The following is a 144,179-nucleotide window of genomic DNA, read 5'->3' on the forward strand; positions in this document are numbered from 1 at the left end:
ACCCTGAGAAGCTAAAAAGACAATTTGATACAAGTCCCAATCTGGAAGATTACATCCACCAAGAACAGAGGGTTTTCTAAGCTGTTTATACGCAATTCTTGCCCATTTATCACTCCACAAACATTTTGAAAAGAAAAAGGACGAAGAAAGCTTTATAGCATGGAGGATAACAAATTAATAATCGGGGTTATCATCATTTTAAGAGTTTGAAATCTTCCCCACCAGAAGATATATTTTGGAGACCAGAAGGCCAAAAGATCTTTAACTTTAGCTATGATGTGAGTTTCATTATAAGAAATATTATCGCAAAGGTCTTTACAAAACCAAATTCCTAAGTACTTAATACGAGTTGATTGCCATTTAAATCCTGAATCGCCCATGTGAGAAAGGAAGCACGACGAATTAAGAGGGAACATTTCTGTCTTGTCTTTATTCAGAGTATATCTGAGACAAGCTAAAACTCTTTAATGGTATTGGAGATAGCAGGTAGTGAAGCAACAATATCATCTGAAAAAATAAGAACGTCATCCGCATGTGCAGCAGTTTTAAGCGTATGTGAACAAATTGAAAGCCTTTAATAGCCTGATTCAAGTTGAGTAACCGGAGAAGTGGATCTATGGACAGTAGAAAAAGAAGGGGTGACAACGGGCATCCTTGTCTAGTGCCCTGACAAAGTTTTAAAAAAAGAAGACGTGGCCCCATTGATTCTGATGTTAGCTTTAGGTTGCGCATATAGAGACATCACGATATTGATAAAAGAATCCCCTAAATTTTGTGATTGAATTACTGCTTGTAAAAAAGGCCAAGAGACTTTAAGGAAAGCCTTTTCGGCGTCAAGGGCAATCACCGCCGAAGGTAAAGTAGAGAGTTTAGCTTTCTCCAAAACATGACAAAAAGGTCTGGATGTTGTCTCTAGCAAGTCTCCCCTTCACAAAACCAGTCTGAGAGTGATGAATAAGAGAAGGGATATGACCCTCTAACCTCTTAGCCACGATTTTGGTGAAAATTTTAGCTTCCATATTTAATAATGAAATTGGACGAAAATCTTTCGGAATTACGACAATAGTAGCCTCAGCAGGTGAACCAGAGACCTTACTAGAAAGGACAACATTATCAAAAACCCCCTTAAGGTATTTTATTATTGAGGACGAAAAAGTTTTATAAAAAGCAATAGGGAACCCATCAGGCCGTGGAGCTTTCCCCGACCGAGTGGCCTTAATAGCCTGAATTATCTCATCAGTCTCAATCGATTTCCCCAAGTCAATCATATCAGCATGCGAAATAGTATTCGTAGGAATCAAGTTCAGAAACCACTGAAACCGCAGAAGCATTGTTCTTTAGGGGTATATAACTTTTCATAAAAATCACGAAAGACTTTAAGTATTTCTTGAGTATGGGATTTCTTAGAACCATTTGTATCATTAATATAGGAAATCTGTGTAGCTTTAACATTAGTATTCTGATATTTTAAGGTAGCAGTCAACAATTTACCAGCTCTATTACGTAGTAACAAATGTCGAGATTTTTGAGCATGCATACTAATATAAGCTCTTTTAGTGACTATAGAGTTCAACGAGTATTTGAGTTTCTTGATATCTTGTAGGAGAGACTTATCATTAGAACCTCTATACAGCACCTCTTCACGTTTGATCTCATCCCCCAAAGATTGCAGCGACTTCCTAATGTCACTATTTCTTTTTGACGTATTTTTGATAATATGACCCCGAATAGTATATTTAAATGCATCCCATAAAACTATTGGGGAATTCACCGAGGACTCATTATCTTTGCAGAAGTTATCAATTTCTCATTTAGCTCTTGAACTTCATTCTTATCATCCAAAATCTCTGTATTAAGACGCCAAGTACAAGGTCCGTTTTTATCCGCAAGATTTAGGAGAGTCAATGAGACCTCTGCATGATCAGAAACGACTATTGGATGAATCATAACATTTATAGTATGTTTTAAAAGAGTTGCATCAACTAGAAGATAGTCGAAACGAGAAAAACTAGAATGTGGAGAGGAGAAAAACGCGAATTCACTACCCGTAGGATTATGCAATCCCCAAGCATCAACAAGTTGATGAGAAGAACACATTTTAAGCAATTGTTTGTGTGACCTAGGGGGACGAAATTTAAAAGCAGAATGTCTATCTAAAATAGGATCAAAGGGCAAATTAAAATCACCGCAAACAATTGTTCTAGCATTTTGAGGGATGTCAGAGAGCTTTTTATTTATGGAACGCCAAAAGAGTTGATCATCAATGTTAGGGACATATATTCATGACATATAAATCATCCGAGCTATTGGTCAAGCGAGAAAGCAGCCATCTACCATTAGTATCATGCTCAGCAGTAACAATAGATAGACCAGAGTTTTTGGAAATCAAAGTCACAACACCGTTCTTTTTATCAGAAGCTTCAGAACAAGCAACATCAAGAACCCACCCATTCCGCAAAAGCAAAGCTTCCTTAAAGGCTATCTTAGTCTCCTGAAGTAGAACAATATCACCAGATAAGCTTTTGCTATAATCTAGCATCTTAGCCCTCTTAACAGGGTGATTCAGCCAACAAACATTAAGAGAGATTACATTTAGACCAGTCATAGATAGACATAAGACAACACCAATAAGAACATCTGATAAAGGAGAAAGGGAAGACAATCCAACAGGTCATCAAATATAGGGGTAAATGAAAAGCAAGAAAAACGTAAAAAATGAATTGAAGCAGAGGTCCCCTGAGAAGAAAAGATAGAAAGAGGAGAAGAAAAGACTAGAAAGAAGAAAAGAAAGCGAAAGAGTACTCCAAAGAAAAAAAGGCATAAAAAAAGACGAACCCCACCAGGAGATGTCCGTAATAGACCATTTGCATGGGGGCAATAACGTGGAGGAGCAACCACAGAGGTCAACACACCCAGTGCAGACCACTCAAAAATAGATAATTCATTAAGCAACTGAACAATAAATGTTAATGTGTACTATAATATCAATAATCCATCAATAGGATCAAAAAAGAAAAGTTCCAAAAACTACATATTCGAAGAATGACCAACATATTATCATATCTTAAATAGAAAGGAGAGACAATAATATAAGATACATATTAAATTAGGGCATCATAAATAACAATAGCAGGTAATATAAATAACAGCCTAAAGCATAATAAATATTCATAAATGGTATAATAAATAGCAAATTGAGGTTTTATAAATACCAATATAAAACATTATAAGTCACAAACCACTAATGTAACAAACACTATAGAAAAGTATAACATGTATGAAAAAATACTAGATTATATAGAAGGATAAGAAGTAAATATAAAATAACAATAAATGGTTAAAATTCTATAAAATATAACATATTTGATGAGTAACCAACATATTGTCATTTAGGAATCCCTACTAAGATATACGGAGAATTAGGAAGTAAAAAGCATATTCCACATAAGATGTAGTTCATGACTTAAGTACATAAATATTGAAAGCAAGGACAAATCAAAATAATAAATAAATTCATATATAAAAAATTGTACAAACAAAAACGCAGATGAATATAAGAAAAACAATAATGGACAAAGACACGGATGAGTAATAACCACACGGAAAAAGATTAATCACCAGCATAGAATCAGAGAAAGAGGGGAGGAAAAAAGTCAAGCAAAACGGAGAATAAACGTACAGGGAGCATGAAGAAAGGAAAACCAAGCATAGAGAAAGAAAGAATGAGGAAAGTGGAGAAAAAATATATATATAATTTATCATAAAAAGAGTAAGAAAGAAAAACCAAAAGAAGACCAATTATCTAGACTTACAAACCGACAAAGAGTCCATCAAACTAAACTAAGAAAAAAGTTCACAAGAGGAGAAGCAAGTGAAAAGCAAACATAAACAAAGTTGGAATAGGTCAGAAATATACAAAGATGATAAGAAAGAGTTAGCATATCAACAGAGAGCACAGGAGAGCATTATAATCACATACTTAAGGCAAAACACAGAAAAACATGGACCTAAGTTATCAAATACTGAGATATGCTACGGATGAGACGTGCCAGAAAGGGACTCAGAGTCCATCTGTGATTCAGTCTGATTATCCCAAAAAGTGGAAAGATCTGAAGCCTCATAAAAAATCTGTGGACGATCTCTGTAAGTTATTCTGAATCGTGAGGGACCCGTAAAGGAGAATGGAATGTTCATATCCATGACCCTTCTTCGCAAATTCAAGAAAGCCTTACGATGAATGACAGTGTCTCTGGCAAATTCTTGTGACATAGATATTCTGTGGCCTTCCCATTGTAATGTTTTAATCTTTCTCATTTGCGCCAGAATTCTCTCAGTGTGTTGGTGACACAGGGGTTTTAAAATCACTGGTCTCGGTGAAGACAAAGATTTAGGCTTAAAGGTGGGTACTCTATGAGCACGTTCTATCTCAATGTCTTTTTGAAATGAAATGCTCAATACAGAAGGGATCCATGTATAAAATCCATTACTGAAGAGGCAGATTTCTCACAATCCTCCGGTAAACCAAAAATGTGCAGGTTACTTCTACAATTCCTGTCCTTTTGCTCAGTCAGGTCTCTCCTCAAAGAAGCCAGAGAGCGTTCCAGACCTTGAGCATGTTTATCTTGCTTATTCAGGAAGTCTTCAACCGTACTTATTCGTGTTTCTGCGTTGGAAATGCGTAATGAGAGATTTTTTAGATCATTTTGGATTTCCGCCACCGCAATTTGAAGCAAATCAGTATTCGTTTTGGTACTTTGTGCAATGTCATGGACTGAATTAAGTTTGAGTAAAATAGTGTCTAATGTTGAGGCAGAGTCCATTTTGCCTTTCGCTGAGATATGTGGGGTGGGAGAATTTTGCTTAGACCTCTTCAGATTCCCTTTAGAATCTCTATCCTTAGGGGTGACACCCATGCCTTCCGCCATTGGAATGACACACAGAAAATACACAATTTGACTGAGAAAAAGTAGATATTGCGCTGCACAAAATAGAATAATGGTTGAAATATAAAAAATCACCACTGCTCAAAAATATAACAGAGCAGGTCAAGCGCTGAGAAAAGCACCTTCGTATTCAACTGGTTACATCTTGAAGGATGCTAATAAACTTCCACAAACTTATGACCAACTTGAAACTTCCGAGCATGCACTTGTGTCAAATATTGGTGCTGAATGGAGTCCGCACAGCCAGCAAGAAACAAAATGCTCTTCAGAAGTTTAAATTGCAGAGTAATCGTTGGACATGGGATAAATCACCCCCATTGACGTTAAGCCAACTGAGTATAAAACCAACTGAGTATTAGGCCGCAAATAAGGCATTAAAATTTCCAATAAACGTTCTGTCAGTGGCTGCCATTTTGTAGCAGAGCTTATCTCCTCAGAATGATGTCTCTCAACCATAAGCAAAATGTAGTAATCAAGTCCACTCTGTTGTGATGATTTAAGTAGGTTTATTGGAGATGGTACAAGATCACAGGTAGATAAGGACGGGACCAGATGTGGATCTGTTCAGGTCCAGAGAGAGACCCCACCAGGAGAAGCCAGCAGGCAGCTCAGCCCAGTCAATTGTCATAACTCACTCAGATTCCCAACATTCTGACAGCATCATGACATGAACATTCCACTGGTGGTAGATTGGCATTGCATCAGCATAAGCAGGATATAACACAAAAGACACACAAGTGTAAGCAGCACATAACATACAGAGGTAAAAAAGGATCAAAGTAACAATACCTCATTTATCAAGAAAAAAGCACTCTGAAGCCCAATATGCAGTTCCAGCAACCTTACTTGATCAGACTTTGTATTGGCAAAGTTTCTCTTCCTGACACCATCTTAGCTCCAGCCTGAGGAGAAAATCTTCGTAGAAAAAAATTGCGGAAGAAGCAGACCAAAACGCCTGGAAGTTGTCATCAATACCCTCCAAACTGTTCCGCCGCCTAGAGCTGCTATGTGGTGAAGACAAAATCATCCTTGCCATCTTGGTTGCGGGTCAAGCCACGCCCCCCGTTTTGCACATTTTTTATTCCCTTTTGTCCACAAAAGAACTACTTGATATCTTAGTACCATTGCAGGAGGGGAATTACGCCAGGATTAGCTATGGCACTAAGAGAGAATTAACGGACCGGTAATGAGCACTAATGGGGTCCGACAGGGATGCTCCCTGGTGCCTACACTTTTTCTCCTTTATATTAATAACTGTATAGGATATTTAAATGATTGCATCAATGACGCCTTCTCATAAGCTGGCCAGAAAATACCTGGTCTGTTTTATGCCGATGACACACTCCTGCTGCGTAAGACTAGGATGGGGTTGCCAATCTGGTGAATAGCTTGGAAGTCAATGTCACCAAGATCAAGCTGATCGTATATACCAAAAACAAGAGGCTCCAAAGTGTGGTTTCCCTGAATAATGAGGTACTGGAAAGAGTAACTGAGATTGATTTTTTGGGAGTTAGACTGGTGGACTCTGGATCCTGGTCCCCCCAGATAATCAAGAGTTCTCAAATTACAAGCCACCAACAGGGGCCATTATTAGAATGGCAAAAAAGGCCCAGTGGTCCCCAGTAAATCCAGCGGTTGACATTTACAAAATGCAGGCAAGAGGAGCAGCCATGTATGGGCTAGAACTCTGGGGGCAGTGTAATATGAGTATTTTGAGCATTAAGGAGAACAGCTTTTTTCAGAGCTATTACAGGGGTGGGGAAGGGGACTCCTCTGCTGCCCCTAACATTGGATTTAGGAATTGCTCCACTTGGTGAACATTGCAGGCCTAAGACCGCTGCTATATTGGGTCCATGTATGGCCCACATGAGAACTCCATCATTAAAGGTCCAGCCTTAGTGATGTTATGTCGTGCAAGAAAGCGCCTTGGAATATCCAGTGGTTAAAGAACTTGAGAGAAGCATGGACAATGCTAGGATTGATAGGGTTTTGGGAAGATCCAGGGACTATTTCCACAAATGCTGCTGTATTGGTCAAGTAAAAATATTGGGAACTGGCAACTTTACGATTAGAATCGGATAGCAGCAGAGGTACACTGACAAATCGTTTTTCTTTTTTAAAAAGAATCTTTATTGTGCTTTTTCGCCCTTTTATAACAAAGGCCCCAAAAAAACAAAAATCACCCACCTCCCCGGTCAAGGTAGAATATCATCAAACTATACAAATTCATTTTGATACATCAATTGGAAAGAGAATAGAGTAAAACCAGAAGTAATAATGCACAATTGTAGACAACAAACCGTTATTTAAAGTGCAACGTGCGGAATAAATATAATGACGGGGCTAACAATAATAATAATTGACTGGGGTAAACCGATAGTAGTACAGCACAAAATGCAAACGACAGACCATTATTCAAGTGAAAATGTGCAAAATATATATAATTGCAAGTCTAACAGTAATAAATATTAACAATACTCCCAGCTTTGCACATACCTTTACCCTAGACTCACAGGAATATAGATCAAATGCACTATAACTTGAGCCATACGAAAATTGACCTCTGTCTGGTATTTAAAGTGCAAGGTGCAAATAAAGAAGGGAGAGCCAAGGCAAACCCTCCTATATATTTAGGCCCCTCTCAATTTTCTAATCTGGATAAGGGCGCCCATATTAGCAGTCCCTTTTTCTTTGTTTTAGCACCTTTTCTGGCATTAATTATTTTCCCTAGACTGGAAATAGCTAATAAGCGGGCAAGCCAATGTTGGAACTGCGGGGTTGTGGATCTAGCCATGCTGTAGCTCTTACCACTCTTAGCGACTGCAATAAAATAATCTAACTCCGGGGTCCATTTTTCAGCCATAACCCAAGTAAGATTACCTTTGGGCTCAATCCAACATTATTATCTAATTTGATGCGAAAAAAGTTTTGTATTTCATTCTTAAAAGGATTCAAAGAAGAACATGTTGCAAACATATGCACAACGTTGGCACTAAACGTGAAACAATGCGGGCACTTAGTATCCTGCTCGAGCTCCACTTGGCAATTCTTGCAGGTGTATAATAAAGCATAAAACAAGTTTTAAAAACTGAACTTGCAAATTGGCCAATATTAAGACTGTTTGGGATAAGTTGAGGGCTTTCACAGATTCATTTTCAGTCACCATCAGCTTATCCTGCCATTTCATGCATTGTTTATCGCGATCATCTTTCATTGCACAATTCATCATCTTATAGATTGACCCGATGCGGATTGTGTCTTTGGGTATTGGCCGATCCACCAAGGCATTCTAATCAAAGCCACTCGGGCCCCCCACTTTCCGTCTGAAGGTAATCTCTTACTTGCAGGTACTTAAAAAAATCATTATTGTTTATACCGAATTTTGTTTTTAACTTGTCAAATGAGACAAGACCCACAGAGAGAAAAAGACACCCAGTTTATCTATACCTGCGCCAAACCATACATACATATAACCGTCATTGAAAATTCCAGGCAGGTTTGGATTATTTAAAATCGGGGTATAAAAATTCAATCTCCCCAAGCCCAGCATTTTCCGAATTGCAATCCAAGCCTTTCCAGTGCCTAAAAGGCATTTGAACTTAACTTTTTTATATTAGCTATAATCGACTTGCCTTAGCAAACACCCCAAGCCTCTTCCCCAAGTTATATTTCGAATATGGAAGATATAGTATTGGGCACTGCCGCTTGTGGTGGTTCTATCAGTAGAATCCAGATATATTGCAATAGTGAAGCCCAGAAATACAATCTGAGGTTTGGGAGAGCCCACCCCCCATTTCTCTTGGACATGAAAGATACCTCAGCGTTCTCCTTGGTTTGGAATAGGCCGATAAAAATCTAGTGAATATTGCATCAAAGATTTTAAAACATTCACTGAGAATTCTAATGCGATTGCTCTAAAAAAATACAAGACTTTCGGGAAATAAATCATCTTTATCATATTACAACAGCCTGTTATTGTAAGGTGCAGATTATTTAATCTTGCCAAACTTTTCTTAGTTCTATCTGCCAAAGGATCTAGATTAATGTTGAAGATAGATTCAACTTTCGAGGAGATATAAACACCGAAATATAGTGCTTTCTCCACCACTCTATTGTTCACTAGTACAATCTTTTCATTAACAACAAACTGTGTCTTTTCTTTGTTTAGCGAGAAATCAGACATACCCCGAAACATAGCAGCTTCTGACTCTATTGCCTTAATAGCAACCTCCGGGTTAGGTGTTAAGACTGCCACATCATACCAGGATCTTAGTCTCATGACCATGCATAATTATTGGTGGAATAACAGTACTTTGCGCTATTTTTGTTAAAAAAGGATCAATATACAACGCAAACAGGACTGGAAAGCAAGGGCATCCCTGTCGAGTTCCCAGAGTGATCGTCACTGCTCCTGTCATGCTACCCGATATGCATACCCTAGCCGTGGGGTTGTGATACAAGGCCTTAATTCCACACACTAAACCTGGGCCAAAGTCCCTTCCATACATTGCCTGCCAAAGGAATTGCCAGGAGACCCTATTGAATGCGTTTTCAGCATCTAAGAGAATAAGAGCCATAGGGTCTACTGACACTTCCGCTGCGTCAAAAAGTGATATCACCGGTCGAATATGGTCGGTGGTGTCCCTACCACTGATGAAACCATGTTGTTGCTGAGTCACCAGTTTTTTGATGACCTGGGCTAATCAAGCTGTCAGAACCTTGGAGAAAATCTTTGAATCACCATTTATTAACGTAATTGGCCTATAAGAGCCAAGCTTGGCAGATGGTTTATCCTTCTTCAAAAAGACAGCTATTTTTGCCACCGCCCAAGAATCAGGAGGTGTAGATCCATTGAACATATGATTAAAAAGTGGCACCATCTGATCTTTCAGCTGGGGGGGCAAAGATTTTGTAAAATCCTGAAGGGATTGCGTCCACACCGGCCGCTTTGCCGAGGGGGGAAGGCTAGTGCTAGCTAGTAATATCTCATCCCATGTTAGTTCTTCCTCTAAGGTTTCACGCTCGTCTATGGATAATTTGCTTAAGGATACTTCTTCCAAATAAACTCCTTAATTCGTTCAGGACAGACCCGATTTCCCTCTGTGTACAGGTTCTGATAAAACACTTGAAATGCTTCTCTGATTTTATTAATATCGGTAACCACCCCGAGAGGATTGCATATTTCTCTGATCTCGCTATCAGTACACCTCTGCCTCGCACTTACTGCCAGATGGTGCCCTACCTGATCACTGCACTCATAAGGTCTTTCCTTCCAGGCAATATACTTGGCTGCTGCCCTGTCTGCAAAGATTGCCTCCAGGTCTGTTCTTGTGAGTACTACCTTAGTTTGTGCTTCGCTTATATCCCCTACGTGCTGTATGGCCTTCACTAAGTCCTTCTCGGCTACTGCAAAATTATCCTGTTTTAACTTGAATCATCAGCCTATCTTGCTTTCCTTTATTCAATGAGAATTGTAAGGCATTTCCCCCTTAGACAGGCCTTAAAGGTATCCCACACCATAAAAACAGAGGCACTGCCATTATTCTCCTCGAAGAAAGTTGGGATTCACCTACTGATATTCTCACAAAACTCCTTATTGGTTAAAAGTACACATTCAAAGCTCCATGAGCTAACCTGGTTCCCCCCTATTCCCTGTAGCACTAAGACAAGAGGATTGTGGTCCACGAGCAAAAGGGGATATCGTTCAGTCTGGCAAGTCGTGATCAGCTTGTTGGACACAAAATAATATCAAGGCGGGCATGTGCGCCATGTGGAGCTGAAAAATATGTATACCCATCTACCATCTGGCTCTTTTTATGCCACAAATTGACCAAGCAGTGATCCTTGCATACCCCTTTGAGCGTTTGATACACCTTAGGCATTCTCCCAGTACACTAACTGTCCAACTATATCAAAACACCCTGGGAGGTTTAGATTAAAATCCCCACACAAAACCACAGGTAGGGGGCGGTACGTTAACTCCTTCGAAACCTGAATTAGGGTGAAGGGATCATCGAGCAAACTGCTATAAACTGAACATAGCGGGAACTTGCCTCCACAGGGTGAGTGACAGACTACTGCTACCCATTTCCCCCTTGGACCGTACCCTATTTGTGAGAATTTCAGCAGGCTTCCTCGGGCTAAAACTGCCACACCAGCAGTACGCACACCTTGTGAGGTGCCCGCTACCAGTCTATAGCCAAGGGAGTTAAGAATATCTCTCTGCGAAGCTTCAATATGTGTCTCCTGGAGGCAGACAATGTCCGCTCTCAGGAGTTTTAAACCCAATGAAGTCCTAGCTCTATTCTTAGGGTCATTTAGGCCGCATATGTTGAAGTTCCCCCCACACCCTAAGCACCAACCCTTCATAAATACAATATCCTCAGGACCACGTCCGTGGGCCACCACCACCCCTTTATACCTCTATACCTCTTTCCACACATGCTTCGTTCATACTGGTTTGTTTGGACTTCTTTCCTCAACATACCCCCTGACCATCCCCCATCCCCCTCAGCCCCCTCCCTCACCACTCCACTGAGCAACCTGGCCTAGCTTGTATGACGCCGTCTAGCATCACAAACCCCACTCCCCGGGTCCCCAACACCTAGCCCGTGAAAACATATCTTATTTTTTTATTCTTGTGGCCTTTTCACTTACATTTCTTACTTTTCGTTTTTCCCAAGATTCAGAAATACATTTTAGAATATTTCCTGCTCGTCCTGTTGATCTGTGAGAAATTCCTGAGCCTGAATCTCCGAAAAAAAAGTACAGGTACGACCCTTCCATACCACCTTCAATTTTGCAGGATTTTGTATGTACACTTCGGCACCTCATTTCTGGAGGGGGGCAAATATCTGCCTTAATCCCCATCTTCACTCTACCGTAGCATGAGCGAAGTCTGGTCGTGCAAAGAAGGTAACTCCCTCAAAATGTCTTCTAGCATTAGGGCGGGCCAAATAAAAAATACTTTGTCTCAAAAGAAAATTCCCAAAATAAACTAACCTAGCCCTAGAATATGCAGTACTGTCCGCCTGTTGTTTTTTGGACATTAGGGGGAATCGGTGTGCCCTCTGAATTTCTCTTTCCCAATCCCATCCTGTTAGTTCTGGGAGTACACCCTTTAGAAGTCTAACAACATAGTCTCTTGGGTCCGCTCCCTCTCTCCCTTCTGGAATACCCAGTAACCTTAGATTGTTACTTCTCTGCCTATTTTCGTAGTCCTCCATCTTCTGCATCATCTCCGTGAACTTGGGGTCCTGGAAAGAGCTTGTTGCCTTTAACTCAGCGACCTCCTGTTCCAGATTATCAGTCCGAGCCATAATACTGGTCATCCTATTGGAGATTTCGGTACAGGTTTTGCTTATTTTCCTGACAGCGTCTTGTATTTTTTAGAGGCCTGCTGTGCCCGTCGGTTATCTGTCCACACTTCAGCTTGCATCTGCTTAATCATAGCCAAAATTAGAGAAGGTGGAGGTTCCTGTGCTGTTGGAAATCCGGCAGTAGCACCCTCCATGCCCTGAGCAGGCTTCTCCAAAGGTTGCACAGTGGAATATTCCCACCTAAGCCTGGGGGACCCTTTCTTCGAAGACTCTTATCGGTTCTTGACAGCCTTATCATTGCTTGACTTCTGCTTCTTATATCAGCTGTAGGCCTTTTTTTTGGCCCTTGATCCACCTGATCTCTTTTTCTGACCAGCAGAGATAACTGATCCATCCTATGAGCTGCTGCTAGATAATGTGGACTGGGCAGATGTTGATGTTGACGAGCCTACATCAGGCATTGAGGAATAAGAGTCCTCAGCTAGGGAAAAAAAAATTCACAACCCCCAGTCAGGTTGGGTGAGGCCAGCAGTCCAGGGGCCCCCAGACAGTCAGGGTCAAAGGAGATAGGATCAGCTTCTGTCGGTTGTAAGGAGGGTGGGATCGGAGGCACCCCAAGATCACCAGGATTATTCTCAAAACATTCCTCCCCAAAAAGATTCTGCTTGATCTGCCGATTCCCCCCTACCTCATCCTCGGGGGTACCTGCACGACTCTCCCTTTCACCTAGTTTAGAACTTCCAGTGTCCTCACCTTCTGTGGTTATTTTGGGCACCGTTTCCTGCACTTGGGTCATGACAGGTGCAGATGCAGACACTGTAGCTAGGGGGAGAGTCACAGTAGCAGAATCAAGGGATTTTACAGATCTGGGATACTTCAGAGGAAAATGGTGAGAGATCGCGGGCTGGTCTTCCGCTGCCACCAACATATTACTCCCTCGGGTAATAATTATGCCTGCCTGCCTCAGTACACCTCCCAGGGCTACGCACTGGGCCATTACAGAGGCCGCAGCATGATGTCTCCCGCTGTGTTTCCTGTTGACTCTCCGCTTTGATGGTGGATCATGGAGGTCCTATGAACAGCAGACCCTCCAGCATTCCTTGCCTGCTCCCGGAACCTAATTTATGTTGTATCCTGCCGTATTTGCTATCTTGTTGATCACGCAGCCAGGGATCACCGCTATCACACCGCCGGTAAGAGGAGAGAAGGAGCCCACGAGCAGTGAGCCGCTTAGTTAGATGCCATGTTTGCCAATTTTCCACAGTTCACCAAAATGACAAATCGTTTTTTAATGTATAAAGAAGTACCAAAAGCTGAAGAGTTCTTGGACTACATTAGACCTACTGGAGCTCTCAGTCTCTTCCCCTAGTTTAGGTACGGTACTCTTCCCATTGCTGCTTTTACTATGTGTTGGGTTTCTAATACAAATGGTACCTAGAATTGTAAATTCTACACTACTATGGACGAAGCAGAGTAACATCTGCTTTTTTGTCCTAAATATGGAGTTCCAAGAAGCAGGTGGATTATTCCTTTATGCAAAAGGCTCACAATCCTGAATACGGTACTGCATTTAGGATTTGTAAAACTGAATCCACCTCATTGGTAGTAGTTGCAGTTTCCAAATTCTTACATGCAGCATGGGCCATTAGAGCGAAAGAACAATTGAAACTATAATAGTTCAAATATAATAATATAATATTAGTTGGCCATGACTCTTTTCAATGATGTAGTTAATATTTGTATTTCAGTTTAAATTATTTACATGCTATTTTCGGTTATGTATTACGTCACATGTGTTAAAGTCCAGGCCCATTTACACAATTTCTATCTAGAGAGGATAATTCTTTCTAGTAGCGTGAGCGGTGAAATAAATCAAATCACTGGTTATCATTTAAATGCAGTGCAACCAATGTGGCTCCGCATTAATCCACTCAACTTTTTGATCTAAGTTTAATAGGATTAATTATAAATTCAGAAACAATTCAATGTAGATCATTCTCCATGAAATTGTATAAAAGTACAAAAAAGATCAGAGTAAATCCAAATCCCCTTAAGGGATGCACCCCACATAGTACAAAGCAAATGACTAGGTACGAACATGATTCATGCAGTCAGAAATAAAAAATAAAGGTTAAATTGCATAAAATAATTCTCTTTAACATGCATGAGTAACCTAACCTTCCCTACACTACCTTAATAAGGGCAACCCTAAATTAGAGTATTAGGTAAAGACATAATCAAATAAAGAAATGTGTCAGCCATCAGAGTCTTCAGTAGAGACACTCTGACGATGGGTCAAGTAGCTTAAAGCCATGCAAGCAGAAGAATAAGTCTGCTCCCTAAGGAAACACAAGATGGACTCTCTCCCTATCTAAAACACAGCACATAATATCATCTGCCGTCGACTCATTTCCTTAGGAAATTTCCATAGCTCTTGTAGTACTGTATACTTCAGCACCCCTTCTCATCCAGATAGCACCTTATCTTTTCTCATCCTTGGCCTTCCTTTCCCATGAGAACTACTCTCCTCGCATGTTACCAACTCTTCTTTCTCATGCTTTGCTTTCTATTAACAAAAACTCCTTTATTCTAAATAATGAGGCTTATCCACGCCTCGAATAGGAACGACTCAGATGCACACATTCCAGGCTTGAAGGTTAAACGGAAAGTTCAAATCAGAATGCGAGTAGCAACTCAACAAATTTGTTCTCGAGGCCTAGTTTTGCTATGGTAAAATGTGCACAGGGTTACAGAATAGGAGCACATTCTACACATAAAATAAATGTAACTATTAAAGCACGAATAAATGCAATGAATCATAAAAGTCTCAGTGTAAATGCATCTTCACATGAATATTTCAAATTATATGTATTAATGTTAAACATTAGTTGTATACATCCTAATTAAGTATTTCACAATACGACAATTTAAGTTATTCTTCCCCTTTAATATTAATACATACATTGTCACATTATGTTATTAATCACATTCTAAATACATATATTTCAAACAAAACGCCCTTTAGTATAAACTACTCAACCCCTGTTAGAACACTAGTTACAACAGAGTATATTTGAGTGCTGACTCTGCGTGCGTATGAGGCACTCCTACATTATCTCCTGATGGGATCAAGATTACACTTCTTCAAAAGCATTCAACATTTTATAATGAATATTGTTACTTTTATGCGAAGGATGATGATGAAATATGTTTTTCATTTTGATCTGTCAATAAACCTTGACACTGGAAGGCGTCAGTCAGAGAAAATGTTTTTAAATAATTTTGTGCTGCTGTAGAATAAATTGAAGTTTGCATATGGAAAGATAAAAGAAGTAAAAAAGAAAACTTGACTCTTGGATGTTGTTTTTCCGGATTGTGTTTTGTTGATTGAATGCCGTAAAGGTCGCCAGTAGGTTGTTATAGTTAGGACCAAGTTTCCATAGGAAGAGCATTTTTTGTTTTACTTATAACTTTGGCGTCGTTTGATGAATCTTCATGAAATTTTCCAAACTAATTCTTTGTTCATATCAGCTCCTATGTTTTCTCCATGCAATTTCCATAGGAAACTTTAGACAAGGCTACAGGTCGAACGGGTGAACGGAACGGAATTACCCCACATTTGGCAGGAAGAAGGGTCTTGGTCTAGAAAGCACGCTTTTGTTTATTTGGTGTAAATCCGTTCAATAGTTTTGGAGAAATATCAAAATTTACAGATATCGATATTTGGGAATTCTGCCATCTGATTGGCTGAGGCGTTACGAGCACAAGCTTGCTTCTTATTGGCTGCGAGCGGTACGAGCGGTTGCAACTAGGAAGTGTTGGCAGCCATTTTGTCATTCCGTTGAAGCGAGTAAGGGGAAAAAAGGGAGAAAAGAGTAGGAAAGAGCACTGTAAGGTCTGTGGGGTGGTTAGGGTGTGCTACACAGGGAGTGTGAAGCGATGTATTCACCCCTACCGGTGTGAAAGTGCTGTTTTGCCCAGAGTGAGATGGTGCTGAGGTGAGGTGCCGGTACACTCGGGGATGAAACCGTGAGCTGATTGCTGTAAACTGATGTGCTCTGGGCGCTGTAGCATACTGGGCGCTGTAGCATAGCTGTGCAAGTGGTGTTAGTATGGGTTTAGACTATAGCGCTGTGAGCTCTGTGGGGTGGTTAGGGTGTGCTATACAGGGAGTGTGAAGCGAAGTATTCACCCCTAGCAGTGTGAAAGTGCTGTTTTACCCACAGTGAGATGGTGCTGAGGTGAGGTGCCGGTACACTCGGGGATGAAACCGTGAGCTGATTGCTGTAAACTGATCTGCTCTGGGCGCTGTAGCATACTGGCCGCTGTAGCATAGCTGTGCAAGTGGTGTTAGTATGTGTTTAGATTATAGCGGGAGTGGGAAGCAAACTACTCACTCCTACCTGTCTGAAGACTCGAATGGAGTGTTTTAGCAAGCAGGAATAAAGAAATAATCGTGAAGAATATAATGCAGAATGTTGCAATGCCACAGAAGACAAATGGTGAAATCAGGTGTGTTTAAGAAAGTGGCTGTGTGGGATAAAGCGATGGAGTCTGCAAGTTATATAAAGAGTGTCTTTATTTAAGTAAAAACCAAAGGAAATGATGGACGGAGTGTTGAACATTGAAAGCACTCACCCCCAGTCAACTGATCTGGGTTTAATCCATCACCGTTCTTTAGCCCACTTTGCCACCCCAGTTCAGACATGGCCATATGCAAATCAGTCTGACCCTGTGCCTCATGGGAACAGTCCAGCCCGAACTGCCAAGCCATGTCTTCCCTGGACCGGAAACAAGCTTCCTAGGACCGGTTTCTGGCATTTCAGCCGTCTTCAGCCAGGCTTGCTTGAATCCAGTGGCAAAGTGAGCAAGGGACTCACGTCTGAGCATACCCTGCCAACTTATGGCGAACAAAGCAAAAACCAAAGGAAATGATGGACGGAGTGTTGAACATTGCAAGCACTCACCCCCAGTCAACTGATCTGGGTTTAATCCATCACCGTTCTTTAGCCCACTTTGCCACCCCAGTTCAGACATGGCCATATGCAAATCAGTCTGACCCTGTGCATCATGGGAACAGTCCAGCCCGAACTGCCAAGCCATGTCTTCCCTGGACCGGAAACAAGCTTCCTAGGACCGGTTTCTGGCATTTCAGCCGTCTTCAGCCAGGCTTGCTTGAATCCAGTGGCAAAGTGAGCAAGGGACTCACGTCTGAGCATACCCTGCCAACTTATGGCGAACAAAGCAAAAACCAAAGGAAATGATGGACGGAGTGTTGAACATTGCAAGCACTCACCCCCAGTCAACTGATCTGGGTTTAATCCATCACCGTTCTTTAGCCCACTTTGCCACCCCAGTTCAGACATGGCCATATGCAAATCAGTCTGACCCTGTGCCTCATGGGAACAGTCCAGCCCGAACTGCCAAGCCATGTCTTCCCTGGACCGGAAACAAGCTTCCTAGGACCGGTTTCTGGCATTTCAGCCGTCTTCAGCCAGGCTTGCTTGAATCCAGTGGCAAAGTGAGCAAGGGACTCACGTCTGAGCATACCCTGCCAACTTATGGCGAACAAAGCAAAAACCAAAGGAAATGATGGACGGAGTGTTGAACATTGCAAGCACTCACCCCCAGTCAACTGATCTGGGTTTAATCCATCACCGTTCTTTAGCCCACTTTGCCACCCCAGTTCAGACATGGCCATATGCAAATCAATCTGACCCTGTGCCTCATGGGAACAGTCCAGCCCGAACTGCCAAGCCATGTCTTTCCTGGACCGGAAACAAGCTTCCTAGGACCGGTTTCTGGCATTTCAGCCGTCTTCAGCCAGGCTTGCTTGAATCCAGTGGCAAAGTGAGCAAGGGACTCACGTCTGAGCATACCCTGCCAACTTATAGCGAACAAAGCAAAAAGCAAAGGAAATGATGGACGGAGTGTTGAACATTGCAAGCACTCACCCCCAGTCAACTGATCTGGGTTTAATCCATCACCGTTCTTTAGCCCACTTTGCCACCCCAGTTCAGACATGGCCATATGCAAATCAGTCTGACCCTGTGCCTCATGGGAACAGTCCAGCCCGAACTGCCAAGCCATGTCTTCCCTGGACCGGAAACAAGCTTCCTACGACCGGTTTCTGGCATTTCAGCCGTCTTCAGCCAGGCTTGCTTGAATCCAGTGGCAAAGTGAGCAAGGGACTCACGTCTGAGCATACCCTGCCAACTTATGGCGAACAAAGCAAAAACCAAAGGAAATGATGGACGGAGTGTTGAACATTGCAAGCACTCACCCCCAGTCAACTGATCTGGGTTTAATCCATCACCGTTCTTTAGCCCACTTTGCCACCCCAGTTCAGACATGGCCATATGCAAATCAGTCTGACCCTGTGCCTCATGGGAACAGTCCAGCCCGAACTACCAAGCCATGTCTTCCCTGGACCGGAAACAAGCTTCCTAGGACCGGTTTCTGGCATTTCAGCCGTCTTCAGCCAGGCTTACTTGAATCCAGTGGCAAAGTGAGCAAGGGACTCACGTCTGAGCATACCCTGCCAACTTATGGCGAACAAAGCAAAAACCAAAGGAAATGATGGACGGAGTGTTGAACATTGCAAGCACTCACCCCCAGTCAACTGATCTGGGTTTAATCCATCACCGTTCTTTAGCCCACTTTGCCACCCCAGTTCAGACATGGCCATATGCAAATCAGTCTGACCCTGTGCCTCATGGGAACAGTCCAGCCCGAACTGCCAAGCCTTGTCTTCCCTGGACCGGAAACAAGCTTCCTAGGACCGGTTTCTGGCATTTCAGCCGTCTTCAGCCAGGCTTGCTTGAATCCAGTGGCAAAGTGAGCAAGGGACTCACGTCTGAGCATACCCTGCCAACTTATGGCGAACAAAGCAAAAACCAAAGGAAATGATGGACGGAGTGTTGAACATTGCAAGCACTCACCCCCAGTCAACTGATCTGGGTTTAATCCATCACCGTTCTTTAGCCCACTCTGCCACCCCAGTTCAGACATGGCCATATGGAAATCAGTCTGACCCTGTGCCTCATGGGAACAGTCCAGCCCGAACTGCCAAGCCTTGTCTTCCCTGGACCGGAAACAAGCTTCCTAGGACCGGTTTCTGGCATTTCAGCCGTCTTCAGCCAGGCTTGCTTGAATCCGGTGGCAAAGTGAGCAAGGGACTCACGTCTGAGCATACCCTGCCAACTTATGGCGAACAAAGCAAAAACCAAAGGAAATGATGGACGGAGTGTTGAACATTGCAAGCACTCACCCCCAGTCAACTGATCTGGGTTTAATCCATCACCGTTCTTTAGCCCACTTTGCCACCCCAGTTCAGACATGGCCATATGCAAATCAGTCTGACCCTGTGCCTCATGGGAACAGTCCAGCCCGAACTGCCAAGCCATGTCTTCCCTGGACCGGAAACAAGCTTCCTAGGACCGGTTTCTGGCATTTCAGCCGTCTTCAGACAGGCTTGCTTGAATCCAGTGGCAAAGTGAGCAAGGGACTCACGTCTGAGCATACCCTGCCAACTTATGGCGAACAAAGCAAAAACCAAAGGAAATGATGGACGGAGTGTTGAACATTGCAAGCACTCACCCCCAGTCAACTGATCTGGGTTTAATCCATCACCGTTCTTTAGCCCACTTTGCCACCCCAGTTCAGACATGGCCATATGCAAATCAGTCTGACCCTGTGCCTCATGGGAACAGTCCAGCCCGAACTGCCAAGCCATGTCTTCCCTGGACCGGAAACAAGCTTCCTAGGACCAGTTTCTGGCATTTCAGCCGTCTTCAGCCAGGCTTGCTTGAATCCAGTGGCAAAGTGAGCAAGGGACTCACGTCTGAGCATACCCTGCCAACTTATGGCGAACAAAGCAAAAACCAAAGGAAATGATGGACGGAGTGTTGAACATTGCAAGCACTCACCCCCAGTCAACTGATCTGGGTTTAATCCATCACCGTTCTTTAGCCCACTTTGCCACCCCAGTTCAGACATGGCCATATGTAAATCAGTCTGACCCTGTGCCTCATGGGAACAGTCCAGCCCGAACTGCCAAGCCATGTCTTCACTGGACCGGAAACAAGCTTCCTAGGACCGGTTTCTGGCATTTCAGCCGTCTTCAGCCAGGCTTGCTTGAATCCAGTGGCAAAGTGAGCAAGGGACTCACGTCTGAGCATACCCTGCCAACTTATGGCGAACAAAGCAAAAACCAAAGGAAATGATGGACGGAGTGTTGAACATTGCAAGCACTCACCCCAAGTCAACTGATCTGGGTTTAATCCATCACCGTTCTTTAGCCCACTTTGCCACCCCAGTTCAGACATGGCCATATGCAAATCAGTCTGACCCTGTGCCTCATGGGAACAGTCCAGCCCAAACTGCCAAGCCATGTCTTGCCTGGACCGGAAACAAGCTTCCTAGGACCGGTTTCTGGCATTTCAGCCGTCTTCAGCCAGGCTTGCTTGAATCCAGTGGCAAAGTGAGCAAGGGACTCACGTCTGAGCATACCCTGCCAACTTATGGCGAACAAAGCAAAAACCAAAGGAAATGATGGACGGAGTGTTGAACATTGCAAGCACTCACCCCCAGTCAACTGATCTGGGTTTAATCCATCACCGTTCTTTAGCCCACTCTGCCACCCCCGTTCAGACATGGCCATATGCAAATCAGTCTGACCCTGTGCCTCATGGGAACAGTCCAGCCCGAACTGCCAAGCCTTGTCTTCCCTGGACCGGAAACAAGCTTCCTAGGACCGGTTTCTGGCATTTCAGCCGTCTTCAGCCAGGCTTGCTTGAATCCAGTGGCAAAGTGAGCAAGGGACTCACGTCTGAGCATACCCTGCCAACTTATGGCGAACAAAGCAAAAACCAAAGGACGTGAGTCCCTTGCTCACTTTGCCACTGGATTCAAGCAAGCCTGGCTGAAGACGGCTGAAATGCCAGAAACCGGTCCTAGGAAGCTTGTTTCCGGTCCAGGGAAGACAAGGCTTGGCAGTTCGGGCTGGACTGTTCCCATGAGGCACAGGGTCAGACTGATTTGCATATGGCCATGTCTGAACGGGGGTGGCAGAGTGGGCTAAAGAACGGTGATGGATTAAACCCAGATCAGTTGACTGGGGGTGAGTGCTTGCAATGTTCAACACTCCATCCATCATTTCCTTTGGTTTTTGCTTTGTTCGCCATAAGTTGGCAGGGTATGCTCAGACGTGAGTCCCTTGCTCACTTTGCCACTGGATTCAAGCAAGCCTGGCTGAAGACGGCTGAAATGCCAGAAACCGGTCCTAGGAAGCTTGTTTCCGGTCCAGGGAAGACAAGGCTTGGCAGTTCGGGCTGGACTGTTCCCATGAGGCACAGGGTCAGACTGATTTGCATATGGCCATGTCTGAACTGGGGTGGCAGAGTGGGCTAAAGAACGGTGATTGATTAAACCCAGATCAGTTGACTGGGGGTGAGTGCTTGCAATGTTCAACACTCTGTCCATCATTTCCTTTGGTTTTTGCTTTGTTCGCCATAAGTTGGCAGGGTATGCTCAGACGTGAGTCCCTTGCTCACTTTGCCACTGGATTCAAGCAAGCCTGGCTGAAGACGGCTGAAATGCCAGAAACCGGTCCTAGGAAGCTTGTTTCCGGTCCAGGGAAGACAAGGCTTGGCAGTTCGGGCTGGACTGTTCCCATGAGGCACAGGGTCAGACTGATTTGCATATGGCCATGTCTGAACTGGGGTGGCAGAGTGGGCTATAGAACGGTGATGGATTAAACCCAGATCAGTTGACTGGGGGTGAGTGCTTGCAATGTTCAACACTCCGTCCATCATTTCCTTTGGTTTTTGCTTTGTTCGCCATAAGTTGGCAGGGTATGCTCAGACGTGAGTCCCTTGCTCACTTTGCCACCGGATTCAAGCAAGCCTGGCTGAAGACGGCTGAAATGCCAGAAACCGGTCCTAGGAAGCTTGTTTCCGGTCCAGGGAAGACAAGGCTTGGCAGTTCGGGCTGGACTGTTCCCATGAGGCACAGGGTCAGACTGATTTGCATATGGCCATGTCTGAACTGGGGTGGCAGAGTGGGCTAAAGAACGGTGATGGATTAAACCCAGATCAGTTGACTGGGGGTGAGTGCTTGCAATGTTCAACACTCCGTCCATCATTTCCTTTGGTTTTTGCTTTGTTCGCCATAAGTTGGCAGGGTATGCTCAGACGTGAGTCCCTTGCTCACTTTGCCACTGGATTCAAGCAAGCCTGGCTGAAGACGGCTGAAATGCCAGAAACCGGTCCTAGGAAGCTTGTTTCCGGTCCAGGGAAGACAAGGCTTGGCAGTTCGGGCTGGACTGTTCCCATGAGGCACAGGGTCAGACTGATTTGCATATGGCCATGTCTGAACTGGGGTGGCAGAGTGGGCTAAAGAACGGTGATTGATTAAACCCAGATCAGTTGACTGGGGGTGAGTGCTTGCAATGTTCAACACTCCGTCCATCATTTCCTTTGGTTTTTGCTTTGTTCGCCATAAGTTGGCAGGGTATGCTCAGACGTGAGTCCCTTGCTCACTTTGCCACTGGATTCAAGCAAGCCTGGCTGAAGACGGCTGAAATGCCAGAAACCGGTCCTAGGAAGCTTGTTTCCGGTCCAGGGAAGACAAGGCTTGGCAGTTCGGGCTGGACTGTTCCCATGAGGCACAGGGTCAGACTGATTTGCATATGGCCATGTCTGAACTGGGGTGGCAGAGTGGGCTAAAGAATGGTGATGGATTAAACCCAGATCAGTTGACTGGGGGTGAGTGCTTGCAATGTTCAACACTCCGTCCATCATTTCCTTTGGTTTTTGCTTTGTTCGCCATAAGTTGGCAGGGTATGCTCAGACGTGAGTCCCTTGCTCACTTTGCCACTGGATTCAAGCAAGCCTGGCTGAAGACGGCTGAAATGCCAGAAACCGGTCCTAGGAAGCTTGTTTCCGGTCCAGGGAAGACAAGGCTTGGCAGTTCGGGCTAGACTGTTCCCATGAGGCACAGGGTCAGACTGATTTGCATATGGCCATGTCTGAACTGGGGTGGCAGAGTGGGCTAAAGAACGGTGATGGATTAAACCCAGATCAGTTGACTGGGGGTGAGTGCTTGCAATGTTCAACACTCCGTCCATCATTTCCTTTGGTTTTTGCTTTGTTCGCCATAAGTTGGCAGGGTATGCTCAGACGTGAGTCCCTTACTCACTTTGCCACTGGATTCAAGCAAGCCTGGCTGAAGACGGCTGAAATGCCAGAAACCGGTCCTAGGAAGCTTGTTTCCGGTCCAGGGAAGACAAGGCTTGGCAGTTCGGGCTGGACTGTTCCCATGAGGCACAGGGTCAGACTGATTTGCATATGGCCATGTCTGAACTGGGGTGGCAGAGTGGGCTAAAGAACGGTGATGGATTAAACCCAGATCAGTTGACTGGGGGTGAGTGCTTGCAATGTTCAACACTCCGTCCATCATTTCCTTTGGTTTTTGCTTTGTTCGCCATAAGTTGGCAGGGTATGCTCAGACGTGAGTCCCTTGCTCACTTTGCCACTGGATTCAAGCAAGCCTGGCTGAAGACGGCTGAAATGCCAGAAACCGGTCCTAGGAAGCTTGTTTCCGGTCCAGGGAAGACAAGGCTTGGCAGTTCGGGCTGGACTGTTCCCATGAGGCACAGGGTCAGACTGATTTGCATATGGCCATGTCTGAACTGGGGTGGCAGAGTGGGCTAAAGAACGGTGATGGATTAAACCCAGATCAGTTGACTGGGGGTGAGTGCTTGCAATGTTCAACACTCCGTCCATCATTTCCTTTGGTTTTTGCTTTGTTCGCCATAAGTTGGCAGGGTATGCTCAGACGTGAGTCCCTTGCTCACTTTGCCACTGGATTCAAGCAAGCCTGGCTGAAGACGGCTGAAATGCCAGAAACCGGTCCTAGGAAGCTTGTTTCCGGTCCAGGGAAGACAAGGCTTGGCAGTTCGGGCTGGACTGTTCCCATGAGGCACAGGGTCAGACCGAGTTGCATATGGCCATGTCTGAACTGGGGTGGCAGAGTGGGCTAAAGAACGGTGATGGATTAAACCCAGATCAGTTGACTGGGGGTGAGTGCTTGCAATGTTCAACACTCTGTCCATCATTTCCTTTGGTTTTTGCTTTGTTCGCCATAAGTTGGCAGGGTATGCTCAGACGTGAGTCCCTTGCTCACTTTGCCACTGGATTCAAGCAAGCCTGGCTGAAGACGGCTGAAATGCCAGAAACCGGTCCTAGGAAGCTTGTTTCCGGTCCAGGGAAGACAAGGCTTGGCAGTTCGGGCTGAACTGTTCCCATGAGGCACAGGGTCAGACTGATTTGCATATGGCCATGTCTGAACTGGGGTGGCAGAGTGGGCTAAAGAACGGTGATGGATTAAACCCAGATCAGTTGACTGGGGGTGAGTGCTTGCAATGTTCAACACTCCGTCCATCATTTCCTTTGGTTTTTGCTTTGTTCGCCATAAGTTGGCAGGGTATGCTCAGACGTGAGTCCCTTGCTCACTTTGCCACTGGATTCAAGCAAGCCTGGCTGAAGACGGCTGAAATGCCAGAAACCGGTCCTAGGAAGCTTGTTTCCGGTCCAGGGAAGACAAGGCTTGGCAGTTCGGGCTGGACTGTTCCCATGAGGCACAGGGTCAGACTGATTTGCATATGGCCATGTCTGAACTGGGGTGGCAGAGTGGGCTAAAGAACGGTGATGGATTAAACCCAGATCAGTTGACAGGGGGTGAGTGCTTGCAATGTTCAACACTCCGTCCATCATTTCCTTTGGTTTTTGCTTTGTTCGCCATAAGTTGGCAGGGTATGCTCAGACGTGAGTCCCTTGCTCACTTTGCCACTGGATTCAAGCAAGCCTGGCTGAAGACGGCTGAAATGCCAGAAACCGGTCCTAGGAAGCTTGTTTCCGGTCCAAGGAAGACAAGGCTTGGCAGTTCGGGCTGGACTGTTCCCATGAGGCACAGGGTCAGACTGATTTGCATATGGCCATGTCTTAACTGGGGTGGCAGAGTGGGCTAAAGAACGGTGATGGATTAAACCCAGATCAGTTGACTGGGGGTGAGTGCTTGCAATGTTCAACACTCTGTCCATCATTTCCTTTGGTTTTTGCTTTGTTCGCCATAAGTTGGCAGGGTATGCTCAGACGTGAGTCCCTTGCTCACTTTGCCACTGGATTCAAGCAAGCCTGGCTGAAGACGGCTGAAATGCCAGAAACCGGTCCTAGGAAGCTTGTTTCCGGTCCAGGGAAGACAAGGCTTGGCAGTTCGGGCTGGACTGTTCCCATGAGGCACAGGGTCAGACTGATTTGCATATGGCCATGTCTGAACTGGGGTGGCAGAGTGGGCTAAAGAACGGTGATGGATTAAACCCAGATCAGTTGACTGGGGGTGAGTGCTTGCAATGTTCAACACTCCGTCCATCATTTCCTTTGGTTTTTGCTTTGTTCGCCATAAGTTGGCAGGGTATGCTCAGACGTGAGTCCCTTGCTCACTTTGCCACTGGATTCAAGCAAGCCTGGCTGAAGACGGCTGAAATGCCAGAAACCGGTCCTAGGAAGCTTGTTTCCGGTCCAGGGAAGACAAGGCTTGGCAGTTCGGGCTGGACTGTTCCCATGAGGCACAGGGTCAGACTGATTTGCATATGGCCATGTCTGAACTGGGGTGGCAGAGTGGGCTAAAGAACGGTGATGGATTAAACCCAGATCAGTTGACTGGGGGTGAGTGCTTGCAATGTTCAACACTCCGTCCATCATTTCCTTTGGTTTTTGCTTTGTTCGCCATAAGTTGGCAGGGTATGCTCAGACGTGAGTCCCTTGCTCACTTTGCCACTGGATTCAAGCAAGCCTGGCTGAAGACGGCTGAAATGCCAGAAACCGGTCCTAGGAAGCTTGTTTCCGGTCCAGGGAAGACAAGGCTTGGCAGTTCGGGCTGGACTGTTCCCATGAGGCACAGGGTCAGACTGATTTGCATATGGCCATGTCTTAACTGGGGTGGCAGAGTGGGCTAAAGAACGGTGATGGATTAAACCCAGATCAGTTGACTGGGGGTGAGTGCTTGCAATGTTCAACACTCCGTCCATCATTTCCTTTGGTTTTTGCTTTGTTCGCCATAAGTTGGCAGGGTATGCTCAGACGTGAGTCCCTTGCTCACTTTGCCACCGGATTCAAGCAAGCCTGGCTGAAGACGGCTGAAATGCCAGAAACCGGTCCTAGGAAGCTTGTTTCCGGTCCAGGGAAGACAAGGCTTGGCAGTTCGGGCTGGACTGTTCCCATGAGGCACAGGGTCAGACTGATTTGCATATGGCCATGTCTGAACTGGGGTGGCAGAGTGGGCTAAAGAACGGTGATGGATTAAACCCAGATCAGTTGACTGGGGGTGAGTGCTTGCAATGTTCAACACTCCGTCCATCATTTCCTTTGGTTTTTGCTTTGTTCGCCATAAGTTGGCAGGGTATGCTCAGACGTGAGTCCCTTGCTCACTTTGCCACTGGATTCAAGCAAGCCTGGCTGAAGACGGCTGAAATGCCAGAAACCGGTCCTAGGAAGCTTGTTTCCGGTCCAGGGAAGACAAGGCTTGGCAGTTCGGGCTGGACTGTTCCCATGAGGCACAGGGTCAGACTGATTTGCATATGGCCATGTCTGAACTGGGGTGGCAGAGTGGGCTAAAGAACGGTGATTGATTAAACCCAGATCAGTTGACTGGGGGTGAGTGCTTGCAATGTTCAACACTCCGTCCATCATTTCCTTTGGTTTTTGCTTTGTTCGCCATAAGTTGGCAGGGTATGCTCAGACGTGAGTCCCTTGCTCACTTTGCCACTGGATTCAAGCAAGCCTGGCTGAAGACGGCTGAAATGCCAGAAACCGGTCCTAGGAAGCTTGTTTCCGGTCCAGGGAAGACAAGGCTTGGCAGTTCGGGCTGGACTGTTCCCATGAGGCACAGGGTCAGACTGATTTGCATATGGCCATGTCTGAACTGGGGTGGCAGAGTGGGCTAAAGAATGGTGATGGATTAAACCCAGATCAGTTGACTGGGGGTGAGTGCTTGCAATGTTCAACACTCCGTCCATCATTTCCTTTGGTTTTTGCTTTGTTCGCCATAAGTTGGCAGGGTATGCTCAGACGTGAGTCCCTTGCTCACTTTGCCACTGGATTCAAGCAAGCCTGGCTGAAGACGGCTGAAATGCCAGAAACCGGTCCTAGGAAGCTTGTTTCCGGTCCAGGGAAGACAAGGCTTGGCAGTTCGGGCTAGACTGTTCCCATGAGGCACAGGGTCAGACTGATTTGCATATGGCCATGTCTGAACTGGGGTGGCAGAGTGGGCTAAAGAACGGTGATGGATTAAACCCAGATCAGTTGACTGGGGGTGAGTGCTTGCAATGTTCAACACTCCGTCCATCATTTCCTTTGGTTTTTGCTTTGTTCGCCATAAGTTGGCAGGGTATGCTCAGACGTGAGTCCCTTACTCACTTTGCCACTGGATTCAAGCAAGCCTGGCTGAAGACGGCTGAAATGCCAGAAACCGGTCCTAGGAAGCTTGTTTCCGGTCCAGGGAAGACAAGGCTTGGCAGTTCGGGCTGGACTGTTCCCATGAGGCACAGGGTCAGACTGATTTGCATATGGCCATGTCTGAACTGGGGTGGCAGAGTGGGCTAAAGAACGGTGATGGATTAAACCCAGATCAGTTGACTGGGGGTGAGTGCTTGCAATGTTCAACACTCCGTCCATCATTTCCTTTGGTTTTTGCTTTGTTCGCCATAAGTTGGCAGGGTATGCTCAGACGTGAGTCCCTTGCTCACTTTGCCACTGGATTCAAGCAAGCCTGGCTGAAGACGGCTGAAATGCCAGAAACCGGTCCTAGGAAGCTTGTTTCCGGTCCAGGGAAGACAAGGCTTGGCAGTTCGGGCTGGACTGTTCCCATGAGGCACAGGGTCAGACTGATTTGCATATGGCCATGTCTGAACTGGGGTGGCAGAGTGGGCTAAAGAACGGTGATGGATTAAACCCAGATCAGTTGACTGGGGGTGAGTGCTTGCAATGTTCAACACTCCGTCCATCATTTCCTTTGGTTTTTGCTTTGTTCGCCATAAGTTGGCAGGGTATGCTCAGACGTGAGTCCCTTGCTCACTTTGCCACTGGATTCAAGCAAGCCTGGCTGAAGACGGCTGAAATGCCAGAAACCGGTCCTAGGAAGCTTGTTTCCGGTCCAGGGAAGACAAGGCTTGGCAGTTCGGGCTGGACTGTTCCCATGAGGCACAGGGTCAGACCGAGTTGCATATGGCCATGTCTGAACTGGGGTGGCAGAGTGGGCTAAAGAACGGTGATGGATTAAACCCAGATCAGTTGACTGGGGGTGAGTGCTTGCAATGTTCAACACTCTGTCCATCATTTCCTTTGGTTTTTGCTTTGTTCGCCATAAGTTGGCAGGGTATGCTCAGACGTGAGTCCCTTGCTCACTTTGCCACTGGATTCAAGCAAGCCTGGCTGAAGACGGCTGAAATGCCAGAAACCGGTCCTAGGAAGCTTGTTTCCGGTCCAGGGAAGACAAGGCTTGGCAGTTCGGGCTGAACTGTTCCCATGAGGCACAGGGTCAGACTGATTTGCATATGGCCATGTCTGAACTGGGGTGGCAGAGTGGGCTAAAGAACGGTGATGGATTAAACCCAGATCAGTTGACTGGGGGTGAGTGCTTGCAATGTTCAACACTCCGTCCATCATTTCCTTTGGTTTTTGCTTTGTTCGCCATAAGTTGGCAGGGTATGCTCAGACGTGAGTCCCTTGCTCACTTTGCCACTGGATTCAAGCAAGCCTGGCTGAAGACGGCTGAAATGCCAGAAACCGGTCCTAGGAAGCTTGTTTCCGGTCCAGGGAAGACAAGGCTTGGCAGTTCGGGCTGGACTGTTCCCATGAGGCACAGGGTCAGACTGATTTGCATATGGCCATGTCTGAACTGGGGTGGCAGAGTGGGCTAAAGAACGGTGATGGATTAAACCCAGATCAGTTGACAGGGGGTGAGTGCTTGCAATGTTCAACACTCCGTCCATCATTTCCTTTGGTTTTTGCTTTGTTCGCCATAAGTTGGCAGGGTATGCTCAGACGTGAGTCCCTTGCTCACTTTGCCACTGGATTCAAGCAAGCCTGGCTGAAGACGGCTGAAATGCCAGAAACCGGTCCTAGGAAGCTTGTTTCCGGTCCAAGGAAGACAAGGCTTGGCAGTTCGGGCTGGACTGTTCCCATGAGGCACAGGGTCAGACTGATTTGCATATGGCCATGTCTTAACTGGGGTGGCAGAGTGGGCTAAAGAACGGTGATGGATTAAACCCAGATCAGTTGACTGGGGGTGAGTGCTTGCAATGTTCAACACTCTGTCCATCATTTCCTTTGGTTTTTGCTTTGTTCGCCATAAGTTGGCAGGGTATGCTCAGACGTGAGTCCCTTGCTCACTTTGCCACTGGATTCAAGCAAGCCTGGCTGAAGACGGCTGAAATGCCAGAAACCGGTCCTAGGAAGCTTGTTTCCGGTCCAGGGAAGACAAGGCTTGGCAGTTCGGGCTGGACTGTTCCCATGAGGCACAGGGTCAGACTGATTTGCATATGGCCATGTCTGAACTGGGGTGGCAGAGTGGGCTAAAGAACGGTGATGGATTAAACCCAGATCAGTTGACTGGGGGTGAGTGCTTGCAATGTTCAACACTCCGTCCATCATTTCCTTTGGTTTTTGCTTTGTTCGCCATAAGTTGGCAGGGTATGCTCAGACGTGAGTCCCTTGCTCACTTTGCCACTGGATTCAAGCAAGCCTGGCTGAAGACGGCTGAAATGCCAGAAACCGGTCCTAGGAAGCTTGTTTCCGGTCCAGGGAAGACAAGGCTTGGCAGTTCGGGCTGGACTGTTCCCATGAGGCACAGGGTCAGACTGATTTGCATATGGCCATGTCTGAACTGGGGTGGCAGAGTGGGCTAAAGAACGGTGATGGATTAAACCCAGATCAGTTGACTGGGGGTGAGTGCTTGCAATGTTCAACACTCCGTCCATCATTTCCTTTGGTTTTTGCTTTGTTCGCCATAAGTTGGCAGGGTATGCTCAGACGTGAGTCCCTTGCTCACTTTGCCACTGGATTCAAGCAAGCCTGGCTGAAGACGGCTGAAATGCCAGAAACCGGTCCTAGGAAGCTTGTTTCCGGTCCAGGGAAGACAAGGCTTGGCAGTTCGGGCTGGACTGTTCCCATGAGGCACAGGGTCAGACTGATTTGCATATGGCCATGTCTTAACTGGGGTGGCAGAGTGGGCTAAAGAACGGTGATGGATTAAACCCAGATCAGTTGACTGGGGGTGAGTGCTTGCAATGTTCAACACTCCGTCCATCATTTCCTTTGGTTTTTGCTTTGTCTTTATTTAAGTGCCATAAATGGACCCACTGGTGCAAGAGCTAAGGCATCCAGCTGAGGCAAACTCCAACTGCTTGTGCTGTATTCAAACCTAAGCTCCTGCATCAGTGAATTCCACATTACATGTTACAGTTTCATGTGACATAAACAATACCTATTAGACATGAACGACTGTAAATTGTAGAATGAAAATAAAGGTAGGATACGATTACCACACTGTGCCAATCAGTTCCTAAACAATGGCGTGTTATTTTATCTTGATCGCCAGCTTGTGAGCAGAGGCTGAGGATGAGCTAATTTGTGTGAAAGGGCTTCGTGGATAACAGGCAGGCAGAGAGACGTGTGTACAAAGAATAGACATGGTTTCAAAATGGATGTCGGGTTTAGGCTAATTTAGCAAGTAAATAGCGTATTTGCAGAGGCCATACATCATCCATCGCTGGTTAGTCTGGAGACGTAAGGGCCAATAATGGAAACAGAGTTCAAATGCCTAATCATACTTAGTAAGGTATTATATGAAAATAGTTCAATTGAAGTGTATTAAAAAATGTTATAGGAAAAAATCAATCCAAGAATAAAGTGAATTTCTTACAAGTCTTGGAGATTGCAGTCCGGAAGTTCTTCAGCGGCTTGAGATGCGTAATGTTCCAAGAGGCGATCGTTGCCATCGTGTGAGAAAAGCGAAGTGATCACATTCATATCCTCGAAGGGACAGTAATGTTCCACGAATGTTGGGGCGGCAATTTGAATTGGCAGGCTATCTGCGATGTTGTCAAAGTCGCACGTTGCAGGAGATCGTTCGCGGCTGCGCAGAAATCCCATTCTGCCAGGATACCTTTTTGTGTTGCATCCGCCATTGCTCCAATGCCCAAACAATCAAGTTCATGGTTTTCAAGATACTCCTTTACCTGCTGGATATCGGGAGCGTTTGCTGGGATGTTGGCAAGGCATAGATCCATTCGCCAGTCGATTGGGCACGTATTGCAATAAAAAGATGGTTGCACGCAGATTGTATACGTGTAAATAAATGTCATGTAAGGCAGCCGAAAAGTTGTTCCATATTTTCACGGTATTGATCTAGCTTCGCGTACAGGCATATTCTGTCGGTCATGCTTGTTACCACAGGGAGCGCAGCCATTTTTAACAAGCTAAAATAGTAGTAGGATGGCAGCAAACAGAGCGAGAATTATGGGCACTGTTCCTGTTATTCCAGAGATGATCGAATGAATGAAGTCTGATATTAGACTAAAAACAGTTTGAAAGCCTGTGACAAGGCCGGAGGAGATAGTGTTAAAAAAGTGTGCCAGACCTTAAATGTCAGATGTGTTGAAAATTGTGTAACAATCCACAAAGTGTAATGGGAGGTTTGTATTTAAAAGGGAGTGCATTTTACCTGAAGTTCGTGCTATCTGCAGTCGATAATTTACTTTTGGAGAAGTGAGGGACACTTCTGTTTGAAACAAAAGCGCTTTCAGTTTGCTCCGTTTAATAAAATCTGTTTTCAAAGTAGGTATTGAAGGCTAAGTTGAACTTTGGGAGTTACTTTGTGTGGGTGGGAATAGAGATTGCCAGAGGAAGTTATCCGGCTTTAAACAGTAGGGACATATGGTATGCCAGCTCTCATTGAGTAGCAGTCCATGTTATTAAGAAGGAGATAACTGCCGTTAGAAAGCTGTGTGAATGTTGGTCTGATTGTGGGAGTTAGCGTGCTTTTAAGAAAGCACACAAGATTGAGGGCTGTAAGCTTAGAAGCGTCGTGCAGTTGGACATTCTTGTATAGTAAGGAATGACTGCCATTGTGGTCCCACTTTTCACCTGTGAGAAAAACCTCTGTATCCTCTTTAAGACAGCAATATGTAAATGGGAGAAACCACTGCTCGTAAATAAACACGCTACCTTATATAATCACATACAACATGACAAACAACATGTACACCTAGCAGACACAACAACACTACGTACTGTGGGAACCATGGCTAGCCATGTACACAAACCAAACATAGCACCTCTGCCACACAATGCAGAATGCGGGGAGAGATGGGAGCAAAGTATGTGCGAAGGTGGCAAGTGATTCTCGATTATAATAGTATACAATGTAAAGTGTTGAGGGGATGTGCCGGACAGACTTGAGTATGCAGAGCATAGACATGTACATGTCAACATACACTGATGGTCTATTGAGTGAAGTGGACAATGGACGCAACCATGATAGTACAGTCAGTTGGCAAGATTACAAAAACATAGCGCGTACGTGCCCCCTCCCCCCGAAAATCTTTAGCGTAGTGGGCTGGCTCGGCGTACGCAAGGCTAGCATAGGGTTATTAATAAAAGGCACGTTTCTCTGGGTGTGGTTCTCTTCCGGAATGGCGAACATGTCTGACAGGTCTGCGCAGCTTACACCGCCACGAGGCTGACGCCGTGAGCGAAGGTGGCTGCGGGAATAATACTCTCAGCCTGCTGGTACCCAGAAACCGTCATGGTCGCTGCGACGCACATATGCCCCACAGTTCACCTTTCGACACCGCCGTGTCTGAAAGAGGGCACACCACGTGCCAGCGGAAGCTTTTGGGCCGAGGTCTGCGAGTTGGGAAGGCTCCTGAGATCAACGCTGGCTACCACGACACAGGCAGACAGCGCCCAGCCTGAGGCCCAGCACCGTGGAGTGCTCGGTATACTACTAACACAGTAGTCCAACAGGTACCAACAGTGGAACGGTGTCTTGATCCCACAATGGACGATGTTAGAACTGCATCTGAGAGTGCAGATGAAGGTACTCGCTTCGACCAGGTGTAACCAACTCTAAGTCCCAACAGTGGAACGGTGTCTTGATCCCACAATGGATGATGTTAGAACTGCATCTGAGAGTGGAGATGAAGGTACTCCCTTTGACCAGGTGCAAACAACTGAGATCCCAATAGTGGAACGGTGTCTTGATCCCAGAATGAACGATGTCCGATATTACCTGCTGCTGGCTGTTTTTTACAGAACTCCCTCCTTTGAGGTGCATCAGACTCAGTGCTTCCGTAGCTAATTGCTGCACATGGTCATTGGACTTGGCTGACTGCAGTCGCTGGAGTACACCGCAGTACAGCAGGTCCGAACAGTGAAACGGGGTCTTGATCCCACAATGTACGATGTTAGAACTGCATCTGAGAGTGGAAATGAAGGTACTCCCTTCGAACAGGTGCAACCAACTCTACGTCTCAACAGTGAAACGGTGTCTTGATCCCAAAATGGACGATGTACGATATTACCTGATGCTTGGTTTTCACAGAACTCCCTCCGTTGAGGTGCATCAGACTCTGTGCTTCCGAAGCTAACTGCTGCACATGATTATTGGGCTTGGCTGACTGCAGTCGGTGGAGTACACCGTGGTACAGCAGGTCAGATCAGTGAAACTGGGTCTTGATTCTGTGATTGAGGATGTCAGAAGTTAAAGTCTGTGATGATTTGTGTGTACCCCCTCCGATCAGGTGCAACCAACTCCATGCTTTCGAATCCAACGGCACGTGGCTGTGAGGCATTAATGACCACTGCCTCTGGCCTACACTGCGGTCAGCAGGGCTCACAATTCAGATCGAGTGGTGATTGTTTAATTACAGAATCCAGTAGGCAAGTAACTACAATGTCTATTGAAATATACACAATAGCCTTTTAGTATACATGCTTGAAGAACTTTTTTAAGATGACTTATAGGTCTAGTACAATGACCAAATTCTTCTTGGTAGTGGTAAAGAACACTGAATAACAGTCTACACAGTGGACAGCAGAGCTCGCAATTCAAATTGTTTTGATTTATTTATTGCAGAGTTTTGTGTAATTTATGTTGTTGTATTTTGTGAAGAGGAAGTGAGAAAAAGTATTCATGGAAGACTGTGCTCACTACTGCCTTTAATTTACACTGCAGACAGCAGTGTTCACAATTCATATCGAGCCGCTATTGTAGATGACGCAGTCCTGTAGGCAAAAGACATTGCTCCAGTGCGCTCTGTCTGCACGATGCAAACGCATCATCACAGGGTCTGCACACGGTTTTTGTTGCTTCGCGTACGGCAAACAGGACAGCTCAAGTTAACGCCACGTGGCTGTGGGCTCTTGCTGACCGCTCTCTGGCCTACACTGCAGACAACAGTGTTTACAATTCAGATCGAGTCGCTATTGCAGATGAGGCAGTCCTGTAGGCAACAGACATTGTTCCTAGTACGGCCCGCCCGCAGCACGCATCATCGCTGGCTGTGCACATGCTGAATGCTTTTGATGTGGCTATCTGAGTGCACTAGACCTGATGGACCCTTTATGATACAATCTTTTTGTGTATTATTTCAGATCTACTGCCTGTATCTCAGTATACCACAAGTTATGGTTCTTTTACGATAGAATCTTTTCTGTATTATTTCACATTTAGTGTCCCTACCTTACTGCAGCACAAACTATTGACCCTTTTATTATTGAATCTGTGTGTGTGATCCAATGATTACTGTTGTAGTTGATGCTAGCAGCAACCATTCCCTGAGGGGTGGTTTACACTCACCCCACACGCATTCAGCACAGACGTCACTGGATATGTGACCCTTGTAATAAAAAGGAGTTGAACGCATGTGCCCATACCCACTTCCACTATCTATCTGTGTCCGTGTGTTCATTATCTATGCATGATACTGCCCCTTGGCCGTACCACATTGCATTGTGCTGTGGACAGCGTATGCAACCATGTTACCTCTGGTAGTGGGGAAAACTTCTGTTATGTAGCTTTTAGATGCATGGCTATCACAGGTGGAAGGCTAATTTACAGAGCATGAATATTGATGAAGATGATGGTTGCATGTTGTGTGTAGTGTCAGATATGTGTACATAGCAAAAAGAATTCTAAAAAGCTCTCTAAGCAGAAGAGGAGTCTCTCATCAAACGCTATAGAGAGAAAGACTAAAATGGGTGGGGTCCTCCAACTGTTACAGTGGGAAATGTTATGAACCAATCAAATGCTTTTCTTTAAGGTCACATGGCAATCGCGCACGAGCACGCAACGAGGCCGCACCTGACGCGATTTTGAGAAAATATATTTACTATAATATAAGTTTATTACAGCTAGAAATATATAAATGTTTAAAATATTTTAGATTATCGCTTGTTGTTATATACACTTTAAACTTATTTAGATATAGTTTTGAGACAAAAAAAATGAGGGAATGGCATACCCGGCGCGACACCATACGTCTATGACGTAACACAGGGCCTGGCAGCGTGCACTCGTCGCACACGCAACGCGCAGCAGGTGTGACCCCATAGGTACATGACGTAAGGCGTGGCTTGGTAATGCGTACCCGTCGCATACCAAAGTAGCAGCTGGCGCGACCACATACGTATATGTTGTTACGCGGGACGCGGTGCCACAAACCCGTCGGATACGAAATGCGCATCCTTTACGAGTTTAGCAATATAGCGGATAGGATTTGCGTGCTGATGGAGGTTGGTACACTACCGGTACGGGACTTCAGTTTTCTCAACAAAAACAAAAAGATATAGATACTTGTTTTTTGAAGATATAAAACATTACATATTTTTTTTAGTTAATATAAAAAAGGATAATAGAGTTCCAAAATATTACAACAAAAATAGAAAAAATATAGGTTGTATAAATATTAAAATATGAAATTAACATTTAGAAAACTTTTGAAATTCACTGAAAAAACCATAGGTTTTACAGACGTTATAGTTAGGAATTAGCATTTAGAAAACCTTTGAAATTTACTGAAAAAACCAAAGGTTTCAGAAACGTTATAGTTAGTTGGACATTTGACTCACATAAAACCATAGAAATTCGCCCGTTATAGTTAGTTCTTGGTCCAGAAAGAGTCCTTTTTGTGTTTTGATGTAAATAAGTTCAATTCAATTGAGCAATTAATGCTCACAAATATTGTATATCTGTAGACGCTGAGCCTCCATGGATCCCGACGGACAGATCTCAAGCTGAGATCTAATTGGCTGCCACCACCTCAATCACGAAGAGGTGGCAGCCATCTTAGGACTTGGGACACAGTACCAAATCCTAAGAAAAGTAAAATAAAATAAAAAATAAGACATAATGGGGCAATGGCAAAGGTAGGGATACACTGATCCCCTGGGCGTGGTAATGGCGTCCCTGAGGGACCGTGCCTTAGGTCAAAAATATATATATTTTTTAATTTGTCTAAAGTTTGCAGAGGGCCTGCACAGCCGCTGCTAAATATTTTTTTTAAACCAAGCACTTGTTTATAAACCCCCACCTCGGGTTGGGTCCAGTCCCCGGGGGACGATAGTTTTTTATTTTGTGGTGGGAGAGGAGCGCATGTGGTCCTTCTATCCAGGCCGATTTCGGCCTGGGAGACCCCATATCCTGGGCCAGATGTATATGTTTTGTGGAAGGGGGACGCGTGCCCCTCCCCTTTTCTGGGACGCTTTTGGCCTTGGGGACCCCATCACCCGGGGCCCGACATATTTGTTGGAGGGAGGGGGGAAAGCAGCACCCCTACCCTAGCCACTTTCGGCCCCAAGAGCCCCACCCCCTGGCCTTACATTTGTTTTTAAGGAGAGTGGAGCGCGGTTCCCTCTCCTTGAGCCCCTTGCGGCCCAAGGAGACCCTATCCCCTGGGGCTTGATGTGTTTATTAGGAGGGGGGCACTCTTCAAGCCTCTAAAGGCCCCGGGGACCCCCATCCACTGGGGCCGCTGCAGTCAGTTAAAGGGAGGGGGGCCATGGAGGCCTCCCTCCCTGACCCATAATGGCCTAGGGGACCCCATGCCCCGGGGCCAGCTCACTTCTACGCCGACAACTTTGCAGCCAGCCAAGTTGACCAGAACTTTACATTTGTGCTCACTGGCACTGACAGCAAGAAGTGGTTAGATTCTGTCGCTTGCCGTCAAGGTGCCAAGACCTGCTTCTGTATATTAAGGTAAGGCTTTTACTTACTGAATCCACAGTCATCAAAACTGCTCACCAATTGCACATTTGTGACTATCTTAGAAAAGTTAATTCAGAGGCAATGCTTTTAATAATTTATTTCACTTATAATCTGGGTTCCGCACAATGATTGCAATAAACATTATCACATGTTCTAAAGTTGTTTATCTACAAATCCTGCACTACTTCTAGGATAGAAATATTTTAACCCCTAAAGTCACCCCATGGACAAGCACAAAAGTGGAGCCTTATAAACTTGCACTTCACATTCAAATGTGTCAAAACTAAAATATATATTTCTGTCAGAAATTCCAGTCATATTACTCTCAAACGAGCTAAGATTTGTTTTAGATTTTTGGCTAAATTCAGGCAGTCCTCATTGGCTGATGTAAAATGTAACTGTGATAGCTTTTCAATTATTAAAGTCTCCCAGATTCTGAAAAGTCCCTTTAAGGATTATATAATGACTTGCTCTGCCAAGACTCCTCCTTGAGGGATATCTCAGCCCATAAATATTATTTCAGTGACTCAACGGGTGTGGCATACTTATTGTGAGTTCAAGAAGCTGGCCTCAAGTGCACTATCTTGCTTCAGTAGCTTAAATGCTTACAGGAATTTTCATTTTCATTAGGAAGCCTACACAGCTGTAATCTTCATTCACACGTATAGGGGAAGACATCCACTGACGTTTGAAAATGTGTAAGGTAGGTGCTAGCGATGTACGTGAAGCATTATTGAGAACTTGGCGTAGAGTTTACTAATGACTTGGACTTCAAGGATTCCTGATGGTGCAAGCGTCCACCCATCTCTTCGAACCAAACACCCATGCTGGTTCCTTCTCTACATTAAAAGGTTTCTTTTTAAATCCACCTGCGAGGTATATAATGCTTTGGTCTTTATATTAATCGATAACTTGTATTCTTTGCAATTAACATCTGCAAAGTGTATTGCTTTTGTCAGCTGATTTTTGTTCTGTCCAGTATGTATCTCCATACTGCAGGACAGGTACTGCTGCTCTTCCTAGCTTGCCTGAGGAGACTAAATGGGTGGAGCACACATGGGCTAGGTAAAATATACATCGAATGGCACCCAAAAGAGACTGCGTTGGGGACAGCTCCAGATTGATACCTGATATTCCAGTAGTTTTGTCACTACTTCCAATGGATCCTCTGTGTTTCGCAGTCTCCGTGTTAGATGGAGAAATGAGGCCTCCGCGCATTCAGGGCAGGCAGGAGACCTTCACGGATACACCTTCCTAAGTTCTAAGTGAGCCAAATATATCTGGTGCAGAAAGTTAAAATGTATTAACTTAAAGCTCTTTTACCTGAGTACAGGTCAATCTTATTTTCCCATTCGAGCTTGGTTCCCAACTATCCTCTTCCCATTGACGTTAGACTTTTAATGGCAATTGCCCCTATCTTATTTTAGAGCCGTGTATAAAAGTCACCCATATCTGGCATCGGCACTATCCTGCAACGCGTCTTTGCCAAACTATGGAATTCACTTCCCACACACATAAGAGGCACTGACAGCCATCCTAGCTTCAGAAGAATACTCAAGAGCTGGCTCTTCCCCACATGACAATTATACTCACAACACAAACGTGTACCTCAACAGTAGACTCAGACATAGCCAACTATACTACTCATGGTATACAGATGAAGTTGTGGTTATACATGTGTTGTTGCACATTGAACTATGCTTCCAGTTATAAACAGGTGCATTCACTTAAGTAGAAACATGTATATTACACCGCAAGAGACGTGCACATCAGACAATGTCATAATTGATGCTCCTTTGTGCATTTAGGTGCATATATAGAAGGGTTTATACCTGCTACTAACACTCAAAGAAATGTCATGACAAAATGTTCGTACTTCTCCACAAGATAACCGTGCACCTCAACCATGGTAAATATTCTGCACACATATGGGTGTGGGCCATGTGCATGTCTTAAGTTAATTTCCGGTTTCTTTTAATGAAAACAAATCCTCCTCTCATCCTTTGTCACATCCCCCCTCTCTCTGACTCATCTCAAACGTTTTTGACTACTGTGAACCCCCAGACATTCTTCTCCAACTTTCCTCTCCTTTTTTTACACATCACCCAACTAACAAGCACACCAACCTCGACTTACAAAAAACAACTTACTACTTTCCCATTCCGATCTATTCCCATCATTCTATCCCTACTCTAAACTCTACTAAACACACAAAAAAAATGTATAAGCACACACCTAATGCAACTAGTGCCAAAGCATTCTAATAATGGGTTCCGAAGTAGCCAGCTACTTACCGTAAAGCGCTGGAATGCCTCGTCAGGGGTAGTAAGCGCTATATAAATATAATTTACAATTACAATTGTACATATACACACAAGAAATATACAGAAAGGCACACTTCCTCACATAGACAAAACTTGAGGCATACATATCTCTACCTGGACCTCGGAAGTGGGCTTTGCAGTATAACATAGTAGCACTGAGAACTACATTCCTTTAAACAAATTTGTGACACAACTACCTCCCACCTTCACAAAGGTAACGTTCATGATTGCCCAATCAGATAGCTCCACACAATCCAACAGCAGCCATTGTGCCATCGAAACAGGTTCTCCACAGGAATCTTCTGAATACACTCACAGATAGACTCACAATGATGCCTTGAGAAAGATTGCACCCTGGGAGGCGAAGTCACAGAGGCTGTATCCGCAGCCTTTGGGCAAATAGTGCTGTCTGCAGCGGGCACCATTGCTCTGGATCAAAGACTGTTGAGGAAAAATAGGCACTGGTCACCAAAAATGAGTACTGGTGGGCCCCATCTGCAACCTCTAGCTTAAATAAAGCATTGATAGTTTCATTCTAGTTTTTATATGGACAATGTATGTGGAGTTAGGTCTGCATGTTTTGTGTTTTGTTTTGTCTGTATGGCTGCATGCTGCTTTTGCCACTGGCGGGATGGGCAAGATAGGTTCACTTGCCCAGGTGGGTTGATGTGACCTATAGAACGTGAGACTGGCAGGTTTGTTGCATATGTTAAAACATACTTACTGGGTAGGGAAGGCTTAGGGGAGGTTAGCACAGTCACTGTATGGGCAGACCCACTCGCTGGGCTCGCAGACACAGTCAGCCAATAGGCTGGTGGACCAATCTGTCCAGTGGAGGTTGCATGAAGAGTGAGTTAAAGGTCAAAGGGAATTATGGTAGGATACAACATTGAAAAGAAACATAATAGGAGCCCGTATTATGTTATAGCAGTATGATGGTAACAGTTCCTAAAGAATAAAGAACGAAATATTCAGACAGCCAGTTAGGCCTTAGAAGAATGTGCAGTGTCTCCAAGATGGTTAGAGTGTGCCGAGAAAGAGTGAAGGTACTCCTACGTGGATCTGTAATTGCCCTCACACACCCAAACAGGTGTATAGCCCCACACACCCCCATGCACAAATGCGGCAAACTCCTTGAAGATCTCCGACAAAGTGCCCCGTCAAACGGGCCCGTGAGGGACTGCAGCGCCACCCCCACGAGGAGCACCAGCCCGATGATGATGCTATACACCTGTTTGGGTGTGTGAGGGCAATTACAGATCCACGTAGGAGTACCTTCACTCTTTCTCGGCACACTCTAACCATCTTGGAGACACTGCACATTCTTCTAAGGCCTAACTGGCTGTCTGAATCTTTCGTTCTTTATTCTTTAGGAACTGTTACCATCATACTGCTATTGCATTTAATTTGGGAGCCCTGGTACAGAACCTTTTCTAATAGCTCCTCGTCCCCCCCTCCTTTGTTGATATAGCCCGTATTATGTTAACACATTGAGGGAGTTCCCAAACAAATCGGAAGCAAGACTTATTTATTTTTATTTGCAGTTTTATATATTGTGAATTCGACCCGAAGATATTGGAGCACTAGTTACATTACACTAAGGTGCCGATCACGATCCTGTAAAAACCGGGTACGAACCGTCGGACGGAGCATATTCTCCGTCCGACGCGTACCCGGTCGTCAAAATTTACAAACATGGAATTACGATTCGCACGGGAACACCATTTCCGTACGAATCGTAAAAAACCCCGACAGAACAAAATAAACCTACAAATGCGATCCGGGAAAGCGCCGACCTGACGTCGGGACGCTCGCAGCCTGCCATTCACGAACCAGGAATTACGATTCGCACCGACGTCATCCCGCACGGTGAATATTTTCCGGCTGCCAAAAACTGCCGGGAAATCAGGACGACGCGAACAAGGACTACCAGTACGCGACGGACAGACAGGACGACGCAAACAAGGAGGACCAGTACGCGACGGACAGACAGGACGACACGAACAAGGAGTACCAGTACGCGACGGACAGACAGGACGACGCGAACAAGGAGGACCAGTACGCGACGGACAGACAGGACGACGCGAACAAGGAGGACCCGTACGCGACGGACAGACATGGACCCGAACCTAGGTGTCATCCCGGCCCTCATAGCAGTCGACCTCCTCTACAGGTTCGGACGCAGACGCCGCAGAAGGTCAGAACAACTAAGGGAGGGGGGAAAGTGGGGTGGGGTGGGGGTGGCAGGACCAGGGCAGGCCACAAACCCCCCACCAAAGTCACACAGCACACATGCCCTGGACATACCTGACTCCCATGCCCTGGTCACTACGAGGGGGTGGGGGCGTGTCCAGCTAAGCCAGCGACCGCCACAACGGAAGTCCGTCACGACGCGAACCGGCAACACAACCAGACAGGTACGTCCCATACCCACGCCTGAAGAGCGTGGGTACGAGTCGTACCACGCCCACACCCACGTCACCCCAACAATGGCGGGACGGCTCGTACCCACGTGGCAAAGGCCTGGGTACGGGCCGCACAAGCATCACATAGCATGGGGACGGATATGTACGGACCCTACCCCCACCCCGTATGCATGGAGCGTACCCCCACCCCAACAGTGTAAGTACAACCCGTACCCCCACCCGCGTACGTATGGAGCGTACCCCCACCCCAACAGTGTAAGTACGACCCGTACCCACACCCGCGTACGTATGGAGCGTACCCCCACCCCAACAGTGTAAGTACGACCCATACCCCCACCCGCGTACGTATGGAGCGTACCCCCACCCCAACAGTGTAAGTACGACCCGTACCCACACCCACGTACGTATGGAGCGTACCCCCACCCCAACAGTGTAAGTACGACACGTACCCACACCCACGTACGTATGGAGCGTACCCCCACCCCAACAGTGTAAGTACGACCCGTACCCCCACCCGCGTACGTATGGAGCGTACCCCCACCCCAACAGTGTAAGTACGACCCGTACCCCCACCCGCGTACGTATGGAGCGTACCCCCACCCCAACAGTGTAAGTACGACCCGTACCCCCACCCGTGTACATATGGAGCGTACCCCCACCCCAACAGTGTAAGTACGACCCGTACCCCCACCCGCGTACGTATGGAGCGTACCCCCACCCCAACAGTGTAAGTACGACCCGTACCCCCACCCGCGTACGTATGGAGCGTACCCCCACCCCAACAGTGTAAGTACGACCCGTACCCCCACCCGCGTACGTATGGAGCGTACCCCCACCCCAACAGTGTAAGTACGACCCGTACCCACACCCGCGTACGTATGGAGCGTACCCCCACCCCAACAGTGTAAGTTAGACACGTACCCTCACCTCGAATGCATGGAGCGTACCCCCACCCCAACAGTGTAAGTACGACCCGTACCCTCACCTCGAATGCATGGAGCGTACCCCCACCCCAACAGTGTAAGTACGACACGTACCCCCACCTCGAATGCATGGAGCGTACCCCCACCCCAACAGTGTAAGTAAGACACGTACCCTCACCTCGAATGCATGGAGCGTACCCCCACCCCAACAGTGTAAGTACGACCCGTACCCTCACCTCGAATGCATGGAGCGTACCCCCACCCCAACAGTGTAAGTACGACACGTACCCCCACCTCGAATGCATGGAGCGTACCCCCACCCAAACAGTGTAAGTACGACACGTACCCCCACCTCCAATGCATGGAGCGTACCCACATCCGTGCATGTCATGAGCGTACATATTGTGAAATTGGAGAGGTGGGTGCAGAGTCCTCCCAGCAGTGCCCTGAGACAGGAGGGGTGGGTGCAGAGTCCTCCCAGCAGTGCCCTGAGACAGGAGGGGTGTGTGCAGAGTCCTCCCAGCAGTGCCCAGAGACAGGAGGGGTGGGTGCCTATCACTCCCAGCAGTGCCCAGTCACAGGAGGGGTGGGTGCAGAGTCCTCCCAGCAGTGCCCAGTCACAAGAGTGGTGTGTGCAGAGTCCACCCAGCAGTGCCCAGAGACAGGAGGGGTGTGTGCAGAGTCCTCCCAGCAGTGCCCAGAGGCAGGAGGGGTGGGTGCAGAGTCCTCCAAGCAGTGCCCAGAGGCAGGAGGGGTGTGTGCAGAGTCCTCCCAGCAGTGCCCAGTCACAAGAGTGGTGTGTGCTGAGTCCTCCCAGCAGTGCCCAGAGACAGGAGGGGTGGGTGCCCATCACTCCCAGCAGTGCCCATGGAACGCAAAGGGTGGAGTAGTCAGAGATACCATGCCCACAAATGTCAGTCAGGTGCACAAAGACCCTGCAGTACATGTACCACATGTGTGCGAGGCTGGGAGTATACGCATGCATAGCGCAGAAAAGAAAAAATGTACACATGAAGTCATGTCAATAGGCCACATACACAAGTACAATGACTACCAAGGATGCCACGAATGATGCAGGTGGAGACATCGCTCAGCATGCATGTGCTAAGGTGAAGGACTACGTCACACACCCAGCTAATGGACACACAGCTCTGTGCTAAAGTCAGGGGACACCCTGCAGGGAAGAAGTCAGGGTACACAGAGGAAGGAATACACCTTGGGACAATTGCAACATGCAGCAACTGCTTACATGAATGGAGAAAGGTAGCTAACACCGTGTGAGACACACAGATCCCAGGGTCCCCCCTATGAGCAGTACACTACTACATTTCCCACACACCCAACACATGACCAACACCCACAACCATGTAGCAGCCCCACCAACAGCAATGCCAGCAATGCAGGAGTGTTCCAAGGGTAAAAAATAAATAGCTTTATTCAGCATGAGCAAAAAACTAGTATGACGTAAGTCCAATATTAACAAAGGCCATAGGGCAGTCCAGGAGTCCCAGCTGAATGGGGGACACAGTGGGATGCGTGTCCCCTAGCTTGCCTGCACAGTTACAATCTGTTGTCTTCCACAGGGGTGAGGGCATCATGTGGGGGGGAAGAAACAGGCACCGCAGGGACAGGAGGGTGAAGGGTAGGCGTCGTGGGTGCAGGGATGGAGGACTCCACCACAGGGGGTGGGGCAGGGCCAAAGGCGGAGGCCAGGATCTCGCTGCACACCTTAGCAAGGTCCTCCAGGGACTCCCCTGCACCCGAAGGAACCACAGGCCCCAAGGAGGGGGGGGGGGGTCAGAGGGATGGGTCGCAGCGCCACTGGGGGAGGATGTGGACAGGGGGGGGGACTCAAGCACCCTGACCGGGGACCTCCTTGACCGCTTGCCTGGTGGTGTCAATGTGGGGCTCAGGGACAGAGCGGCCATGAACGAGTCTTTGGGGGAGATGTGGCCAGGAGAGCTGAGGGGAGGGGATTTGGAGGGAGTGGATTGGGTGGAATGCGGACTCCCACTCTGGCTGCGTGTCACACGTTTGCCCCCCGACCCAGTGGGTGTGCCTACTGCACCCTGTGTGTGCGTGTCAGGAGGTGTGCGGCGGACCTTCCCTGCTGGTGTGGTGCCTGTGTCTGTTGTGGTGGGTGCATGCTTACGTCTGGGTGTATGTGGGACAGGCATGGGAGTGGGAATTGTGGAAGGAGCAGGGGTAGGGGGTGGGACGTAGCGCTGCAGAAGACCCACTGCTGCAGTCAGTGTGGAGTCTATGGACCTCAGCAAGTTGCGTTGGTCAGCCTGCGATGAATGAATGCCCTCCAAGTATGCCTCCATGTTGTTGAGTACCTTGCTGTGGCCATGGAGGACATTAAGGATCGCAGCCTGACCAACCTGCAACTGCCGCTGGATGTCCACAGACTCGGCATTGGCGGCAGCAGTGGAGACAGGGGCAGGGGGTGCGGTGCCTGGCAGGAAGGAGACATGCGGTGACTGGGGACGCTGGGAAGGGACACGAGCACGTGGGAGGCGGCTGATGCCAATGGAGGGGGCGGTGCGAGATGTAGGGCTGCTGTCAGATGGTGGTGCAGCCACCGCCCACTCGGAGAGATCATCCTCGGACCCGTCAGCTTCATACTCTGTTGTGCCAGTCGACAGGTCCCCGGGTTCACTCTCCTCCGCCTCTGTCCCACTCGAAGTGCCAGCCCCGATGTCACCGCTGGCACTGGTGCTCGGTCCCTCCGCGCCGTCTGTGTCCATGTCTCCCTCCGTGTCCCCCGACGATGCTGTGGGCAGGGTGAAGAGACAGAAATTAATCATACACCTGTATACATATGTCACATGAGTCAAATCTACGTAGGTTACAGTGCATAGCCTGAAACAAAGGATGAGTTACAACTACAAAACAAGGTACATACGTAGGCCCTGCAAGACACAGTTGTGTGACCCACCATGCCATGGAAAAACTATGGAGAGCATGACACAATAGCAAATGAGATGACATGGTATTCTGACTGAGGAGCAAGGCCCTGGGGACAATACAGCACTGCATCTGCACCACACAGCGTGGCAGGAAATTGGGATGAGCAGGGACCAAATCCAGGAACTAGAGGCACATGCAGCATAGGTAATACTGAGAACATGCCCACCCTGACTGGCAAGCTGCACCTTGAGTGTATGTCCAGACAAACATCACACACTGGCCAGTCCGAGCAAGGAGATGACAGGTCTTGACATGTAGGCCATGGCCGCCCCACCCACCCCCTACATGAGACAAATCTGTGGAGACACAGGAAGCACTTACATCTCTTAGTCTGGGTGAAATACACATGGGATGCAACAATTCAAGATTGCACACCAAATACCCAAGGTGCGCCTGTCCTAATAATAATCTACAAATGGGCATCATCAGATGATTGCAACAAGACACACAGGCAATGGCCACCGTGAGTATGTACTTTGAAAATCAGGTCAGGCTGGACAGTGGACACTTGTAATACATCTCACGTCAAGAAACATGGTGCCAGGGGACAATGGCACAGAGCACAACCTATGCTGTAGACACAGAGATTGTCGACATTCTCGGATTACACACATGATACCTAGGAAAAGATGCCCCTGGGGACAGTAGTGGCCACACAACTCCATGCTCCTGAATGGGAATGACTGCAACACACGCTAACATCCCTGCACAATGCGTAACGCACTATCATGCACATCATGTCACAGGCCACCACATGGGACATGCCTGCTGGAAGGCCTCGCACTCGAGAGATTAACTCCCATGTCTGGAATCAGCATTAGTGCCAACTGACATGGAACCCACAAGTCCAGAACTGGACAGGGCACAGGCAAGGTCACTAAACCTGTTACACACCACCCCCACACATGATGCTGCAGGCATTGTACACTTGGAGAAGGTGTCAGGCTACATAACTTTGTGATGGAGTGACTACACAGAGACCAGGGAACACATTGCAAGGTGGGGAAGGGAGGCAGGAGAGCCCTGCAACACTGTGGGTAACAGGATCTGCACAGCACCATAAACCATGGAAGTGTATCCATGGAACAGTGCAGTTACAAATGCTGGTGAAACACAACAAACACACACATGTACCTACCCCCTTCCGGCTGCTGCATCTCCTGTAGGTGCCTGTCCAAGTCAGGAAAGACCACCGCCAGCACACGTTTCTGGATGTGGGAGAGACGGCGGCGCCCGCGGTTCTTATGGCTCTCAGGTGAGTCCCCCAGCAGGACCCGTGCGATCCTCCGCGTCCAGCACCGGATATCCTGCCAGCGTTTCCTCACCTGGGACAGGCGCCGCTTCCGACCATCCGCACTCCTCACGGCGCTGACGGCGTCCAGCCATATCTGCTCCTTGGCAGAGGCGTCTACCTGTGAGGATGGACAAGTGACACTACATCAATACACCTGGCACATGTCACAGGGACACAGATTAGAACACATTCGCTGTTTACAACAAGGCATAGTGTGCATCCAACGCATTGCACCTTTGTCATAGGGACATGATCCTCTGGGGAAGGGCAAAAGCAGTACGTGCCATTGAAAGGACACAGGTGGAATGAGGGCAACTACACAATCAATGATCCAGGCTCACACTGTGCATCACACCCACCCCTCCTGTCTCAGGGCACTGCTGGGAGTGATAGGCCCCCACCCCTCCTGTCTCAGGACACTGCTGGGAGTGATTGGCCTCCACCCCTCCTGTCTCAGGGCACTGCTGGAAGTGATAGGCCCCCACCCCTCCTGTCTCAGGGCACTGCTGGAAGTGATAGGCCCCCACCCCTCCTGTCTCAGGGCACTGCTGGGAGTGATAGGCCCCCACCCCTCCTGTCTCAGGGCACTGCTGGGAGTGATAGGCCCCCACCCCTTCTGTCTCAGGGCACTGCTGGGAGTGATAGGCCCCCACCCCTCCTGTCTCAGGGCACTGCTGGGAGTGATAGGCCCCCACCCCTCCTGTCTCAGGGCACTGCTGGGAGGACTCTGCACACACCCCTCCTGTCTCAGGGCACTGCTGGGAGTGATGGGCACCCACCCCTCCTGTCTCAGGGCACTGCTGGGAGACATCAGGCATCCCCCCCCCGGTACCCCCCCTACAGTACATAGCATGTGCGTCACACCTGGACACAATGGCAGAAGTCACAGTCACAAAAAATGGACACAGTCTGTGGCAGTGGACACTGCACTCACCTGATAACCTGGTCGCCCATACAGCATGGGGTACCGTGGGAGGATCACATCCACCAAAGCCATGTTCTCCTCCAGGGTGAATGGCTGTGATCTCTCCACAGCCCTTGACATGGTTCCAGGGAATCAGTAGCAGCAGCTGGGTCGTGGAATACAGAGATGTGCAGGCAAGTGCTTCCTCATGGGACCTGGCTGCCTTATATCTGCCTTGCTGGCCCATCTCATGCACAGGAGTACAGAGTGATTGGTCACTCACATTTGCATCCTATGTTTCCTCCAATCCCTTCAAACCTAGCAGTCTGTGGGTTCTCTATCGGTTTCATTCTCCTGCATGATGTCAGCCCCACAAACACATTGCAACAAAGTAGATGAATTCCAACTGACTTCTGATGTGCACCTTCCAGAACAAATTCAAAATTTGAACTTGGTCTCCATGACAACCAGCATGCATGTAGGCCTTAATACTTGTCCCTCATGTGTCCCCTATGTAATTTGGAGCTTCACACACAGTTACGGTGCGTTCCGGGGCCCTAGGGCACCCCAAATGCATTGCAACGGCCCGTACACGCGTGCCTACGTTCACTATCACTATGGGTGTCCTCGCGTATGCGTACTCGTAGTGGTACGGGCCGTACACACGCCTGTACAATCCGTATCACTATGGGTGTCCTCGCGTATGCGTACACGTAGTGATAGTGAGCGTACAGGCGTGTGTACGGCCCGTACCACTACGAGTACGCATACGCGAGGACACCCATAGTGATAGGGAGCGTACAGGCGTGTGTACGGCCCGTACCACTACGAGTACGCATACGCGAGGACACCCATAGTGATAGGGAGCGTACAGGCGTGCGTACGGCCCGTACCACTACGAGTACGCATACGCGAGGACACCCATAGTGATAGGGAGCGTACAGGCGTGTGTACGGCCCGTATCACTACGAGTACGCATACGCGAGGACACCCATAGTGATAGGGAGCGTACAGGCGTGCGTACGGCCCGTACCACTATGGGTGTTCTTGCGTATGCGTACTCGTAGTGGTACGGGCCGTACAAATGCCTGTACGCTCGCCATCACGATGGGTACACATACGGCAGCACTCCCATAGTGATATGGGAACGTACACAGGCCCTCTTAGCAGCAGTACGGCGGTTTTCACACATCACAGTGGTGACAGGCGGCACACAGGTAGGAATAGGGCGGACATACTTGTCCATGGATGGACATACTTGTCCATGGATGGACATACTTGTCCATGAATGGACATACTTGTCCATGAATGGACATCAAGGCATCGTCTGTGCATTACTACATGTGTGGGGCACAGGTGTGACAGGCTGTGATGTGGAACATTACTCCTGAGTCGAGAAGGCACCAGATGTATGATGAGATGTGTACAGATGTACTGTGTGACGGTGCAATGTGTGCCAGGCCTGCCCTTGACTCCTTTGACATGTGTGCATGTCGTACTGCACACTTGGGGTGAGCGTCACTGGCATGGCACGGACACCAACACACGGAAGTGTACCCTGATGCCCGGTACAGGGGTTACCACACCTGCCTTGTCACTACCCACGGTGCACAATGTGACAATGTCATGTATGTGTGGGGGCTTCCCATCAGGTTGATGTTGGAGCACCCTCAAAAGCTGCAGCTGTTGCAGCAACCAACATGTGTCTGTGTGTAGATTGACATTGCACACTGTTCCGCACACCATGCCACATGTGGTATCGGATGTGAGGTGCACATGTATGCATGGGACACGGAGTAGCGTGACAAGGACATGTCTGCATCCTCACAATGAATGTGTGGTGCGTCATGACATGTGCACCTTCATGGCAAGGTGTGTGGGCTGTCCTAGTGTAATGTCATGTGACCTGTGGCTCTAGTGTTCCGCTACCAGTCTCTGCAATCGGCATCCTACTTCTGCTGATGTGTGGGCGTATGTCACTCCTGTCTTGCGTCTGGCTGTTCACTTGCACTGGGACACAGCTATTCCCATGGCATGGCATGGGGAGGTTCTCAATCTCCGTGTGTAGCTGGGTCTTGGTAGGAGTGTCACCTGGCAGCCATACGTGTCCTGGGCATGTAGCACATACCTGACTCCCTATGTAGCATATGTGTATTGACAGATTAACATGTGCTCAGTACATGTGAATTGTTGTCGTAGTGCACTCACTCTTCCTTGTCACTTCCTAATTACTGCAGAGCGCCGCCTCTTGCCCGACCAATTCCGGACTTGGCTGCCATGCGGGAGAATGACAGCATCCGTTGCTACCGCTTCCCCCAACCGTTGATTCTGGAGTTGACGGCGAGACTGGCACCACACCTGCAACCGCAGCACAGGTATCCTACGGCACTGACACCCCAGCTGAAGGTAATGGCTGCCCTACATTTTCTTGCCACGGGTACCTTTCAATATACCATAGCTCATGTTGGTGGCATGTCCCAGAGCATGTTCTGCCGTGTGCTGCATGATTTCTTAGAGGCCATGTTGATTCACCTGGATGACTTCATCAAGTTCCCAACCCCTGAACAGTTGACTGCGGTCAAGCGTGGATTCTATGCCCTGGGAGGGATGCCCCATGTCATTGGGTCCATAGATGGGACACATGTAGCTTTGGTACCACCACACGCACGGGAGGTAGCGTACCGCAATCGGAAGCACTACCACTCCATCAATGCCCTTGTGGTGTGTCAGTCCAACATGGTGATTTCACATGTCTGTTGCTCGTTTTCCAGGATCAGCACACGATGCCTACATCATGAGGCGTAGCAGGATGCCTGAAATGATGATGCAGCTGCGCAACGAAAGAGCATGTGTTGTTGGTGGGTACAGTCTGTCTGTCCTGTATTTTGCATAGCCTACCAGCAGGACCGCTTCACCACTTCTAACGATGTCCATGTGCTTCCCATGTAGGGGACGCTGGCTATCCCAACATGCCATGGCTGCTCACACCTCTCCGCAACCCCATCACGCCGGCCCAGCTCCGCTACAACACCGCCCATGGCCGGACAAGGCGAGTGATAGAGAGGACGTTTGGCCTGCTGAAGAGCCGATTTCGGTGCCTCCACAAGACCGGCGGCGCGCTCCCATATGCCCCTGCGAAGGTCTGCAAAATCTTCATGGTCTGCTGCATGCTGCACAACATGGCAGTTGAGAAAGCTGTGCCACTCATCCTGGATCAACATGACGAGGACCATCCACCCGTGGAGGACGAAGGTCTTGGCAATGGGGCTAGTGATGTGGAGGATGTGGAGCCGCAAGAGGACATCCGGACTCGGCTCATACGCGACTTCTTTGCTTAGTGGTGAGTACCAGTGTCTGAGTGTGCACGCATTGGTCCCCGTGTGGCATGTGTTGCGATGTGTGTCTCCACCTGCATGTATGGCACGTGAGTCAGAGGTGTGTGTGGGTGTGTCACTGGAGTGATGGTGGCAGTGATGGTTGTATTTCCCCAGTCATAATTGTGACCTAGCATGTTGTCATCCATACATGTGTCGAGTAAATGCACATGCAAGTGGCTGTGCTTTTTGTGGCTGACTTCTTGTGTGTCTCTCTTCCCCAGGTACTTGCGCATGCCGTCTGCTGGTTGCATTGTTGTGGCACTGCTATTCCTTATGGACACGTCATCGTGGGCTGACTCAGCGTTACAGGCACGGACACGTTTGGAAGTCTCCATAGGGTAAGGGATGCATCAGGGGTGTATTGGGTGTGGCAGTTGTTCACGATGTATGCACACTGCCCCTGTCGATGTTTGGTTCCTCTACAGCCATGTAGCATCACCATGGGACACGACATGCAGCTGTGTACACCTGAATAGATGGTCTGACTGGTTGACAGTCATCAGTGATGGGATAGTGGATTGTGATGATGGCATCAATGTGTGTGACACTGCCCTCGGACACATACGGTTAGCATTGGCTTGACATGGTGTGGGACTTCCACATCAGCGGATCTATGGTGTATGGCAGGCTCTCCGTGAGCAGCTGTGGGTGTTTAGCTGTTAGCCGACAATTGTGTGCCAGTTCCATGGCTAACACGCATTTGTGCTGCAGAAGGAGGGTGCCAGTGTTGGACCCACATGTTACTCCACAAGATGTGTTCATGTGTACTTCAAGTTGCCTCTGCAATCCCGAAAACATGACTAATAAAGGTGTCCCTATGCCTCCAAGGTGCCTCTTCTCAGTCAATGCTGGTGTGTTGCCACGGTGCATCCAGCATGTCTGGCATGGTTTTCCGTGATAGTGGCTATGTGTCTATGTGTCGAGTAGCAAGATGCAAGCTGTGTGTGTGGGATGAGAGTGTGTATTGTGCATGATGTCCATGACTGTGTGGGTATTGTGACATGTGCCATCCCCATGCATCCAACGTTGGCCAGGCCCCCATTCTCTGCATCCACCGGACTCAGGCTTGCAGGACATGGTTCTGCCACCTGTCTACACATACCTGGGTGCCCCCCAGGACACTGGACAGGATCCCTGACCTCTGCGCATGACTGTTGCTGTACTCAATGTGTCTGTCTGCACGGTTGTGCGGCCACCCCCTCAGCTGGTTGGGCCCATCACAGGTGTGTATGGTGCTCCATGTCTGTCTTGCTTAATACACTGTGACCCGTGTGTCCTGTGCCAGACTCAGGCCCCAGGGTGTGGATGGTTGAAGTCAAAGGAGAACTCAGGCATGTTTAGACTTTACAAGACACATGTAAGGTAATAATGCAACCAGCAGGCATCTTCTCTTCATGGTGTGATTATTTATTTTTGTGGGGGGGTGGGGTGGGGGGGGTATAACGTGAGGGGCTTTCCGGTAGTTTGGAATCCAAAGTTCAGTAGGGGAGTTGGTGTCCTTGCCATTGGAAATCCTCATAGTCCATGCCACAGTCTTTGTCAACATTGGTCAGACAGTGACCAGCAGGGCCATGTGGCAGAGAATGTCTCTTGATGCTGTGATGCTGTTGCTCCAGTGGGCCAGGTGCCAGGCCAGGTGTCCTGGGAGATGGTGATGTAGCGCCGACCCTCACGGTCCTTTCCGTGGACGACCCGGCCTCCTGCGGGGACCCTCAGCAGCAGGCCGTGACGATGTTTGGGATGCTCCGTCGGATGTCTCCTCCTCCTCCTGATCCCTCCCTGTGGGTGGTGATGTTCTACGCCGTCTGGCACAGGGAGGGTTGCCCATGTTGTCGGCCATCCGACGGAGTGTATTGTGAATCCCCTGGAACACCGTCACTTGCTCAGCCTGTCTGTCCTCCATCCGTCCTTGGTGTCGCTGTAGACAGGCATGTTGCTCCGCATGTTGCTGGGCCTGCTGGGTCTTTATCTCATCGAGGGTCCCCTTGATCTCATTGAGGGTGAACACAACCTGGGCCATGCCCGTGGTGTCCTGCCGGTATGTGTCCATGATGTTACGGACATGGGCAAATACCGGTTCCCCAGCCAACTGGTCAGGCTCGCGCCTCCGCCGTCCTCCACTCCCACCACCCCTGCTCACTTGCACCTGGCCTGCCCTTGTGGGTACATCGGGTCTCCGGGACCCCTGAGGGGTGGCATTGGCGTTGTCGCCTGCCTCCTCCTGGGTGCCCGGGACACCGTGTCCCTCCTGGCCAGCCTGGCTGCATGAGGCACAGGGTCAAGACTGATTTGCATATGGCCATGTCTGAACTTGGGTGGCGTAGTGGGCAAAAGAACGATGGATTTAACCCAGATCTCTTGACTGGGGGAGAATGTCTGCATTGTCAGCATTCCGTCCATCATTTGTTTGTTGTAACGCTTTTCGCCCTAAGTGGGATGGGTATTCCCAGACGTGGGACCCGTGCTCACTACGCCACTGGAGTCAAGCTATCCTGGCTGATGACGGCTGATAGCCAGAAACCGGTCCTAGGATGCTTGATTCCGGTCCAGGGAAGACATGGCTTGGCAGTTCGGGCTGGACTGTTCCCATGAGGCACAGGGTCAAGACTGATTTGCATATGGCCATGTCTGAACTGGGGTGGCGTAGTGGGCAAAAGAACGATGGATTTAACCCAGATCTCTTGACTGGGGGAGAATGTCTGCATTGTCAGCATTCCGTCCATCATTTGTTTGTTGTAACGCTTTTTGCCCTAAGTGGGATGGGTATTCCCAGACGTGGGACCCGTGCTTACTACGCCACTGGAGTCAAGCTATCCTGGCTGATGACGGCTGATAGCCAGAAACCGGTCCTAGGATGCTTGATTCCGGTCCAGGGAAGACATGGCTTGGCAGTTCGGGCTGGACTGTTCCCATGAGGCACAGGGTCAAGACTGATTTGCATATGGCCATGCCTGAACTGGAGTGGCGTAGTGGGCAAAAGAACGATGGATTTAACCCAGATCTCTTGACTGGGGGAGAATGTCTGCATTGTCAGCATTCCGTCCATCATTTGTTTGTTGTAACGCTTTTCGCCCTAAGTGGGATGGGTATTCCCAGACGTGGGAACCGTGCTCACTACGCCACTGGAGTCAAGCTATCCTGGCTGATGACGGCTGATAGCCAGAAACCGGTCCTAGGATGCTTGATTCCGGTCCAGGGAAGACATGGCTTGGCAGTTCGGGCTGGACTGTTCCCATGAGGCACAGGGTCAAGACTGATTTGCATATGGCCATGTCTGAACTGGGGTGGCGTAGTGGGCAAAAGAACGATGGATTTAACCCAGATCTCTTGACTGGGGGAGAATGTCTGCATTGTCAGCATTCCGTCCATCATTTGTTTGTTGTAACGCTTTTCGCCCTAAGTGGGATGGGTATTCCCAGACGTGGGACCCGTGCTCACTACGCCACTGGAGTCAAGCTATCCCGGCTGATGACGGCTGATAGCCAGAAACCGGTCCTAGGATGCTTGATTCCGGTCCAGGGAAGACATGGCTTGGCAGTTCGGGCTGGACTGTTCCCATGAGGCACAGGGTCAAGACTGATTTGCATATGGCCATGTCTGAACTGGGGTGGCGTAGTGGGCAAAAGAACGATGGATTTAACCCAGATCTCTTGACTGGGGGAGAATGTCTGCATTGTCAGCATTCCGTCCATCATTTGTTTGTTGTAACGCTTTTCGCCCTAAGTGGGATGGGTATTCCCAGACGTGGGACCCGTGCTCACTACGCCACTGGAGTCAAGCTATCCTGGCTGATGACGGCTGATAGCCAGAAACCGGTCCTAGGATGCTTGATTCCGGTCCAGGGAAGACATGGCTTGGCAGTTCGGGCTGGACTGTTCCCATGAGGCACAGGGTCAAGACTGATTTGCATATGGCCATGTCTGAACTGGGGTGGCGTAGTGGGCAAAAGAACGATGGATTTAACCCAGATCTCTTGACTGGGGGAGAATGTCTGCATTGTCAGCATTCCGTCCATCATTTGTTTGTTGTAACGCTTTTTGCCCTAAGTGGGATGGGTATTCCCAGACGTGGGACCCGTGCTCACTACGCCACTGGAGTCAAGCTATCCTGGCTGATGACGGCTGATAGCCAGAAACCGGTCCTAGGATGCTTGATTCCGGTCCAGGGAAGACATGGCTTGGCAGTTCGGGCTGGACTGTTCCCATGAGGCACAGGGTCAAGACTGATTTGCATATGGCAATGTCTGAACTGGGGTGGCGTAGTGGGCAAAAGAACGATGGATTTAACCCAGATCTCTTGACTGGGGGAGAATGTCTGCATTGTCAGCATTCCGTCCATCATTTGTTTGTTGTAACGCATTGTGGTGGTGGGGCAGGGATCCTGGGTGTCTCCTGGGATGTGGCAGGAGTGGGGGTGGTGGTTGGCACAGTTGTACCTGACGCAGGTGCTGCAGGTGGTTGGACACCAGAGGGGCCAGGTCGGTCGGGGTCGTCCACAGAGTGGTGAGAGTCGTCGCTGCTGGTGGGATCGGGCTCCCGCAGATCCGGGTCCTGTGAGTCTTCCCCCCCAGTGTTGGGGGGTGAACCACGATGTTGACCTGTGTGTGAGAGAGACAATGTTAATTTTGGTCCATGCAACATCCATGTTTCATCAGTTTCAAAGTTGGCACTTTTCCTCTTGGAATTAGGATCTGTCTTGCATTCCACTCACAGTGCACTTGTGCATGGGTGTGTCCCTTGGGCACCACTTTGGCCCCTTTAACTATGTGTGGCACAGTCTTACTTGCTGCGTCAAGTGTGACTGCAGTCAGCAGTGGAGTGGGCAGGTGTGGCGAGCCATGCATTGGCGCCTTCCGTGTAGCACTGTACATGTGCACATGGAGTGGATCTACACACTTATATAATGCAGGTAGCTGTCGTTGTGCTCGTGCACAGGTTGTGACATGGCCCTGTGTTTTGCCATGGAGAAGAGGGGGGGTTCTGGCACTGGCCACCCTTGGCTACATGCACGCAGTCTACCTGCTGACGAGCAGACATTCCCACACACCACACGGCTGATTTGCTCTCCCTGTGTCTCCCTCCCTCTCTGTCCCCCTCTCCCTCCCTCCGTGTGTCAGCCTCCTCCCTCTGTCCGTCTTCCTGTGTCTCCCTCCCTCTCAGTCCCCCTCTCCCTCCCTCCGTGTGTCAGCCTCCTCCCTCTGTCCGTGTCCCTGTGTCTCCCTCCCTCTCTGTCCCCCTCTCCCTCCCTCCGTGTGTCAGCCTCCTCCCTCTGTCCGTGTCCCTGTGTCTCCCTCCCTCTCTGTCCCCCTCTCCCTCCCTCCGTGTGTCAGCCTCCTCCCTCTGTCCGTGTCCCTGTGTCTCCCTCCCTCTCTGTCCCCCTCTCCCTCCCTCTCTGTCCCCCTCTCCCTCCCTCTCTCTCCCCCTCTCCCTCCCTCTGTGTGTCACCCTCTGTCACCTCAGCCCAGCTTCCTGGGCACACACTGTTAGCAGATCTTTGAGTGGCCCTTGGCTTGTTGATGTGAGTTTGTTTCTGATCTCCAGGCACCCATTGGGTGTAGTGTGTGTCTCTGCGCTGCTGCTGTGGTGGTGTGTGCTGCCACTCTTTCACAATGTTGGCTGTTCATTAGCTGCTGTCATGTGCTAAACAGTGCCTTCACCCCCATGTGTTGATGCAAGGCGTCCGCCATTTGCTGGCGAGTCTTTCCTGTGTGGGGACACACTGTTTGTCTGGCTGTGACCTAGGCCATATGGGCAGAGGGCATTGTTGTCTGCTTCTGAGTTGCACTATGTGAATTTTGGGGCCCACCCTCCCGCCATCCGGGTTACCGTGTCATGTGTTGGTGTCTTCTGTGGCTTGTGACTTGACATTGTCCAGCTGGGTGCATGGGGCATGGTGGCGGCAGTGGCATGTGCGTGTTCATGGAGTGTGGTTGAGTCATGCGATATCTTGGGGTGGTTGCGTGCCTGTTAGTGATTTTGGTTGTGGATGACGTCCCCCCCATGTGAGGTGCGTTGTTTGTGTACTCACCCGGGTCTCGGAGTCCTCCTAATCCTTCGACTGCCTCCACCGGCTGTATGGCCATCACCCTCTCCTCCCAGGGCTGGTAGTGTACGGGTCTGCGGGAGGGCCCTCCTCCAGTGGCGTTGGCCTGGTTGTGTTCCTCCAGCATCTTGGCTCGGACCCTCCTCCGCAGATCGTACCACCTGGCTTGGCATTCCTGCCTGGTCCTTCTGGTGTCCCCAACAGCATTCACAGCATCGATGATGGTCTGCCACATGGCTGTTTTTGCTGCCATGCTGGTGTTTCTGACCAATGTTCCAAAGAGCTGTGGCTCGACTCTGGGGATTTCATCGACAAGGACCTCCAACTCTCGGTTACTGAACTTTGGATTCTTGGTAGTGGGCATGGTGAGGGGTGTGGGTGTGGATGGTGGGGGGTGTGTGTGGATGGTGGGGGGGTGTGTGGATGGTTGTGGGTGTGTGGGTGTGGTTGTGCAGGTGTGTGTGTGAATGTGATGAGGGGGTGTTTGTGAAGGTGGTTGTGTGAAGGTGTGCAAGTGTAACGTGTGGTGAAGCTTGTAGTATGGTTCTGTGGTGTCTGGCAGCAGTGAGTCTGTTGCAAAGGCTCATGGTTTGTGTGTGTGGGCCCTTTTTATTGGTCCATTGGTGGGTGTGGCTGTGTTTGAAGTTTGGGTGGGTGTGTTATAAGGAGTGGTGGTGTTTTGGGCCTCTGTTTGTTTTTGGCAGTTGCAGGTCAGTGAATGTGTTTTTTGTGTGTTTGTTGGCCATGTTTAGTGGCTTTGTGCCATTCGAATAGTGTATTCTTGTGTTGTTTTATTTTGTCCTGGTTGTGTACGTGCGTTTTGAGCGTGTGTACGGTGTGTACATGGGCCATTTGGTTGTACGGTGCTGTCCTTGTGTGTGGCTTGGTACGACTCGTACTTGCGGTTGTGATGTTGGGGCCTGGGGTGCGCTCCGTACTTAGGAGGTTGTGTTGGGGGTGCGACTGGAACGTACTGGGGTGTACATTGACGGTGGTACGACACGTACAGGGGTGGGGGTACGACTCGGACGTACTGGGGTGTACATACACGGTGGTACGACACGTACAGGGGTGGGGGTACGACTCGTACGTACTGGGGTGTACATACACGGTGGTACGACACGTACAGGGGTGGGGGTATGACTCGAACGTACTGGGGTGTACATAGACGGTGGTACGACACGTACAGGGGTGGGGGTAGGACTCGAACGTACTGGGGTGTACATAGACGGTGGTAGGATACGTACAGGGGTGGGGGTAGGACTGGAACGTACTGGGGTGTACATACATGGGGGTCGGACACGTACAGGGGTGGGGGTACGACTCGAACGTACTGGGGTGTACATAGACGGTGGTACGACACGTACAGGGGTGGGGGTGCGACTGGAACGTACTGGGGTGTACATTGACGGTGGTACGACACGTACAGGGGTGGGGGTAGGACTCGAACGTACTGGGGTGTACATTGACGGTGGTACGACACGTACAGGGGTGGGGGTACGACTCGTACGTACTGGGGTGTACATACACGGTGGTACGACATGTACAGGGGTGGGGGTACGACTCGAACGTACTGGGGTGTACATAGACGGTGGTATGACACGTACAGGGGTGGGGGTGCGACTGGAACGTACTGGGGTGTACATTGACGGTGGTATGACACGTACAGGGGTGGGGGTACGACTCGTACGTACTGGGGTGTACATACACGGTGGTACGACACGTACAGGGGTGGGGGTACGACTCGTACGTACTGGGGTGTACATACACGGTGGTATGACACGTACAGGGGTGGGGGTACGACTCGGACGTACTGGGGTGTCATACATGGTGGTACGACACGTACAGGGGTGGGGGTAGGACTCATACGTACTGGGGTGTACATACATGGGGGTCGGACACATACAGGGGTGTGGGTAGGACTCGAACGTACTGGGGTGTACATAGACGGTGGTACGACACGTACAGGGGTGGGGGTGCGACTGGAACGTACTGGGGTGTACATAGATGGTGGTACAACACGTACAGGGGTGGGGGTAGGACTCGAACGTACTGGGGTGTACATAGACGGTGGTAGGACACGTACAGGGGTGGGGGTAGGACTGGAACGTACTGGGGTGTACATACATGGGGGTCGGACACGTACAGGGGTGGGGGTACGACTCGAACGTACTGGGGTGTACATAGACGGTGGTACGACACGTACAGGGGTGGGGGTGCGACTGGAACGTGCTGGGGTGTACATTGACGGTGGTACGACACGTACAGGGGTGGGGGTAGGACTCGAATGTACTGGGGTGTACATTGACGGTGGTACGACACGTACAGGGGTGGGGGTACGACTCGTACGTACTGGGGTGTACATACATGGGGGTCGGACACGTACAGGGGTGGGGGTACGACTGGAACGTACTGGGGTGTACATTGACGGTGGTACGACACGTATAGGGGTGGGGGTACGACTCGGACGTACAGGGGTGTACATACACGGGTGGGGGTGTACATACACGGGGGGTACGTCTCGGACGTACGGGGGTGGGGGGGAGTGTTGGGCGCGTATGCGGGCACATGTCTCCATGGTTGCTATGGGAGTTCGGTGCGGACGGTGTTTTTTCCATACGTTTGTAACATCGGACGCACGGGATGGATCGTGATTCCTCGGTCGGACTTCACCTTTCACATTTGTACGGTACATCGTCCGAGGACGTGTCGGACACATTTTCCGACCCGAGGACGTGTGGGAAATCATTCCCGATGCGGTTCGTATGGACTTTTTACCAAGCGAATCGTGATTGCCAGTTCGTACGGCACTTGTACGATTCGTACGGTAAAAAGACCGGATACGAGTCGCACGGGGAATTTTTTTACCGGATCGTAATTGGCACCTAAGTCACATTCATTTTTTAGGCATGGGAGATTAAGCGATTTGCCCAAAATCATAAAATGTTGAGCTGACGCAGAGACTCAAACATGGTTCCCCACTTTTTAAGTCAGCAGCTCTGGCTATAGTGCCACAGCTTCTGCCTGACCCTAAACTAAGAAAAGTGCAGCCCCATGTCACCAGGCTTGAATTGGCCTCATTGGTTACCAGCGAACAATCGTATCAATCAATCAAATACTATATTTGGTTCCCTAGAGCCATAAACGTTCATGATAAAAGGATATATGATTACAAAAAATATATGTATAAAAAGAATATAAACAAACATCATAATTACAAGGTTGTCAAAATATAAAATACTTAAAAACTGTTCTGTATAACAAAGATTAAAAGAAAAATAATTGGTACAATCCCTAAGTATTTGCTACGGGTTTGCAAGGCACTTGTGAATTTTTTGACTGGGGATGAATGTTTTGGTTTGTTCTGCATTCCGTCCATCAATTGAGTGTCTTTTGCTTTCTCGACGTAAGTGCGTCAGTTATGCTCAGACGTGAGTCCTGGGCTCACTGTGCCACTGGAATCAAGCTATCTTGGCTGAAGAGGGGTGAAACCCCAAAACCGGTCCTAGGATGCTTGTTTCCGGTCCAGGGAGGACCTGGCTTGGCAATTGGGCCGGACTGTTCCCATGAGGCACAGGGTCAAGACTGATTTGCATATGGCCAGGTCTAAACTAGAGTGGCATGGTGAGCAAAAGAATGATGGATTTAACCCAGATCTCTTGACTGGGGGTCAATGTTTTGATTTGTTCTGCATTCCGTCCATCAATTGTGTTTCTTTTGCTTTCTCGCCCTAAGTGCGCCGGTATGCCCAGACGTGGGTCCTGGGCTCACTGTGCCACTGGAATCAAACTATCGTGGCTGAAGAGGGGTGAAACCCCGAAACCGGTCCTAGGATGCTTGTTTCCGGGCCAGGGAGGACCTGGCTTGGCAGTTCGGGCTGGACTGTTCCCATGAGGCACAGGATCAAGACTAATTTGCATATGGCCAGGTCTAAACTGGGGTGGCATGGTGAGCAAAAGAATGATGGATTTCACACAGATCTCTTGACTGGGGGTGAATGTTTTGATTTGTTCTGCATTCCGTCCATCAATTGTGTGTCTTTTGCTTTTTCGCCCTAAGTGCACCAGGTATGCCCAGACGTGGGTCCTGGGCTCACTGTGCCACTGGAATCAAGCTATCTTGGCTGAAGAGGGGTGAAACCACGAAACCGGTCCTAGGATGCTTGTTTCTGGTCCAGGGAGGACCTGGCTTTGGCAGTTCTGGCTGGACTGTTCCCATGAGTCTCTTGACTGGGGGTGAATGTTTTGATCTGTTCTGCATTCTGTCCATCAATTGTATGTCTTTTGTGAAATTTAGCAAGGCACTTGTTAAGAAATTTAACACAGCATAACAAATCTCCATACATCCCAAACATTGTAAATGTGCAAAGACAGCTCATGAGACCTGCTCTCGGATTTTGTCAGTGCTGGGCACAAAAACTGTCTCCTTTGTGAAGTATAAAGGGATCAAGATAGAGTATGGTGTTTTGTGATGTGATACCATCACAGTGGCAAGCAAAAACAATGGAAACCATGTACCTTGAATAGGAAAAGCCATAAAAAATGAAGAGAATTGAGACCAAATCTAGTTAGTAAATATTTGTGGCCTTTTTTTCACAAATTACTTGACGATATAGTGCAGGTGATAGACTCACATTAAAAATCAGTTGGAGATGTCTCTCAACCCTTGCTCTCATATTTGCCATACACGATGATTGATTGCATCTAATAAATAACTCTTTCACTTTTCGAGATGACCAGTTGGAGGGATCAGTAGGGTTGGAAACATTTTCTGGGAGACGAGCTCATTGAAGCTTTGCTTTACATAGTAGAGCCAGGGAATATCTAGTGAGTCGTTTAAAGCCAGACAGTCAGCCAGAATGGCTCTACTGAAAAACGCCTCCGTTTTCCGCCATATTCCAAGCCAAAGAAGAAGGATTCATCAGTTTAATGTGATCTTCTATAAAGCATAGCCCTACTTCTGCATAGTAAAAAATAGTGGGAGTTAATTGCGGAACTGGCAATAGCATTTCTTAAAAATGTATTTTCAATATTTGTAGACAGTTACTATTGGCATAGCCCCACGCGCCAGCACCAAAAGTGGCGATGAATAAGCATTTACTCTTAAAAATGTGTGCTAATTCACCCCCCGGTTTGTGCCTAAGGTGGCAATTACGATCCGGTAAAAAAAATTCCCGTACGACTCGTATCCGGTCTTTTTACCGTACGAATCGTACAAGTGCCGTACAAACTGGCAATCACGATTCGCATGGTAAAAAGCCCATACGAGTCGCATTGGGAATAATTCCCCACACGTCCTCGGGTCGGAAAAAGTGTCCGACACGTCCTCGGACGATTTACCGTACAAACGTGAAAAGCGAAGTCCGACCGGGGAATCACGATCCGTCCGGGGCGTCCGAATGTACAACCGTATGGTTAAAAGACCGTCCGCACCGAACTCCTATAACAACCATGGAGACGTCCAAACAGGTGCCCGGTAAGTGCCGTACCCCCCCCCAGCCCCCGCATGTACGCGCCGTACCCCCCCCCAGCCCCCGCATGTACGCGTCGAACCCCCCGTGTATGTACACCCGAGTACGTGTCGAACCCCCCGTGTATGTACACCCGAGTACGTGTCGAACTGTACGTGTCGAACCCCCCGTGTATGTACACCCGAGTACGTTCGAGTCGTACCCCCACGCGCTGGGGGTACGCACCGTACATACACGGGTGGGGGTACGACTCGAACGTACTCGGGTGTACATACACGGGGGGGTTCGACGCGTACTCGGGTGTACATACACGGGGTGTTCGACACGTACTCGGGTGTACATACACGGGGGGGTTCGACGCGTACTCGGGTGTACATACACGGGGGGGTTCGACGCATACATGCGGGGGCTGGGGGGGGTACGGCGCGTACATGCGGGGGCTGGGGGGGGTACGGCGCGTACATGCGGGGGCTGGGGGGGGGTGTACGGCGCTTACCGGGCCACCTACTCTGGTCGTTTCGCGCCGTACTTCGCTTTTCCGGCACTTTTTGGGTGCCGTAAAAATATTGCCGTCCGGACTGCTGTCGGTTCGAATCGTACTTCCTGGGTCGTGAAACGCTGCCTGGAAGCGTCCCGACGTCACGTCGCAGCATTCCCGGATCACATTCGTATGCATATTTTCGTCGGTCGGTGTTTTTTACGATTCGTACGGAAATGGTGTTTCCGTGCGAATCGTAATTCCATGTTTGTAATGTTTTACAACCGAGTACGAGTCGGACGGAGAATACGCTCCGACCGACGGTTCGTACCCGGTTTTTACCGGATCGTAATGGGCACCCTAGTCTTTTAGCGAATGGTAAGACGGCCTCAATAAACCTTTGAAACTGTGATATTCTGATGTTCAATAAAATTTTCCAATTCAAATCAATATAAACTGATATGCCCAAATAAATAAAATGTGGGACTTTGACAATTTCTGCAACACCAAGCATGAGTTATCTATTTTTCAATACCCTTGGCTCACATTTCATTGCTCAGGGGGACGTCCCCTAACCAGGAGACTCTACTTGTTTTCGTCAAATTCACACTCCTTGACCAGAGAGTGAGACCCCAGAGGCACGCAACAAACATAACAGCTTGTTTACGAAGGTTGTGCTTGTTCCAACATACTCTTTCCACATTTCATTTTAAAAGTCTCTGTGAGGTTCGTCCTTAGCCCCAGATCTCCAATAAACATGTTGAAAGCATCTAAAAGTGACAGTCACATAGATAGTCAGATACATAGATAGTCCTCAAGGACATTTATGTATAATAAAAAGAGAAACAGGGCCAGTACACATCCTTGCCTAACCCCTACAACTGAACAGATTTCTTCTGAGAGGTCCGCTTCCCTGCTATACTGGATTTTGTCTGTACTGTGTGCATGAAGTCTAGGGAGTTCGTTTATAATTGCACTGTCTATCTCCCATCTTCCATAATCGCCCATAATTTTGGCCGCCAAACAGTGTTGAATGCACACGTTAACTAAAGCCTTTTTGGGCCTTTATGTATTTTTATGTGATGACACAAATTCAGACTTTGCTCAATAGTTCCTAGACCTGGACGAAATCCAAAATGTACAACCTTGGTTATAGCTATGCCAAAGATATTATGGCAAAAATTGACCAGTGACAGATCAAATGATTTCTGCTGTTTCAATAAGAGCATTTGATAGTGGGAAACCCCCTTTTGCCCTTTCTGAATTTGATAGAATAGCTGGAACCCTAAAAGGTGAAAAAACATTTATGTATAAAGGATCTTGTGACCATGGTAAATAAATTTTACCGGTCCTTAAATACCGAGCCGTACCGAATCGGTAAATTAGAATCGGTAAGTTATATGTAGGTAAAAATTCGGTAACAGTTACCGATTCGGTAACATTCGGTAAATACGAATCGGAATTCACCGATTCGGTAAATACCGAGGTGATAATTACCGATTCGGAAAATACCGAGGTGGTATCTACCGAATGCGAAAATACCGAGGTGGTATCTACCGAATCGGAAAATACCGAATCGGTATGTACGGATTCGGTAAATAACATCACATGACTTGACGAAACAGCTAATCCTGTGCAACGACAGCCCACCCAACCAGGAACTGCCCACACCCAGGCAGGTGTACACAATTAGCCGAAGTGGCCACACCCAGGCAGGTGTACATAATTAGCCGACCCTGGAGAGGCTTGGAGTGCAGAGGAGAGGCAGGGAGCAGTTGCATGTGCGAGCGGGAAACGAACAGCATGTCCAGCCAGAGAACACAGAAAGACGGAGGGGAAAGGAGGAGGAAGCTCAAATTCAGCCCCAAGGAACTCCAGGTGCTGGTGGAGGAGGTGGTGAAGCAGCACCAGAAGCTGTTTGGGAGGCAATCCCTGCAAGTGCCTGAGGCCGAAAAGCGCAACATATGGCTGGCCATCCAGGCGCAGGTCAATGCTGTGGGAGTGACCCACAGGGACATTGAGGTCCTCAAAAAGCGCTGGTATGACCTGAGGATTGTGACCAAGAGGAAGATGGGCGACATCCAGAAGGAGGCCAGCCAGACCGGAGGTGGAACCAACAGGGCACCTGCCCTCACCGAACTGGAGGAGCTGGTGGCGGCCACAATCGAGCAAGAGAGCGTCGTGGGTCTTGGGGACGCCGACAGCTCTGCCAGAGCCGCAACACACCAAGGTAAGACGAAAGCACAGCAATGTAGCCTCCCCTACCCCTATCCCACATTCCCCATTGTGAAACGAGAATCACACTGCAGTCCACACGTGTCAGTGCAGACAGGCATTGCATTCCGGGAGATGTAGTCAGGGCAACACTAACCATGACGTAAATGTTACAGGGCAACAAGGCATGTCACGCACTCGAGGCACAAGGAGACAGAGGACAGATTGGAATGTGAAATGATTTATTGTGACGCTTGCAATGCAGCCCTTCGGGGACACTGAGCCAATGTTGTTTTTCTGTCCACAGATGTGACATCATGCAGGACAGGGCATGCTGCAGGGGAGACGGCACACCGGCCACAAAAATCACCTCTAGCCAGCACGAGTTCAGACCAGGGAGCAGGCCCACTTGAAGCCGCACCACCAACACAGCCAGCCTCGCCGCACACAGAGCCAGCATCACCTCACCGAGAGCCAGCATCACCTCACCGAGAGCCAGCATCACCACAACCACAGCCAGCATCGCCACTCATGTTCGAATCACCGGCCACATCTCCGCTTGCAGGTGTGAGAATGAGGAGGCGTCCAGCAGCCAGGCTACGAGCCTTCGACACCTCGTCAGACGACAGCATGGGCCCAGAAGACCGCACCGGGCCCCAGGAAGGGAGCCATCCCACTGTGCCCCACACCTCACAGGCAGCACAGACGGGAGCAAGAGGGCGCCGCAGGTCGCGTGTCCAGAGTCCACCAGCACCCACTGACGGCCATGGTGTCTTCTTGGGGCTCGAGGGCCAAATGTTGAAGCAACAGCGCCTGCAATCAAAGGCAGTTATGTCAGTCCAGAGGCACATGCGGGTGATGAAGACAAGCTTAGTCAACATGGACACAAACATTGGCGGCATGGCTGCGGGCATTCGGGACATGTCCCAGTCAATCCAGCAGTTGTGCAGCAAATTAGATGCTGACATCGAAGCACGGCGCCGGGAACGCCAGAGAAGGGACACTACCAGCAGGGCACTCAACCGTCTGGCAACTGCGACTTCCCTACTTTGCCGGCGCTCTGTGACGATGCAGGAGGGCCTAACACAGTGCTGCAGCGACCTGTCTCGGGGGATGGTGCAGGTGACAAGTGCACTAGGGGTGCTATTGACTAGTCAGGCGTCGACAACTGCTGCAGGGGATGCTGCGGAGAGCATCGACACCAGCAGCAGCATCACACCCCCCGTCCCCGAAGCACGCAGGAGCAGCAGGCGGCTTGGGGTTGGCTCTAGTGAGGATGCACAGGCCGTGCAATCCACCACTGCAGCGCGTATGCGCAAACATTGATGTGGCCCTGCTTAGCCACTTCCCATTGGGTGACGTAACCCTGGACATACTCCTTGTATAGATGGTATATTGCCAGATTGGCCTGTTCATGTGTTCATGGCGTGGTGCCACATTAAACTACGTCATGACTTCTCACAACTCGCTGTGTCCCCTCACTTACTCAGAAATAGTTGCATGTGATCTCTGCCCGTCTCTCTCTCCCATCGATTGCAGTTGGCACTCTAGCTGCGCTGCCCTCTGGCTGGCCTGACTCATCCTCGTTGTCCTCAAAATATGTTAGTTCCACATCTGTACCTTTTTTCGTGGCAAGGTTGTGCAGCATTGCACAAGTGGCAATAATCTTGCAGCAGGTGATGGGTTTGTACTGGCGTGCGCCTCCGCTCTTGTGGAGGCAGCGGAACCTGCTCTTCAGTAGTCCAAACGTGCGCTCCACCACATTGCGTGTTGTTTTGTGGGCCACGTTGTATCGTCTCTCACTCTGGGTTGCTGGGTGTAGGTAGGGAGTGAGGATGAATGAACGGCATGCATATGCACTGTCGCCTGGATGAGTAAAAGGGAACCATCAGTTACATGCCTCTATACACTCTGATTTGCAGGTTTCAAGGGGCGTCACTGTTACTTACCCAGCAGGTATCCCTCTCCGAATTCTCCGGCACTCAGTCGTGTGTAGATCCCACTATTCTGGAAGATGTAAGAGTCGTGGGTGCTCCCAGGAAACTTTGCAACAATATCTGTGATGATGTTCCCTGCATCACAGATCACCTGCACATTGATGGAGTGGGTGGACTTCCTGTTCCTGTAGATGTGCTCTGTATCAGCTGGTGGACAGATTGGGATGTGTGTACCATCAATACAGCCGATGACATGGGGGAACTGTGCCATGTGATAAAAGTCTGTTTTTGTTTTCTGCAGTGCAGCCTGTGTGTTTGGGAAGCTTATGTAGTGGTGCATTCTCTGCATCATGGCATCCAGGAACTTCCTGAAGAAACGGGACAGGCAACTCTGGGATACACCACCCACCGCAGCTATCACCACCTGATAACTGCCGGATGCCAGTAGATGTAGGCTGCAGAGCACCTGCACATGTGGTGGTATGGCGTGCGCCCTTCTTGTTGGCTGGTCCAGGAGTGGGTGCAGGTCCCTTATCAGGTCCATGATGGTTTCGGGGTGTAGCCTGTACCTCTCATGTATCTCTGCATCAGTCAGCTGGAGTAGTGTGATGCGCTGTCTGTAGATTTGTTCCTCCCGTCGCCACACCCTCAGTCCTGCTGCCTGTAGACGTAGGCGCCTTGCAATGACGTACATGGCGGCCATGTTGTCCACGCTGTTGCATTTTGGGATTGCTTATGTGCATTGTTGATGGTTACCACCTGCTTTCAATCCGTGTTAATTACCGACTCTTATTTACCGATTTTCCTGGATTTCTTAATTACCGACTGCTCCTACATGTCATTTTAAATTTTTACCACTTCATATTTACCACTTCATATTTACCGATTCGTTAATTATGTATTCGGTAAATATGAATCGGTATTTTAGAATTCGGTAACTATGAATCGGTATTTACCGCCTCATATTTACCGAAAAGTGGTTTTTGGACTCCTACATCTCACTTGTCTGGATACCGGTCGGTAACGGCATATTTACCGAAAATCGGCCGTTACCGACCGGTATTTCGCTACCTACAGGAGGCCCCAAGTCTTTTGACACTGCTCCACTGTCTTTTTCCCAGTCCAGATAATTTAAGGTGGTTTGCAGACCTGCCACATTCCAGAAGATAAAGTCCCAAATCTATATCTGCACATCATGATTATTAATCACAGATGCCTCAGCCAAAGGGGAGGGACTAAGTTGATTATCATCATCAGGAAGCCCGGAGGTTTGTAGTTGTCAGGCCAATTGTTCTAAAGATGACAGGGCCTCAAATCTATTAGAGACTGATACACTACCTTGCTGAGGATGAATTGCGGCTCTGTCTCTTGCAAGGCCACTCTGTTGTGCCCAGCTATTAGTACATTGTAAAGGATTTATTCTTGGGCCGCAGAAAAAGCCCAAGGGTTGTGCTCTATTGATCTTAATGGATGATTGATGGATAAAGGCTGTGTAGCATGGCTCACTCTAGATCTGGTCTTCTGAAGTTTATTTTAATACTGTATCCAGACGAGGTTTTTATTAATAGACTCAACCCATTATACTCTACTGACGGTGATGATCTCTTTTGACATGTCTAAGGTCCAGCTTGAATGTTTCCAATGTGTCAATTTGTTCAATAAGGACATGTGTGTTTCCAAGCATAAGGTGTCTATCTTTGGCACATTGTCAAGGATGATTATATAGGGCGTGCACTCTGGAGTAAAATGGGGGCAAACATCGTGGTACTCACTCGAACTATAATATTTATTTGAAGCAATTTGATTATTTTGATAACCCACTTTTCGCCACCCACCCTTTTCAGGGTCCTTAACCTTCCTCAGGGGCAGGGATTTTTATGTTATCAAATCATCAGATGGAGGCAGTTGAGACCTCACAACTTCGGGGTGAATTAGCTTCAAAGAATGTGCGTTTCGGGCCAGGGCCATGTTGCTCAGTTTCTCCTAATTTCTGCTCATGCCCATCTTTCAGTCACTCTTCCTTCAGACCTTCCTTGAGGTAGATACACATTAGCTAACTTTCCATCTAGAGTATTTAACTTTGCAGGAACTAATGAACAAAATTTGCTTATCTCTTTTAATTGGCTGTCCAGATGATCTATATGCAAACATTTACTGCTGAAGTCTTTGAGATAGATTTCTATGCCAGCAACCCCCTTGTCGGCTTCCTCCCCACTGGTTTTTTGACTCGAGTTCCTTGCTTAGGGGGAAAAGTGAACTTGATCAGTGAGGGAGTATTGCCAGCTCTATCGGCTTTGGCGTTTCTTTCCTGATTTTCTTGGGAGGAGGACTTTCAGACGGGGTTACGGACTCTATCACTGTCAGTACAGATGAATCATGAGCAACGCACAAGTTTATCTGTACCGGCTCGATTGAAGCCCCCACGTGAGGTGGGCAAAGTTCCATTGCTATTGGGCCATCTGGCAAAACTTGGGGTGAAGACCCACTTGGGCTACACTGACTAGATGCTCCATCCTCTGATAGTGTGTCGCTAGGATTTCCAGAATTCCCTACGGTAAGATCCAAATTAGCCTCGACATGACCAATTTCTGTCTCAATGGGACCCATTACAGATGACAGATAACTAGTGATGGACTTAGAGGCCACCTTCCCTCTCTTGGCACAAGTGGTTCATTGACTGCCCTTCCATTTGCCCATTTTGTACCACCAAATCTAAGTCAAACAAATGAAAACAAATTAAAAATTAAACACAAACTTTATACCTTTGACTCCCACAGTGTGCCTGACTTCCTGTAATCAGCACTTATGCCGAGCTGTTGAGGCCAAGAGCCAAGAGACCGGGCCTAGCCTCTTCTGGGTTCTGATGGGTGCTCTAGGCCAGGTCTTTGCCCAGGCAAGCTCCTGGGTATGTCCCATGCTGCAGGAAAAGTCTTGCACTTAAATAGTGCATCGCAGCAGTTTGTGGCCCCTCCTTACCATTGAGGAAGGTGGGGGATGTAGTCCCAACCCAGCCAGGATTTCATAGTTAAATGCAGGTAGTGGAGGCACAGAAAACCGCTAATAAACAGATCCCGCACTGTGGGAGGAGTCCTGCACTTATGTAGTGAATCGCAGCAGCCTGTAGCCCCTCCATGTCACTGAGGAAGCTGGGGGACATAGCCCCGCCCCAGCCAGGACTGTAGAGTCAAATGCAGCCAGTGCGGGCAGGGAAAACAGCCGATAAACAATCGTATTATATTCAAAGTGACAAGTTTGTTACCAAAGTGTTTTAATAGAACTACCTTAGTATATCTAGAGGAAAAATGGCCAACATCGGCACCCCCTCCCATTGCATCTGTCAGTTACTGGCCGACAAAGGAGAGGGCTTTAAATGAATCTTTGTTGCTTGCACTGCAGGTTTCCTTAAATATTGGTCAAGGATGGGGCCAAAGCGGAATGCCTTTCACTTTGGCCCCTGCCCATTTGCATGCCAATTTGTGACATCATTGTCTTGCAAGGGACTCTGGGTAAAATAAACCTGGTGAGAGCCACACATGTGACCCCACCCTGGATTCCCCCAGGTGTCAAATTTTTAAAAATGTGCAAGTTTGCTAGGTTTCCCAAGGTGCCAGCTGACCTAAAGCCTAAACCCACACCTACCCACTTTTCATAGAAAGGGTCAGTTTTAAGTGGAAAATTGTGGTGACCTCTGACCCTCTGGGCCGGTCACCCCACGCACCGCGCACACGCCCTGCGAGTGAGCCCAGGCTCCAACCCTGCCGAGTGCCGCCGCTGCCCGCAGCTGTGCTCCTGGTCTGCTGGAGCGGTAGTTCCTCTGCTGCGCTGCTGTAATCTACGTCGCTTGTGTCAGCGTTGCTCCCCGTTGTATTGTATTGTATTTTCCATCGTTTTTCTCCCTGCATTGCCCCCTGCTGTAAGTAACTTTGTTTTGTACCTTTTTGTACCTTTTCTGCTGTCCGCTTGTTGTGCCCTCTGATTTTCGTTGTTCCCCCTCGTTGTTCCCCCTCCAGCCCCGGTCGCGTTTCCCGCCCGCTCCCCGCCGCTGCCCCCCTGTGGCCTGCCCCCCTTCCCTCTCTCTCCCTTCCCATTCGCCGCCCCGCTCCCGCCTCCCAGCTGCTCCTCCCATCGCTCCGCCCCCCCACGCTCCTCATATGGCAGAGTGGCAAACGCGCAGCGTTGACGCGCAGCGGGCGCACCCCAGGCGCACCGAAGGTGCGCCAAAGGTAAGCCCGTCTGCGCCCGTCCGCGCCTGGACCACGCCCAGTGCCAGGACCCCTGGCTCCCCCCGACACCAGCCCACCCGCCGGACCTACGACGCCACCGAACTCCACGCACTCAACGCCGGTCGAATCCCGGGCTGCTAACGAGCCACCCCGAGACGCACCCACGGACCCTTCTGCTGCCACTCCTGCAAGTTCACCTGCATCCGGACCTGCACTACACCAGCACCGACCAAGCCGAGCACCAGCAGCAACCACCTCAAGTGCATCCTGCTCAACACCCGCTCCATCCACAGACACGCCGTCGAGCTCTGGAACCTGCTCGACACCACAGCCCCAGACGTCGCCTTCCTCACGGAAACCTGGATGAACGCCTCCTCAGCGCCCGACATCGCCATCGCCATCCCGGACGGCTACAAGATCATCCGGAGGGACCGCATCAACCAGACAGGAGGAGGCATCGCCATCATCCACAGGAACACCATCCGCATCACGACCAACACCGACGACACCCTCGCACCCGCCAAACACCTGCACTTCCAGATTCACATCAACCCCAAGAGCACCCTCAGAGGCACCTTCATCTACAGACCCCCGGGACCACGCACATCGCCGACTTCATCAGCCCGCATCAGCCCGCACGCCCTCCTCTCCGCTGACTACATCCTCCTCGGGGACCTCAACTTCCACCTGGAGAACAACAACGACCGCAACACCACCACCCTGCTGGACAACCTCGCCAACCTCGGTCTCAAGCAGCTGGTGACCACCCCCACCCACTACGCCGGACACACACTCGACCCCGTTTTCTCATCCAGCAAGGACATGACCTTCAGCCACTCCACCGAACTCCACTGGACGGACCACAGCTGCGTCCACTTCAGCTTCAGAAGGGCCACGATCCACCACCACCAGCAACAGGCTGCACGCAGAAGCTGTAACAAGATCACAGCCGACCAGCTCGCGACTTCCCTGAGCATGAACCCTCCCACCAGCGCAACGAACCCAAGCCAGGCGGCCACCAACCTCGCGAAGTGGATCAGCAACTGCGCAGAAGACCTCGCCCCTCTGAAGACCCCGCCTAGCAGACCCGGCAGCAAGAAAGCCCCATGGTTCACCGACGAACTCAAGAGCTCCAAGAAGAACTGCCGAGCCCTCGAGAAAGCCTGGCGCAGAGACCCAAAACCGAACAACATGACTGCCCTCAAGCTCGCCACCCGAAAACACCACCAACTGATCCACGCCACCAAGAAAACTGCATTCAAGGAACGACTGGACAACAACGCCCACAACAGAAAGGAACTCTTCAACATCGTTAAAGAGCTCTCCAACCCCTAGGCCGGAAACAACGACATCACCCCTTCACAAGACCTCTGCAACTCCTTCGCATCCTACTTCCACAACAAGACCGCGGACATACACAACAGCTTCAGCACTCATCCGACGCACGCCACGACTGAACCACCGCCCCCCACCACCACCCTCCGCGCCTGGACCCCGATCAGCACCGAAGACACCGTCCGCACGATGAACTCCATCCACTCCGGATCCCCGACCGACCCCTGCCCTTACCACGTCTTCAACAAGGCCGACGCTGTCATCGCACCCCACCTGTGGGACATCATCAACACCTCCTTCGACACCGCTACCTTCCCGGAGAGCTGGAAGCACGCCGAACTAAGCGCTCTACTAAAGAAACCATCAGCCGACCCCACCAACCTCAAGAACTACCGCCCCATCTCGCTGCTCCCGTTCCCTGCAAAAGTCATCGAGAAGACCGTCAACAAGCAGCTGGCCGCCTTCCTCGAGACGAACGGATCCCTCGACCTCTCGCAGTCTGGCTTCCGGGCCAACCACAGCACCGAGACCGCCCTGATCGCAGCCACCGATGACATCCGAGCCCTGCTCGACAACGGAGAAACAGCGGCCCTCATCCTCCTAGACCTCTCCGCGGCCTTCGACACTGTCTGCCACCGTACCCTAGTGCAGCGCCTCAGCAACGTCGGAATCCAGGAGAAGGCACTGGAATGGATCATCTCGTTCCTCGCCGGAAGGACACAGAGAGTCCGCCTCCCCCCGTTCAGATCAGAGGCCACCAAAGTCATCTGAGGCGTTCCTCAAGGCTCCTCGCTCAGCCCAACCCTCTTCAACGTCTACATGAGCCCCCTCGCAGCCATCGCACGCCAACACAACATCAACATCATCTCCTACGCCGACGACACCCAGCTGATCCTCTCCCTCACCAACGACCCCGCCACCGCCAGAGCCAACCTACACGAAGGGATGACAGACGTAGCCAAGTGGATGATGAACAGCCGCCTGAAACTGAACTCGGACAAGACGGAAGTCCTCATCCTGGGATCTTCACCCTCCGCCTGGGACGACTCCTGGTGGCCCCCTGCCCTGGGCAGCGCACCCAAACCAACAGACCACGCACGCAACCTGGGCTTCATCCTGGACTCCTCCCTCTCCATGACCAGACAAGTCAACGCCGTCTCCTCGTCGTGCTTCAACATGCTGCGCATGCTACGTAAGATCTTCCGGTGGATCCCCACCGAGACCAGGAAGACGGTCACCCAGGCCCTCGTCACCAGCCGTCTGGACTACGGCAACTCCCTCTACGCCGGAACCACCGCCAAACTCCAGAAGAGACTCCAGCGGATTCAGAACGCCTCAGCACGACTCATCCTGGACATCCCCCGTCGCAGCCACATCTCCGGACACCTGAGAGATCTGCACTGGCTTCCGGTCAACAAGAGAATCACCTTCCGTCTCCTCACCCACGCACACAAAGCCCTACACAACCAAGGCCCAGGATACCTCAACAGCCGCCTCAACTTCTACGCTCCCACTCGCCAGCTTCGATCGACCGGCCACGCCCTCGCCGCCGTCCCCCGCATCCGAAGAGCCACCACAGGAGGAAGGTCCTTCTCCTACCTGGCCGCCAAGACTTGGAACTCCCTCCCGACCCACCTCCGCCTGACCCAGGACCACCTTGCCTTCAGGAAGCAGCTCAAGACCTGGCTGTTCGAGCAGTATCGGACCCCCCCCCCCTAGCGCCTCGACACCCTCCGGGTGAGTAGTGCGCTATATAAATGCTTTGATTGATTGATTGATTGGTGTATCCATGTTGCGTTTTGGGCCATTTCCTGTCACGGGCACTAGGCCTACCCACATAACTGAAGTACCATTTTTATCTGGAGACTTGGGGGAATGCAGGGTGGAAGGAAGTTTGTGGATCTTTGCAGAATCCAGAACTTTCCATCACAGAAATATGAAGATAATGTATTCTTTAGTCAAAGTTTGAGGTTTACAAGGAATTCTGGGTAAAAAAACCTGATGAGAGCCACGTAAGTCACCCCACCGGCGAACGACCTTTACAACGTGGTCTTTACACCGCAATACATTTACATTGCGGTCATTACAAAGCAAGATGTTACAACAACTTGCGCTGGATGGCGTTATACACTAAAGAATAGTATGATTTACTATTCCAACATCTTCACTACTGTTACTTAGGCTGGAGTTGAAATAGTAAATCATACTATTCCTAAGTCCAGCTCCTCTAGCGCAAGTCATTGTAACGACTTGCGTTGTAATAACTGCGATGTAACGTACCACGATGTAAATGATAGCTTTGTAACGTCACATATTCCACCCCACCCTGGATTTCTCCAGGTGTCTAGTTTTCAAATATGTGCAAGCTTGTTAGGTTTCCCTAAGTGCTGGCAGAGCTAGGGCTCAAAATCCACAGGTACCCACATTGTAAAAAGAAAGAGTCCATTTTGAGTGGAAAAATTTGATGTATCTATGTTGATTTTTGGGCTGTTTCCTGTCGATGGCACTAAGCCTACCCACACAGGTAGGGTACTATTTTTATCAGGAGACTTGAGGGAATGCTGGGTGAAATGAGGTTTATAATTGCCTGCAGATTCTAGAACTTTCCATGACAGAAATGTGAGGAAAATGTGTTGGTTCTGGGTTAAAAAAAAACTGGTGAGAGCCACACAAGTTTGCTATGTTTCCTTAGGTGCAGCCTGAGCTAGTGCACAAATTCCACAGTTCCCCGGAAAGGGTCCGTTTTCAGTGGAAAAATGTGATGCGTCCATGTTGTGGTTTGGCATGTTTCCTGTCGCCTGTCGTGGGCACTAGTCATACCAACAAAAGTGAGGTAACATTTTTATTGGAAGACATGTGAGAGCATAGAAGAGCATTTATTATTACCAATTGGATTTCCCTGAATTTATGCCTTACAAATGTAAGCCAGTGGGCAAGAAAGAAGTCATGTTGAAAAATACCCTCTAAATCATGTGTTAGTATGGGTACCCACAAATTCAAAGATGTACAAATACCTCCAGCTCCTAAACTCTATATCTTGTACCCATTTCAGAAATACATAGGTTTTCTTAATACGCATTTTTCCCTCTACATATTTCACAGTATGAATTGGTCTATACTCGGTACACAATGAAAAACATTACACAATACAGCTCAGTTATTGGCTCTGGGTACCTTGGGTTCTTATAGAACTTACAAATCCTATATATTTCCGCAACCAAAAGGGTCTAGTGGACGTAATGTATGTTACTTTTATAAATTAGCCATTGTAAAGAAAAGTTACATAAGAAAATGTTATCACCAATGGCCGTGTTTTCCTACTCATTTTCGGTATTTCTTTATTTCAACAACTAATTTCTTTGGGAAAACCGTGAGGGATCTACACACATTAATCCTTGCCGAATTCAAATGTTGTCTTCTTTTCAGAAATCTATAGCTTTTCTGGATCACCCAGTGAGTTCACCCTGGTTTCCACTAAAGACGGGAAGTAAGTTGAGAGCACAACAAATAGGAAAAATGGGCTACCTCTTTTCTTAATTCAGTTCTGCATGTTCTTGAAAGCTTGGAAGATGGTGACTTAACCCCTTCAGTGCCCGCCCCTTTCCCCGCCCAGTGCCGCGCTTTGTATTAGCGGGCGGAGTTCATGACGAGCTGGACTCGTCATGGGCACAGCGCCACCGCAGCCCATGACGAGTATAGCTCGTCATGGGCACTGAAGGGGTTAAGCACAGCAAAATGTTTGTTGATGCAATTGTTAGGAAAAAAACAGACACGTTTATCTGGAGCACTTTTTTCAGTTTTCCCCCACAAAACTCATATTTTGCCTATATTCTTGGTCTCCTCAGGGAGAATCCATAAGCCCTGTGTTCCTTCCAAATTCCCAGAATGTTAGAAAAAACGGACACAATTTTGGCATGGATGATTTATGTGGAAAAAAAGTTATGGATTGTGAGAAGTTGGCCTGGCATATGCTGGTCACTAGTTATAGTGGCCACCTTGCACCAGTCCAATTCGACTCTTGTGGTAGATAGGTTTAAGACAACCTTTAAAGAAAGCTATCCTAGTGGTAGCTGTGGAGAGCAGCCTTCAGGCTAAGTCTCTAAGGAATGTAAAGCAGCTTGTTTTACCTTATAATCTCTTGAATTACCAAATGAAAAGACACCACACAGGTATATATATCAAATATATATATATTTATTTCTAAATATACTCTACTAATCTCTTTATGAGATTAGAGCCAGGTAAACATTCAAAAGATCAACAGTTCTCAATAAATTAAGCACAAATATGGCTGTAGCCCTAGGGGCGTACCAGACCATATACTAAAAAAATGGTGTAACAAACTCGACTTGCAAAATGAAGAGGCCTAGGGCCTTGGGAATCGCTGGGGCTTCACTTCTGCAGTGTTAGCAGGTAAGTAGCCAGCCCACAGGAGACGCGTGCAGTGTCTAAACACACACGCGGGTTTTCAATACGTTTCAATGGCAAATGTCACGGTTTGTAAATTACAGTTTTAGGGCATGTCGCAAAAGTCAACAGGCAAGCAACTTACAGGGTAAGTATTTCGAGAGCCAACACACACTTGGGCACCGGAGTGCACGAGTTACCTCACCCAGGGAAGCCGGGTGCATAGGTGTCCTTTGATGTCGGGTCGCGATGCTGTTTCCAATGGAGATCACTGGAGACTTGCTGCTTGTGACGACTGGAGAGGTGTCCGCTGGAATCCGAAGATGGATTGGAGTTGCAGAAGACCTAGAAATTGAGGGGACAGAGTTCAGAGTCACTTGCCAGTGACCGGTGGCCAGCAAGATGGATGACCACAGCTGTCGCGTCTCTTCAGGTCGTTGATGGTGTTTTGTCTCTTCGCTCACGAGGTCCAGGAAGGCTCGACGATGACCAGCAGCTGGATTCGGGAGGTCTCTCAACGTCTGCAGCTGTCGACGGTATCGGCACCCGGATTGGAGCCAACAAGCCTTGGCAGCCGCAAGTCTTGTGTGGAGTGAAGATTGGCAATGGTGCAGACCAGCAAGGTCTGATGGACTTACCCAGCGAGGGTAAGTGAGGGCAGGCCCAGAGCAACCAGGCGAGCCCTTGAAGTCGATGTGGAAGTCTTCAGGTGAGTTACTAGCCAACGGGCAAGCAACCGCGAAGACGCCTTTGCAGGAAAAGTTTAACAACAGCCCACGGTCACTCGGGACGGGGTAGGCCGCTGAATTTCGGTGCTAGACCTGCTAGGGACTTGGACAACAAGTGGTCCAAAGCACAACTTCGTTGGACGTAGATTAGGGCTTGCACTTGAAATCAGTGCACGGTTCCCTGGTATTGCTGTTCCTCGTCACGCGTGGGGTCCAGATGCCACAGCTTCGCTGGGGACTCAAAATGGCCGTCGAGAGGTCAGGAAATCCACTTCAGGGGACGCAGGGACTTCGGGCTCCGGCTGGAGCGGTAACGTTTGCAACCGTTGTAGAAGAGTTTTGGTGCCTGCCAAGCAGGGTAGTCACTCCTTGACTCCAAGGGAGATTCTTCAGTCTTCCAGAGATAGTGGAACGTCGAAGGCCCAGGATTCTTCTTAGTAGAGCGTCATCCAGGTGTAATCTAAGTTGCATTGGCAAGCTTTGGTATCTTATAGTAAAAAGATGGGAGGGACTAGCTCTATGACCACTCCTCTAGGACGGTCAGGGTAGTGGGTGGTTACACCCACTTCCCTTTGTCCAGTTTCGCGCCAGAGCAGGGGCAGGTAGCCCCTAAACCGGTTTGAACTAGCATATGCACAGAGGAGCCTACTGCTCCCCCAGTGCAGGACTTCAAAGCACTCTAAGAGTGCACCCACCCAGCTCCAATACACTAAATCCTGTCTGGGAGGTGGTGACACCTCCCTGTGACAGGAAACCCTTTGTTGGGCTCCCTCCACTGCGATTTTCGGTCAGCAGCAGGAGGGCAGCCATCCATTTTGTGATGCCAGGGCTCTAGAAGATTTCTACCGTGTAGTACAGTGGGTACATGTCGTCCCCTCTAGAAGGGTGGGATCCTACTCCCACACCAGTTACTGGTGTGGGGGTAGGATTCCAAGTTGTTTGACACCAAACACGACATGTTTTGATGCAGTCATTTTAAAGTTAGCATTTACCGCGAGGTTATAATGCACTTAAGAGTATATGGTTTAATCGCATCCACAAACAGCAGCAGATAATAGATTCTGCCAGCTACAGAGGGGTCCTGCTCAGGCAGAAGCACCCCCTCACATAGTAAACCAAGCACCCTGCCTTTGGGATTGATAGGGCCTACCAGAGGGGTGACTGATAGGTTTATATGTGTGTGTATGGTGAGATATAGGAGCCTATGCCTCAGTGAGGAGTGCTAACACTACCTCACACAGGCTGCAGTAGCAGGCCTGTGGTGTCAGATTGTGAATGCTTCCCAGGGGTGGCATAATACATGCTGCAGCCCCTGGTAGGCCTGTGAAGTACCAATGCCCTAGGTACCTAAGGTACCATATACTAGGGGCTCATAAGGCACCACAGTATCCAATCACTAGTGCATCTAATATGCACACCAATCATTTAAGGGAGTAAGCAGATAGGCTGGGGTCCTGGATAGCAGGATCCCAGCCAGACTAGTCAAAAACCATTCAAACACCAGGAAAAAAGTGGGGGCAACCATATAGTCAGATTCCACCTTCCTACATAACCCCCCCCCCCCCCAAACGAAAGGAGATAAGGCTAACCTTGCCCAGTTAAGCCTTTATTTCCTGAGTGGCCATATAAGGAAGAACCTGCACTAGCATGGTTGCTCCCTGTCTCATGGTCCACTTGGGAAATCCTACCCCAAGGGGTTTTGGAGTTTCTCCAAAGTCTAGGGAAATTACCTGTATTGTTTTCTGGTACAGAAGTAGGCTGGTGGGGTGTCTGAGTCTGAAAGTGAGGCCCTATTTGGGGTGGTCTCAACTTCCTCAGCACACTGGTCACCATGGAAGCCTTTCTGTCCATGACTGTGTCATATCTGGCCCTAAGGGTCAACCTCTAGCTGCCTACAGCTGGGGGTTGGGTCCCTCTGGTTGGAGTAGTGGAGGGCATTGGAATGTTTGGGGCAACTATGCCCCAGGTTTCCCTGTGCCCAACAAAGTCCATTTGGGGGGTACATGTACCTAGGGGTAAGGGGGATCCCTCAGTTTGTAGAGGAATATTCACCTGGCTAGAACTACTCTGCTGGGTGTCCCTAATCTGCTGATGAGGGGGTTCCTCTGGACAGGGGCCCATTAAGGGTCCACTGACCTCCCTGACCTCTGCAGCCCTGGGCTGACTGAGGCAGGGTAAAGAGGGGCAGGGTACCTGCTCCAGACTGGGTGCCACCTTGGAAGGATCCCCTGCCATCAGAGTTGTGGCCAGGACAGGCCTGACCACTTCTGGGGCAGTTACTTCACAAGGGGCAGGGGCAGTTCCCTTAGAAAGCTGACTCTTACCTTTAGTCTGGTGGGGGGAGGACCGTTCCTCACCCCCTATGCTCTCTGTTTGTGTGGAGTGATCCATAGTTTCAGGCTTCACTCCCCTTAATTTCTCCTGGGGTGGAGGTGAGGCCCTCAGGGTCTCATCCACTCTCTCAGGGATGCCTAACGTTCTTAAATGGGCATTGTGGTCTACCTCGGCCCAGGCTGAGATTTCCAGATCATTCCCCAGTAGACAATCCACAGGCAAGGTTGGGGACACTGCCACTCTCTTTGGGCCAGTGACCCCTCCCCAGCTGAGATTTACCACTGCCATGGGATGGTCTGTCCTAATTCCATCAATATTGGTCACCTGGTAGCTAAACTCAGGTAAAAGCTGTTCTAGGGGCACTAGTCTCTTTGTCACCATGGTGACACTAGCCCCTGTGTCCCTGTAGGCCACAGCCTTCTGACCATTGATCATGGGCTCTTGTCTGTACCTGCCCAAGATATTGGGACTCATGGTAAAGTTGGCAAACCCCATGCCACCATCACAGACTAGAGTTGCTTGTGTAGGGGATCTGGTTAGGCCAGAGTCCACCTGAGTTCCCCAAGAAAACCCAACTAAGTTTTTGGGTGCACTCCCACCACCTGGGGGATTACTACTGGTAGTAACAGGAGGTGTTGGAGCTGCAGTGGGAGGAACATTTTCTTTATTGCCATTCTTTGGACAGCTGGAGTAAGTTTTCCAGTGTCCAGGTTGCTTACACACATGGCAATATGGTTTCTTATTGGAAGAGGAAGGATTTTGGGACCCACCCCCAGAACTGGGTTTTTGGGGCCCTTCAGGGAACTTTTCTGTTTTATTATCCCCAGCTTTCTCTTTGGGCTTAGTGGAATCTTTCTTCTGGTCACCACCTTGGTTCTTGGGCCTAACCCTGGTTCTGACCCATTTGTCTGCCTTCTTTCCCAATTCTTGGGGAGAGGTCAGATCAGAGTCCACTAGGTACTGGTGTAAGAGTTGGTTTTGACAATTATTAAGGATCTGCTCTCTCATAATCAAATTATACAATCCTTTAAAGTCAGTGACTCTACTGCCAACTATCCAACCCTCCAGAGCCTTGGTAGCACAATCTACAAAGTCCACCCAATCCTGAGTCTGTGCTTTCTGGGTGTCTCTGAACTTAAACCTGTATTGTTCAGTGGTTACGCCAAACCCATCTATTAATGCACTCTTCAGGGATTCATAGTCATTAGCATCCTCTTCTCTAACAGTGAGGAGCTTGTCTCTACCTTTATCTGAAAAGGAGAGCCACAAGATTGCTGCCCACTGTTTCTGGGGGACCTGTTGAACTTTACAGGCCCTCTCCATAGCAGTTATCCATTTGTGGATATCATCCCCACTATGGTAGGGAGGAAACAACCTTGGACAGGTTCCTATGGTCTGGAATGTAATCTCTGCCTCTAGGGACACTGTTGTTGCCACCAGGGGTATCTAACCCCTCCTTCTTAGAAGCTCTTTGGAGCTCGAAGGCTTCCCTATCTAAGGCCAATTGCTTGGTTCTGAGGGCAAGCCTAGCTTCCTCATACTGGAGCATCTTGAACCTTCTTTCAGAGGAGGACTCCCTGGGAAAGCTGGAGTTCCTCTGGTGAACAGATTCTCTTCCAGAGTGGTATGAATGGTCAGAGTCCCTTGAAAGGGACCTAGGCCTTTCTCCCACTTTGTCAGTTCTCTTGGGGAGAATTCCTCTGTTCTTTTCAGACCCTTCTGGGTCTGGCCCTTCAACCACAGACTCCAGGTCATCTTGATTTTCATCATCAGACCCAGAGACTATGTTTGACCCACTCCCTGATGCAGACCCACTTGCTCCTAGAGCTTGTCTCAGGTCATCTGCTACTAACAGATCTATCAGGTGTTGTGATGAGGGACTCCTGCCCACCCTCAGTTGTCTTTCAAAGCATAAGGCCTTCAGTTCAGTGTAGGCTATATCTTTGTAGTGAGATGGGGTGGACCCACTGGCTCCACCTTGGTGAGACATACTAGTGTTGTGCAGTGTTGTACTACCTACACTAGTTGAGGCCTACTGGACCTAGCTTGAGCTGTAGCAAGGATGTGCTTATCCCTTCACAAACAGCTCTAAGTTCAGTAGAACTTATTGATACTAGCTTGACTTTTATATGTACCTTGAGTACCTTTAGTGGTTTTCAGTTAGTAATTCAAATAGAGATTTTCTGGTAAAACAATGGCAAGCTGGAATCCCACACGCTGCCCACCAATGTGAGAAGTTGGCCTGGCATATGCTGATCACTAGTTATAGTGGCCACCTTGCACCAGTCCAATTCGACTCTTGTGGTAGATAGGTTTAAGACAACCTTTAAAGAAAGCTATCCTAGTGGTAGCTGTGGAGAGCAGCCTTCAGGCTAAGTCTCTGAGGAATGTAAAGCAGCTTGTTTTACCTTATAATCTCTTGAACTACCAAATGAAAAGACACCACACAGGTATATATATCAAATATATATGTATTTATTTCTAAATATACTCTACTAATCTCTTTATGAGCTTAGAGCCAGGTAAACATTCAAAAGATCAACAGTTCTCAATAAATTAAGCACAAATATGGCTGTAGCCCTAGGGGCGTACCAGACCATATACTAAAAAAATGGTGTAACAAACTCGACTTGCAAAATGAAGAGGCCTAGAGCCTTGGGAATCGCTGGGGCTTCACTTCTGCAGTGTTAGCAGGTAAGTAGCCAGCCCACAGGAGACGCGTGCAGTGTCCAAACACACACGCGGGTTTTCAATACGTTTCAATGGCAAATGTCACGGTTTGTAAATTACAGTTTTAGGGCATTTCGCAAAAGTCAACAGGCAAGCAACTTACAGGGTAAGTATTTCGAGAGCCAACACACACTTGGGCACCGGAGTGCACGAGTTACCTCACCCAGGGAAGCCGGGTGCATAGGTGTCCTTTGGTGTCGGGTCGCGATGCTGTTTCCAATGGAGATCACTGGAGACTTGCTGCTTGTGACGACTGGAGAGGTGTCCGCTGGAATCCGAAGATGGATTGGAGTTGCAGAAGACCTAGAAATTGAGGGGACAGAGTTCAGAGTCACTTGCCAGTGACCGGTGGCCAGCAAGATGGATGACCACAGCTGTCGCGTCTCTTCAGGTCGTTGATGGTGTTTTGTCTCTTCGCTCACGAGGTCCAGGAAGGTTCGACGATGACCAGCAGCTGGATTCGGGAGGTCTCACGACGTCTGCAGCTGTCGACGGTGTCGGCACCCGGATTGGAGCCAACAAGCCTTGGCAGCCGCAAGTCTTGTGTGGAGTGAAGATTGGCAATGGTGCAGACCAGCGAGGGTAAGTGAGGGCAGGCCCAGAGCAACCAGGCGAGCCCTTGAAGTCGATGTGGAAGTCTTCAGGTGAGTTACTAGCCAACGGGCAAGCAACCGCGAAGACACCTTTGCAAGAAAAGTTTAACAACAGCCCACGGTCACTCGGGACGGGGTAGGCCACTGAATTTCGGTGCTAGACCTGCTAGGGACTTGGACAACAAGTGGTCCAAAGCACAACTTCGTTGGACGTAGATTAGGGCTTGCACTCGAAATCAGTGCACGGTTCCCTGGTATTGCTGTTCCTCATCACTCGTGGGGTCCAGATGCCACAGCTTTGCTGGGGACTCAAAATGGCCGCCGAGAGGTCAGGAAATCCACTTCAGGGGACGCAGGGACTTCGGGCTCCGGCGGGAGAGGTAAAGTTTGCAACCGTTGTAGAAGAGTTTTGGTGCCTGCCAAGCAGGGGAGTCAATCCTTGACTCCAAGGGAGATTCTTCAGTCTTCCAGAGATAGTGGAACGTCGAAGGGCCAGGATTCTTCTGAGTAGAGCGTCGTCCAGGTGTAATCTAAGTTGCATTGGCAAGCTTTGGTATCTTATAGTAAAAAGATGGGAGGGACTAGCTCTATGACCACTCCTCTAGGAGGGTCAGGGTAGTGGGTGGTTACACCCACTTCCCTTTGTCCAGTTTCAAGCCAGAGCAGGGGCAGGTAGCCCCTGAACCGGTTTGAGCTGGTATATGCACAGAGGAGCCTACTGCTCCCCCAGTGCAGGACTTCAAAGCACTCTAAGAGTGCACCCACCCAGCTCCAATACACTAAATCGTGTCTGGGAGGTGGTGACACCTCCCTGTGACAGGAAACCCTTTGTTGGGCTCCCTCCACTGCGATTTTCGGTCAGCAGCAGGAGGGCAGCCCGGTGTCTGTGCTGGTGGCATCCATTTTGTGATGCCAGGGCTCTAGAAAATTTCTACCGTGTAGTACAGTGGGTACATGTTGTCCCCTCTAGAAGGGTGGGATCCTACTCCCACACCAGTTACTGGTGTGGGGGTAGGATTCCAAGTTGTTTGACACCAAATACGACATGTTTTCATGCAGTCATTCCAAAGTTAGCATTTACCGCTAGGTTGTAATGCACTTAAGAGTATATGGTTTAACCGCATCCACAAACAGCAGCAGAGAATAGATTCTGCCAGCTGCAGAGGGGTCCTGCTCAGGCAGAAGCACCCCCTCACATAGTAAACCAAGCCCCCTGCCCTTGGGATTGATAGGGCCTACCATAGGGGTGACTGATAGGTTTATATGTGTGTGTATGGTGAGATATAGGAACCTATACCTCAGTGAGGAGTGCTAACACTACCTCACACAGGCTGCAGTATCAGGCCTGTGGTGTCAGATTGTGAATGCTTCCCAGGGGTGGCATAATACATACTGCAGCCGCTGGTAGGCCTGTGAAGTACCAATGCCCTAGGTACCTAAGGTACCATATACTAGGGGCTCATAAGGCACCACAGTATCCAATCACTAGTGCATCTAATATGCACACCATTCATTTAAGGGAGTAAGCAGATAGGCTGGGGTCCTGGATAGCAGGATCCCAGCCAGACTAGTCAAAAACCATTCAAACACCAGGAAAAAAGCGGGGGCAACCATATAGTCAGATTCCACCTTCCTACATGGATCCCTAAGGGAAAACTACCCAAAATACACAAAATAGGGTTCAGCACTGGAAGGGAGGGGAGAGGGCAGGCGGGTGGAGGCCCAGCAGTTAAGGGTTTAAGAAACATTCTGTATGGGTTAGCTGCTTCTCTGTTTTTTGTAAAAAGAACAATTAATGGACAGAATGCAGAACAATGTCATACATTCACCCCAGTACAGAGATCCGGGCCTAAATCCATCATTTTTTTGCTCACCGTGCCATTCCAGTTTGGACACAGCCATATTCAAATCAGTATTGACCCTGCGCCCAATGGGAACAGTCCAGCCCACACTGCCAGGCCAGGTCCTCCCTGGACTGGAAACAAGCATCCTAGGACAGGTTTTGGGTTTTCAGCCCTCATCAGCCAGGATAGCTTGATTCCAGTGGCATGGAGAGCACGGGACCCACGTCTGAGCATACCCGTCCCACTCGGGGTGACAAATGCAAAAAAAACAATTGATGGACAGAATGCAGAACAATGTCATACATTCACCCCAGTACAGAGATCTGGGCCTAAATCCATCGTTTTTTTGCTCAACATGCCATTCCAGTTTGGACCCAGCCATATGCAAATCAGTCTTGACCCTGCACCTAATGGGAACAGTCCAGCCCAAACTGCCAGGCCAGGTCCTCCCTGGACTGGAAACAAGCATCTTAGGGCCAGTTTCGTGCTTTCAGACACATTTTGCATATGGCTGGGTCTAAACTGGGGTGGCATGGAGAGCAAAAGAACGATGTATATAACCCAGATCTCTTGACTGGGGGTGAATGTTTGATTTATTCAGCATTCCGTCCATCATTTGTTTGCGTAGCACTTTTCGCCCTAAGTGGCAAGCTAGCCTGGCTAATGAAGGGTAATACCCAGAAACCGGTCCCAGGATGCCTGTTTCCGGTCCAGGGAGGACCTGGCTTGGCAGTTCGTTCTGGACTGTTCCCATGAGGCACAGGGTCAAGACTGATTTGCATATGGCTGGGTCTAAATTGGGGTGGCATGGTGAGCAAAAGAACAATGGATTTAACCCAGATCTCTTGACTTAGGGTGAATGTATGATTTATTTAGCATTCCGTCTATCATTTGTTTGCGTAGCACTCTCTGTTTTTTGTAGCAAAAAATCTTTTTTTTCTTCTTGTTTTACTGATTGAGAAAAAATAAGTTTGTGGAGTGCATCATGCAAATAAGTAAACAAGTCAGGAGATAGTGCCAAGAGTTGATTTGCATTCATAGTTTGGTTAGGTTCAGTCTTTAAAGTGTATGAGCCATTTGCTGCATTTTTGTTGCAGCTTTCTTGATATAGCTGTATGTTTCGTCTTCCACTTGCGCTTTCAATGATCGAGCCATGCCAAAGAGATAGAAGTCATTCACTCCTGCTGATCTGACCCCAGAACGTCCTTTAGCGACCACATGTCCAGAAGCAAGTGCAAGGCTGCAATGTATGTTTTATAGATCTCTCAGTTACTGGCAACTATAACCATCATCTCAGTTACCACATACACTTCTCTAAAGCTGTGTAATGCGCATACCAGTCCTTCAGATGGCACGTACCAGAACTGGTAAAAACCTCTGGCTACACACACCAAACTACACCAAAAATATACATGAAACATCAGCAGTACCCACATTAGCGATGGTCCCACTGAAACAGAAACCAAACTCTTCCTTGAAACCTGGTCCTGAAGGTAGCACAACCGGTCAGTGCTCTGAGTAATGCATACAACCCCCTGGCTGCACACACCAAATCAAACTACACAAAACACATAAAAAACATCACAGTATCCACATTAGTGGTGGCCCAACTGAAACAGAAAACAGACTCTTCCTGGAAACCTGGTTCTGAACGTAGCACAGCTGGACAGGACAGTGCTATGCAAATCTTTGGTATCATTGCATACATTTAATATTTACTGAAGCAAGCAAATGTTTGTCAACGCACTATGCATACTGTTCCAAGAACATTGACAACTTGACATTACCTCAGCACGGAGTCCTCCACGTCCCAGCCATTAACACATAAGCATAGCTGCCAAGGTTTCAGATTGCTATGTGTGAAATTTTAATAGTTTCAGTGTAATTATGAGTGACATTTCAACAACTATAAGTGACACTTTCTCATCAGCAAAATCAAGCAATGAAGACGAGGGAAACATATAAACATCAGAAATTACACTCATTTGAGCAACGAGAAACTCTAAGAAGATTTTAAAACTGCGACAAAGCACCAGAAATGGAGGGGCACTAACCTAGTGTCCTTGTAACCTGATCGTCCTGTTAAACAAATGGGTAACCATGATATTAAACAAGTCTTTCAGAGGCAGTACTTTATTAAAGTTCTGTGCACATATGCAGATACACGCGTAGTTAAATACAACAGATAATACTAAGTCAACACAGTCTACTGACTCACAGACACTGACAGGCACTGTGTATTCATCAGGCAAGCCTCAGGCTGAGACACACGCAGTCACATAAGTCACTCACAGCCGGCAGCCATGGCATGATGCTGTAGTGTATTATACTCTCAAAAATCCTTAATACCCAGACGCAGTTCCATATCCGCCCTGGTCGGCGCGACGCTACCTGCCCAGCCCCGCAGAAAGCAGCACAGATGAGCCGCCCAAGTAATTTTATTAAGAATAGTGACTCTAACGACTCACACACAGTCAGTACTCACAGACTCGAGCACCCCCGAGGCATTGAGGGCAAGCCTCAGACTGAAGCATATATGACAGGTGACGATCACATCATTTATAATAATACACATTTTTATTAGCAATCTGAGATTCCAGGCACGCACTGTCTGACTCACCTTGCGAGGCGAGCAGTGGCAATTCAGTTTAACGGGCCTTCTTGTGGCCATAATGAATGACTCCCATGGGAAACGGCCACGCCACCTAAGCGTTCAGACTCGGCTCAGAAGAGCAGCTCAGGGGTGTGCTCTGGGCTCCAGCGGCTCCTGAGGCCCGTGGGGTTGGGTCCGGTTGTGGCGGTGGGGATGATTCTTATTGATTTTACATTTTTTCCGCAGCCTCCCAGAACTTTATTATGACGAACTGCAGCCTAAGCCACTTGTGTCGCTTAAAGTCTGTGTCATGAGTGCTGATGTCTCGTAGTAGCCATTGGGCACTGCCTCTCCTGACATCATCTGCATGTATGTAATACCGCGCTGTCATTTGGGTAATAATCCTATTGTTACATTGTAGCTCTGCAGCTCAGTACAGCCAGCCCCCAAGCCTGCCGGGAGCAGCGCGCATATGCCACAGCGCGCTGCCACTCCAGCTTTTAGTTTCAGTCACACAGCACTGGTAAATTAGTTAGCAGCGCTACGTCTAGGCCTGGGCGTAGTTCGCGAAGTAGCACTTCGCGAAGCTACGCAAAGTGAAGTTCGCACTACGCGAGCTACGCGTAGCACTTCGCGAACTGCGTAGTACCTTGTTCGCACTGTGCCAGATGTCGTTTTCAATGATGCACAGTGCGGACAAGCAACCGGCACTGTGCAATCATTGAAAATGGCATCTTGCACAGTGCGAGCTGTAGTTTTCTGCTGCTCGAGTAGATTTTTACTCGAGCTTCAGCTTTCTCAACGCGAACTGGTTGTTTCTCATCGCGAGCGGTCGCGAGCATACGCGACCACTCGCAATGAGAAACCTGACCTCCTCGCGTTGGGAATCTCGCCGGTAGGTTTATTTTCCATGCTCGCGATCGCCAACTTGCAGTTGCTGATCGCGAACAAGGAAAAAGTCTCGCCGGGATGTCATTTTGCTTGCTCGCGGTCGCCAACTTGACGTTGAGGACCGCGAACAAGCAAAAAATGACCGCAGCACTACGCAACACTACGCTACGCGTGTTCGCACTGTGCTACGTGCAGTTCGCGTAGTGCGAAGTAGCGCGAACTTCGCAAACTACGCAAGCGTAGCGTAGTGCTTTGCCCAGGCTTAGTCTTGATGACAACCGAGGCAGGTTATGCCTATTATGTGTGACTTTGCATTTCAGGGCTGTGATGCAGACCATTACACTGCAATACGCTAGTCTAATGCCTGATGCATGACACTTGGCATGGAAGCATAAGGCGTCCATGCCTCCATGACAGCCCATCACACGTAATAGAAACTGACAAAAAGTCCTACTTCAATGTCTACCAGTTGTGCATAAATGTCACCTCCGCCTCTCGCAATTCCTGGTGGCGTAACAAGTAAGCAAACAATAGGGGTACAATTTAGGGAAAGAAAGTGGCTGGGGCGAGGAGGACTCCTAATAAAGGTAATAAAGATTACTGGTAGGTAAAAGGTTCATTACCACCTCATGGAGTCCTCCTTCTCCCAGTCATTATTATATGAAGACTTCACGAGAAAACACTTGCACCTTCATTGGCTGCAGAAAAACATCTTTATTTCCTGGAGTCCATGGTGGTCCTCAGTGGACTGGACGATAAGAATGCATGGCAACATTGGTAAACATGAAATAGGGGTTTTTTTTTAAATAAAAAAAAGAATATGGGGACTTTATTTTACCCGTTGACTTGCATTGAATGGGAGGTAATTTAAAGCAGGAAAAGGCTAAATGAAGATTCTTTTAGCTTAAAAATTCCGGAGCCTCTCACTTGAATCGGGGTCTATTGCATACATGGCAACATTTTAAAAGCAGAAAGAGAGATATTTAAAAAAATAATCAAGGATTTTATTTTCCCACTGGCTTGTATTGAAGTAAGAATAAATTCAGGTTGAACAAAACAAAATTACAGTCATGTTTTTGCTTTAAAAATTGGAAGTCTTCCGCCTGAATCAAGCCTGTCGATATGTACGCTAATGGGTGGTTCGCCTGCTTTGAAGTCACACCTCCTTTTGCTCTCCAAAAGGACTCTGCCCTCCTCCCTTCAGCACAATCACGATGGGTGGAGTTTTGGAAGGAGGCAAAGTAATGAAAGCAGTTGCTAGTCCGTGCATTTTTCTTTTTACAGGCACATGGGCAGCATGAAAAAACAGACATTTTTTAAACCAAGAACAGTGCATTTATACAGCACCTACATCCCAAAGTGTAAGTACCCAAGCAGGTTCCATATTTACACAGAATAGGACCAGCCCTACAGGTTTCCCAAGGCAATGCGTGATATGCTGCTCCAGTGCAGGTTTTTCCCTTGAATTCTGGGACTTATAACCTGTTTATTCTATTTTAAAACAAGACTACAAGTCCCAGAATTAGAAGGGAAAAACTGGACTGGAGCAGCATTTCACACATAGGACTGAAAATTTGGCAGCTATGTTAAGCACTGAGGGGCAGATTTACAAGCCCCTTGTGCCTCTTTAACGCCACTTTTCCCATGTTAAAAGTGACGCAAAAGTGGCGCAAGGGGCTTGTATATCTGCCCCTGATTCTTTAACTTCTAGACGCGCGAGAATAACGCACGGTTGTTAACCTTGAGCCGGATTGTCAAGGCAAAGGAGAACACAGAGAGCTGCATGTGACAACGTAGTTCAACCGTCCACCAGTGCTTTAGATGGGCCGGTACTGCGTAACAGCACTTTTTAGGTCTCGCCTGGCATAGGCTGCGCGCATGCGCAGTCTCGCTGACGAGATTTAGTGTTAACAGGGTATTTTCTGTAAGGGGCTTTAAGCCCCGCCCCTCTGTTCCATTGGCTGGCGTCACCGTTTATGCTTAAAGGATGGCCAGCCATTGGAACAGAGGTGTCGATGACGTTTTTGCTTGGCTTTTCGAGCCGTCCCATTTGGACGAACTAGCTTGCTTTGTGTTGGTCGCAAACGGTTTCTTATCTTTATAGGGCCAAACACATGGCCCCATAAAGACAAGACCCCTTTTAGCAGAAGCCGAGCAAGTACGTCATGGCGAGCGCTTGTGCGCTGTGAGCATGCGCAGAGCCTTTCGGTCCTAGCGTCGCCTCTTGTTTTATTCTCCTTTCAAGGGGTTTAATTCAGCTTCCTAAATTGTTATTTTGAAACATCAGAGATAGATTTTTTTACACCACTTGTCTTTCGTTTTCATTAGTTGGTATTTATATTTCCCTGCATGGAAAACCGACATAGACCGTTCTCAGCTTTTAAATTGTTCGGCGGAGACGTGTTATGTTACAAGCGGGTGCGCTGGAGTTATCAAGGAATGATCTTTCAGTGAAGTGGACGGCCGTGCCTCTGCTCTTAACCTTTCTGTGCACGCGCGCATCCAGATTAAACGTGGAATGCTTCCGACAGACTGGCAGTAGTGGTGGTATTTTAATGTACTAGAGGGAACGGTCGGCTTTGGCAGTTATTGCAGCAGAACCGGAACTCAAGCTTTTTTGCCCCAAGATAAAAGTGTGCCCCGGGTCGAGAACACAAAGAGCCGTCCAGGTAATACTAATGGTGTTTAATTCGGTTGAACTGCATTTTCTTTTATCATATGTGTCCAGAAAGGTGTAAGACGATGCCGAGGTGCGCGCCACTCATGGAATGGCGACATGTTTACAGTGAAAGTGCTCCACGCCTCAAGCGGCCAGAGCTGCCGACTTTGCCGACTCGGCTCAACATCCGGTGATTCTGGGTAAATCACTTATTCTCCTCCATGCCTAACCCCCCCCACACACAAAAATCCATGTGTACTTCTGTAAGGTGCCTGATGCTCATGTAAAGAGCTCAAACCTTTGGGTTGTGTTCGCGCTAAAACTGCAAAATAAATTGTTTGGCGGAGACGTGTTATGTTACAAGCGGGTGCGCCGGAGTTATCAAGGAATGATCTTTCAGTGAAGTGGACGGCCGTGCCTCTGCTCTTAACCTTTCTGTGCACGCGCGCATCCAGATTAAACGTGGAATGCTTCCGACAGACTGGCCGTAGTGGTGGTATTTTAATGTACTAGAGGGAACGGTCGGCTTTGGCAGTTATTGCAGCAGAACCGGAACTCAAGCTTTTTTCCCCCAAGATAAAAGCGTGCCCCGGGTCGAGAACACAAAGAGCCGTCCAGGTAATACTAATGGTGTTTAATTCGGTTGAACTGCATTTTCTTTTATCATATGTGTCCAGAAAGGTGTAAGACGATGCCGAGGTGCGCGCCACTGATAGAATGGCGACATGTTTACAGTGAAAGTGCTCCACGCCTCAAGCGGCCAGAGCTGCCGACTTTGCCGACTCGGCTCAACATCCTGTGATTCTGGGTAAATCACTTATTCTCCTCCATGCCTAACCCCCCCCCCCCCCCCCCCACACACACACACACAAATCCATGTGTACTTCTGTAATGTGCCTGATGCTCATGTATAGAGCTCAAACCTTTGGGTTGTGTTCGCGCTAAAACTGCAAAATAAATTGTTCGGCGGAGACGTGTTATGTTACAAGCGGGTGCGCTGGAGTTATCAAGGAATGATCTTTCAGTGAAGTGGATGGCCGTGCCTCTGCTCTTAACCTTTCTGTGCACGCGCGCATCCAGATTAAACGTGGAATGCTTCCGACAGACTGGCCGTAGTGGTGGTATTTTAATGTACTAGAGGGAACGGTCGGCTTTGGCAGTTATTGCAGCAGAACCGGAACTCAAGCTTTTTTCCCCCAAGATAAAAGCGTGCCCCGGGTCGAGAACACAAAGAGCCGTCCAGGTAATACTAATGGTGTTTAATTCGGTTGAACTGCATTTTCTTTTATCATATGTGTCCAGAAAGGTGTAAGACGATGCCGAGGTGCACGCCACTGATGGAATGGCGACATGTTTACAGTGAAAGTGCTCCACGCCTCAAGCGGCCAGAGCTGCCGACTTTGCCGACTCGGCTCAACATCCTGTGATTCTGGGTAAATCACTTATTCTCCTCCATGCCTAACCCCCCCCCCCCACACACACACACACACAAAAATCCATGTGTACTTCTGTAATGTGCCTGATGCTCATGTAAAGAGCTCAAACCTTTGGGTTGTTTTCGCGCTAAAACTGCAAAATAAATTGTTCGGCGGAGACGTGTTATGTTATAAGCGGGTGCGCTGGAGTTATCAAGGAATGATCTTTCAGTGAAGTGGATGGCCGTGCCTCTGCTCTTAACCTTTCTGTGCACGCGCGCATCCAGATTAAACGTGGAATGCTTCCGACAGACTGGCCGTAGTGGTGGTATTTTAATGTACTAGAGGGAACGGTCGGCTTTGGCAGTTATTGCAGCAGAACCGGAACTCAAGCTTTTTTCCCCCAAGATAATAGCGTGCCCCGGGTCGAGAACACAAAGAGCCGTCCAGGTAATACTAATGGTGTTTAATTCGGTTGAACTGCATTTTCTTTTATCATATGTGTCCAGAAAGGTGTAAGACGATGCCGAGGTGCGCGCCACTGATGGAATGGCGACATGTTTACAGTGAAAGTGCTCCACACCTCAAGCGGCCAGAGCTGCCGACTTTGCCGACTCGGCTCAACATCCTGTGATTCTGGGTAAATCACTTATTCTCCTCCATGCCTACCCCCCCCCCCCACACACACACACAAAAATCCATGTGTACTTCTGTAGGGTGCCTGATGCTCATGTAAAGAGCTCAAACCTTTGGGTTGTGTTCGCGCTAAAACTGCAAAATAAATTGTTCGGCGGAGACGTGTTATGTTACAAGCGGGTGCGCCGGAGTTATCAAGGAATGATCTTTCAGTGAAGTGGACGGCCGTGCCTCTGCTCTTAACCTTTCTGTGCACGCGCGCATCCAGATTAAACGTGGAATGCTTCCGACAGACTGGCCGTAGTGATGGTATTTTAATGTACTAGAGGGAACGGTCGGCTTTGGCAGTTATTGCAGCAGAACCGGAACTCAAGCTTTTTTCCCCAAGATAATAGCGTGCCCCGGGTCGAGAACACAAAGAGCCGTCCAGGTAATACTAATGGTTTTTAATTCGGTTGAACTGCATTTTCTTTTATCATATGTGTCCAGAAAGGTGTAAGACGATGCCGAGGTGCGTGCCACTGATGGAATGGTGACATGTTTACAGTGAAAGTGCTCCACGCCTCAAGTGGCCAGAGCTGCCGACTTTGCCGACTCGGCTCAACATCCTGTGATTCTGGGCAAATCACTTATTCTCCCCCATGCAACCCCCCCCACACAAAAATCCATGTGTACTTCTGTAATGTGCCTGATGCTCATGTAAAGCGCTCAAACCTTTGGGTTGTGTTCGCGCTAAAACTGCAAACTAAATTGTTCGGCGGAGACGTGTTACGTTACAAGCGGGTGCGCCGGAGTTATCAAGGAATGATCTTTCAGTGAAGTGGACGGCCGTGCCTCTGCTCTTAACCTTTCGGTGCACGCGTGCATCCAGATTAAACGTGGAATGCTTCCGACAGACTGGCCGTAGTGGTGGTATTTTAATGTACTAGTGGGAACGGTCGGCTTTGGCAGTTATTGCAGCAGAACCGGAACTCAAGCTTTTTTTTCCAAGACAATAGTGTGCCCCGGGTCGAGAACACAAAGAGCCGTCCAGGTAATACTAATGGTGTTTAATTCGGTTGAACTGCATTTTCTTTTATCATATGTGTCCAGAAAGTTGTAAGACGATGCCGAGGTGCGCGCCACTGATGGAATGGCGACATGTTTACAGTGAAAGTGCTCCACGCCTCAAGCGGCCAGAGCTGCTGACTTTGCCGACTCGGCTCAACATCCTGTGATTCTGGGCAAATCACTTATTCTCCCCCATGCCTAACTCCCACCCCCCCCCCACACACAAAAATCCATGTGTACTTCTGTAATGTGCCTGATGGTCATGTAAAGCGCTCAAACCTTTGGGTTGTGTTCGCGCTAAAACTGCAAAATAAATAAACAATACATAAATAATCAATCTGAGGTCAGAGCATTCGTACACTTACGAGCTCAGCCAGCAACATTTCACCTTTCTAAACAAGCATTTGCAATGCAATAGGTCTCGCATTTGCGAGAGTTTAAGCTATTGGCATTGTAAATGGCAATTCCTTTCATTTATGTTTTAAAAACCAACACGTAAATAAAAGGCATTGTCATTTACAATGCCAACAGCTCAAACTCTCGCAAATGCGCGACCTATTGCATTGCAAATGCTTGTTCATTTTTTTTGAGAGGGAGAGTACCTGCACTTCTCAAGAAAAACGTAATACTTTTCATTGGAGAGTACCGGCACTTCTCAGAAACAATCAGGTACTCTGGTACAGATTAGCTGAACTTCTATTTTTCCATTTCAAGCACTGACGTCCACCATAGCGGGGTCGTTAATCCCATGATGGGAACTGCTGCACTGCTTTTCAGTACAGTACACCACCCAAAATCGGGGGGCCTGGGTGTTTTCAGTGACATCGGTGCATGAAATGCCTCTGCCTTTCTGGCTCTGTGATTACTTCGCACTCCCAGACCAGGATTCACCGGATGGGACGCGCCCAGGAGAGAGACGCCAAGGACCGGTTCCCAGGCCTGGAACAGCTCCGAGCCTCCGAGTCATGCTCGGTCGTTGCGCCATGAAGAGCGGATGGAGGCAAGTGAGGGAGACGCGCCCGCCTTTCCATTCCCAGGCGCTGACGCTCTGCAGACGCCATCTGCGCGATCCCGCGCGCGTGCGTCATTGTTTCCTGCCGGGAATCAGCGCGCGAGCTTGCAGCCAAAAGGCTGCAGAGTGCAACACGCTGTCAGCAAACAGCCTCTGTTTACTTAACAAGAGTGGCCTCCTTTTGTTTGTATAAACTATTCATGATCGTTACGCAAGGCCCACTGGAGGATGAATTGTAAGGTAGCATTTGCATAACGCTTGCTTACTATCCCCGTGTGAGCAAAGGTACACCAAGTAGATTGTAGGGTCAGAAGGGTTCTGTTTTTGTTTTGAACCCATATGGGGAGCGTTTTCATGTCCACCAAAGTGCGGTTATCGTCTAATGAGGCGTGGCGACAAGCAGGGTAAGGGTATGTGAGAGATGTGCAAATTTTAATAATGCAAAGGACTACAACATATTGACAGTTACACAGCACCTGCCAGGCCGCAGGGCCAGCTGAAAGCTGTGTACAGACAAAAAGGTGAGTCATCCCAGGAGGATTGCAAACGGACAAGAAAGGGAATTGGTGACACGAATAGTAGTTATACACTTTTTTTTTTCTTCAAAGGCAAGGATACTTCATTCTTCTGAATATATGCATCCAAGGAAGAGGAAGGGCAATTAAGACAGCAACCTGAACAGACACTACACAAGGCCCAGATTGCACCTATGTTTGCTAGACCCAAAGAAGCCAACGTTTTCGGTGCTGTTTACACCCCAAGTGTCCCTCAAGTTCTTAAAGGTTCCCAAAGGGAGATGACCACCAGTCAGGCTAGACGCAGTCAGGTCGTGGCTCAGACCCCAGCCAGACTGACACCCTACACGTGCAAGGATGAGTGACAAACCGTTTGGTCGGATTCTGCCCTGACTGTGCAAGAGTGAATCAGCCTGCCTCGCGATACCCTTCTGTCCTCACCCCTCCATGTGGGCCCAATGGTTTTCTTAGAGCCCATAGACATGTACTCTTTTTAGTTTACATGATGAGGCATCTACCTGACCCAGGGTCGGATTGGGAAGACACGCTTTCTGTTGGTGCCCGAGACCTAATGTCTTAGGTCAGCTCTGGGCCGTTTTATTTCTCCCCTGGAGGTCCACACAGTTGTGCACCATAGGAATGCCTTGGGCACAATGAGGCATTCCTAGAGCTTGGAGAGTTGGTTTGGTATATCACTTTATAGAAGAGACGAACCCCTTTGAAGTTACTTGGGTTGTTGAACACCTGACCGCCCTGTTCCTGTGGTGGCCAGTATGTTTATAATTTTTTCACTTCTGCAGAGTGAGTACTTAACTATGGTCCTGATGAATGCCACTGGATCTCTTTAGGGGACCACTTTATAGCAGAAACATGTTGACCTATGTTTAGGGATATATCGATTTAATCCAATAAAGACTTAGTGGGCCCACAGAGACATTTTTAAATCACCATTCTTTTTGCACTCTGGCCCTCATTCATCTCTTTCCAAACGCTCACCTTGAAAAAACACCTCAGCTCCTCCCCCTGGGGAGTTGTAGCCCACACCTCGGTGTGAGGAGGGAACCCATATGATGAAGCATGTTACCTAACCGTGAGTGAGAGTTTTCGTCCTGAAGGGAAATTCTCCCCCTTGTTCTTTCTTCCCTCACAGCCCTTCTGACATTACACAACCTCGAGTTTTCTTTTTTCTGTCCCCTATTTTCACGTACAGCCGGACGTACTCTGTGTGATATTTTTTGACTGTTTTATTTCCCCTGCTTTTGTCAATGTTTCGGCCGGCTTGCCTGCTTTTCTGAATTTGAGAGGCTGCAGATGCCCAAACTAGCAAAGACTGTCAGCCGGTCCCTTGCTCTGTGGGATAGCCAAATTGTCATTCTGTTCAGAATGGCAATTGGTCAGCCAGAGCAGGCACCATATGTGGTGGACCTCCTCCCATTCCGGCTTTAGGGAATGACAAGGAGACTTTGCCACAGGAGAAGCTGCTCCTGAGCAGCAGAGTTTACCCCCCCTCCCCACTAGCGGAAGTGGTGGAGGCTATCAAAGGAGTTCGGCTTTTTTCCCTGCAGGTAATGGCCACATTCCCACTCATGATGGCCAGACGAGGCATCCTTTCTGCACTACCAGTCTCCAAATCTAACATTAAACAGGAAAGCAAACGCATGCCTTACCTTACCCTTTATAACTTGAAGTCTGGTCGCAAGGTATCTGGCTAACTTTGCGGATTCCTAGGCACTTGTCCTCATCCTGCGGACCCTTCCCATTGTAAATCTATGACCCGCCATCTGCCTTTATTGCCATTAAAAGATGAAAACACACTGAGCCCTGCCAGCCTGGAACAATACAACTACCCACTGCCACTTTAAGGCTGGTTGCAATGTCTGAGGCTAGCCTAGCTTTTCCTGGGCATTTGTGTCCATCTTGCTGAGCCCGGTCATCTGGAAAAATTAAATTATTACTTACCACTTTGACGATTTTAATAATAAGTGTTAGGATTATCCAACTCAAAGGACATCATATAATTGGCCCAGGAAAAACATTATGGAATTGCGTGATGTCAGTGCTTGAAACAGGACTATGGAAATGTAGGGTCTCTCTTTTCCTGAGTACCTGTTTGCGCCTCAAATGTGTTGGTACTTTTCCACTGAAAGTTTTGCAACTCTGCTGCAAAGTGACTGCAGTCTCTTTCAAATTAGAAAAGTACAGGTACTCAGGGCCTGAGAATGCATTCCCATTTAAAGCACTGGGTGACATCTGAATCTGAGGGCAGATTCAGTGATGTGATATTTGTGGTTCCAATTTGAATAGAGCTGATATCTAATTAAGTATCTCAGCTTAATTCAATGTGTATCCTTTCGTACGGAACTGGTATCGCAGTCTGATGTCAGCATCCAGGAGGGATGCGGGTGGCCGACAAAAGAGATATGGAATGTTGTCACTGCCTGGACATCCAAGGCACAAAAGACTGCAACAACCCACCAGATCAAAGTCTATCCAGAAGGAGCCATAGTGCTCTCTACACAATGTATAGGTAAGCCCATAAGTGGGGTGACAATGTACAAGTCTTTTAAAGTGCATACTCAAAACTGAGTCACCTCTTAGGGGCTTATTTACAAACCCTCTGGTGGCGCAGCACCATTTTCCATATTTACTTTGTGTGGCTTAACACCACCTTGTAAATATGCCCCTTTCTGCCGTAGTCCTCTGTGGCAAAGGGGCGTGCAATGGGTGTTGCTATGGGCATTCCACCGCAACACCCATTGCTTTTTGACGCTGCTCAAGACTTACAAGGCTGAGGCATCACCAAGAATGAACGCCATGTAATACCAGGTGTTAACATGGCGATATGAGGGGAAATTATTAATTTCTCCTCGCTTTTTGCTCTTTCCATGTGCGCTGCATTCTGCAGCACACATAGAATGTGCAAATCTCCATTATTCAGTGGTTATGTGCAGGAAGGTGTTCCTTCCTGCGTATAAACAATCGTCCCTGCAGCGCAGGCACCCTTGCATTTGGGAGCAGAGTGCTTGCGCTGGCACTTGGCAAATTTCCCTGCGTTTTGTGCTAGCCTGGAAGGGGTGTACTGACCTCAGAGGGGGCGCTTTGTTAAGCAACAACTTACAATTTAAAAGCAGCTGCTGCAGAGTTCCTTGAGCGCCCAGTTTTCAGGGCATCTAACTCTTGTGATTAATGTTCCTGCTAGAGAAAGAGAATGAGTTTTGTCTAGTGGCAGTTTTGACTCGCCATAAAGTAGCACAGAGGGTTAACATGACAGCTGCAAAGAACAGATCTGTATTTTATGTGGAGAGCTGAGTGTATTAGTAAAGCCAGTCGTAACCAGCGCTTTACAACAAATGAAATGTATGTGAGAGAGGGGCTATGGAGAGATGAGGGGCATTTTTTCTGGGTGATAGTGAAGGAATCTGAGGAGTAGGTCCTGGGAACGGAGGGGGGGGGCAAAAAAGATTGTCACACCAGGCGCCACCAACGCTAATGCCGGCCTTGTTCATAGGTCATGCTTTTTGGGAAAGATTCCTAACTAAGCTTCTTTGGCCATGTCCCTTCTTGAAGCACCCCACCTTTTTCATCCCACCTAAACCACTGTGAATAGGGAATGCAAAATGCTATGCTAACTGATTTGTACCTACATTTGGAACCTATCTAGAAAACACTAGTTCTAAAAATCATGGCTGGGGAGGTATGCATGCATATTTCTCGTATTTTTATTTGATGATGACAGAGGGAAAGGGGGTGTGATTGAATTTTTCACATTATCTACACAAAACAGTAGAAACCCACTGTTTACCCTATGCCCAGCCTCATAGCATCCTGCTCTCATTTTGTTAGGCTGTTCTTTTCTTGAATAGTATTTTGTTAAGACAATAGTATAGACCTGTGAACGGAATTATTATGATATGAAAAATACTGTCAAGCACAAATATCATCACAAAATATCCTAGTTAAAAGAATATAACAGAATATTACAGGTAAGAATTCAGTTTTTAAGAGTTTAACATATTTAAAAAAAATATAGTTGTATATAATATTGACTTTGTATTATTTTGTAATATTTTTTGATTTAGTGTGTTTTAAGTTGTTAATATGTGAACTGTAGTTGCTTACAGTTTTTTAGTAGTCTTGGTAATATTTTTAAAGTGTTGTTTTTGAATTTACTTTATTTCTTTTACATTATTTGCATCTTGTAGGGTTTATCGAGGATTAGGATTTGAGGATATTTAAAATATATTTTTACATTTTTACATTTTTATACATTGTGTACAATTTGAAGAATTTAATTGGTTAATTAAAATAATAATTATCAAAATTCTGTAATTGTTACTTAGCTTTATTTATACTTAAAACATTTTTGATTTTATTAATTATAATTAATAAGTATGTAAATTTTCCATTCATTATTTATTTAATTTAGTTTCAAATGGTTAATTATTTTTTAATTTGATTGTATAAATATTGTATTATGTGAATTATTTAATTGATTATACAAATTATTTTTTTATGTGTTTTTTCAAATATTTCCAATTTTTTGAGTTTTTTGCATGACTCATTTAATATTTTTTTACCATAATTCCACTTTTTTGTACGTAGTTGGCATTGTAGAGGAGTGGGGGGGAATATTTGTTATTGTTTTTCATTCAGAAATAATGTGTTTTTTTTTGTTGTTTTTTTTTAGTAAGTCGGTTCTTTTATTTTTTTGAAGGAATTTGGTTGTTTTTAGTTGTTTGTAGAAACATGTTTTTAATAAAAAATAGAAACGTGATATTCTAAAATGTACTTTGTAATAATTATTAGATATTTTTTCAACACCCTCCCTACTGTTTCTTAGGTTGAAGTGGGAATAGTAAATCTTACCACGCCACCAAAGTCCAACGCTTACCCTACTGTTGCTTAGGTCGAGGAGTAAATAGCAAATCTGATGCCTCCAAAGTCCTTCACTTTCTGTGTTGTTGCTTAGGTTGGAGTGGGAATAGTACATTTCAACCGTCGAAAGTCGAAAACTTTCATCAATGTTGCTTAGGTTGGAGTGGGAATAGTAACTGTGACACTTCTACCCCCAACCGTAAAGTCCAACAATTTCCCTACTGTTCCTTGGATTGCGTTATGAATAGTAAATCTGACCTCTTCAAAGTCCAATGCGTTGCCTTTTGTTCTACACAGAGATGATTTTAGATTTGATCACCTAGTGTTTCACGCACAATTTTTTATGTTATGTTTGATTGTCAGTTTTTCAGACAGATCCAGGGTACGGCAGTGGGGAACTGCTGTGCTCCTAGCGATTCCAATGTGTTCATTGGGTTGGTGGGAGGAGCGGTTTACCTGCACCTTTGGAGGCTATGAGGAACGTGCTGCGAATCAGATACATCGACGATCTCTTTGTGATATGGAAAGGCAGTAAGGAAGATGCAATGAAATTGCATTAAAATGACTAGAATCTGAAATCTGCCAGTACCATCAGTAATAACAATGTTGAGTTTTTGGATTTACAGGTAAAGGTCAAAGGTAAGAAACTTATTACCAGGTTAGTAAGGAAGAGTACAGCTGGGAACAGTATCCTCCAATTGCAGAGTAGTCACCCTAAGAATCTAATTTACAGCATTCCTTATACAGAACTAGGAAGCCTTTTCTAAAGACTGTAAAGAGATGTCAAGGAGATTCCCAGAAAGAGGGTATCCAAAGGGTTACCTGATGTCAGCCCTATTCAAAGTCAGGAACACAGACAGGCAGAACTTATTGGTAAGCAAGAAGAGGGAGAACAGCACGTAAAATTAGATGACGTTCATTACCACCTTTAGTCAGAAGGCGACTGAGGTGAGGAAAAGCCTGAATAAACAGAGAAAGGATTAGTAGGTGAACTTGATAGTTATCCTTATATTACATTCAGGAGAAGTGAATCTCTAAATGATAAGTTGAGTAGAAACGAATTTCAAGATAGGAACAAGAGTAGCAAAACATCATCAGTGAAAGGCTTTTACAAATGTGGACAGTGTAAGGCATGCACGGGCAGCTTCAATGTGAAGAGCTACACAGCAGTCTGGAAAAAGAAGGAAAGAGAGATCATGAAATATCCAACATGTGTTTCAGATTTTGTTGTTTATGTAGTGATATGTCGATGTGAAAGATGGCATATGAGCAAGATGGCGGCCGACTGACTGCTGTGAGAGGTGCCCTCACGCTCTGACCCCAATGTAAAGAAAGACGATGTAAAAAGACATGACAAGTGATATCTACCTCTTGAAATTTGCAGGCCTTTGGTGGCGGAGAGGTTCGCGGTTGCAGGGAGTGCTGGTTTTGGTTGCTGCATCTATGCGGGAGGTCGGAGCAGCGATCAGCACTTTGCGAGGTAGAATTGTTTGGGTTGTCTCAATGACCCCCAAACCGAACAAGGCATTGAATGAGGCGGCCTCGACAGGAGCGGCAGTGACAGTGGGGTGAACAGTGAACCATTCCCAGCTTGGCACTTCCAAGAAAGTGGAGGAGGCTTATACACGGGCAGCCAAGGGGGCAGGACCAGAACTTTGCTGCAAATAGAGTAGGACTGCTGCAGACCTGGGCGGCTCGAAACAACTGTTGATACCAGAGTCTTTTTCTGTTGCCACCGTGGGATTGAGGCCTCCTATGCCCACGGCCACAGCAGAGAATGTTTGCCCCACCTTCGTCCCAATGGAAGAGAGGGGAGGAGCACAAGCAATCGCTCTGCCCGCTGATACAATGTTGAAGCAGGACGGAGCTGGGCTGCAGGGGACAGACACTACCTTGCCGTAGCAACACAGGCAAGAGGACAGAAGAAGGAAGAACTGGAACCCTAGGACCCCCTGGACCCCCATTAGAACCAAAACCCCCCACGGAGGAATTGGTAAGCAAAAATAAGCCCCCCTCTACTTGTATTCCTTAGTATTGAGCTATGTGGGACTGATTTGCAGAGAGCTCTGCTGGGACATTGGATTAATAATCCGCTGGGATCACCAGAATTAGGGGAGAAAATATTTTCCCTTACTGACGATTCCAAACTGTTGGTATCTAGCATGGGGCTCACGGAGGAAGATTCTGGGTCAGAGGGCTCATCTGTCAGCCCAAGGGCAATCATGATAGAATAATCACTCAAAAACGTAGGCCAAAATCCAAAATAAGTTGCTCAGGTCAAGACTCCGATAGCAATAAGGCCTGCAGATTGAGATGGGACGATTCGGCCACTAGCCAGGTTTACGAGGGGCAGGTGCTAAAAACGTATTGCAGGATGATTTCAAGGGTTCTAAAGACCATTCATCAATAGACCTAGTTTATTCCACTTTAAAACAAATGCAAGGGGAAGCCCTGCAGAAAAGTTGCAGGGCCTAGCAGGCCACCAAGAAGCTCCAATGGTCAATCTGGAAGGTGAGCAAAATCTGCTCAGAAATTAAAGAAAGGGTGACTCTTGTCGAAGAAAGGACTGCAGCATTAGAGGGAAAAGTTGAAAAACTTCAAACACATAAAGAGTTGCAGGACAAGCAAGTAAAGTATGTAATATGGAAGATCAGAGAGTTTGAGAATCGGCAGCATTGAAACAATCTGAGGCTTCTTGTACTAGCCGAAAATATTGAGGGCAGTGATATGAGTGTTTATGGTTGGCCTCTTAAAGGGAGCTTTCCCCGATCCACCGCATTGGGATGGTGGGGTACAACGAGCGCATCGCTTCCGGCTGATGCTAAAGAAAAGCAATGTGGCAGGACAATCTGAACGGCCCAGGACAGTTTTAGTCTCCTTCGGCAGCTTTCTCCTTCAACAGGCGATACTGGATAAAGCAAGACGAGAAGCCAAACGTACCTATGAGGGCCGAATATTTTTTGCACACCCAGACGTCTGCCACACCACAGTAGAAAGGAGTGGAGATTACCCCAGCTGATCTCACTCTTTAGGTTATTCATGTCTGAAGTCAAGGCTCAAGACTACCTGAAGGAGATTAAGGAGATGAAAGGAGGTGCTGAACTCTCATGACTGGAATGAAGAGTCTCTCAATAATTCAACTCTGTAGGTGATTGGATATGGCATGGATAAGATACGAGAACAGAGTTTTCTTTTTCTTTTTGTGAGGTCTATTTTAACAAGCCGTAATCACTGCATCTTTCTTATTTCTTTGCTGGCTATCCCTTTTGGTGATAATTTTTGTGGGCTGGAGTATGGGGGCACGTCTGGCTGGTGGAGCAGGCTGCATCACAGGGGTCAGCGATGACCTATTTTCTTGTTTGTGGAGAGATGGCTATGGAGTGGTGGCGGGACGCGGAACAGAGGGCAGGTTGCTGTAGAAGGGGAGGGTTGAGAAAGGGGGATCTGATCATAAGAAGGGAGGTAAGAAAAAATCACGGTACATGAGGTATTCCAGGACATTGGAAAGAAGGGAGGAGATGCGACTGACACAGTTGAAAGCCGGGTCGATTTACAAAGCAACACGGTTTGCACTTCTCTTAAAAACCCATATCGGTATAGATGATGAGTATTCAAATTGCAACACTGAATATATGTGGCTTGAATGATCAAGCTAAAAGACAGAAAGTAGGAAAAGATCTGAAAATACCCTGTGCTGACATCGTATGTTTACAAGAGACCCATATTGAGGGTAGAAGGGGGAAGTTAATGGAACAGCTTGGGTACAGCCTTATCACCAATACTACACAAGGAGCTAGAGCGAGCGGTGTTGCTATTCTATCCCGGAGGAGAGATATAACATTAAAGAGGTGCCGGTCAGATAAATATGGGTGTTGGGTGCTAGCTGAATGCTGCTACTATAAACATGTTTTTACCATATGCTCAGTATATGGGTCTACCGGAGATAACCACGAAGTTCTGGAATTTCTTAATGTGGTGCTAGCACTATGGCCATCCATTGTCATACTTTGTGGGGAACTGAATATCAATGGCTTGGGTGAGCTCTGGGGTAACAGCACCAGCAATTATGCAGGTCGAAACAGCAAGGTTTACAGAGCCCTTACATGCCTAACACAAGATAACAGGTTAATAGATATATGGCCATATCTAAAGTCCCTCAACCACGGGAGCACCTACTGTTCCGCTCCTCATAAATCAGTTGCACGGTTAGATTATTTTTTAGTTTCCCAGCAGTTGATCCTGAGATGTAGTATAGAAAAACATCCTCGAGCAAAAGGGGATCATAATTCCCTAGTTTTGGTTAACACCTTTACAGGGGTGGAAAGAGCGGAGCCATCCTGGATGTTTGAAAGGGGCCTATTGAAGGATCAGAGCTATATTACACACATGAACAAATGGATTAGGGAGTTTATGGTGATCAATAGAAACAGTGCAAGTAGTGGCATGGTCTGGGATATGTCCAAGGCAGGGGTAAAAGGTGAGACACTTAACTGTAGTTTGTACCGCCAAAAGAACAAAGCCCCAAATCTAAACATATTATATAAGGCATCGGAAGACTCTGAAGAGGAACTTGCTGGTGCTATTTCATTGGGATTACCCCAGAAGAACATACTGCTTCAATTTGCCCTAGCAAAAGACGCTATAGGAGAAATCTCGGCGACACATGCAGCCGAGAATGTCATGTGCTTAATGAGCGCGTAGGACATATGCTGGGAGTCCGATCAAGACAGAAAAGCGCAAGGAGAGAGATCCTTGAGATTCAGAACAAATGGGGAACTTAATAACGGGCTCTACGAGTACACAGGAGGAATTCCATAAATGCTTAGAGAATTTATATCACGAGGATCAGCAGGATGAAGAGAGTCTAATTAGAGAGTATTTAAGCTGCGTACAAATAGAGCAGGTTTCTATAGAATATGCTGAATGTTTGGATACCCGATTTACAGAAGAAGAATTATACAGAGTACTTAGAGATTTTCCTTCCAGCAAGGCCGTGGGACCCAATCAGATTCTCCTTGAATTTTATAAAACCTTTCTTACCACCCTATGGCCAGACCTGGTAAAAAGACTCTGCTTTAAAAAGGGGAAGCTCTCTACGAAAGCTGGTTCTTACAGATCCCATGCACTTACTTGCATACATTATGCACGCTGCGCGGACGCCAGCACTATCAGGAGTGAGGAGGTGTTAGTACGCTGTTTCCTCTACTCGTACTACACTTAGCTGTTTGGGAATGTTTTAAATTTTGCCTTGGTGTTGCTACCTGTTTTTTAAAACCTATTTTGCTGCTATTTGTATTTTAAATTGAATTTGCTGCTATACCCGTTTTTTAAAATCAGAACAGAAAACGATCACTCACTCCCACTCACCAAGCATCACGGGGAGTTCCGGCTGTGCAGTCTAGGCCGCCATTTTGCTGAGGGCGCGCTCTAGTAGTTGGGGGCATACTAGCATAAATTATGCACGCTGCGCAGACGCGCCGCGTGCACGCCAAAGGCGCACCTAAGGCAAGCCCGTCTGCACTCGTCAGCATCCCGGAAGTGGCCAGCGCCAGTCATGCTGCCCGTGCTCAGGCGGACCTGCCAGCTGGTTGCCAGTTGTACAGCCACGCTGATCTGCTAGCTTTAGATATCCAATGCAGTGAGTGTGAAGGACATTGGCCGGTTTTAGACAATTTGGACAGGAGGTGTGAGAACTGTAAATTTTTGCACCAAGCTGGGTGATTGCATTCCACCGGCAGTTCCCCCCTCAAATACCCCGAAAGGCAAACTCATTCGGGCAGTGTTAATCAACTCCCGCTCATTAGTTAAACATGCCCCGGATATATTTGAGCTCCTCTCAGACGAGCAGCTCGATATACTATTTGTGACTGAGACATGGCTGAATGAGTTCTCCGCACCGGCTATCGAGTTAGCCATTCCTGGGGGGTATACAATAGTGAGGGCCGACCGCAGAGAGGGAAGAGGCGGAGGAATAGCAGTGGAGTTGAGGGACACGTTGGTTTTTACCCGCGAAGACACTCTAGGCATTGGCGACGGGGAGGCATTAGACTTTTGTATTACCATAACCCCGCACTTTACACTGGCTGGTACACTGGTGTACAGACCGCACGGCCCCTCGGGAGCCTTTTTGAAAGCCCTAGATGATAATTGTCCCCAGGGCCCTTCACTTTTCAATCTTCCTGCTTCTTGGAGATTTTAATATCTATTTGGACTGTGTGGAGGCTAGTGACACCAGGGAATTCTATGATTTGCTTAATATGGCGCAACTTACCCAATGGACTAACTCTCCGTCCCATAGTGGGGGGCACATTTTAAAACCAGTATGTTCAAATTTCCCTTTATATATTTTGGAACCCCTTCAAGTATCCTGGTCTGATCATTTCTTGATTCAGTTCACCTGGACCATTTTGCCATCACCCTTATCTAAGAGATTTCCTCAAGGCAGACCTTCACCAAGAATTGATTCTGCTGCCTTTTGCAAGGCATTGTTGGACACACGTCCTACTCTCACCACTAACCTGTATAGTGCGCTGGAGAGCTTCACTAACTGGATCTCCCAGGCAATTGATATCTTAACCCCGCCCCACTCGAATAGATGAGCTAGAATCGCCCCTTCAAAACCCTGGTACTCTAGCAAGCTTAAGGAATTAAAACAGTCCTGTAAAATATTGGAACGCATTTGGAGACAGGCATATTGCCCCTTGGCTAAAACAGTATTAAAGAAGGCCCAGAGGATATATTACGCTGCTATTAGAGAGGATAAAAGTTGCTTCTATGCGGAACGTATCGCCAAGTCCAAAAATAACTCAAAGGACATTTTTGCCATTGTCCAGAGTTTTTTAATGCCCAGCGCTGAGCGTACTTCCCTTCCTGCCTCCACCGAATGGTGTGAAAAGCTATCATGCTTTTTTATTGATAAGATCTAGGCAATCCAGGACAGTTTGGGGACTAGTTTCCCCCGGGCAGGTTAGGTCTGCCAGTTCGACCATCTCTGTTTCCACCCCGTCAGTTTCCCCCCTGACGGGGTTCTCACCCATTGCCCCGCTTGACACACTGTTCATTCTTAAATCACTTAAGTCGGGCTCGCCGGCTGACCCCTGCCAGGCTAGGCCGCTTGCAGGGGCAGTGGAGGTGGTCAACCCTGAGGTTAATACCATCATAAATCTATCTCTTCAGACTGCCACAGTTCCTTTGAACTGGAAGCAGGCTAAACTACTACGGTTATTAAAAAAGCCCTCTCTAGACCCCACCATACTTGCTAGATATAGATCTATATCTCTCCTGCCGGCCGTGGCGAAGGTGTGCGAGAAGACAGCTATCATTCTTTGTTGAGGCATCTGGCACCCTCCATCCAGCCCAATCGGGATTCAGGGCATCCTATAGTACAGAGACGGCTTTAGTCTAAATGTCTGAGGCTATTAGGAATGTTTGGATGCAGGTGGCAGAGCGGCTCTGATTTTACTGGACCTCTCTGCCACCTTTGATACAGTGCCCCACCATCAACTGCTTGCTCGCCTCTCAAGTATTGGGGTTTCTGGACAGGCCTGGGACTGGCTTAAATCCTTCTTAGAGGACAGAACCCAGCAGGTATGGCAGCCTCCGTTCTTCTCAGCCCCCAGAAAGGTGACTACGGGAGTTCCCCAGGGCTCCACTCTGAGCCCCGGCTTTTTAATATTTATGTTACTCCACTGATTTATTTAGCTGAGGAGCTGGGAGCCAAGATCATTGCCTATGCTGATGACACCTAGCTCCTCTTCACCTGGTAGAAAAATGACCTGTCCCTGGACATAGCGAAAAACTGTCTCTCTGCTGTTTTTAAATGGCTTGCACTGGCGCAGCTGAAGTGCAACGAGGACAAGTTAGAGGTACTTCTGTACGGGTCCTTTCCCCTGCATCTTTGGCCCACTGAATACCCCCCGCCCAATTCTGCTGGCAACCCTGCTAAGAACTTGAGGGTCTGGTTCAGTGAAGACCTCAGGTTCTCATTGCAGATAAAGAAACTTGCGGGGGTGTGCTTTGGCACGTTGAAATCACTTATAAAGTTTTTTCCCCTGTTACCTTGACCAGCTAAGGAAATGGTGACTGGTGCGTTAATCCTGTCACGCATTGACTATGCCAATGCTTTGTATACTGGCTTGCCTGGCTACCATCTAAACAAATTGCAAACAATACATAATGCGGCAGCTAGGGTTCTGCTCAGTATCCCAGGAAGATCGAGCATGAATCAAAACATACAGGATCTTCACTGGCTTCCCGTGGCCCGCCGTGTCCAGTTTAAAGCGCTGACTTTGGCGCATGGAGCTCTACACAGATTGGGGCCACTTTACCTGAGGAGACGCTTCTATGTCCCTCGAAGATGTCTGCTTTCTGCTGCGCAGTGTCTGGTGGTCATCCCCCATTTCCACCTTAATCGTATGGGGGGGGTAGCTCCCTATCTTTTAAGGCGGCGGAAGTTTGGAATTCTCTTCCGCTGGAACTGCGCAACATCCAAGACACTAGGCTGTTCAAGAATCATCTCAAAACCCTGCTTTTTGATTAAGCCTAGGTATGTTCTGCCTCCTCTGCTTCCGACAATAGCACTCCGCGCCTGGACACTCTTATGAATAGTGTTATGAAGATATTTTCGAAGCTACTAGCTTCACAATTAAGCCTCATTATTGGTAAATTGATCCACTCCAGACAGCACCACAGATCACATCCGAAGGGTGGTAACACTGTTCGATGCAGCGGCAGTCTCAGGAAACCCTATGGCCCTGATTTTGCTTGATGCAGAGAAGGTGTTTGATAGGGTCTCCTCGGAATATCTGTGGGCTGTCCTTGAGTAGTTTGGCATCGGGAAGGGCTTTATCGACGCAATACGGGCTTTGTATAAGGTCCCGGCGGTCCGACTTAGATTGAACGGGAACACACAGGATAATAACTGATTACACAGGGGACGAGACTGGGATGTCCGTGTTCCTCTCTTCTATTTGCACTGTATATAGAATGATGATGGATTAAACCCAGATCAGTTGACTGGGGGTGAGTACTTGCAATGTTCAACACTCGGTCAATCATCCCCTTTGGTTTTGCTTTGTTCGCCCTAAGTTGGCAGGGAATGCCGAGACGTGGGTTCCTTGCTCACTTTGCCACTGGATTCAAAATAGCCTGGCTGATGAGGGCTGAGCCCAAAACCGGTCCTAGGATGATTGTTTCCGGTCCAGGGAAGACATGACTTGGCAGTTCGGGCTGGACTGTTCCCATGAGGCACGGGGTCAGACTGATTTGCATATGGCCATGTCTGAACTGGGGTGGCGGAGTGAGCTAAAGAATGATGATGGATTAAACCCAGATCAGTTGACTGGGGGTGAGTGCTTGCAATGTTCAACACTCCGTCCATCATCCCCTTTGGTTTTGCATTGTGTTAAACATGACGGGGCAGATTTATGTTCCCTGGCGCATCCCTGCAAATCAGCAGGGATGCGCCGGGGAAGATGCGTCACGCAGGTTTGCCCTTGCGCCACGGCAGATGCGCCGCATTTACAATGCGTTGCATCGTGGCGCAAGGACAAGCAGATGCGTGACGCATCTGCTGGTGTAAGATTGGCGCAGTGCTGAAGTTGTGTCGCAAGTGCGATGCAACTCCAGCACTGTTCCAACCTGCCCTATCCCTGACATGGTGCGTCATGCCTTACGCCTGCTTGAAGCAGGCGTAAGGATTTGACGCACCAGCGTCGGAAAAGTGACTGCGTGAAATCTTGTAGATTTCACTGCGTCACTTTTCCGAGGCTTATTCCGACATAACGCCCACCCTGCATACATTAAACCTGACGCAGGTTTAATGTGGTGCAGGGCTTTACAACGTGACGCATCTCCCTAGATGCGTCACGTCGTAAATCTGCCGCAGCATGGCGCTAACTTTGCGCTGCCGCTGCGTCACAAAAGTGACGCAACGGCGGCGCAAAAGTGGCACACAGGGCTTGTAAATCTGCCCCTAAGAGCGCTCTTAGGGCCTCATTTATGAAAAGTGACGCATCGCTGCATGGAAACAGCGATGCGCCACTTTTCATTGCGCCCTCCTTGCGACATGCTGGATGCGTCATATTTATAATATGACACATCATGTCGCAAGGAGTTACAGATACGTCAGTATTTCTGACGTATCAGTAGGAGCAAAAATGGCGCATTGCTGGAGTGTGTCACAAAAGTGACGCAACTTCAGCAATGAGTCATTTAACATGGGCAAGTCCCTTTTCAATGTGCCTGCGTCAGTCTTACGCCTGCTGTGAGGCAGGCGTAAGATATTGACGCATTTGCGTCCTAGAAGTGGCGCAGTGAAATCTCATAGATTTCACTGCGTCACTTCTACGAGGCTTACTTACGTCAGAACGCCCACCCTGCATACATTATACTTAGCGCAGGTATAATGTGACGCAGGGATTTACAAAGTGATGCTTCTACCTAGATGCGTCACTTTGTAAATATGACGCAAAATGGCGCATTTTTACGCTGCTGGTGCTTCACAAAAAGTGACGCACCGGCGGCGCAAAAGTGACGCAAGTGGTCATAAATAAGCCCCGACATACATATGATTACAGAATATTATAGTTTGTGAATGTCAGTGAGCACAACATTACTTAGGTTCTTGGAGACAACCTTGGGGGTGGGAGTCATGTGAAATCAAGATCAGTAAGAGTAGTAATTCAATACATTGAGGTTATGAAAGTATATGAGGTTATGTATATGTGTTAGAAGGTGGTTCTAACCATCTGAGCTGCCCGGATTTTTCGCTTATTGAGCTCCTAATTTTTGAGCTTTTACTGTGGGAGAGCCTCATAAGCTGGACTCACCCACAGTGAACTCATGATGAAACAGACAGCATGTGGATTGGTGTCCTCCTTGTGAGAGAAGGCTGCTGCGCTGCAGCCAGGGTAAGGGGCACCGGACTGGTTACATGTAGACAAGTGTGCACCTGTGTAAGGGCTGCGCGGGGGAGATTCCTGTTGTGCGCAGCCCAGGAGCAGGTACAGATAGAATGGTGTGGCAGGAATTATGCAGAGTTGGGTGGTGACATGGAATAGGCTTTATAATGTGGGAAGACACATATAAGGTAATGTCAGTGTGCTTTACTGTTTTCACTGTAGGAACACTCCATTACTCTCCTATGAAGATGGGGACCACATGTGTTAGTTTCACTTCCCTAGGGCCTACAAATTCCAGACACGCACCAAAGTACACTGTAAGTTGTGTAAAAAGATGTATTCTGCTGATTCCAAAACCATATCTGTACTGCTTATGGGTCATCCAGAAATGTCATATTCCTCTGGCTCAGCTCATAACCAGAGCCTGGCTGGGTGTGACCCTGCCAGGCTGGATTAATTACCTTTCTCCCCAAGTTGTAGCATCAAAGGCCTAGCCCTGCACTGCAAGCATTCCAAGGGCGAAGGTCTTCTCTCCAAGAGGTAGAGATGGGGGGGAAGCTGCAGGTTATCCATCAGGAGCTGTCATCTTGTGCCAGGCACCAGGCCTCCTCCAGGCCAGGAAGGCAGCAAGGGACTTTTCAGAGAACATATGGCATGAGACCCTTGGACGACGCCATTTTGAAGTATCCAAGATGCCTGTGCAGGAAGGAGGGAACAGGGGCAGAGAGCTGATGTGTCACTGCAGGATAGGGCAGAAGGGTCTTTCTGCCAGCCCCCTCCGAATTATTTTAAAAGATCTTACACGGGAAGTGGAGCTCTCTCTGGGGTGTGGTCTTGCTGAGGAAGACTGGTGCTGGAGCCTGGTGCTATGGGTAGTTGGAAGGAGGAACCCCCTGACTGTCCCAGGACCCTGGACTGCGCCTTGGAGGGAGTCCAGGGCCAGTGAGGAGAAGCCTGTGCCTCTGTGCAAGGAGAAGAGAGGCCCAGAAGGAGATCCAGGTGAGAGGCTGGCACAGGGAGCCAGTGAAGACACCCCCTGTGGAATTCACCCTCTTGTAGACCAGGAGGGTGGCGAGAAGTGCTTCAGGTGTGAGAAGAGGCCAAGATGGTGAAAATTGGCTGCCTTGGGGCAGAGATATGGCCCCCAGAAGGTAGGTGACCTTTGACCTCTGATCTGACCGACGACGAAGTGCGTGGGGCTCCGCCGCCAGTCTTAGATGTGCCGGGTCTGCCCCCGAAGATGGAGATTCCGGGGAGCGCCATCGCGCCCCCGGAAAGGTGCCCACGGGGCCCAGGCTTCCCCTGGCCCCCCCACGAAGTAAAGTCGGAAAGTGCTGCTGCGCTTCTCGTGAAGGTGCCCCCAGGGGGTGCCAGGAGCCCACCCTGGCCCCTCGACAGAACTGGAGGGCGGGGAGCACCGTCGCACACCTGCAAAGAGGTTCCTGGGTCCCGGGACCCCAAAACTCCGGGCCGGCTGAAGCTGAAGCCGGGGAGTGCTATTGTGTTCCCTGTGAAGATCTCTGGGGCCCAGGAACCTCAACTCTGGGCCCCAGTGGCTGCGGTGAAGAGCCGGGACACCCAACTCCTGGCCCACGGCAAGGAGGGGGAGTGCCGCCGCACTCTCCTGTTGCAGGAGGAAGGAGAGGGGATTGCCATTGCGCTCCCCAGTGGCCCTGTCTATCCAGCGGCAGCCTCCATGTCTGCCTGAAGGAGCGGGCAGACTAGAATTGACGGGCTGGCTCACGCGGCAGCACACAAAAGTGCTGGCCAGACAGGGGAGCCTGCAGGAGTGGCTGGGGGTGGGCTCCCCGAGCCGTGCTTCAGCTCACTGGTGTGTAAAGGGTCCGGGTGGGACCGGGCCCCCAACAAACGAAATGTCGCTGTGTGAGGCCACCAGCAGGGCAGCGCGGCTCTCCAGGAGCAGCGGGAGAGCCGCTGCTCTAATATGCACGCGCATACCGAAAGCACCCCATAATGCCTTGCAGGGCCCGGGAAGGCCTGCAGACGAAACCGGCTTGTTGGTGGTGTGTGGTGGCCCCAGACAGATGTGATCACTGCCAAATGCATGCAAAGGTGCCGGGGGATCTGCAGGAGCAACTCAGATCCCCCAGCACGAAAGTGGAAAGCTCCCACCCTCATTTTCTGGGAGACTCAAAGGAAACTACCCGTCAAGGGTTCATCTGTATGCTGAAATGTTTGTTCTACAGCCAGGAGCTGAAGCTTAGGGTTGCACTGAAGTGTGCAGGGTCAAACATGGATTGTCGCTGAGGTGATATCCCCTAGAGGTGGGAAGGTGTAATTGCACAGGTGGTGCATTTACGAATGGTGTTCCTTTTGAGGACCTGAAATCACATCTGTAATGTGAAATGATAAATGAATTGGTGTTATGTTGCTGGACATTCCTGCTAGGGTGTCTGGCTGTACAGGCTTAATCTTGTGATTATAATTAGGATCCCTTTTAGGGGCTTTAATTGCAATGCATTATGACTGTTATCAGATATGATAAGTACCTGCTATTCTAAAGGGATACTAGACATGAATTCTTGCTACTGCATTAAGTGACGAACAACCCAGATGATTCAGGAGTGTATTACTGTGTGGTCAGCATGAGATGCTCAGTCAGGGTTATGTGTCACTATGGCAAGTGTTCCCTTCATAAATGCTTGTTGAGATAATGGGGTGGGTCGCCATTGGGATGGTGCCAGTGGGCAGGGCCCTCACTCCAGGTTATGGTCAACCTACTACATTAGGGGGCAAGATGATGTGCATACATGGGAGTGGTGGTACTAGACGGGAATGTTATGCAATGTCACGAAGTAATTCCAACAGCTTATGTATATTTGTAAATTGTTGCATGGTATTGAGCAGTGTGTGTTTAATAAATGGACTCTTCCTTTTATAAAGCAAAGTACAGACTGGACAATCAATTATTGAGTGTTGTTTCTGCGTACCTGAAAATGACGATTACTAGACCACACCACCTCCCATGAGTAATCCTTATTCTGCTCTGCAACGCTACCCTCTGAGAGTCAAGTGCTACAATGGGGTGTTTGGATCCCAGTGAAGGACAAATGTTGACAGTAAGATGGTTTTGCTTCCTATCTTTGTATTTATCACTTGTTGTTACATATAAATACAATGTTGAATATAAACCTGTAACCCATAAGGAGGGTTGCAGCTGAAGCCTGTTGGGTACTACTGATGCCAATGCTGATAAAAAAAAAATGTCACAGCATATCACATTCCTGTAAGAGCACTGTTCTTTGCCTTTGTTGATTTGCGGCAATCTCTCTCTCTCTCTCTCTCTCTATATATATATATAAATATGTATGTATATATATATTCACTGAAAAAACCATAGGTTTCAGGCACGTTATAGTTAGGAATTAGCATTTAAAAAACCTTAGAAATTCACTGAAAAAACCATAGGTTTCCGGGGCGTTATAGTTAGCTGGACTTTTCACTCGTACAAAACCATTGAAATTCCCCCGTTATAGTTAGTTCAGCTAACTATAACTCGCGCGCCCGCAATGCACTGCTGATGACGTCACATATTACATCACTCATGACATGGTCAGTGACATCACTCATGACATCAATGATGACATCTCAAATGACATCACTGATGACATCACTGATTACATCATCCAGTGAATGTGTGTTTTTCTGAAAATTACATATGTTTTATATATGTATATCTCAAGGTCGATGAAGAATAAATGGGTATATAAGTGTCTAAATGGATGATTTGTTTTTGAAAAATTGATTGTATAACTGACTGATTAAGTGTATCCTAGTGAATACATGGCTTAGTGAGTAATGTTTAAATATGTAAATATCTGTATCAGTCTCTCACTTTGTGTATAAGTGGCTGCATGGGTTGGTGAGTAGCTACATGAGTGTCTAGGTTATTAGTTGTTTTTTTTGAGTATCAGTATGAGTGTCTGAGTGTCTGTATGGTTCGGTGGGAGGTATTACGTAGTGCATAGGTGCATAAATGAGTGACTCACTGTTTGTATGTGTTGAAGACAGCATGTGTGCAGGACTGTATGGGTGGATGAGTGTGTGCATGGGTGTGTTAGTGAGTGAATGACTGTCTCAATAGTGTCTTTATGAGTAACTACATATGTTTTAAACTAGTATATGTGACTATTGGTGTATATAAGTGAGTATATGTGAGAGTGAGAGATTGGAAGAGTTCCTGTATGAATAAGTATGTGTTTCTATAAGTGATTGTTTAAAAGACTAAGTATGTGTAAGTTTCTGTAGAAGTAAGTGTGGTGGTGTGTGTATGACTGTATATGCAAGTAAATGGATGTTTGATTTTTTATTAGCATGTGAGTATGTGTGTGAGTAACTCTATGGATGAGTGGTGTTGTGATGGGTGTATAGGTTTATACGGATGTATAGGTGTATGAGTACATATGATGAGTGAGTACATGTATGAATGACTGTATAGGACTGTTGGTGAATGAGTGGATGTGTATGTGGATCTTAGAATTACTGAATAGGTTGTTGTAACTGGTATTGGTATGTCCATTGTTTTGAAAATTGTGGTTTCTATTTTTGAATATGTGTATCAAAGGTTATATTAGGGGGAGAGGAGGTCTGCCACTCTATCACAAAGATGATGTCATCAGTGATGTCATTTGAGATGTCATCAGTGATGTCATGAGTGATGTTACTGACCATGTCATGAGTGATGTAATATGTGATGTCATCAGCAGTGCATTGCGGGCGCGCGAGTTATAGTTAGCTGAACTAACTATAACGGGGGAATTTCAATGGTTTTGTACGAGTGAAAAGTCCAGCTAACTATAACGCCCCTGAAACCTATGGTTTTTTCAGTGAATTTCTAAGGTTTTTTAAATGCTAATTCCTAACTATAACGTGCCTGAAACCTATGGTTTTTTCAGTGAATTTCAAAGGTTTTTTAAATGCTAATTTCTAACTATGCCTACAGAGATAGGACATGTGAAGAAAGAAGAAAAAACGCACAGAAAGAAAAAAAAGAAATGCAGAAAGAAGCAACAGAAGTCCTAAAAGACGAAGAAAAGTGCAGGAAGAAGGATAACGTGCAGAAAGAACAAACAGAAGAGTAGAAAGAAGCCTTTTTGCAAAGTCATCCTGTACCCTCAACTTTTTCAGACGGATACTGGTTGTAACTGAGTCTGACTAACCAGTCCTAGGGAACACTATGCGTTGGGGTCCCCCTTTGATTAGCATGACCTCCTCTGTAAGCCCCTAGTATATAATAGGGCAGGGGATTAAAACTACCTCTTAAAACGCGCCACAGAGCGTGTTTGCACACGTCACCTCAGGCCCAGTACCCTCCCTTCCCCACTGTGTAAACACGCCCAGTGGCCATTTTAAGTTGGAAGATTAAGTTCCCTTGAATCCTGAGGGTCCCTAGGGTCCAACTAGACCACGAGGTACCTCCAGTAAGCGCCACAGAGCTGCTTTGCAGAGAGATGTAAAAAGGGGCAAGGCCTAGACCACCTCTCTGCAACGCAGCGCAGTGGCGCTTACTGGAAGCACCTGGTGGACTAGTTGGCCCCCAGGGTCCCCCAGGGTCCCTCAGGATCCCTCAGGATTGAAGGGGAATTATTTCCCCGTCTTAAAACGCGCTAACTCAGGCCCCGTCCCCTCCCTTCACCACTGTGTAAACACGCCCTGAGGCCGTTTTTAGTTGGGAGATTAAGTTCATTTGAATCCTGAGGGTCCCTAGGGTCAAACTAGCCCACTAGGTACCTCCAATCAGCGCCACAGAGCTGCGTTGCATAGAGGTGTAAGGGCGTGGCCTCAGAACACCTGTCTGCAACGCAGCTCCCTGGCGCATACCTGGAGATACCTGTTGGGCTAGTTGGCCCTCAGGGTCCCTCAATATTGAAGGGGAATTAATTCCCCAACTTACAACTGGCCAGGGGGCGCATTTGCAGAGTGCTGCAAGGAGGGGGCGTGGCCCCCGGCGCGATGCCGGTCTTTTATTTATTTTATTTTTTTAAGAGGGAGGGCTGTGTGGCCCCCCTTCTTTTTCTAATTTATTGGCCCTGGGGTCCCCATCCCCCAGGGCCTGCACCCTAATTTTGTTTGTTGAAAAAAATTAATTTGGCCCTCCCAAGGCCTTAATCGGCCCCGGGGCCCCCAACCCCCGTGTCATGGCCTTTTTTAAAAAAAAATTCTTTAGGAGGGGGGCTGCGTTGCCCCCCTCCTCAGGCCACTTATGGCCCCGGGAACCCAATCCCCCCGGGCCGGCCTTTGTTTTTTATTATTTAAAAAAAATATATATTTATAGAAACACCTAGGACATGCTGGACAAACCGTATGTACCTATCACCATGACGATTTGCGTGATATTCATTAAAAGGCGACTATGCATACAATGAATCCACGTGGAATGTATTTACACCGCTAGTGAAGCTCTGACGTGTCTGACACCCTACCGTGCCTAAGCCCGGCGCCCCCGCCGGTGGGTACTCTCCAAGTAGACACCCTTGTCGTTTATTTATACAAACATGGGTAACTATTGATGGGCACATTTACTACACATGCACACCAAGCCATTCAAAGGGGATTCGACAAAAATTCGACCAAACTATGCAAGAAACCCCCCTCACGGTTAATAAAACACACATCCACCGCCGGATGTGTAATACTTTTTATTTTACTCTCTGGAAAGGTGGCGAACCTCACTTGAGAGTCACAGCGTGCTCCTGGCTGAGCCCAATGCTGTGTTACACCCACCAGTGCCCGCTGAGTGCCACACACCTCTGTGTTGTATTCCACCAGCTAGTGCATATGCTATGACACTCTCTAGCCCATGTGCACTGTAAAACCACCCCGTGAATATGTCATGCCACACTTGCCTTCGCACTGGTTATATTGCCCCATCTAATGTGCCTTCCTCGATGCCTATGTTATAACGCACAGCGCTATGCCATGCATATTACAATCTGGGATCCATATCTTTGTCACAGTGCATATGCAACGTTACACTCCTCAGCACATATTTTATATTACAACTTTAGAGACTAGTTAGGTTACACAACACTGCCCTGTGCATATTACACTCCAAGGCGCATATCGCATAGCACGCGCTATTGCCTGTGCTATCTCGCGCTCTCCAATAAATCTGTCATTGCGCACAATGTATTGCATATTATATTTCACGCCCCAGTTCATCTTATATCACACTTTTTGGTGCATAGTTTATACCATATACTATATCTAGTTTTCATTTTCAATCGTGCTCTCAGGACTATGTTCTATATAACACTGCGTCCACCTACCCTTTTCACGGGCATTACATTTTGCGATGGGGTGGAGGGTCAGGGGGTGTTTCTGCCAAGTGAGCCCAGAGTCACAGTCACAAACGTCCTCTTCTTCCTTAATAAAAGTGAGATTATGCTGCATACTTGTTCATATTTTAAGTAGTTCGCACAGACACACATTTAAAAAACAATAAAGTTCCTAATACCCACCTTCTCTGAACAGTTAGCTTGCTGCCCCATCCACCTCCTCCCTATCCTCTGTTGTCTGAATCCATGGACTAGCCTCCTCCCTCCTGCCATGCATGGTCTGATCTGCTGCCACTGCCCTCCATTTAGCATGATGTACCAGTCCACTCCTCCTGCCCTCCATTGCCCAATTCTATGGCCCATCATTGACCTCCTGCTCAGCCTCTGTGCTTAGCTTGCTGCCCCTATTCTCCTTCCCCCTGCCCTCCGATGTCTTTGTGCATGCCCCTGCTCCATCCTTTTTGCCCACCATGTTCCATGGACCTGCCACTCCTATCTACTCTGAGTGTTCTGTTGAGCTGCCACTCCCCTCCCACCTGCCTAGCATTGTCACCTCCACCCTGCCTGCCCACATGCCATGCCCCTATCCCCTTCCTCCTGTCCTCCATGGTCCATTTTCCTGCCACCCCCTTCTGCCCTCCCTGGTCTGTTGTGCTGCAACTGCTCCTCCTGCCTGCCCCGCGCGGTCTGTTGTGAGGCCCCTTCCCCTGAACTCTCTTGTCTGTGCCCAGGTCCTGACCCTCCCTTCTATCCTCCATGGTCCTTTGTGCATGCCCCTGCACCCTCCTTCTTGCCCATCATAGCCATTGTGCTGCCACTAACCCTCCCGCTTGCCATGCATGGTCTTCTGTGCTACCCTGGCCCCTCCCACCTTCCCTGTGTGGTCAGCTAGCTGCCCCATATCCCCTCCCACCTTCCCTCCATGGTCTGTGTGTATGCCATCATAGTCTCACTGTTGCTCTCCATGGTGTGTCTTGTTTCTAGTGCCCATCCTGCCTGACCTCCATGGTCATCTTGCTGCTCCTGCCCTGCCCCCTTGCCCCCAGCCCTCTGTTTCCATGTGCAGACCCCTATTCCCTCCCTCCTGGCTTGTCTGTTTAATTGTAATGCCCCTGATCCGTCCCTCCTGCCCTTTATTGTCTGTTATGCTGCAGCTTTCTCTCCTGTCTGTCCATTATGGTCAGCTAGCTACCATTGCCTCTTTCCCCTCTGTTCTCTGTTGTGCATGTGCATGGTCCTGTCCCCTCCCTATTGCTTTCTATGGATTGTTGTGCTGCACTCCCGTCCCGCATGCCCAGTGTGGTGTATTGTGCTGCTGTAAACCCTGATGCCTGCCCTGTAGGGTCAGTTTGGTGCACCTCTCCATGTCCCTCCAGCCCTCTGTTATCCGAGTCCATGTCCCTACCCCAATTCCTCCTGCCTACCATGATCAAATGTACCATACTTGCGAACATTTTGAACTTGGTAAGAGGGAGATTTTGAAAAAAAAATGTGGTATTGATTTTCCCCTTTGAGTTACATTGGAAAAGAGCAGATTGTAGACAGGAGACAGATCAAATAAAGCCCATTTGAGATTAAAAACATTGGACGTTTCCTGGCTGAAACGGGTCTGTTGGCATGTATGGTTGTACTACCACTGCCTCTTCCTTCTGCCCACAATGGTCTATTATATTGCAACAGCCTCTCTTGCCAGTCCTGTATTGTTGGTTTGTTGCCCCTGCCCCCCTTTCCACTGCCCTCCATAGTCTGTTGTGCTGCCACTGCCCTTCCTGCCTGCCCAGTGTGGTCAAATTGTTGCCTCTGCACTCTCCTACCTGCCCTCAATTTTCAGAGTCCGTGCCCCTGGCCTCTGCTTCTCAACAGTATCCCAATGAACAACTAGATTGCTAACATTCTATATTTATTACAAAAGTGTGGAACGCCTGAGGTCATCTTGATGTAATCAAAACTGTAATACCTAGAGCATTTCCTTTAGAAATTACAAATATGAGAGGGTCTTATTTGCATCAAAATTATGGTTACTGCTCTAAAAAACTAAAATGAGAAAATATTTTCTGAGTTTTCAAATAGCGACAAATAACTTTTAAATTATCTGTAATCTTTATATTTTTTTTATCCAGTTGACCACTTGATTAAATGCTGCACCGGGGAGAGGATGTGGTGTTACTTCCAGAGCTGCAGACTTTGCAACTGGGGAACCAGGTTGGAGTTTCTGCTTCAGCTCAACATTCTGTGATTCTGTTCAAATCACTTAATCTCCCCATGTCTGCAACCAAAATGAATTTGATCTTGTGTGATGTAACCAATGCTCATGTAAAGCACTCCAATACCTGACATGTCTGCACTATATAAAACTGCAAATACACAATAAATAAGTGTTTTGCACACTTCTGTCTTTGGGCTACATGTGGGCTACATGTGGGTGATATTTGTGCTGCATTTGGGCTCTTTTGTCTCTGGTGGCCATCTTGGGAGATTTATTTGTTATGAAGTTTCCTAATTTCCTCATTTACTGCAGTCTCCTCAGTAGGAAATGCTTTCAGTTTTTTACTTTGATTCCATCAAGAAGGTATTCAGATATGTCACACATTTGCCATAAATTCTGAATGTTAGCACTCTAGTTGCTCATTAGATCACTGTAGTAAAGCTACTGCTCACCACGGAAGTCTGCTGCTGGTATTAAAAGTGCATGTTTCAGTCTGCATATCATATTTTTTTAATGAAATAGAAGAGGATTTGAGAAGTCACTCAAGATGTGCCCTAATTTTCTTTCTTCAGCACTAATAATAATTTCTATGGCAAAATGAACCCCCTCATTGTGTTCCTTTTTAAATTAAATGTTTTAAGTGTTACCAGTTTATTCCAATCAAGATGGCTTCAGGTGTGCCATAGTTTTGTCATAAGTAAGACAGTAAGCGCTCTAGTTGTTCGTTAGAACACTCTGGGACATTCTGTCATTGGGCTATACTTGGGCTACATCTGGTTGATATTTGGGCTACATTTGGGCTCTTTTGTTTCTGGTGGCCATCTTGGGAGATTTATTTGTTATGAAGTTTCCTAATTTCCTCATTTACTGCAGTCTCCTCAGTAGGAAATACTTTCAGTTTTTTACTTTGGTTCCATCAAGAAGGCATTCAGATGTGTCACACATTTGCCATAAATTCTGAATGTTAGCACTCTAGTTGCTTTTTAGATCACTGTAGTAAAGCTACTGCTCACCAGGGAAGTGTGCTGCTGGTATTGAAAGTGCATGTTTCAGTCTGCATGTCAGAATTTTTTAATGAAATAGAAGAGGATTTGAGAAGTCACTCAAAATGTGCCCTAATTTTTCTTTCTGCAGCACTAATCATACTTTCTATGGCAAAATGAACCCCCTCATTTTGTTCCTTTTTAAATTAAATGTTTTAAGTGTTACCAGTTTATTCCAATCAAGATGGCTTCAGGTGTGCAATACGTTTGTCATAAGTAGGACTGTTAGCGCTCTAGTTGTTCTTTAGAACACTCTGGGAAGCTGCAGTAGAACACAAAGGAATCAACTGACAGTCTCTGCCCTTGTTGGATGTACATGTTTTACTGAGAATGTCAGACTTCATTCTCACATGACTGAGAAAGATAATGTGTATTTACAGAAAATATGCTCTCAGTTTAGCTTATAGATCACCTTCCAAACCTCTGTGGGAAAAGCATGAGAAAATAGTTTTCTCTCAAACATGATTCATGATATCACAGCAGAAGGCTTTTTCACATGGTAAAATCACCTTAGAACACACCACAATTCCTAAAATGAGTATGGTACCATCAACAAATGATTTATAATGTAACTAAAGTCTTAAAACCTTCTATTAACTGCAATGCTTTTTAATGAGGTTCTATCATGTATATTGGTCCCAAGATGGCTGCCAACACTTCTTGGATGAAGTACTGGCCGCCAATCAGATCTCACATTGAGATGTGTGGTTAGGCTCCGCCCAGATATATCTATCTTTTTAACTCTAATTTTCTCAGGAACTACTGAATGGATTTACACCATTTAAGCAAAAGGCACGAGTCTGAACTGAGGACTACCTCTTTGCCAAATTTGGTGTAATTCCATTCAGCAGCTGCGTCAACAGGTCCTATGGGAAAATGCATGGGGAAAACGCGTTTTGGGACCCCCCTTTTTTCTCGGCTCCCGCTTGACGAATCACCGTGAAATTTTTAGGATAGGAGCGGACCGGAGCTGGCCAAAAGTTTGGAAAATTTCACGAAGATTCGTCAATCAGTGCCAACGTTATTCCAAATAGAATGTTGCGGATTTCCTATGGAAAATAGGTCCTAACTATAACTACCTACTGGCGACTGCCAGTAGGTAATATATGTATATATATATATATATATATATCTTTAAAAGCGAAGCTCCTTCTGGACAGCTGGCCCCCTTGGAAAGTGGCGTACACGCCAGCGGAGCGTGCTGGCAATCCTCAATGTAAAAATCCAATGTAGGTACGCTCTCAGTCAAAGAAATCAATCCTCACGAGTAAATGCGACTATGCTTTATTCCACACAACGCATTTCAACTGCATCCGCAGCCTTGCTCACGTGAATATTGTGCGCTGGCACAAAACATACAATAAGTAATCACGGACATCGCGTCATAGTCATGAGACAAATAGACATAAAGAAAGGACATTATTAGTCAAAATCTTGGCAGCCATATTGGAAGTGCCTAAACTGTGCGTTACAATTGTACAAAAAGTCAAATGAATATCAGTACGTAAATCATATACAGCGTAATATGTAACCTCACATGATAATGATGAGTGATAATAGTCTCGTGACTAAATAAGGTAACTGAAAGTTAACTGCATATAGCGAGAAAGTAACTCATCCATAGTGGAAAACTGAGTTATGACTCTCTTCTTACTATATTGTGCTCAGTCTAGTGCGTGACAAATAAAAGGAAAAGAAAGGCAGTGAAGGCACAGTGCTCGTTCTCAAATATGTAGAAAAGAGCGTTGTGATGCTATTCACTCTGCAAGTCTGTCCAAATTACTGAGAGAAAATTCCTAGTGAAAATAAGCAGTGGCTAAGCAAGTGCTACAACATTATATTCTTAAGTCTTGTACTCACAATCATAAGTCAACATCGTCTCGAAATAAAGACAATTCTACAAAGGAAAACAGACATTGCAAGTGAAGATACATCCCATCATGTCATGCTAAGTGCACCAAAATATACTGTCTGTTATTAAAGATAGATCCAATGGTCTAAGTGGTGAGAAATGTAAAGTTAAATACAATACCAATTTGACAACCCAGAGGATCTTCGCACTAAAAGGAGAGAGAGTACAACTCATGTACCCTCCGCAGGTGTAATCAATGCGAACTGTCCGTGAAAACATCATGTACATCAGATTCGCCAGATGTAATCAAAATAGTGATAACAAAAAAGTGAAGTCGAAGAAAAGGTTAGGCAAACCCGTGTGGTGGTTAGGTACCTTCCTTCTCTCCTGCAAAAGAAACAAAATAAAATAATATTACACATTGAAATGTCAAAATTGTTAAAAACATAGTTTCTAATGCACATGTTACAAGGATGGAGGAGACTACACAAAACATAAATTCTCACATGAACCTAATGTTTAGCAATAAATACCACGTCCTGAAAGACAGTATAAAATGCAAGAAAATGAAGAAGAGAAACATGGAGCAGAATCAGAGAAATTACAGAGTCACATGCTGCGAGATGCGGTCTACTCTTTCTTAAGGTGTACCGAAAGTTCTTCATCCTGATTCATGCCACATGGGGCTCTAGTCTGTAAATCTATGATGTACCTAGACTCTTTTTACCTGAGTCTAAGTGTTCTATTACCTCCTCTGTGAGGAATCGGAAAAATGTCTTTCTTGAAAATGGCGAGCCACTGGATACTTGGGATCTTTATTAGTAATCGCTCGCTTGTGTTCCAGGATTCTCTTTTTAGCCATAAGAGTGGTGCTGCCAATATAGTACAGTCCACAGGGACATTCTATTGCATATATAACAAACGTGGTGCTGCATGTTAAAAATTGAGTGATATTCCTCTGATTGGGACCACTAGTTTATTCTTTGCGGAAAGTACTAGCTGAACACGCTTTACAATGCCCACACGGGAAGAAACCTCTGAGATTCTGTATATTTCTGTCATGTATCTGAGTGATGTCACTGTGTACAAGCTGGTCTCTAAGGTTCCTACCCCTTCTGTAGGTGATATTGGGTCTATCTTTGATTGTATTGCCAATACTCCCATCATTTTTTTGTGTATTCCAATTTTGTGCTAAAATCCGTTTGATGCTGTCTGATTCAGAGTTGAAAGTAAGGATCATCCTGGTGTCCACATCCATAGTGTCTTCTGAATTGGATGTTTTTTCTGTCAGAGTATCCTTCCTTTCAATGTCTGCTACTCTGTCAATAGCTTTTTTAAGGACCCACGTGGGATAACCTCTCAATCTGAACCTTTCAATCATCTCTGCACTCTCTTTATCAAATGCAACAGTGCTGCTGCAATTTCTTTTTGCCCTCAGTAGCTCCCCATGAGGGATACTCCACTTAAGGTTTTCTGGGTGGCTGCTGAGGGCATGTAGGATGCTATTCCCAGCCGTGGTTTTACGAAAAAGGGAAGTGTGTATTTTGTTTTGAATAATCTCCACTTTGACATCCAGATACTCAACCTTACTGTCACTGATATCCCCTGTAAGGTGTATACTGCGATTGTTTTTGTTAAGTTCCTCAATGAATTCCTGGGCCTCTGTGTAACTGCCTTTCCATTTGATGAACAAGTCATCTATATACCTGAGCCATAGTTCTATCTTGTTCAGATTCTTGATGGTGTCTACCCCAGAGAATAATTCTTCTTCCCAGAGGCCCATAAACAGGTTCGCAAAGCTAGGAGCCAGACATGAACCCATTGCAGTACCGACCAGCTGTTTGTAGAGAATGCCATCAAATACAAAGATGTTATTAGTAAGGCAAAATTCCGTCATTTCAATAATCATGAGATTGTGTTCCCAATATTTCATGTTTCTTTGTTTAAGAAAATGTGCACAGGCTGCCAGACCTTGCTGGTGGTCAATGATCGTGTATAGAGACTGTACATCCAAAGTTACGAGAAGAAAACCACTCTCCCACTTGATAGCTTCCAGTTTGCTAAGGAAGTCCTTAGTGTCTCTTACGTAACTCGGGAGTTTGGTGACATATTCCCTAAGAAAAAAGTCTACATATTTAGATATGTGTTCGGCCACACTGCCTATGGATGACACAATGGGCCGACCAGGTGGTATCTCAGGATTCTTGTGAACCTTAGGTAACAAGTAAAGTACCGGTGTCTTGGGGAAATCTCTATTTAGATAACAGTACTCCTCCCACTCCAGGATTCCCTTGTCCCTCCAAATGGCAAGTTTATCCCATATGGTAATGGTGCTGTCATTGTATATTTCTTTGGTGATTTGCATGTAAGATGCACCATCCCCTAGTTGTCTTTGGGCCTCTGTGATGTATTGCTGCCTATCTTGTATGACTATGTTCCCACTCTTGTCCGCGGGTCGTATCACTATGTCTTTGTCATCAGCTAGTGATTTAAGCAGCTGTCTTTGTTCGTATGTCAAGTTGTTACTGAACTTTTTGTTATTATGTGATTTGTGTCTCAAATCAATGAGGGCCTTAGTGACATTGTCATGAAATGTGTCAATGCCGTCATGGGGTAAGGTGGGTAGAAAGGTAGAAGGTGGTCTGAAACCTGTGGATGCCGCAGAATCATGTGTTATACCCATTATGGTTAAGACATCTGCCTCATTGGTCTCAACTGTGTTAGAAACGGTGTCACTGTGGAGCTCGAACATGGTAGTAAGTGTATCCATAAGCCCGATGTTAAGATCATTATTCTCCTTTCCTTGTTCTTCTGCACTCAACTCTACTATAGGTCTTTGTCGTCGACCGCCAGTAGATAATATGCACACATACATACATACATATATATATATATACATACATACATACATACATACATACATACATACATACATACATATATACATACATACATACATACATACATACATATATACATACATACATACATACATATATATATATATATATATATATATATATATATATATATATATATATATATATATATATATATATGAAATCCAACAGCTGTCTCCCACCTCCAACCGGCGAGGAAGAAGCACACGAACACCAACTCGTGCTTCACAGGTTTTTAATGACAATCAGCACCCGCACAGCACGCCATTACGCGTTTCGGCCACCAGATGGCCTTGATCACATGAAGTAACTGCCGATTCATTTAGCTTTTATATTTTGAGAGCACTCTATAATCTCGTGATGCTTGTGACAATAGACATAGAAAAAATAAATTGGTCTACATCATAAACAAAATAATTTTTTGGTGATGAAGAACATATAACATATACACATACATTGGTAATTGTAACAGCATGGGTCTGAGACATTACATAGTTATATCATTAGATATACCTGATTCTAACTATCTTTCCTTGTTCACGGAAAAATCCCGACCTTGTAAGTACATGGTGGTTTTCAAAGGTTTAAGGTGCAATAGTAGATTGTGCAAATACGCAAATTGTAGGTGCAAATCCTCATATATAAAGTGCAAATAGTGCCATCAAGGTGCAACAAAATGCAAATGTGCAAAATACGCAATAATAGTGCAAAGTGCAAACAAATGCATATGTATACATATGGTAATTGTGTTACAGACCATAATTGATGTCCTTAAATAGTGCACAATCAGAATTCATTGCAACATTTCAACAGATGTTAAAATAGTATCTAACGATAAAACCTGTATGTAAGACCCGACATTGCTGTTAAAACCAATAGCCTATGTAAAAGATCCTAAAGCTAATCAAAAAGTGAGTAAAGTGCAAATAGTAAAATAATGATAAAATACAGCGGGGGTCAAGCGAGGAAGAGGATAGGCGGTCGCCAGTAGATAGTTATAGTTAGGACCGTGTTTCCATAGGAAATCTGAAAATTCTATTTTGAATAACTTTGGCGCCGGTTGACGAATCCTCGCGAAATTTTCAAAACTAACGGGGCGCTCCGCTCAGCTCCTACCCTGAAAGTCTCGGGGCGATTCGTCAAGTGGGGGCCGAGAAAAAAGGGGGTCCCAAAACGCGTTTTCCCCATGCATTTTCCCATAGGACCTTTAGTCGAAGGTACAGCCCGAACGGCTGAACAGAATTACTTGAAATTTGGCAGAGAGGTAGTCCTCAGGTCAGGGAAGTGCCTTTTGCAAGTCTGGTGTCAATCTGTTCAGTAGTTCCTGAGAAAATAGCATTTAAAAGCAGATAAATATCTATAAGCGCCTACCGGGCGCGCACCGGGCGCAAACCGTGCGCGCACCGTGCGAGCACCGTGCGAGCACCCTAACGTGCGCGAGCGTAATTCTGATTGGTGGTTACATGTTAGTCAACGTTCGAATCGGTCGAAATCAGGAAGTGTCGGCCGCCATTTTGTTTGTTTTCAGTGCGAAAGTGAAAAAGGAAGGTGGCGAACGTGAAAAGGGGGCAGGGTAGAGAGTTCCTGACCCCCTAGCCTTTGTCAGGGGGTCCCTGAAGGACCCCGAAGGCAGAAAAAAAAAATAATTAAAAAAAAAAAAAAATCGCGGGGGTGCGCGCACCGTGCGCGCACGGTGAAAACCCCCAAAAAAGAAAAAAAAATGTAATACGTAGTTTATTGTAAAATACATATATAAATAAAATAATAATACATACATAACTTAGCATTTTAAAAAACGTACAAATTCACTGAAAAAACCATAGGTTTCATACACGTTATAGTTAGGAATTAGCATTTAAAAAACCTTGAAAATTCACTTAAAAAACCATAGGTTTCAAACATGTTATAGTTAGGTGGACATTTCACTCATAAAAAACCAATGAAATTCCCCCGTTATAGTTAGTTCAGATAACTATAACTCGCGCGACCGCCACTCTATCACAAGGATGATGTCATGAGTGATGTCATGAGTGATGTCACTGACCATGTCATGAGTGATGTAATATGTGACGTCATCAGCAGTGCATTGCGGGCGCGCGAGTTATAGTTATCTGAACTAACTATAACGGGGGAATTTCATTGTTTTTTTCCGAGTGAAATATCCACCTAACTATAACATGTGTGAAACCTATGGTTTTTTAAGTGAATATATATATATATATATATTCACTGAAAAAAACATAGGTTTCAGGGGTGTTATAGTTAGCTGGACTTTTCACTTGTACAAAACCATTGAAATTCTCCCGTTATAGTTAGTTCAGCTAACTATAACTCGCGCGCCCGCAATGCACTGCTGATGACGTCACATATTACATCACTCATGACATGGTCAGTGACATCACTCATGACATCGCTGATGACATCTCAAATGACATCACTGATGACATCACTGATGACATCATCCAGTGAATGTCTGTTTTTCTGAAAATTAAATATGTTTTATATATGTATATCTCAAGGTCGATGGAAGAATAAATGGGTATATAAGTGTCTAAATGGATGATTTGTTTTTGAAAAATTGATTGTGTAACTGACTGATTAAGTGTATCATAGTGAAAACATGGCTTAGTGAGTAATGTTTAAATATGTAAATATCTGTATCAGTCTCTCACTTTGTGTATAAGTGGCTGCATGGGTTGGTGAGTAGCTACATGGGTGTCTATATAGGTTATTAGTTGGTTTTTTGAGTATCAGTCTGAGTGTCTGCATGGTTCGGTGGGGGGTATTACGTAGTGCATAGGTGCATGAATGAGTGACTCACTGTTGGTATGTGTTGAAGACAGCATGTGTGCAGGACTGTATGGGTGGATGAGTGTGTGTATGGGTGTGTTAGTGAGTGAATGACTGTCTCAATAGTGTCTTTATGAGTAACTACATATGTTTTAAACTAGTATATGTGACTATTGGTGTATATAAGTGAGTATATGTGAGAGTGAGAGATTGAAAGAGGTCCTGTATGAATAAGTATGTGTTTCTATAAGTGATTGTTTAAAAGACTAAGTATGTGTAAGTTTCCATAGAAGTAAGTGTGGTGGTGTGTGTATAACTGTATATGCAAGTAAATGTATGTTTGATTCTTTATTAGCATGAGTGACTATGTGTGTGAGTAACTCTATGGATGAGTGGCATTGTGTAACAGGATGTATAGGTGTATGAGTACATATGATGAGTGAGTACATGTATGAGTGACTGTATAGGACTGTTGGTGAATGAGTGGATGTGTATGTGGATCTTAGAATTACTGAAGAGGTTGTTGTAACTGGTATTGGTATGTCCATTGTTTTGAAAATTTTAGTCTCTATTTTTGAATGTGTGTATCAAGGGTTATATTAGGGTGAGAGGAGGTCTGCCACTCTTTCACAAGGATGATGTAATCAGTGATGTCATCAGTGATGTCATTTGAGATGTCATCAGTGATGTCATGAGTGATGTCACTGACCATGTCATGAGTGATGTAATATGTGACGTCATCAGCAGTGCATTGCGGGCGCGCGAGTTATAGTTAGCTGAACTAACTGTAACGGGGGAATTTCAATGGTTTTGTACAAGTGAAAAGTCCAGCTAACTATAACACCCCTGAAACCTATGGTTTTTTCAGTGAATTTCTGAGGTTTTTTAAATGCTAATTCCTAACTATAACGTGCCTGAAACCTATGGTTTTTTCTGTGAATTTCAAAGGTTTTTTAAATGCTAATTTCTAACTATGCCTACAGAGATAGGACATGTGAAGAAAGAAGAAAAAATGCACAGAAAGAAAAAAAAGAAGTGCAGAAAGAAGCAACAGAAGTCCTCAAAGACGAAGAAAAGTGCAGGAAGAAGGATAATGTGCAGAAAGAACAAAAAGAAGAGCAGAAAGAAGCCTTGTTGCAAAATCATCCTGTACCCTCAACTTTTTCAGACGGATACTGGTGGTAACTGAGTCTGACTAACCAGTCCTAGAGCCAGTGCTATGTTAAAAGACACTTAGAATACAGTGAAAACACCTACATACACTAAGGAACATTATGCGTTGGGTCCCCCTGTGATTAGCATGACCTCCTCTGTAAGCCCCTAGTATATAATAGGGCAGGGGGATTAAAACTACCTCTTAAAACAGGCCACAGGGCGTTTTTGCACACGTTAACTCAGGCCACGTCCCCTCCCTTCACCACTGTGTAAACACGCCCTGTGTCCGTTTTTAGTTGGGAGATTAAGTTCATTTGAATCCTGAGGGTCCCTAGGGTCCAACTAGCCCACTAGGTACCTCCAGTAAGTGCCACAGAGCTGCGTTGCAGAGAGGTGTAAAAAGTGGCATGGCCTGGGCCACCTCTCTGCAATGCAGCTCAGTGGCGCTTCCTGGAAGCACTTGGTGGGCTAGTTAGCCCCCAGGGGCCCTCAGTATTGAAGGGAAATTATATCCCCAATTTAAAACGTGCCATAGTGCGTGTTTGCACACGTCACCTCAGGCCCGTCCCCTCCCTTCACCACTGTGTAAACGTGCCCTGTGGCTGTTCTAAGTTGGGAGATTAAGTCCCCTTGAATCCTAAGGGTCCCTAGGGTCAAACTAGACCACTAGGTACCTCCAGTAAGCGCCACAGAGCTGCGTTGCAGAGAGGTGTAAAAAGGTGCTTGGCCTCAGAACACCTGTCTGCAGCGCAGCTCCCTGGTGCATACTGGAGATGCCTGTTGGGCTAGTTGGCCCTCAGGGACCCTCAGTATTGAAGAGGAATTAATTCCCCAACTTACAACTCGCCAGGGGGGCGCGTTTGCAGAGTGCTGCAAGGAGGGGGCGTGGCCTCCGGCACGATGCCAGTCTTTTATTTATTTTAATTTTTTAAGAAGGGGGGCTGTGTGGTTCCCCTTCTTATTCTAATTTATTGGCCCTAATGACCCCATTCCCCAGGGCCTGTCTCCTAATTATATTTTTTTGACCCCAATCCCCAGGGCCGGCCACTGTTTTTTATTATTTTAAAAAAATATATATTTATAGACACACCTAGGACATGCTGGACAAACCGTACGTACCTATCACCATGACGATTTGCGTGATATTCATTAAAAGGCGACTATGCATACAATGAATCCACGTGGAATGTATTTACACCACTAGTGAAACTCTGACATGTCTGATGCCCTACCGTGCCTAATCACGGTAGACACCCTTGTCGTTTATTTATACAAACATGGGTAGCTATTGACGGGCACATTTAATACACATGCACACCAAGCCATTCAAAGGGGATTCGACAAAAATTCGACCAAAACTATGCAAGAAACCCCCCTCACGGTTAATAAAACACACATCCACTGCCGGATGTGTAATACTTTATTTTACTCTCTGGAAAGGGGACGAACATCACTTGAGAGTCACAGCGCGCTCCTGGCAGAGCCCAATGCTGTGTTACACCCACCATTGCCTGCCGAGTGCCACACACCTCTGTGTTGTATTCCACCAGCTAGTGCATATGCTATGACACTCTCTAGCCCATGTGCACTGTAACACCACCCCGTGAATATGTCATGCCACACTTGTCTTCGCACGGGTTATATTACCCCATCTAACGTGCCTTCCTCGATGCCTATGTTATAAAGCACAGTGCTATGCCATACATATTACAATCTGGGATCCATATCTTTGTCACAGTGCATATGCAACGTTACACTCCCCAGCACATATTTTATATTACAACTTTAGAGACTAGTTAGGTTACACAACACTGCCCTGTGCATATTACACTCCAAGGCGCATATCGCATAGCACGCGCTAGTGCCTGTGCTATCTCGCGCTCTCCAATGAATCTGTCATTGCGCACAATGTATTGCATATTATATTTCACGCCCGGTTCATCTTATATCACACTTTTTGGTGCTTAGTTAATACCATACACTATATCTAGTTTTCATTTTCAATCGTGCTCTCAGGACTATGTTCTATATAACACTGTGTTCACCTACCCTTTTCACGGGCATTACATTTTGCGATAGGGGGTGGAGGGTCAGGGGGTGTTTCTGCCAAGTGAGCCCGGAGTCACAGTCACAAACGTCCTCTTCTTCCTGAATAAAAGTGAGATTATGCTGCATACTTGTTCATATTTTAAGTAGTTCGCACAGACACACGTTTTAAAAACAATAAAGTTCCAAATACCTGCCTTCTCTTAACAGTTAGCTTGCTGCCCCATCCCCCTCCTCCCTATCCTCTGTTGTGTGAATCCATGGACTAGCCTCCTCCCTCCTGCCATGCATGGTCTGATCTGCTGCCACTGCCCTCCATTTAGCATGATGTACCAGTCCACTCCTCCTGCCCTCCATTGCCCAATTCTATGGCCCATCATTGACCTCCTGCTCAGCCTCTGTGCTTAGCTTGCTGCCCCTATTCTCCTTCCCCCTGCCCTCCGATGTCTTTGTGCATGCCCCTGCTCCATCCTTTTTGCCCACCATGTTCCATGGACCTGCCACTCCTATCTACTCTGAGTGTTCTGTTGAGCTGCCACTCCCCTCCCACCTGCCTAGCATTGTCAGATGACTGTAACCTGTCCCTGCCACCTCCACCCTGCCTGTCCACACGCCATACCCCTATCCTCTTCCTCCTGTCCTACATGGTCCATTGTACTGCCACACCCTTCTGCCCTCCCTGGTCTGTTGTGCTGCAACTGCTCCTCCTGCCTGCCCTGTGCGGTCTGTTTTGAGGCCCCTTCCCCTGAACTTTCTTGTCTGTGCACAGGTCCTGACTCTCCCTTCTATCCTCCATCGTCCTTTGTGCATGCCCCTGCACCCTCCTTCTTGCCCATCATAGCCATTGTGCTGCCACTAACCCTCCCACTTGCCATGCATGGTCTTCTGTGCTGCCATGGCCCCTCCCACCTTCCCTGTGTTGTCAGTTAGCTGCCCCTGACCCCCTCCCACCTTCCCTCCATGGTCTGTGTGTATGCCATCACAGTCTCACTGTTGCTCTTCATGGTGTGTCTTGCTTCTAGTGCCCATCCTGCCTGACCTCCATGGCTATCTTTCTGCTCCTGCCCTGCCCCCTTGCCCCCAGCCCTCTGTTTACATGTGCAGACCCCTACTCCCTGCCTCCTGGCTTGTCTGTTCCATTGTAATGCCCCTGATCCGTCCCTCCTGCCCTTTATGGTCTGTTATGCTGCAGCTTTCTCTCCTGTCTGTCCATTATGGGCAGCTAGCTACCATTGCCTCTTGCCCCTCTGTTCTCTGTTGTCCATGTGCATGGTCCTGTCCCCTCCCTCTTGCTTTCTATGGATTGTTGTGCTGCACTCCCGTCCCGCATTCCCTGTGTGGTGTATTGTGCTGCTGCAAACCCTGATGCCTGCCCTGCAGGGTCAGTTTGGTGCACCTCTCCATGTCCCTCCTGTCCTCTGTTATACAAGTCCATGTCCCTACCCCATTTCCTTCCATGATCCAATGTACCATACTTGCGAACATTTTGAACTTGGTAAGAGGGAGATTTTGAAAAAAAACTGGGGTATTGATTTTCCCCTTTGAGTTACATTGAAAAAGAGGAGATTGTAGACAGGAGACAGATCAAATAAAGCCCATTTGAGCTTAAAAACATTGGACGTTTCCTGGCTGAATCGGGTCTGTTGGCATGTATGGTTGTACTACCATTGCCTCTTCCTTCTGCCCACAATGGTCTATTACATTGACACATCCTCTCTTGCAAGTCCTGTATTGTTGGTTTGTTGCCCCTGCCCCCCTTTCCACTGCCCTCCATAGTCTGTTGTGCTGCCACGGCCCTTCCTGCCTGCTCAGTGTGGTTAAATTGTTGCCTTTGCACCCTCCTACCTGCCTTCAATTTTCAGAGTCCGTGCCCCTGGCCTCTGCCTCTCAACAGTATCCTAATGAACAACTAGATTGCTAACATTCTATATTTATTACAAAAGTGTGGAACGCCTGACGTCATCTTGATGTAATCAAAACTGTAATACCTAGAGCATTTCCTTTAGAAATTACATATATGAGAGGGTCTTATTGGCATCAAAATTATGGTTAGTGCTCTAAAAGACTAAAATAAGGACATATTTTCTGAGTTTTCAAATAGCGACAAAGCACTTTTAAATTATTTGTTATCTTTATGTTTTTTTATCCAGTTGACCACTTGATTAAATGTTGCACTTAGGGGAGAGGATGTGGTGTTACTTCCAGAACTGCAGACTTTGCAACTGGGGAACCAGGTTGGAGTTTCTGCTTCAGCTCGACATTCTGTGATTCTGGTCAAATCACTTAGTCTCCCCATGTCTACAACCAAAATGAATTTGTTCTTGTGTGATGTAACCAATGCTCATGTAAAGCACTCCAATACCTGACAAGTCTGCACTATATAACACTGCAAAAACACAAAATAATAAGTGTTTTGCACACTTCTGTCATTGGGCTATATTTGGGCTACATCTGGGTGATTTTGGGCTACATTTGGGCTCTTTTGTCTCCGGTGGCCATCTTGGGAGATTTATTTGTTATGAAGTTTCCTAATTTCCTCATGTACTGCAGTCTCCTCAGTAGGAAATGCTTTCAGTTTTTTACTTTGATTCCATCAAGAAGGCATTCAGATGTGTCACACATTTGTCATAAATTCAGAATGTTAGCACTCTTTTTGCTCATTAGATCACTGTAGTAAAGCTACTGCTCACCAGGGAAAACTGCTGCTGGTATTGAAAGTGCATGTTTCAGTCTGCATGTCAGACTTTTTTAATGAAATAGAAGAGGATTTGAGAAGTCACTCAAAATGTGCCCTAATTTTTCTTTCTGCAGCACTAATCATACTTTTTATGGAAACATGTACCCCCTCATTTTGTTCCTTTTTAAATTAAATGTTTTAAAAGTTACCACTTTAATCCAAGCAAGATGGCTTCAGGTGTGCCATACGTTTATCATAAGTAGGACTGTTAGCGCTCTAGTTGTTCTTTGGAACACTCTGGGAAGCTGCAGTAGAACACAAAGGAATCAACTGACAGTCTCTGCCCTTGTTGGATGTACATGTTTTACTGAGAATGTCAGACTTCATTCTCACATTACTGAGAAAGATAATGTGAATTTACAGAAAATAAGCTCTCAGTTTAGCTTATAGATCACCTTCCAAACCTCTGTGGGAAAAGCATGAGAAAATATTTTTCTCTCAAACATAATTCATGATATCCCAGCAGAAGGCTTTTTCACATGGTGAAATCACCTTAGAACATACCACAATTCCTAAAATGAGTAGGGTACCATCAACAAATGATTTATAATGTAACTAAAGTCTTAAAACCTTCTATTAACTGCAATGCTTTTTAATGAGGTGCTATCATGTATATTGGTCCCAAGATGGCTACCAACACTTCTTGGATGAAGTGCTGACAGTCAATCAGATCTCAGGATGAGATGTGTGGTTAGGCTCCGCCCACATATATATATGATTTTACTTTTGATTTTCTCAGGAACTACTGAACAGATTGACACCAGACCTGCAAAAGGCCCTTCCCTGAGCTGAGGACTACCTCTCTGCCAAATTTCAAGTAATTCTGTTCAGCCGTTCGGGCTGTACCTTGGACTAAAGGTCCCTATGGAAAATTGCATTGGGGAAAACGCGTTTTGGGACCCCCCTTTTTTCTCAGCCCCCGCTTGTCGAATCCCCCCAAGACTTTTAGGGTAGGAGCGGAGCGGAGCGCCCCACCTATTTTGAAAATTTCGCGGGGATTCGTCAACCGGCGCCAAAGTTATTCCAAATAGAATGTTGCGGATTTCCCATGGAAACACGGTCCTAACTATAACTATCTACTGGCGACCGAAATCCTCTGCTGATGCTAATACTGTATTTAGACACTTATTTGCCCATGTCTTCTTCCATACATTTTTAGCTATACATATATTACAAATATTTTTTTTTGATAAAGACACATATGTCATCAGCAGAAGATTCCGCCAGTAGGTAATATATATATATATATATATATATATATTACCTACTGGCGGTCACCAACAGGTAGTTATAGTTAGAATCTAGTTTCCATAGGAAAAGCGTTTTTTGTTTTGCCAATAACTTTGGTGCCGTTTAACGAATCTTCGGGAAATTTTCATAACTAATGGCCCGCTCAGGTCAACTACTGTCTTGAAAGTTTTGGGGTGATTCATCCAGCGGAGGCTGAGAAAAAAGGGGGGCCTAAAAAGTGTTTTCCCCATGTTAATTTCCAGAGGAAAAATTGGAACAGGCTACAGCCCGAACTGCTGAATGGAATTACACCAAATTTGGCAAAAAGGTAGGTCTTGGTTCAGAAAGAGACCTTTTTGTTAAATAGTGTAAATCCGTTCAGTAGTTTCAGAGAAATTAGAAAAAGAAAAATATCGATATCTGAGCACGGAGAAGAATTTGCGAACACTCCTGGGCATGAGCTTCACTCTGATTGGCTGCCAACACTCCAAACCAGAATGTGTTGGCAGCCATCTTCTGACTCAGTAACCGAGTGCCAAGAAAACAGTGAAAAAAACATTAAAAAAGAAGAAAAGGGGGCAGGGTAGAAACACCCTGACCCCCTAACCCTTCTCTGGGGGTCCCACAAGGATCCCAAGGGCTAAAAATAGATTTTTTTTTTTAAACAGCAGAAGTCGCGCTGGGTTGGCGAATCCAAACGAAAAATAAAAAAAATAAAAAATGAGGCGCATCGTGTTCAATAGGCACACGGGTGGGCCAGGTCCCGGGGGTAATCAGATTTAAATTTGTGGGGGTCCGTTTGGGGCCCCCGCAGCCCCGGGGTCCTCCACCTCCCCGGGGCAATTGTAATTGAAAGTGGGGCTCGCTGGACCCCCCCAAGCCCCGGGGACCACCACCTCACTGGGGCTTTATTAAATAATGAGGGGGGCTTCCCAGGCCCCCCCAAGCCCCGGGGACCACCACATCCCCAGGGCAATGAAAATAAAGTGAGGGGGGCGCGTGGCAAAGGGCTGGCTCCTGTAATGTCCCGGGGTGCCCATCTCCGGGACATTAATGTTGCAATGACAGGGCGGGAGCTGTGTGGCTCCCGCCCTGTCATTGCAAACACTACTTTGCTTCTTGGAAGCGAGAGCAGTAAACCCCCTCTCGCTTCCAAGAAGCAAAGCAGTATTGGTTTTGGGCAAGGGGAGCCGCATGTTAGCAGCTCCCCTTCCCAAAAGCAATACCGGCTCCCACAGGAGGTGGGGAGCCTGCTGGGGCCGTGGGGGCATGGGGTCTCCCCCCACGGTACCCAAAGGTATGCTTCGGGGGATGGGGTCCCCGAGGCAGAATTAAACAATATAGAAGAGAGGGCATTTTTTAAAATTTTGTGCGCTTGGAGTCGCGATTCCATCGCTTCCAGCACAGCCCCCCAGTGTAAACGCGCTGGGTTAGTGAATCCATATGTTGTTATATATGGAGCCCATTCTATGGTCTCTAAGATAAGCAGAAACAGCTTTATTTACTTTTTTTCTAGCTTTCTCAATCTGTGGACAGAATTGATTTGACCAGTTCCATTTTGGTCTTTGGCATATGTTAGAGTAGACAAAGACAGTTTGAGGCAAGAGCAACATCAATTGTGCAAAGGTGTCCTTCATTAGCATTTCCAGACCTACCCCAGTCAGTGTGCCTAGGTCATTGCCACCACTATGCACAATCAAGAGGTCAGGGGGTTGGAGATGCAAAGAGGTTTTAACCAAAGGCATCAATTGGTGCCACTTTAATCCTCTTTGTGCAATCCATTTAATGTCCACATTTTGAAAAGCTAGGTCCTTGTCAATACCTCTGCGTTCAGCATACCTTTTGCACCAGAAAACATGGGAAACAGCGTTCACAACGTTGTCAGTACCACACGCGTTGCTAACAACGCAGACGTTACATCGTCCGCGTTGTTACCACGCATGGCATTACATCGCAAGTCGTTTCAACGACTTGCGCTAGATGGCGTGCAACACCAGGGAATGTGTTGGATTTTAAGTCCAACACATTCCCTGATGTTGCGTTAACTGGAGTAGGAATAGTAATTAATACTACCAGAAACGACTTGCGTTGTAATGCCATGCGTGGTAACAACGCGGACGATGTAACGTCCGCGTTGTTACCTACTGTGTGGTGTTACCACGTGATGTAACGTCACAGATTCGAAAACATAGCTGTGCCCAACAATCTACACTGTCAGCATTTTGAAGGGATGTCTGGAAGTAATAAAAATATGTCTGTAGCTGAGGTAGTCAGTTGGTAGAATGAGAGGTATCTAAAATGGTGGACAAGATGCTGTTTTTAAAAAAGTGGAGAATTGATTGGGTGTTTAAGAACATGGTACATTTAAAGTGGGGTGCATTTAAGTTTTTTTTTAAAGCACATTTCTTATTGGTTAGTAAAACATGTTGGAAAGGTACAGTAGAAAGGATATGCTCATATTCTGGAAATGTCAACCGCACCTGCTGTTTGCATTTGCAACATTGTGTGGTGTACTTAAAAATATGGTGAACTTGTGACCTGTCAGTTCATTTGAGTGTTCCATGAACTGTTACTATGGAAACTGGGATTAAGCAGAATGGAGGTAGCGTTAAAAGTTAACTGTGGCATTAAAATGTGATTTTGAAATTTATAGAAAACTAATATGTTATTACAGTGAGATTTCCCAAGGCAGTGCTATCTTTAAAAGTGGTGTATTATTAAAAAATAGTCGTAAATTTATGTGTGATATATTTTTGAACTCTCGTATAGATTCACGGTTCCATCACTTTGCTGCATGGTGGAATCGCGATTCCAAAAACAATCCAGAAGCAGTTTGGTTAGTTTTAGAAGTCAGTTGGTAAAGGTTGATACGTCTAATCAATAGAAATGTGTTTTAGAATTTGAAATAATCTGGGAAGCAATGTTATTTGTTACTTACATGTATATGTGTTGAGAAAGAGAGGGAAACTTTGCCATTACTGGTTTTGCCTTGCTGAGAGCAGTGCATTACATTGATTGTATGCATAAGAAAATCCATTCTGATATTTCATATTCTACAAATCAATTTGGAAGGTGAGTTATAAATTTGTAAGGTGTATTATGTGCTCATACAAGGTGTTATTGATTAGGCTTCTTTTTTCTAGTCTGTAGAAAAGTATTGTTGAATGATGCCGCATAATTTTAGATAGATTTGTGTAGATCAAGTAGAAATATGTGCGTTGGAAGATGCTCATATAAGGTGTTATTGATTAGGCTTTTTTTCACGTCTGTACAAAAGGTATAGTTGAATAATGCCGCATAATTTTAGATAGAATGGTGAAGATGCTGCACAAATGTGTGATTTGAAAAATGCTTATATACGGTGCTATTTGAATGATGCAGCATAATTTTAGATAGATTTGTGAAGATGGAGCACAAAAGTGTGCTTTCAAAGATGATCATATAAGGTGTTATTAATTAGGCTTTTTTTCTACCCTATACAAAAGTATAGTTGAATGATGCCACATAATTTATGATAGAAAGGTGAAGATGCAGGCGCTACATATGCAGTGCCGTAATCACTCAGGCATTACTTCAGCTCTGATGCAATCATTTAGGCACTATGCATGCACTTATGCACTAAGGTATTACATGTAGTTATGTAATCACCCAGGCACTACTGTTGCACTCCTTGAATCACGGAGGCACCACTTTTGTACTCTTGTAATCACTCATCCCTTCAACTGCTATTTATACAGTTATCCATGCACTGAATGTGTATGTTTGCACTCATGAAATTAGCCAGTCACTTTTCATGTTGTCCTGTACTTACCCAGTGACTTATAGTTAACTTATGTAATAGTGTGCTGCTTTCTTTTTGAGTAGGTCGAACTGTCATGCACATATACTCACCATGCAGTCTTACAATGATGCAGGCACTACATATGCAGTGCTGTAATCACTTAGGCATTACTTCAGCACTGATGCAATCATTTAGACACTATGGGGTCCATTAGGATGCAGGGCGGTGGGACCAGCACTGCGATGGCGGTGCGGAAAAATGCCATTTTCCGCAAGCTAGCAGCGGACATCACGTCCGCCATATTAGTATGGTCAAGCATAGGCCAATTCCTGACCGCCGCGGTGCGACGTGCACCACCATCAAAGTGCGCCTGCCACCGCGGCAGTGGGAGCCAATGGAGACCTTCCGCCGTGCGGAATGACGTCCGCCCTGGTCCACAAATTAGGATGGCTCAAGCAAGCAGACGCACCGCAGCGGAGACGCCACCCAACCAGAGATGGCGGAAACTCGACAGCGGAGCGCGAAACCAGAGTCCCAGTCCACACCACCCGGACACGACCGCAATGGACCCAGCTCTACACGTCTTTCCGGTGCTGTACCTGCTACATCACCAGGAATTCATGGATAGCCGCGGACGCCGCCGCAGGTACGCAATAACACAACACACAACACACAACCCACGTCCTGACACAGAGTCCAAATCCACATCAGACACCCTAAGGGGGATAGGGACACATCCCCAAGGGCACCCACACATCACCCACCTGCCACAAATTCACCCCGCAGCATCCTGGACACACAGCTACCGCTACCATGCAGAAATGTCCCGGTCATGTCACCGCAGCGGTGAACACAAGAAAATACATGCGCAATGCAGAAGGCAGGGCCAGTGCCAGGCATGGGCAGGGCACATAGACCACAGGGCCACACCCACACACTAGCACACCCCATGAAGGCACATGCCATGTACCCCCCTTGTGCACCCCATGCCCAACAACAAGCCAGGGCAATACATACCCTACACCACCCAACCAACTATCATGGAGACACACAATGCAGGAGTGGCTGCACAGGAACACACAACACACAGCACAATAGCACAGGGCCAGGGAAACACACACTACACCACACTCAGGGGAAAAGCAATGAGGACAAGCAACAAATGAACACACACAAGGAATCAACATCCAAATGGACACACAGCCTGCACAGTCACACATACATATCACAGACTGACACACACACACACATACACACCCCACATGCCAACAGCAATGGAGCACAACAAATAGGGAAACAAAAGTGGGCTGCACACAAATGGAAGGCCATGGAGACACACAACAAGCATGTGTACATCACATCAACACAAGGAACAGAGCACAACACCCACACACCATCAAAGCACACATGGCCGGCACAGTCAGTGAAATCAAACCACAGACAGCTCAGTGCAACCACACAGGGAGACAGCAAGGCAAACCATGTATAGGCACAAGGATGAAAGGATGAAAGGAAGGCCCTGAACTCAAACTGGGAACAGCCACACATACATACAACTACTTCACAGGAGTACACAAGCAGCACTATACACAGGTACCATCTACACACCTCAGGACTGACACACACCAGTAAGAATCTACACACATACCCCCCTCACACCAGCAGCACACAACACCAGTGCCAAACACACTGAAGGCTGCCAATACTTGACAGGCAATACACACACAAACAACCATACACCCTGGGCTCAGCCGCAAACATCACACACACACACATAGGGATGCCTCCACAAATGTGGAAACAAATACAACAGACAAACACATCACCCAACTGAAACACATACAGAGCCACAACAACAACAACAGACATGCCCTGTGCAGCTAAACTGGGGAAAGGCAATGGGAGCACAGACACAACAGGAATGCACAACCTCATCACCCAGGAATAATGCACAGATAACATTCCACAACACACACAAGAAGTGCACCATCACAGAACAACACAGCCACAGCAAACAAATAACAGATGCACAGGCAGAACAATCAAATAGCAAACATAGCATGCCATCAGGGGATGCACAACAGGCAATCACAAGGCAACATACGCACAGCACAGCAAGCACAACAAGCTGTGTGTGTACACCAAGCATACCAGACACACACAGACATCAGTGACAGAACAGCAACCCACACAACACCATACAGCACAGCACAAAGACAACAGCACACCCAGGAAGTGAAGCAATAACACAAACAACACACATACATCTAACACAACTCACAATAGATGCACAAGTCTGGGACACAAAGGTGGAAACAACTTGACCACAGGACTGGGCAGCACACACAGTTGAACTGCATAGCACCAACCATGACTGACAAACAACACCAGTAAATCACACATGACCCATTGGGGAAATGCACTGAGTGACACATTGACCCTGGACAAAG

This window comes from Triturus cristatus, chromosome 7 (genome assembly GCF_964204655.1).
Source record: "Triturus cristatus chromosome 7, aTriCri1.1, whole genome shotgun sequence".
Classification (NCBI taxonomy): domain Eukaryota; kingdom Metazoa; phylum Chordata; class Amphibia; order Caudata; family Salamandridae; genus Triturus; species Triturus cristatus.